Source organism: Parus major, chromosome 26 (assembly GCF_001522545.3).
Source record: "Parus major isolate Abel chromosome 26, Parus_major1.1, whole genome shotgun sequence".
Taxonomy (NCBI): domain Eukaryota; kingdom Metazoa; phylum Chordata; class Aves; order Passeriformes; family Paridae; genus Parus; species Parus major.
In genome coordinates, this window is record NC_031795.1 from 2,665,393 (window position 1) to 2,803,041 (window position 137,649).

Genomic DNA, 137,649 nt, shown 5'->3' on the forward strand with positions numbered 1-137,649 from the left:
GGCCGGCGTCCCCGGGATCCCCCTGGGCAGAGCCAGGGCTAGGACACGGCCCTCGTTGGTCACTGCCCTCAGCCGGGGCTGCCCGGCCACTCGCCGGCTTTGGGGAGCGAGCTGGCCCCACCGCTGGTGTGGGGCCACTTGGCAGCTCCCACAGTCCCGGGACGGGATCCGCCCGGCTGTGGCGTGATGGACGGATGGACAGACGGATGGACGGATGGACAGACGGATGGACAGACGGACGGACGGACGGACGGACGGATGGACACTGCAGCTCCGTGCCCTGGATGCAGGCGAGCCGGGCGGTTCTGCGGGCACTGGCAGTGGGCAGGGAGCGATCGGAGCCGGGACCGCGGTGCTGCGGAGGAGCGAGTGTGCCACCTAGTGCCGCTGTATCCCAAACCCGCATCCCGGACTCGCATCCTCATCTCATACCATCGACACCTCATTCTGGATACCCCCAAACCCCGTCCCACCCCCCTTAACAGACCAAGTGATCAAATGAATAGAGTACAGAAAATTAACCCTTTTTATTGATGCATTGCAATTGTTCTACATTTTTACCATATTATGTAGAAAATACTTAAAATACAAGCTACTTTGTAAAACCAAAGACAAACATTGAATCCAAAGATAAACTATGTTTTCACAATGGACCCTTCTCCCATATAGTTAGTATTAAATTTTTAAATATCTATTTCTTTTGTTAAAATGATTTTTACATACCCCCTAAGTACATCAGCAATACAAACATAGATCAGTAATTGTCAGAAACTACCTGTATCTAGCGGCTTGTAAAAAGGAAGAGCACAACCATAAAAGAAAGTTAAATTTTACACAGTAACTAGCATATCAAATACATTTAATAAAGTAGGAATTCCATTGCAATATCAAGGATTCAAGCAGAAATACTAACATTACATATAATGTACTGCTACATGTAGTGAGATAGATATAGTTCAAGCTGAATCTGAAATCACACATTATATAAAGTTTAGCAACAAACAACCATGTGGACATGCGGCACCATTCAGAAGTTTAAATAAAATTAATAAAAAGAAAGCAGGGCTGTGCCAATCCTGTCATTTAGAAGCAATTTAGTTTCATGTAGTAAAAGAAATTGCTGAGTCAGAGGTAAATTACTGCATCCCATCAATTAGGTGCTAAGCAGGAAAGCCTCAGGAGTTGCCTCTGCAGGGGCTATCACAGCTGCAAATACAGGTCAGGTAAGAGAAAACTGATTGAACAGCTCAAGAATCACACAGACAAACCTAGCTGGGACCACGGCTATCAAATATTCCAAAGGTGAATCCCAAATTAGTTGTAAAGAAAACTAAAGGATGCCAATTCCTATCCAGAGATAGATTTCTGTCCAAAAATGTGTAGCAGGCTCTGACAATGAGGAGAGTCAATTATTGAACCCAATTTGAGGCTGGGTATGCAAGGGAAGAAGGATGTACCTCCTTAGAGCAGAACACAATACACCTAAATTTGGCATCATATACTGGGGCCAGACTGGGAGACCCTGGCCCTGCTGGGATGGGGTTTGCTGTGTATCACAGAGGTATTTTGGGGTTTTACAGCTTGTTCCAAATGGAGGACGTTTGATTTTACCTACATCATTTCCATCTCATCCTCCCTGTTCCAACACTTCAGGGAACTCGGGCAGTGGAGGAGATGACACTGTGCTTTGGGAATACATTTGATTTGGATTAATTGTGTTACAAGGTCTCTAAATAGACATTTCAAGCTGCTTTTCTTAGGGGAATGTGGGCAAGTTCTCAAAATTATTAGCGGATTTTGCTAGAGGTCTTTTTATATTTTTTTTTTCCTGTTAGTTAAGTGTTTTCCATGAAGTCCTACTTGTGAAACAGGGAGTTGGAGCTTGGTTTGCCTTTTGGTGGAAAGGCACAACTCTGTACCCAAGAGGTATCTCAAGGCAAGTACTGAACACAAGCAATGTCAAAAAAAGCAAGAAAGTGCCTACAGCAACGAAGAGCATCGTTTGCAGCAACGATGTGGCACAGCAAGGTTGGTTCTCCGCACGCTCACAGAAGTGCTCCGACTACAAACACACTGAACATCAACGTGGGCTAATGCTACCGTCCATCTCCACAGCCCTCCATCCCTCCCTAGTCCATCCACCTCAGGCCCGGCTTCCTTCTAGCAGGAACGTGGGCTTGCAGAAATGGCTCGGGCATTTCCTGCCACAACCAGGTCAGGACCGGCCTCCTTCCCACTGGGACGGAACATAAACTGGGGTTCAAGGTTACCAAACCTCTTATTGCTGCAGTAACATGACCACTCGAACCAGTTTATATCATCATCCTTTTGAACAAGATACTTTATGTATTAGATGAGAAATAATTCCTAGTACAAGGGACCCAAGAAAACAAAACGTAGTCCAAAACCTGCACTGATTATCCAAAGTGAGTATTTCTTCTGAACACTAACTAGGGCTACAGCTGACAGACCTTCCCAACAACTCCACATTAGCAGTAGCATAATAAAACTTTTTAATGGTATTATGTGCTTTACAGCAGGCTCTCTTTGGTATAAATATTCTATCACCAAGCTAGCAATATTTTACACAACACGTCTGCTATTCCTGTGGGGGAAGGTAACGCTACACTAAACCTAATAAAAGTGATTGCACGTATTTAATCACTTTGCAATATTAGACTAAACATTCCAATGCATTCCCAGCACTACCTTATTCGAAATGCACTGACAGACACTAACAGTACATGTGCCATTTCAAGGGAAAGCTTCAAGGGGACATCACTTCACTGGGAACAAGAACGGAGCCGGGATGAGAGCGGTGACAGGGAGAGGACTCTGCACCATCCTGCTGTTCTGGCTGGGGAAAGCTGGGTGGGTGAATTGCTTCAGTTCGACGGGGGCTTGCTGGTCCCTCATAAGGCAAGCTCACTGTAAACTCTAGTCACACTACATCATCATTTAAGGCACTACAATAAGGGGACACACCAAACAACTCTTCATCACACATACCTGTGCAAAACAAATCCAAGGTATCCTTTCCTCTCGTGAAGCTCTACTCCTCTCTCAGTGCTACAGTGATGAGCTCTAACCATTGCATTATATCACATACATTCCAACATGAATCAATTCATTTTGGTTTAAATACAAAGGATACAACACTTCCATCCCCAGGAACGTTTAAGAATTAGACAAACACTAAGTACAGAGTTCAAGTATAATCACTACACATTTTGATTACAAAGACAGAACATTTGGGGTTAGCAGGAAGTTTTGCTTGTTATATTTTTCTAATCAATATGTACATATTTCATTTTCTGTAAAATATTAAAACACCACCAATACAAAACTTCTAAAATAGTTTTAAATTCAGTAATAAACTTTAAAATCTGGATTTTTTTTTTCCTTTTTTCTTTTTCTCTTTTTTTGTCTTAGTTTTTCTTTTTTTCTTTTTTTTGTTGCAATTCCTACATGCATGTACTGTTTACAAGTCTTATTTAAGAGCGCTTTAGAGTAGCTGCTGACATATCCAGGAGGATACGCTCACAGGAGTATAAAAAGCTGTACACATCAATACAGTGATGTTTCATTGTATTTCAAATTCATCTCCCTCCTAAATGAATCACATGAGGCAAAAATATTAAGAAAAACAGAACAAAGCAAAGCCCTGTGCTTCTGTGAAGGAATCCAGCTCCATTATAGGGCCAGCATCTAATAAGTTGCAGAAACCAAATTTTAGAGCAATGCTGCATTATTCATTTTCAACTGGAGACAACAACATCCTGACAGAGCTGCTGAGCTCTGTCACACAGTGAGATCCTGAATACAGTTTGAACCACTTAGAAGAATTCTTCAATGAACACAACAAAAATTCAGCTGGGTTATGGAGAATTTTCAAAGAAACAAAGCAGACTCCAGGGTTTACAGGACTCCTGAATGTATCGTGTTGCTGGCATAAGGCAGCTGCCTCTACCAGTCCTTAAACAAAGTAGAGGAGTAAACAAAACACCTTTGACAGAAACCTACATACATGGAGAGATGTAATGGCTTTTGCAGAACCAGCAATTTGTTAAAGACAAGTGAATTAGAGAACAGATGTTAAAATAGTAAATCTGATTTTAAAACTGCCCCAGCAACGTAATGAGATAAACATGCACTACATTTTTAGTGGTAATGTGGATTTGTGCAAGCTACTAAAATAGAATCTGCAAATCCTTTAGTTTAAGTACACAAGTTAAAAAAGACACCAGGATCTGTCTTCTGAGACACTGATTTGACACCCCTTTTGATTAGCACAACAGAACAATTTTAAATAAACGTGACCATGAATTTTTTAAAAGCATCTATAAAAAGTAAGTAATATTTTAAAAACTTAATTAGTGACCCTCGTACTGGTAACAAAACATGCTGCTCAGTTAGTGACTGAACTCACCAGAGACATTTGGGAACAACATACAAGCAGATCAGGGAGAAACACAAACTAGGCAGTCATTCCCAGGCAAAGGTTCACCTGAAATCCTTCTCCAGCCTCTCAGACCCGTCGCAGGACAGTGCTTCAATGGGAATTACAAGTAGGAGTACTGGTTGATCTTGGTGGGGCTCAGCGGGTATCCAGTGTAAATAGCAGATCCTCTGGAAGCACCAATATAGGACTGGGGAGCGAACTGGTGTTGGTACTGGGCTGGGGGGACATTGGCAGAGGTCAGCAGGCTGGGCCCCACGCTGACAGGGACCTGGTGCACCAGGGTGCTGGGGTGGGCAGCATAGGTGGTGTGGCGTGATGAGCCCTGAGGGGAGAACAGGTGAGCAATGGAGGTGGTGGAGCCCAGCGTGGCTGCAGTGGTGGGGGCGTAAGTGTACATGTGGGGCTGGCTGGACAGGTGGGCGCTGGCCGTGGCTGCTGCCAGGTGAGGATGCACTGGGCTGCTGTGCTGGAACGTGTAGGGAGCCTGAGAAATCGTTGACGTGAGGGGGGCCACGTAAGCTTGCTGCCGGCGTGGGACAGCGTTGCCACTTCTCTCCTGGGAGGCCAGCACTGTGGTTTGCTGGTTCTGCAAGGGGAGGGAGTAAAGGAGGTTAGTGGTTGTGCTCAGGTGGGCAAGCAGCAGCCGGAGCCCCCGATGGACTGCTCCATCCCCCCTGACATACCTGCAGATCCCCCTTGTAACACCCTCCCGCAGATCTGAGAAGGTAACAGCACCTCCACGAGGACAAAGGCTACACTTTTGCTCTGCCACTCAGGGGGTTCCACAGCTGGACAGGTGCAGGCAGGTCCTAGATCTGACCCAGAACCCCTCACACATCCACTCCTCTTCATGTTGCGAGGGTGGCAGCAGGCCTGCCCTGTCTCAGCACCATAAATCCTGTCTGGTGCCCATGCCAGAAGTGAACTGCAAGGGTAATAATGCTCCCTCTCCTCCGAGAGGCTGCTGCAGTGTGACCCAGAGATCAAAAGTCCTGACACAAAATGAAGCTAAACCAATCTTTGAATGGAAGCATTCGAAGATGTCAGGTGCCAATTGTTAGTTTGAGAGATAAAGTCCAGTCTTAATCTACTGCTTGGAACTCTGTGAAGTCTAGAGAAAGGTAAAGAACTGAAGAACTTCCTCATACTGTGCCTTCAAAGTTACTCTAATTCAGCAGCTGCATCTTGGTGTCACCATCCTGAGTGGCAAGAAGGACCTGCTACAAATCAGGTGTGACAAAGAGCACAGAGAGAGACTATGGACATAACCACACTTCCTTCTCCTGCTCTCTGGTACAAATTCTTTGCCTTGAGAAACCTCCCTGTACTCCCCACAGAGTCTGTCCTACCCTGCACCACCCCAGGACAGGATCAGCTCCAAAGAATTAGTGCTTGCAACTACTGATCCTCTTGCAAGCCAGCCTTTCTCCCTGCCTCACATGTTTCTAAAGCAGTTCTGAAGCATCCCCGAGGCCAGCAGAAGCGGGCAGGCTCACCTGGCTGAGGTTGAGGGGCTGCACGCCGTTAGTGACAACGCGGTGGGAGCGGTACCCCGTGGGTGTGATGCAGCATCCTGATGACTGCCCGCTCACTGAGGCCACTGGCTTGGTCTTACTGGTGCTGCTCAGGATGCCTGGAAGATGTCACAAGCTTAGTCCTCCCCCTTCCCATGCTGGTGGGTAACCAGCTCTGGGCACCAAACTGACTGTTTCTGTCACAGAGACTTTGCTTTAATTATGATTTCAAATGTGACTAAGAAACCATCAGGAATGTTTACAGATTTTCCTAAATGCAGCCAAATGTAAATAAATGAAAGGTAAATCTGTCATTGACTATGAAAACAGACCAATGCTTTCAGAACAGCAGCTGAGAAAGACCCATTGAGGAAAGTCCAAAACTGTGAAGATGAATGTGACACAGGCACAGGAGAGCACCTGAGCCTTGGCAAAGCACACTGAGATACCCACCTGAAGCCTGGGTGGCTACAACGCAGTCGTTGAGCTGCATTTTCAGGGGTGGGACAATGATGGTGCGGGAGCTGGAGCTGTCAGCAGCAGCTCTGCTGGGCAGCTCCAGGGCCCTCCCAGTGCTCCTGAGCGAGGCCAGGGGGTCTGGGGCATAGGGGCTGCTCAGGGATGAGTCTGAGTCAGGGGAATCGTTAACAGTGACGTAGCTGATGACGTTGGATCTCTGCTTCATACCCAAACTGCAGGGGAGAAAAAGACAAAATGCAAATGGGAAACATTCAACTTTGCCCACCAGATTACAGATCTCCCTCTGGAATCTCACCCCCCCTCTCCTTGTCAGATAAAACTCAGATTAATTAACTGCAGGCACAACAACACACAGATGTGATGGGAAATATTGTGTCTCATGCAGCTCTTCTGAGCGTGTTCCCCGCTCTCCCTGATGTGTGAGCTAAGCCCAGCACAGGCTAAATGAAATCCCACCTGGCAGGTTTGTATTTGCTGTCCTCCTCCTCATCAGTGTCACTGCGGATGGTGATGACACTGACAGGGGGGCTGGGGGTGTCAGGAATCACAATGGGCTGGTGCTGCTCCTGCACAGGGACGAGCACGTTGGAGGAGGAGGAGGTGGAGCGCAGGGGGCTGCTCCCAATCAGAGAGTACACTTGGGTGGGCACAGGCTCCAGAGATGAGCTGGGCCTGCAGGAAAAGCACAGCAGGATTCACCTCCAGGAAAAAGAGAATTAGGAACATACAAGCATAAACATACATACATGAACAGAACCTCAGTGCAGACAAACAGCAAAGTGCCACAGACACAGCCAAAGGCACTCAGGGATGCTCTGAATGGGACTGGCCCACATGAACACTGTCAGAAACTGCCACCCCTCATTCAAAAATTCTGCCACTCGCATTGCTTTGGTACCAACATCCTGGGAGTGTAAAATCCCTCTGATCAGGACAGCAAAGCACTTGGTCAATCATGTCCTTGCACTCACTGAAATCAATATAATTTAAAGCAGTGACTACAGCACAAAGGTTTTCTCCACGATATCTTTAAATGTAGCACAATAAAGTTATGCACTAAATGCCTCTGTGATCAGAAGATGTGTTTTTCACACCATAAAGGCAACCTCCACAAACAAACTTGTGGCTTTTCTAGGACTGGGAAAGGAAGCAATGGAATTCTTACTTGGCTGTGCTTGGTGCTGGCTGCTTGTTCTTCTTTGCTGGCACATTGCTGCTCTGCTGCTGCCTCACAACATGAGCAACCCCAACATTCAGAGGCTGTGCTGTGGCCAATGTCACGTGGTTGGTCAGCAGAGATGGCTGTTGCATGAGAGTGCTGTACTGATTTCCATGGGAATGTGCATTCCTGGAGCAAAGAAAAAAGCAAGAGACCCAAATCCCATGACTACACTGCAGGAACCACGAGCAGCAGCGAGCCCCTGAGGGGAAGGGAGACATTGTGGGCACTGTGATGGATGTATTCCGACTTGGCAGGGAACTGAAGCCCTGCAATCCCTACCTCCAGTCAGCCAACTGCTGGCTGCTGCCAATGGTCTCTGGGATCACGGCTGCTGGCTGGACAGAGTTGTGCAAAGCAACCCCTGGGAGCTGCTGCCAGGTGGAAGGGAGCAGGATCTGCTGGGTTCCCCCCGGCCAGGCCTGCTGCAAAACAACAAACACAGACACGAAGCTTACTAGGCTTCAGTTCCTGCAGAGGCAGGCAGAGATTTGTCCAAGCAATAAATGCACTGGGGTGGATTGTTAGCTTGCAGAGATACAGCTCATCCATGCACGTTTTCTCAAGAACAAGAAAACCAGAGGAATGAACTTGCCCAACATTTTTCAGATCTCTTTTATCACTGCTGTCACCAGGAGAAAACAATGTTTATATTGTACTGCATGTGCAGCCAGGTATTGCACTGCCAGGTGCAGCAGAACTGCTTGGGACCATTTCTGAACATAAACTTACACCACTGTTCTACTGAAAACTCCCAAAATATTAAACCAATTTGGTCCTTTCTGTTTTTCTGCCTTGCAGGGCTCATGTTGAGAGAGCTGAGATGGTGTTATTATTGTGGAAATTCACACACCTCAACTGAAGCATTTAAGAAAAGCCACACTGAGAGATAATTTAGTTATATGAAGGCAGGTTCAATTCATTAATATTATCAATGTTCCTGTCCAAATAAATCTGACAGTGTAATATTTTCATTATTTTGATAATATATGGCTTTCTCTCCTGCAGCTTAAACTGCAAAACATGCTGTTTTAAATTCAATACCTCTGCAAGTAACACATCCACTTAGTACAAATACCAGTTCCGAACAAGAAGCCTTCAAAGCAGAGAGCTGCTAAAACCTCTGCCAACATAAGCGGAATAATAAAAACAATAATAACAACAATAACATTGAAAAAATAAAAAAATAAAAAGAGAAATATGTTAAAAGTCACACCATGCGTCTTTCCAAAAGCCAACACCTGCACAAGACAAAGCAGAGAGTTTAATACAGCAAGATATAAATTCCCAATGAGAGGCAGAAATCGGGCCTTCCAAGCGACGAACTGTTTTGACAGAGGAAGGACAAAAATACGCAAAGCTTAGCAAATGGCTAATGCAAACTCAGGGAAAGCAGCAAGGGAGAAGTGTTGGAAGCACTAAAGGTGAGCAAATTCACGCCAAAGGCTCCCAGAATCCAAACAGAACTAGTCAAGTCCTCCAGAGAAACTCAGAATGCAGGCTCCGAGTCTGGAGACAGCCGGCTCTGATCTCCCCTGCTGTACAGGGAGCTGAACCTCAGGTCCACTGCACACACACAGCAGAACAGAATTTGCCTGTTGAATCAAAGCCCAAAGACAGCTTGGAAAACATCGCTAACAACTCGCTTGTGTCCCAAGCTCTGCTACAGTCACCCCTTGCTGTTTTTGGAGCCCAGATTGCAGATTTTCAGCAATCAAAATTCAACAGGAGGAAAGAAGAAGCACCCCTGGGTCTGTTTAGCTCAGAGCTGTGACCAGGAGAACCCCACTCTCCTGCCTTCCCATCCCCAGAACCAGGGAACAGCTCACTTGGTTCACAAGAACTCAAATGAAAGGGTTTAAATTTCAGGACAGGTATGACTCGAGGAAATTCCACTTCAGCAGAGGCCTCCCTCTCGGAAGAAAATGACATTCAAACTACCACTTTAAAGCCACAAGAAACAACATGGTTCACACAATGGAATGTGCTTTGAAGGACATGTGAGGATACCAGCACTTCAGTGCACTGCAATGTTTTCATAAGCTTCACTGATCTGATTCTGGAGTTTTACAATGACTTCTTTGTGGCACTTGCAAAGTTGTTCTGATGCAGGTGCCAGAATACAGAAGAGGACAATTTTGCAAACATACACTTCTTAAAGGTGTGTTCATTCCCTTCCCCCATCCTTTTTTCAAATTGTTCCAAATGACATAAAAGCTAGCTACTGCAATTTTGGATACTAGAGCTCACCTTTAATTTCAACCAAGAAATACATATCAACTGAAAGTATCTGTGAGGAACAGAATCTTTATCTGGATGAAGCAAGCTACGTGCGATTGGCTATAAATAACAAAAGGCCAGAAAATCATTGTCAATGTTCAACAGAGGTTAAGAGAAATAAACTGCTAGAGGAATACATTAAAGGATTTGTTGTCATTAGGGATTTTAGCCTGTGCTTAATGATTTGAAACATTTCTCCATAAGAAGCAGCTTTACACATGTTGCAAACAAAATATGGAGCTAACTTGCCAAGTAGGTCAAATTCTGGCCATCCAGGTACCTGTAGCAGAGTCAAGCTAAAGACTGATTCCTTTGTATTCCACAATCAAAAGGCAAAGATAGGAGAGTAAGCGAAGAACAAGAACGATTACAACTCTTCTAGGGTCTAGTTTAGAAGAGCTTTCAGTACTAGGCTAGCAAAGGTAATAGTCAATGGATCTGGATTCTTTACAGAGCCACACTAAACGTCAGAGTCAGACAGTGCTTCAGCAATGTTGGGGAGGAAAACAACAAGACATTAAGATGTAGCAAGAACACAGCCACAAGATGGCACATGCTTCCATGCCCTCTGCAAGTCTAAGTTAAAACAAAAACTCAGTTAGTGAACACAATCAAGGGAGGCAATTACCAGTACTGCAGCCGTCTGTTCGACCAGCGCCGGCCGGCCGGCTGCGCAGTTCAGGGTAAAGGGCACCGCATACTGCGGCGTGATGGTGGCTACTTGAGGATGAAGAGTTGCTACCATTAGTGGTGTACAGCTTCCCTGAAATGTAGATCAGGCAGTGAGTGAAACACAGAGCTGAGGCAGGTAAGTGCAGGTCAGTGCGTTGGGCACCGCGCCGGCGCTCTGCGGCACAGGAGGGAAGGGACGCACCAACACCAACACCCAGACCCTGCAGCTCCTCCACAGGCACCTTCATGGCCCTGGGGAGAGCACGAGCAACTGGGAATCTCCAGTCCAGTGACACAGTTAAAAAGTCAAAACAAGTTGGGCAAAAATTTGGGGGATGGGATCTCTCTCTGATGACACAGTTCAAAAGTCTAAGTGAGTTCAGCTACTGGCACTTTACTGGGTCCCAGAGAGCAAGTGACAGCCACGCTGCACTAGCCATGGCACAAACTGCACCCCAGGCAGCTCCCGCACTTGCTGTCTCAGACCTTCAAATCCACACACAGAACTCTTGAGGAAAGGTAAACTATGGGATTTCATGGAAGGCACAGCAGATCTTTGGTGTCATGAAGAGCAAAATTATCTGTGATGAAACCACCCAGACATGTATTAGTCCATCAAATGTCTAATTAAAATTATATTCTTGGTGTGCAATGTGCACTCTTGGATTCAGGAGGGCCTTCAAGTGGATTCTGCTTTTTGGATACTGTGACCTGTATCATTAATGCTAAAGAAACCAGCAATACAGAAATATTTGGACTGAAAAAACTAAAAATTACTCCTCTACAAGAAGGCCAGTAAGTGCAATATACTACCTGAAGAGTAAAACTAACAGAGTACATGTTAATACCAGCAGAAACTAACACTATCCAAATAAATAAAAATGCACTTAATTATAAAGGCAACTACAAATTTTCAGTGAATAAAACTTGTGAATCACCAGGAACTTACTGTATATTAAAGGATTACTTTTTGTAAATTAAAATGGTTTTAATTTATGACACATCACTAATATTTATAACATCATTTTTAGAATGATTTGCAAATTTTGGTTATTGCATGTTGCTTAAACTGCAAACTGCAGAAATAGATATGTCATTGCTACACATTAATTTACACTATGAATATGACTAGGTGAGAAGGATTCAGAAATAATTTTGTTGATTTAAAGACAAAATTTTAGCATGAGTAATCTTTGTTGTCACCTCTATTTACTGGGATCTCACTTCTCACAGCAATGATTTCTCCTGCCACGTTTTTAAAGTGTAGGCAAAAATGACCAGCACTGCCTGTAAGGCAGTGTCCATGCCTGAAAAATACAGCCTGTTTTTAGCAGCTGAAAACCACATATTTATTCCCATTATTAAATCAAACTCCTAAAACCAGGGAGGTACATGATATAAATTAGCTCAGACTTTAAATATTCCAGAAAAACAAAACAAAACAAGAAAATACTGTCTTAGAAGTGACCTGCATTTAACCTTTCAGAGTGTCCTGAGAATCCCCTGCACTCAGGCAGGTTTTCCTGGATGGTGTAATTGCAGTTAAGCCTATGAGGGGTTTGGGATGGTTTTTTTACCTGTGTGAGAACTCCAGACTGGATCTGCAGAGGCTGTGCTGCAGGTGCTTGTGGCACAATTGGGACAGCATTTTCCATCCTGACTGGGAACCCAGAATGCTTTGTAGTTGCCTGAAGTCCAGCTGTGGAGGACAAGACACATCACTAAGCTGCCTTATTATTCTTTCATTTGTTTCCAAAAATCAAATTCCTACTAGGTAAGGGCAGAGGATTGGATTAAGGGATAAAAAAAGCTTTGACAAAATCCCAGTAAAACACCAGCTGGAGGAAATACTTCTGCATCCTGGGATCCATGAAGGACAGCTACCCTCACCAGCCTGGCTCTGTGGAGCCTGGTTTTCAGGAACAGTAATGCTGTTCCAAGTTGCTTGAGACAAGTTTAAAGTTCAAGCCTTACACCATCAGTTCCCAAGTCACAAATAACATTATCACAAATAACCCTTCAGACTGTCCAGGTATCAGCGTTACCACAGAACCCTGAGGATGAACAGCGGCATGAACAGAGCTCTGCCTGTGCTAAGCTCACTGACCTACAACCTGTGAAAATCCACTGGCAGCAAAAACCTGCATCAGGGTTGTGAACTGAGGCTCAAACACCAGATATTTGCTCTTAAGAAAACACAGCAAGACACACTGATTTTTAGGCAGGTCTGGCTCCTCTGCTCCTTGCTTTCTGTGGAATGCTGCTGTGTTCAGTTTGGGGGGAAAAACTGGTTGAGCAACCAGCTGGAACCTGCAAGCCAGGCAGGCAAGATCCTGTCACCTGTTCCAGCACGATCTGGAAGGGAATCAAGCTGCCTGCACATGTCTGACCTGGTTCTGCACTTCCATCTGATGCAAGAACCCTGTGTGACACCCACAGAAAGCTCTGCTCAAGCCAGGGTTATCTCAGTTTAGTACAAATCACAATTTCTTCTGCCTTAACTGACTGAAACCACAGCATCACACAAAGGGTTCTCGGCTTACTTTGAAAAGCAGGGGGACAAACAATGAATGTTTGCTGGAAGGGGTCTGTCTGTGTGCAGATCTGGGTGGTTCCAGGCTGCAAGGAAACACTCTGCTGAGCCACTCCTGCCACTGGGGCTGCAGAGGATGGGTACAGGGCAGACTGGTAGTTGAGCAGGGAGACGTCCGAGTTGGCCAGGGAAAGAGTAGCAGCAGCAGTGGAATTGGAAGCCAACACACTGGCCTAGAAAAATAAACAAAAAAATCACTTATCTCTTGTAATCTTATCTCTCTTTGTTATAAAACAAACAATAGGAACCATCAATATTAAACTAGGAGGAAAGCACCTGGAAAATGCTTGAGGTAAAAGGCTTAAGACAACACAGAACAAAAAACCATGAACTGCACCCAATTTACTTGCTGCTGAACTGACAAATTTTCAATACGTGAAGTAAAGAGGCTCCTTGTATTGACTTTTGGAAAATTACACTTTGAGACAAGACTATGAATTCTGGACAGTAAATTTTTTTTTAAACTTTGGCCTGATGGCACCAGATCAGCCTACTCCATGTCTTTGATTAGGATAAAACAGGTGAAAAATGCTATACCTGGTTGTGTACTGTGTTGAGCTGGTTGTTAAAGCTCATTGTCAGGTTTGTGCTTGTGTTAGGAGCAACATGAGTGGTGAAAGGGCTCTTGATCTGATTCACTGTATCATACATGTTCACTCTTCTCTTGCAGATTTCCATATTCTGAAAGCAAGATTTCACACTGGAACAGAATGACAGAAGGAAAACATCAGATTTGTAAAAACAGGACACAGATGTGACAGATTCCCAACTTTATGCACGTGCTTTAGGTTTAGGTTCTTTTAAATCAATAAAGAATGTCCTAAAACATGAAAAGGAAGCTTATGAACATTCAATTCCTTACACATGCCATTGGTATTTTCAGATCAGCCAGGAACTGCACAAAACAGCACTGACAGAAAGCTGGGAAGTGTTGCTCTGTGATTCCAGCAAATCCTGAAACAAAACAACTCATCCAAGGGAGCTTACTGGTTACTGTGGGGGAAGTCCAGCAGATGTGCCATTGTAACAAACGAATGGTTCAAAGTCTTCAGTGGAGTAATTCTCTTATCTGCATCAATTGTCAACATTTTCTTCAACAAATCAATGTATTCCCTTCGGTCAGCCTTCTCTGCCAACATGTCAGTCCCTTCTAAGTCTGTAGACATATTCACCTAGAAAATCAAATGGGAGAAGTTCACACAAGCATCAAATTAATTGCTGCCTAACAATTCAGTAACTTCACATCACACAAAAATATTTATTAAGCATTACTGTCTCTTAGCCAGACTAATTTCAGGTATTACGGTGTTAAAACACCGCCCTTCCCTTGCTCATTCTAGGAGAGAAAGTCAAACTTTCATGTGGAATTCTCAACAGGGAGTTGGGTTTATTCATAGGTATCAACCAGGCTTCATTCTCCACTCACTGGCAAAATCCCCTCATGTTCTGGGAGAATCTATACGGGGCTGGCAAGCCAGAATGATTCCACCTTCTCTGCACAGATGTAACCTGATGGTAACAGCTACAAGAGTGATAGAAAATTGCTATTTAAGATTTAAGGCCTCATGATAGTAAAACCACTCAGATATTCCTTCATTTTACCTCTAAAGAGAGAATGACAGTAAGAATGATCTGTAGTTCTTGTCATTATTTCCAAAGTCTAATAAGAGGTTTAACCCTACAAATGCATTTGAAGGGGCTCAGCCCTCCTACTGCTCTACTATGCTGGGAACAGCCTGGGCACACTCCTGTCTAACACACTGAGGCATAAGAAAACTCAAAACATTTCAAACAGCTTCATAATTAACATTTTGACTGTTTTTAATCCACTGATTTCTGATGCTAATTGGCACTATGGTAAACCTCCATCAGTGCTCTGAACTGCCAGTGAAAGATGACTGGCTACTCCTCATTTTTAGAGATCCCCACAAAAATTAGTTACTGAATTAAATTTATGAAAAATTAATGAGTTATCTGTGTCCCAAGATCCCCACACACCTGCGCCATATCATCCAAACAGTTGAATATATATTTCCGAGCTTCTTTTGATTTTATTCCAGTTTCCAACTCATGTTCTTCTGGGGTCTATAAAAAAAACCAAATTAGTATAAACATAGATATTGCATATTGATAAGGAAAAAGCAGCAAGAAATTTGCTGGTATAAGAAATTGAGGATGATCATTCACTGCTTTCAGACATACCACACACCAGCAGGTCAAATCCAAAGAGCCCTGGGATCCCATTCCCTCAGCTGGAAAGATCATTTATTGCAAAGCTGAATTAAAAACAGAATGACTTCATTTCAAGGCTTCCTTGGGGAGTACATTAGCCAAAAGAACTGAAGGTTTCTGATTTAGGAAGAGGCTATAAATATTTTAAATCCCTCTTCTACAAAGAAGAAAGGCAAAATTCCCTTCTTTTTGCTGCTCAGCTTTAAAGGTAAATCAGGCCTACATCCCATTCTTTCCTGTCCTCTGCCAACCCATAACCAGATTCCTGTTAAACTAACAAACCCATCACAAAATACTCCATACTTTACTGGTTGGATTGTCAGGAGATGACAACAAGATGACACACTTCCCTGAGAATGAGCAGCCCACAATAAGCACCCATTATCTCAATGATGGAACACCCACTCTTTGCTGGTGCTATCATGCACTGCTGCTTTTGGCAGAGCAGCACCGGGAGTTCTGCACAGCTCCTACAATTCACAGACCCCAAATCAGCCATGTTTCAAAGCCAATCCTCACTCACAATGTTTTCACAGCACGCCAAAACTGGGTGGGAATTTTGATGAACAAACGAGAATTGGGGTTGGAAGAGACAGACAAACCTTGAGCCTCCACAGTGGGTATCCCAGATTTGGATCTCTGTTAAAAAACCTGCTTGTTTTCGTTCCTGCACTGAGAAGATATTCTGCTGGAAGGCCTTGAGTTTGTGAAATATAACGAATCTAGGAAAGAAAATTACAAGAGTGAGGACTCCCACCATAAAGAATTTACAGCTAATGAGGTAATTAACAGCCAGGTTTGTTCATAGCTAATAGAAAATTACCTGTAAAGAAAGACTGTCCAGATATGCAAAACTGCAAAATTAAAGGGACCATCTCAAGTACTTGTAAAGCCACTTTTGCAACCACACAAAAATTTCAGGTTTTAAATGCATCTTTCTTATTTTATGAAAATATTTTTTGCTATGTAAGTAGACTGTAGGCTTTTAAGACATTAAACAGTGTAAGAAATACATATTTTGAGGGAAAAATACTGCAAAATTTATCATGTATGTATAAATAATTAAAGGCATAATTATCCAAGCAACACCGCTGTGCATGCCTACACAATACACTAGGCACAAAACTTTAGAATATGGCGAAAGCTCTCACTGACCAGAAAACCAAGACCAAACATCCTCAAAGACATTTAATATACTAATTTTTACATGTTAAAAATTTACATTTTTACATGGCTCAGAATTTTGGAAGATGCATCCATATCCTTGTGATGGTATTGATAAGACACTGGTAAAGAGATAACAAATAAAAAGGTATGCTCAAAAGGAAAGAAAATAGCAAATTTATTAAAAACTCCACAGTGTTAACGTAACTGTGCCTTGATCAAAACATCAATTACAGATCCTTAGCATTTCTTATTTGCCAAACTCCTGCCATGCCACTGTGCCAAAACAGGGCACTGTCACATCTTGTGATCACCTGAATTTATGGGCTCACTTTTCAATTAAGCCAAGGTGGATCCAAGTGTCTGCACGTGAATATTTCTTGCACCTACACAGTAGTTCAGGTAGCAGTTCTACTGTTTCAGGACATAACTTTTGCTTTACAGCCAAAGGGTGTTTAAAAAAATAGCTGTAAATCCCATCCCAGCCCATTAACTTATTCTTGGAGACATCCTCTCACATGTTCCACCTCAACTTCCACTTTCTGCTGCAGGATCTCAGAAAACATGAAAGCCAAGTCATCCTCAGTCTTCAAGGGAAATTCAGACATCAAAATGAACCCGATGAAGTCACACCTCACAGAGGGCTGCAGAATCCTGTCATTAAGCAATGGAAAAAGCAGCTCCTCCCCAGCCACCTAAATGAGCAGATAAGGTTCTCAGAATTACACAAAACTCGGTGCACAAGGAAACCACCAGGCCCTACCTCAGCTACTTTCTAACTCATTCTGTTAATTAAGGTACGGCTGTGTTTCCTTTGGAAATTTACAGCTCTGGGAAGACACATGACAAGTAAGTTTTCAAACTTAGTAAGTTTTCATGTATTTTATCACATAAGGAAAACCGTATCAAGCACTGTAACAAGATCCCACCACAAAAACCCCAGTGGAAAAACTACTCTGAAAAAAACCCCTCTCAGAGACTTTTTGTCCTTTTATAGGCACTGACTAGGCCAGGTAATAATGCCAAGTCCACAGACAGGACTAATTAGTTCAAGATGCCTCTCAGAGTCTTGCCCTTGGATTCCAAAGACAGCTTGAGGCTCACACTTTGCATAAAAACTGAGGGTTGCTGTAGGTATTAACAGGGCAGGAATGATAAGCTTGCTCTGTCCCCACATGGAAAAACCGCCCTCATGGTGAAATTACAGAGGGTGAAATTACAGAGGGTGCTTCACACCAGGAAACACACACCTCGATTCTGCTTTGGCAGGAAGGTGTTTCAACAGCTTTTGGGTTTGGAAACCAGGGGTTAACTGCAAATTGGCCCCTTTTTTTTTTGGACAGGATACACTCAGCTCAAGTGAAAACACACAGAACTCTGTGCTCCCTGCCTAGAGACAATGGGAATATCACAGAGAGAAAATGAGCTCAGACAGCAGCAATGTGCAGTGATGAAAACTGATGCAGGACTTGAGGGGTTCAGGAGGGTTTGAAGGCAGAAAATTTGATTTCATGTGAAGATTCCACATCCCCCACGTGCTCTCACCTGGTCATACTCAGATGCTCCTGGATACAGAGGCCAGCCCAGAAACAGCTCAGCTATGACACAGCCCAGTGACCACATGTCAATGGCTTCACAAAACGGCAAACCCAGGATGATCTCAGGAGCTCTGGAAAGGGAAAAGGAGAGAAAAGGCCGAAGTCAAATCATTTACTCTGAAAGCTGCATTTCTTCCCTGTAAACCACTCTGGGTAAAGCCCCTCCATGAACAAGTAAATCTGTGTGAATATAAATTATTCACTTCAAAGCAGAAGTTCTTTCCTTGGGTGGCCTAATGGATCCCAACCTTTTAATCACTTAGGTGGATTATTTTCTTGCCACGGTTCCCCCCAGCTCCTATGAGGCCTTTATATCACAGTTGCATTAAGTTACTCTGTGGGTAATCAGTTTAATTACACTTGACAGCATGTGAGATGTCCCTGAGACAGCACACAGCATCACAGAATTATGGTGAGCTCTTCAAGATCATTTAGTCCAGCCCATCCTAACAGAACTGCGAGGATAAGCTCTAGCAAACTGAGACTTTTCTAGAAGGTCTTGAGACCCCAGGCAGCTGCAGGAGGCTTGCCTGCTTCATGTGAGAAAGAAGAGCACCTGCTGGGCCAGGAAAAGGAGCTCCTCAGAGAGCTGCTGGGTTTCTATCAGCAGGTTTTTATGCAGGGTTTGCTCAGAGAGTTTTGAGTTTAAAATGGATGCAGAAAGCCCAGCTGGAGGTTGTGTTTCAGGTTTCTGTGCACTCAACCACACCTAATGCAAAATGTACCTGTCTGGCCCAGCCTTCATGGGGAGGTGATAAAAAAAATTCACACTCCGAGCAGGGTTTGCTTCTCTAACAGGTTGGAATTTCAGGGAGATTTCTGTCTGGAGCTGACTCATAACACAGAAGGATGTTTTAGTACAGCTCTTCACCTACACAGAGTTCTGAAACAAACTGAGGCCAATCTGACAGGAGAAATTCTGGTCCTACATTTGCCTAGACCACAAAACCCCAGGTGCTGCAAACCCCACGTGAGCTGGTGTGGGAATTTACTCTGGAAAAGTACAGGAAATACAAAAGCCTTGACCCTCATCATGCATAACCAACAGGAGAGCAAAGGAAGACAGAAAAGCTCTAAACTCCAGGCTATCCATTTCCTGGTCATGCCCCAGGGCTTGTGTGGCATTTCTGGTGTTACACTATGGATATTTCAAAAAAGGCTCTGAAATCAGCTCTGATCCCTCTACAGAATTCTAAAAACCAGGGCTTGGTAAGGTGTCAGTAAATTTGACACCCACCCTCCTCTACTGCTCAACCTCCCAACTGTTTGTCCATGGCAAGAAGTGACTCCAAATTAATCACCCTTTGTGCTGTGGTGACACAGATACACCTTTTGTTTTAGGTGTCTACACAGGTGTCTCCAAAACAAAGGCACTCAGCCCAGTTGCTCAGGCACAGGGCACCCGAGAAAGCACAAGATCAGAAATGGACTGAGGTTAGAGCAACCTGGGATAGTGGAAGGTGTCCCTGCCCATGGCAGGGGTAGGATGAGATGAGCTCTAAGCTCCTTTCCAATCCAAACCAGTCTGGGATTTTATAAAAATGATAAACAGCTGACCCAGCTGCTTGTTGCAGTGAGGTCACTTTTATTCTTTATTATCTAGATTTTATGATGTCTGAGCCCCGAAAACCAGAGCCATGATACATCTCCAGTAATCAGAATAATAGCTCATTCAAGCTAAGACACAATGACACTCTCTACTCAACACCTTGAAGGTCTCTTTCTACCTTCTTGTTTGGCTGCTCCTGGCAGTTGTTGACTTTGGAGAAGTTTCTCACACGTGAAAATAAAATAGATATAGATATAATATATATCATACATAATATATCATAGCAGCAATAGCTGATATTTGAATGTTGACTGTCCTGCTAACATTTATATTTTAAGGAAATATGTTAGAATAGATACAAATTTCTACAGGCTAAGCGGTGCAAACCAGAGGAATCTCTTTCTTCACAAGTAGAAAAAACACAATTCATACATTTACACAGGAGCCTTCCCTTGCCATTACTTTATGAGACATCATCAGCAAACTGTACTGCCCCTCTTGATTATCCTGATGCAGGAATTTCCAAATCAGAAAGGACCCAGACCTGTCATATAAAGAATGCTACATTTGGACTGGCAAAAAAAATAAAATATAGATGGCTTGTGGAATATGCAGAGCACGCTAATTCTTCTCTTGTGTGTTAAAACCCCCCTTCCAATCCCAATGGAAATAGAGATTTGTGGCAGTTTGCTGGACTTCAACTCCAGGATGGAATAGACTCTCGTATTCCTACATCTCAATACCATGATGACAGCAAGTTGAAGTCTTGTATTCTATTCCTTGCAACTAAATGAACTTCTCATGAGCCACCTGATTTCATTCTGATTGCAGGACTGAGCTGGGAAATCAGAATTTCTCTCATCTCCTTTTACACCACTGCAATTACCAGCCTTATGAGATGTGAGCTGAACCAGGACAGCAGGCAGAGGTCACTTCCATAGCTGTTCTGCCAGAGATTAAAGTGATTTTACCATCTTAAGCTCTTTGAAATAAAATCAGCAACACTCTTTGCACAGATGCTTGCCAAGTACTGCCTCCCAAAGCTGACAAATACACTCAGGCACTCTCAGAAGAGAAAGGACTCACAGCATCCCAGCATTTGCAAACACCCCCTGTTTACACCTGTGCTTTGGGATGGTGGGAACACAGAGCCTGTGCAAGTGCAGCAATGCAGGGAGCAGCACGGCCAGCAAAGAGCTGGATTAGCAGAGTTAGACTTGGCAGCAGATGCTGCTGCTCCCCAGGCCAGCATGGCTGGGACAGAAGTAGGTCATGGAGCCCAAAGCAGAGGTGAGAAATGGATACTCCTGCACTCTGCAGCTCCCTCAGAGCTCAGGGCCACCTTCTCATAGCACAAATTATCCAGTCCTACATTTTGTGCTCCACACTGGCCCACAGGCAGCCCCCCGAGACAGGGAGCTGAGTAAAACTCCCAGATGCTGCACTCACATATAACACAGGATATGAGTAAACCCCACTCTGTACAGCAGGGAGATCAGTATTCCAAGGGTTTTTTATTTCTGTACACTCTGTCCTTCCATTGTTCATCCTCCCCAAGAACAAAAACAAACTCACCTGAGTTTTCAGGTGAGGAATTACTGCAAAAACATCCTAGAGCTGCCACAGAAACTGTTCCCTGCAGAGAGCTGATCTACTCCTACTCCATGATGGGCTTCAGAGTCAGAGAATTCTTCATGGGCACTACTACTCACTCTTTAAAGTGTGAGCAGTAGAATTTCCCCTCCTGAGTGGGGTCAGACAGCAGCAGTGTCTGTGGAAAAGGGATCCTGACTCAGCCTTGGCACACCTGTCCTGACAAACCCACTGTGACAGCCCAACGAGCAATGCTGCTGGAGCTGTACATGGAGCAAGGTGTCACTGCCAGCAGGACAGCCAGACCCTGAGCGAGCTGGGCTGCCGGGCAGTATGACCTCCAGCAGCACAGAAATTAATAAAGGAAGATTTTTTTCCTCAAGGGTACATAAATGAGAAAATCTATCCTACAGCACCCGAGTGTAGCTGGTTTAGAGTTCTCTACAGGAGAGGTTACCTAAGTGTCAGTAACAAGGATTGAAAGCTAAAAAGTGAGAACAGAGAAGTTTATTTTTAATGGCTGACAGAGAACCATATGAAGAATTGGTCTATGCTCTTTCATTAAACACAGCATTGAAAAAATTCCAACCTGGAACTCATCTGAACACTAATTTAACGTGAATACAGGTAAAGCAATCCAGTTCTCCTACAACAAGCTAGTTTCTGCGCCATCTTTGCAAATTCCTAGATTATGGATTTTAGTAATCATCACCATTAGACTAATTACATATCACTAAATACTAGATTTCCACATCACAGCATTCTTTACTCCAGCCAAGCAGACAGTCCAACGCCACCTAATCCCAGGTTATTTGCCTTCCTGGCAGAGTCAGTCACCCCAGGAAGCTGGAAGGGGCTGGGAGTCCAGTGCCCCACACACAGATGGAGCAGGAATTTCTCTCCCTGCATCCCCTGGAAGATTCTTATCAACTCTCACTGCTTTTCCTCAGCTAAATCTGCTTTCTGAGATACCAAAAACTAAAAAGCACCATGGGCCTCCCCATACTGCTTTTCTGACACATGTGCCAAGTCAGATAGAGCAGATTCTTGACCAGTGGTCACCTCTTTCCATGCAATAACAACAAAACTGATGATGTATTTTAGAGTGAGCATTTTTACAGAGCTGTGGGGCACAGGACAACAGTGCTACAAAAAAAACCATACCAATCAATAGTTTAATTGGAAAGATTGGTGCCAACAAACTGAGCAAAGATCATGAGCAACGGATTAAGAAAAGTCTGTATCACATGAAAGGAATGTCATGGAAAGCTGGTACTGGGTGTTAGTTAAAAAGAAAACACAAAAACAAAGGGAGCAAGCACACAGGGATATGAGGGATAAGCAGAGCAAACCTACAATAAGCCAGGCTTTAAAACTGAAGTGAGCAGCCAGGGAAGACATCAAACAGGGCAGAGACACGGGGTGGGGTGGAGTGTCTCAGTCCTGTCTGGTCCCAGCTGGAAGGACTAGATACTAGTTCTGAGTTTTGCGTCAAGTGAGCTCACATTCCACCCAAAGCAACCCTGACAACACAGCACAGACTCTTCACAGCCCTTTGAAGCCAGAAGTTCTTTCTGCATCCATTTATTGAAGTCTGCTGCTACTTAAATTCAAATACACACTTAACAGAGCCAAGATGGAGAAAAAATTGAAAGAAAAAGCACAGCTTGCTTTGCGCACAGTCTCTGAGTTTCAACATCTCTGCCCATAATTTATTTTTAATTCTTGGGCAAGAGTAGGGTAGAAGACATCTCTACATATTGCTAAGTGAAGCAGAGATCTTTCTCCTAAGTGCTGTAAGGGAGCTGCAGATCTCATGAAAGCATGACTTAGCCAGGGTTGACACAGGAAGTCATGTGCTCGTCAAGGAGGTTCAGACAAAGATGAAGAATCAGAAGAAACAAAAGCAAATAGATATTGACATCCCTTTGACTTCTCTCCCTTCTAAATCTCCAAGGTTAATGGACCAGTTTCAGATCATGGCAGACAACCCCAAATGCACTACTTAACACTCCTACACTGCTTCTCTAGTTTGCTATTTCATACAGTGTCACAAGCCAGTGGACAGGGTATCAACTCAGTGCACTGATATGGGGGGGAAAGGAAGGTACTGGGCCGCAGATTAGGCCACCCTTGCAAGGCAGACATCCAACTTTCAGAAGAAATCTCCAGGAAACGTGCAGAGCTGACAATTTCCTGCGGCCCCTCAGCTGGGGTTAGACAGAAGAGCTCAGTGTCTGTAGAACGAACCCCCAGCAGGATAAGCCTGACCTGGTTCAGTGAGCAGGGGCAGTGCTTACCTGTAATACCGTGACTGCAGGTACGTGGAGCACACGGCCTTGGACACATGGCTGGCTGACCCAAAGTCTATCACCTTCACTCTGTAGGGCTGGCGTGCAGGATCCACCAACATGATGTTCTCTGGCTTCAAATCAGCATGGATCAGACCCAAGCTCTTCAGCTTCATCAAGGCAGTAGCCACTTGCTGCAGGATGGGCCGGATGTACTTCAAGGGCAACGGACTGAACTTGTTTTGCTTTAAGAAATCATATAAGTTCTGTTCCAGCATCTCAAAGACAAGGCATGTATGATTCTTGTGTTGAAAGCACTCATAGGAGCGGACGAAGTTATACTCATCAGCATTCTCACTGCTCAGGCGAGACAGGATGCTCACCTCAATCTGGCCCTGCCGGGCGTAGGAAGGGTGGTTCTTCAGGATTTTGATGGCTACAATCTCCTTCGTGCTACGTTTCCAACATTTCGCCACCTGCCCGAACGTCCCTCGTCCCAGGAATTCCAAGACCTCATAGCTGTTAGTCATAGAGCACAGGATCTCATGCTGGACTAGTTGATAATCCCCCTCCCCACTGGAGCTGCTGCTTTTTGTGGTGACCGTAGTGGTCGTGGCCGCAGCACCCACCGCAGGTCTGTTTTGCAGCATGAGAGGTGGATGTTCCTCAATGATCTGCACACTACCGTTGCTGTCAACCTCTTCACTTTTCCTTTTTAATCCACATTTTTGGTATGGTTCCAGCAAAGAAACGTTGCTCCTGTGTGTGAGGGTCTGGCTGCTCTGGAAGGATGCTGTGGCGCTGCTGCCGGTGCTGTCGGCCGCGGTGACCACGATGTGCTCGACAGAGGGAGCAGGGAGAAGGAGGTTCTGGTCGTAGGCAGGGATGCTGAAATTGGCTACCTGATGAGAGGAGCTGGCTTGCCCTTGAGCTGCTGGGAGGTTTTTGCTGTGGGTATAATACTTGTCACTACTGCTCTGTCCTGAAACATCCCAGACAGACGGCTCCACTTTCAGTTTCTTGGCACTGCAGAAGGCACTCGAGGATACTGACGGAGGGGAGAACACCTGCAGCTGTGAGGCCATACCTAGAAAAGGAGAGAACTCATTAGGGGCAGCAGTTTGTGACAGACAAGATTCTCAACCTGCACAAAAACCTTTGTTTTTCTGAGCACCATGTGACACCCACCACAGAGGAAGGGAACCTCTGTAACTGCTGCTCCTAAGGGCATCGCCGAGCAAGGCTGTGCAGTGGGATTACTGCATTTGAGAAGAACATGGCTCCTTATCCAGCCCTCTAAGGGCGAAAGGAGACCGAGGACACGACAGGAATAACATAACAGTCAATTAGGCTGGAAAGGACCTCTGAGATCATCGAGTCCAACCCAGTGACCAAACACCACCCTGTTACCCACACCAGAGCACTCAGCGCCACGTCCAGTTGCTCAAACACCTACAGGGACGGTGACTCCACCACCTCCCTGAGCAGCCCGTTCCAACGTCTAACCAGTGAAGAAATTCCTCCTATTGTCCAACCTAAACCTCCCCAGGCGCAGATAAACACTCTGTGCTCTTGTCCTGCCGTTCGTTACCTGGGAGAGGAGCCCGACCCCCAGCTGGCTACACCCTCCTTTCAGGGAGTTGCAGAGAGTGATAAGGTCACTCCCGAGCCGCCTTTCCTCCAGGCTAAAAAAAAACCCCGGCACCGAGGAAAACAATACAGAAGATCAGGGGAGCGCAGGAAGTGGGAAGACCCCGCGAAAATTACGATCCCGTCCCCAGGCCTGTTTCCTAGGCACTGTAAAAACAGAGGCAGTGGGAAACCCCAACCCCGGCAGGCCCAACCACCCCGCGGGGTAGCGCCCGCCGCGCGGCCCGGAACGCCGGGAGTGGAGCCCGTCGGGAACGGAGCCCGCCGGGCCGGGCCGTTACCGGGACTCGGGCCCGGCCGCGCCGCCGCCCCGGGCCCTCCCCGGCCCAGCGCAACCCCAGCGCGAGGGAAGGGGAGGGCCCGGGCCTGCCCGCCCCGCCAGGCCCCGCCACCCGCACTCACCGCCGGTGGGGGGTTCTCAGCCGCGGGCCGGACCTGCCTGGGGGACACGCGGGGGTGCGGAGCCCCGCAGCGGGCTCATCATAGCCCCGCCACGGCCGCTGGCCCGGCCCGCTCGGCCCGCGCTCGCCGGGGGGAGCCCCCAGGCCGCTCTGCCGCCGCCGCCAGGCTCCGCCGCGCCCTCACGGCCCGGCCGGGCTCCCCCCGCCCCGTCCCGCCACCGCCCCGGGCCCGAGCGCCCCCGGCCCCGCCGCGCTCCCGCCGCCGCTCCGGGCCCTGAGCGCCTGCACAGGCCGAGCCAGCCGAGCCCCGAGCGGGCGAACGCGCACGTGACCGCGGGGCGGGGCGGCCGCAGGAAGCGCCGGGGCGGGCCGGGACCGACCGAGCGGGGCGGGGCCGGGACAGCGCCGGCAACCGGGTCGGGCTGGGCCGTGCCGGGCCTAGGGAGCTCAGCCGGGCCGCGCTCTGGGTGTCAGAGCAAGGCCCAGGCTCTGCTCCGGGGTCCCAGCGATGGCACCAGAGGAATGTGCAGGAACAGACGCTCAGGAAGCTCCACCTGAACGTGAGGAAGAACTTTACTGTGAGGGAACAGATTGTCCAAAAGGGTGTGGAGCCTCCCTCACTGGAGATATTCCAGACCCATCTGGACATGAGCCGGTGCCATCTGCTCTGGCATCTGATCTGGGATGGCCCTGCTGGAGCAGGGAGGTGGCACCAGGTCAAATGCTTCCAAGAACGGATTTAGTCAACTCCAGAACTCCACCGTGTTTCAATTCAGACTTTTCCAAAGTCAGTGTTACAGAGACGTTTATTGGCTTTCTTGCAAAAGTTTACAAGATTCTTTGAACGTTTAAAAATAACAATTACAAATTACCAGAACTCAGACTGAGAGTAGATTTAGATTAGATATTGGAAAAAAATTCCTTATTCAGAGGGTGGTAAGGCCTTGGCACAGATTCACAGAGAAGCTGTGGCTGCCCCATTCCTGGAAGTGTTTAAAGCCAGGGTGGGCAGAGCTTGGAGCAACCTGGTATAGTGGAAGTTGTCCCTGCCTATGGCAGGGTTTGGAACTTGATGATCTTTAAGGTCTCTTTCAACCTAGACCATTCCATGATTGTAGGAAAACCTCAGATACTCTCACAGCTGCCTGTTTACATGAACAGCAGCACAAGTATGAACCCCCTCCAGCAAAACACTGTTAAGGAGCTCTCTACCTTGGACAGGGAGGTCTCAGTCCTGCATGGAGGACTCAGCTCTCTCGGCACAATTCACTGCAGGCTCACAGTGACCTCCAAGACAGCGTGGAACATGAGTCTCACCTTCCCTAGCATCTGCTCAGGAAGTCCCAGCCTCCAAGAGGCTCCTGGTCAAGGTCTGTCCCAAAGGTTTTATTGCACAACCAGTGGCTGCTTGTGCCTCAGGCTGGGATTTGGCCATGGGCAAAGCCACAGCCAGAAAAACTTCAGCATGGCAGTGGCCGTGGCAAACATCCCAAATTGAGCAGAAGAAATCACAAACACCCACAGAACATCCACAGGAGCTCACTTGAAGGCAGCACCTCACATGATCATCAAGATGACTCAACCTTTTCAACATGTTCTAATACCTTTTCAGAGGACTCCATAAAAAAGCACAAAGGGATTTCAGGCTTTGGAATTAGCCCTAAGTGACAACACACTGTAATTATGTAAACTCATTCATTTTCTGGTGAAGGAAAGCTTTCACCATTGCAGTTTTTTTAATTAGGAAAGAAGCCTCTGTGCTGCAGGAACAGAAAGCCACTTTGCAGCAGGGAAGAGAGAAGTTGTTGGAAGAGCTTTGGCCTTGTAACTGGGGAAGCAGAGTCAGAAACCCAACCCAGCAGCACTCTGGGGTGTTCCCTGCAAGGTGACATTACACTCTTGTTTCTGTGGAGCACAGGAGCCAGGCAAGTTTTACCTCAGCCTCCCAACAACAACCCAGAAAGTAAATTTCCCCTCTCCACAGCATAAACAGGGCACTCCTTCATGCTTTCCTAGTGTTTAGAGAAGTTAGAGCCAACTGAGCTGTTCACAGTGCAGTGATTGACCCTCGCCAGGCAGCTCTGCTCCAGAACCTGCCCTCACAACAAGCCAGCATTTGATCACAGCTTGGTAAAACATTACTGAAAACTTGCCAAAGGGAACTCAGCTCGTTCCTTGTTCCTCTGCAAGGCCTTGGCTGAGCTGTTTCCCCCCACTGGGGCTTGGTTCCCAACTGTGGAGCAGAGATAAGCACCTGGAGCATGCTGTGTGTGAATAGATTTGGGAGGACTTTGCTCAGAGCACGTTCTGCTCCCTGCCAGGATAACTGAAGTTTCCAAGCATGTAGCCCTCAGATCCCCTACAGTGAAGCCAATACTGGGCTGCAGCTCCTCTTTGTCACTGTTGTGAGCAAAACACACCTGTGGGCAACAGTGCAGGTGAGCTGGGAGCAGGAGGCTCAGAGCCTGCTCTCCATGACACTCCAGCTCTCAAGCTGCTCCCCGGTGAGACAGGCTGGGGGGCAGGAAAATAGGAAATCATGGAGACAAGTGTAAGGGAGAACAAGGCCTGTGACAGGCTGAATATTCACTGCCAGGAGACTTCATGGAATCTTTTAAGTTGGAAAATTAAATTAAGATCACAGAGTCCAACCATTAACCCAGCATGGCCAGGCCCATCACTAAACCCATCTTTATGGGAAGCTGAAGGATGTTCAGAAGCTCCAACAGTCAGCAATTCCAGTTTTCCCCATAAGGCCACATTTTATTTTCCAGCCTTTTAAATAATACTTTTGTGTGCTATCCTAAACACCTAACAGGGAAGAAATGTTTGGCACTAAAATGCCTTATGCACCTGCTGTGATGAGGCAAAGGTCTCCAGCAAACTGACTGTTAGTCAAGTCTCTCCTGCTTCTATTGCCTTTTAAAGCCAATAGAGATTTTACATTCCCTTGACCCTGCATGATGGATAATTCCCTCCTCAAGTGGCAGGAATTACCTTTTCAGCTCTAGAAAGTGATGCCAGCGTTCTATTCTGCAGCTTTAACTGAACACACAGAAATAGGATGCAGATCCCCAGGCTCTGAAGTCTGCAATGTTCACTTCTTTGTGCATGATTAAAGCTCAGATTTACCTCTGTAAAGAACTACCATTTACAATTCATTTTTGCCCAGAGGCTGACCAGGAGGTTCTCCATTTACTTTAATAAATGGTTGATAAGAATAAAAGAGGAAAGACTGGATGCCACAAAACATCAGATCTCCCAGGTTGTTTGCAACATGCCCAAGTGGAACAGTGACTCAGAAGGTGAGCATTCCTCCCCAGCAGTGGAGAGGCTGCTCAAAGCAGGACATGGAATTTGGGAGCTCAGGCAGTGCTTCACTCCCCTGCCTGTCAAATGAGTCACTTGAATTTCAACCATATTTAAATAACAGCCTGCATTTCCCAGGCAGTAGCAGTAGCCAGCACACTACAAGCACAGCACTATCATTTCCATGTTACAAAATGTGCAGGTGTCTCCACTCACACCCACCTGACAGAGCTCTGCAGTTGAATTTGATTAAGAAATAATCCACACAGAAAACTCCAAGCAGCAAGACATAGGGCCCACAGCAGTCCCAGGGACAGGCACTCCTTATGTAACAGGGATAGATATTGCCATGCCTGGGAAAGCACAGGGCTGGGAATCAGTATGCATGTTTGCCAAACAAACAGCTCTTCAAACATCCCCACTCTTGTTGTCAACACTCTCACTGTTCCAGACAGCCCTGTTTGTGACTGCTGCAACTGCTGCATCCAGGGGCACCTTTGATTTTCACAAGGCCTGGCTCTACTCCAAGAGCAAACTTCATTTTCTGGCTCAATTTAGGGAATTCAACCCATCTAGCTGCTGCTTGGAAAGGCCCTCTAGGACACTATGTTCAGAAAATTTTGAAACATTTTGCCTAGACAGAAACAAAAGGAGGATCAAGAGCTGAGGAAAAAACCAATTTGTTATTCCAGGACAGCATCCAGTTACCATTTCCACTCCAGCTGCCCTGACTATATGAGGGGCCGATCTGAAACGTTGGCAGTGCTGTTTGGCACAGTCAGCTGTAGTGGGTACCCACTGGTTTGTCACACTGCAGACACTTCCCAGCTCTGTCAGGGTGGGGCTCTGCAGCTGATGCAGAGTGGGAAAGTGCCAAACCTCTAACAGAGACAGTTCTGCTGTTCAGTCACAATCTTTCCAAGCAGTGCTACTCAGACTGATCACACCACCAAGCAGATGTTTCGTTATCTCCCATTCCGATTGCCACTGAAGGGCAAGAGCAGGCAGAATGGGAAGGCAGAACACTGGCAGTTACCAGGAGTGCTCTGCAATCAAACAGAATTCAGAGGTGCAAGGCTGAGTGCAGACACCGAAGAGGATTTAGTGATCTACTCTGCAAAGCCTACAACTCAAGAACCCAGACAATTCTTACTTTTCCTAGCCACAAACCTGAAAAAGCACTGATAACTAGGGTTGAGATGGCACTTTCAGGCGAGCAGGACTATATCTAGTTGCAGTTGGCTGGCTGGATGCAAAAGCTGCAAGTATTAGTAGATTAACAGATAGAAAACAGATTATTGGACTTTAAGGCATTTCATTTTGTGTATTTCTTTAGGCAGCACTTTTAAAAAGCACCTTAATACAGAACATTTTTTAATTCACTTTGGAATGAACTCATAGTTAGTGAGGTATTGCAGACTTACAGAAAGGAGAATCTTTGAGGCTCTCAGATTCCCCCCTTGCTCCTTTCATCACATTCCATCAATTACTCAGCTGCAGACACCTCACACCCTCTGCAGCTCTGCTTGAATCAACCTCTCACTGACTTTTCTAAGAGGGGACAGGCAAGTCACCGTGAAAGGTGACTGACAAGGCACACAAATGGTGGGACCACAGCTCCCAGCATAGTGTGGGGACACAGCAGATGTAGAGATAAAAAAATAAATAAGTTTTTAAGATGTACCATCTAAAATCTGGTTCTAGTTTCCTCTTTGTCCTCTATAAAGAGGTAAAGAGTCCCAGAGCTGAGCTCCTCTCTCCTAATGGGAAACCTGAGCATGGAGCAGGATGGAACACTGCTACCTGCTGCACTGGCACCAGCAACGTCACACTATTTTTCAGGGTGTGTCTCCCTTCCTAAAAAAGTCTTCTACTAGTTGATCAAATGTCTGTGAGGAATTCTGCTTTAGGATATTTAAGGGAGTGAGCAAATACTGCTCTGCAAATCTAGTTGCAAGGTGCTCACTGGAAACAGATGCTGCCCCTGCTCTTCCCAGCTGCTCCCCACTCAGCTCTTCCGTCTCACCCTTGTGGCAAGTGCAGCCTTCTTTGGAGTGGAGAGCTGGATCACAGTAGTGCTGAGGAACCTTAACATCTGTGAATGTTTCAGGTTTCTCAGTATTTTTCTCTGGGGACTCATAAACGACCCCTTGGGGCACAGAACGCCGTGGGGCTCTTTTCCAGAGACTCGTGTGTTTCTTCCTCCTCCTTCGGCTTTGCCACTGTCCAGACTCTTGCACAGCCTTTGAGACTTTGAAGTCAGGAAGTACCTGGGGAGCAGAGCTCAGGAATTCCTGAAAGTAAACCTGGCACATGTCACCCTTCACAATGGGAATGATGGAGCAGGGTTTCAGCCACTTCACAAACTCACGCAGCTCTGCAAAGGACGAGTGATCCGAGTATGGGATGAGGTGAATGTTGGGGTGGGTGACCTTCATGGGCCTGCCGGTGGGAATGATGGCAATGGTGGGGTGAAGCATGTTCCAGGTGACAAGCGCATCCCAGCGGATCTCGGCAACATCCACGGCGCGGATCCAGCCCGCGCCCTCCTCGGCAGTGAATACATCTGGGAGCTCCAGCAGCCGCATCTGCTCCAGGCGCCACGGGCTCACTACCACCCACGTGCCAAACTCCAGCGCCAGGTCCATCAGCAGCGTCTCCTTGCCCAGGGTGTACACACCTGCCAGGGGAGCAGCAGCTCAAGGACAGGGCAGGGGGACACAAGCCCTGGCTGGGGCCATGCTGGAGGGAGGGCAACACTCACCAATGACCACGTGGTGCTGCGGGTGGGCACGGATGAGGTGGGCAGCCTGGCGGGTGGCCAGCGCCCGCGAGGGGAGGGCCCGCTGGGGGTGACAGTTGGTGTTGTCCAGGTACAGGCAGTCGATGTGGCGGCCTCTCAGTGCTGGCTCACTCTGCATGGCACTCGTGTAGCGGAAATCTCCTGCAAGGACAGGGATGGCAGGGTAGTGCCCAGAGAGGGCATGGAGTTTCCCTCACTGAGGGTATTTCAGAACCATCTGGTAACAATTCTGTGCCATGTGCTCTGGGACAACCCTGCTTAAGCAAGGAGCTGGGACTAGGTGACCTGGCAGTCCCTTCCAAACTGACCAATTTTGTGATTCTGTGATTGTGGGAACCTGCCATGTACCTGTGTAGAGGATGGTGCCAAAGGTACCCTCAAAGAGGAACATAACGGAGCCAGGGCAGTGGTTGGAGTCGATCAACGTCACCGTCACCTCATCCACGACATGGCTCTGCCCCACCTCCAGCGGCCGGATCCAGCACATCGGCACCTGCAGGGGCCAAGCTGTGAGGGCTGGGCAGGGCAGGTGAGGAGGGTTGGGACAAGTAGATGGGGTGCCCAGGCGATGAGGGCCGGGGCGGGTAGGACACACCTACCTGCAGGCGGCGGTGCAGGAGGCGGGCGGTGAGCGGGGAGCAGTACAGCGGGCGGCTCCAGGTGCTGGACAGCCCCACCGTGTGATCCGAATGCATGTGGGACAGGAAGAAGAGGCGGGCACCGGCCGCCCTCCGCAGGCTCCAGAAGTCCACGGCGATGGGGGTCCCAGGCAGCACCGTCCCGCTCATGGCGGGCCAGATCCCTGCTCCCCTCACACCAGTTTTGGCGGGAAGCGCCGCGCACGCGCCGGCGGAGCGGGGCGTGACCGGGGCCGGGCCGCGCTCCAGGGGCGGGGCAGCGCCATATGCGCGGGGGTCACGTGGGCGGGGCGGTGGGACCGGCGGGCGGAGCGGCACCGGGAACGGGACTGGGGTCGGGGCCTGGGAGTAGGGTTGGGACCGGAACCGCATCCTGGGATCTGCGACTGGGATCGGGACGGGGACTAGGGACTGCGACTGGCACCGGCTCCTAGGACTCGGAGCGGGAGCGGCGTGGGGCCATGCCGTACCTGGGCGGCGAGGAGGCGCAGCGGGAGCTCCGCCGGGCGCTGTCGAACCCGCACGTGCAGGCGGACCCGGCGCGGTATCGCGGCGCCGTGCTGCGCGTGATCCGGTACGGCGGGCGGGCCGGGCGGGGGGCGCAGGGCTGGGCCGCGCCGTGCTGAGTCCCGTGCCTGCCGCAGGCTGATGGCGCAGGGCGTCGACGTGTCGGGGCTGTTCCCGGAGATGGTGAAGGCGGGTGCGGTGCCGGACGTGGTACAGAAGAAGCTGGTGTCCTTCTACGTGCGCTCCCAGGCCCCACGGCAGCCGCAGCTGGCGCTGCTCGCCGTCAACTCCCTGCGCAAGGATTGCGCGCACCCCAGCCCGGCCGTGAGGGGGCTCGCCCTGCGCACCATGTGCGGCCTCAGGTGCGGCGGGGCCCGGGGCGGGCCGCGGGCTGTCCCCGGCCGCGGTGCCCCGCTGACGGCCGGCTGCTCTCCCGCAGGATGCCCGGGATCCAGGAGTACCTGCAGCAGCCCCTCGTGAGCGGGCTGAGGGACAAGGCGTCCTACGTGCGCAGGGTGGCCGTGCTAGGCTGTGCCAAGATGGTGAAGCTGCAGGGGGACTGCGAAGTGGGTGAGTGGGTGCCGGCCGTGGGGCTGGGGATGCTGGCCGTGGAGCTAGGGACGCGCAGGTGCTGTGTTCGTGATGTACGTTCAGGTTTTAGGGCTCTCCTGGGCTCCTGCGCTGCCCCTGTGTTATCGTGGCTGCAGGGCAGAAGGAGAGGGAAAGTGGAGGGTAATTAGTGAAAGAGTGAGAAAATTGGGATTGTTCAGCCTGGAGAGGAGAAAGCTCCGGGGAGACCTGATTGTGGCCTTCCAGTACCTGAAGGGAGCCTGTAAGAGAGAGAGAGAGAGTGACTTCGGAGAAGGGCGTGGAGTGACAGGACAAAGGGGAGCGGCTTTAAACTGAAAAGAGACCAGGTTTAGGATATTGGGAAGGAATTGTTCCCTGTGAGGTTGGAGAGGCCCTGGCACAGGTGCCCAGAGCAGCTGTGGCTGCACCTGGATCCCTGGAAGTGCCCAAGGCCAAGTTGCACAGGGCTTGGAGCCACCTGGGATAGTGGAAGGTGTCCCTGCCCATGGCAGGAGTGGCACTGAATGAGTTTTAAAGTCCATTCCAACCCATAATATTCTATGACTTAGTGATACAATGATTTTCTTCCATCACCAGTCTCTGATCAGCCAGGGGTCACTGTGACCCACACAGACCCTCAGGGAAAAGCTGTGCCAAGGGCAGGTGTTCTTGCAGTGTTTGAAGTTTTGTTGATCCAGTTCAAGCCATGTCTTTTTTTTGTGATAAATACAATGATTAAACTTCAGTGTGGCAGTAGATCTTGATGGCAGGAGCTCTGTGCTTTGCAGATGGTGCTCTGGTGAACGAGCTCTACAGTTTGCTTCGTGACCAGGACCCCATTGTGGTAGTGAACTGTCTGAGGGCCTTGGAAGAGATCCTGAAGAAGGAGGGAGGTGTTGTCATCAACAAACCCATTGCCCATCATCTCCTCAACAGGTTTGGTTTTTTTGGTATTAAGATGGTGCTGGAAGCTTCTCTCTTGTTCTCATGTTTTCTAATGCAGAGGCAGTTTCTGGGGGGACATAACCTACCTCTCTCCTACCCAAAGATGGAGGTGGCCATCCTAAGATAAACTAAACCACTTCAGGCTTAAGAGAAATCTGGGATGCCCAGCTCTTCCAGGCAGTCTTTGCCTCAGCTGATGGTTTGGTTTGTAATTGTAGGTTAATGTGATTAGACTTTTGGGATTTTTATAGTGATATATGATGATACATGATATATCTGTGGGACAGGTATGTTCTAGTGTGTCTCTCCAGATTCACTGAAAGATATATAGCTGTCGTGCTTGAAGAAATCAGTTTTTCTGCAGGTAATTCTACTTGATGTAGGAAAAGAGGGGTATTGCTCTGCCCAGATGATTCTTCTCAGTGTTGCTGCCTGGTCTAAACACCAGCAAAAGTGCACATGACTGATACTGAATTAATAACCAGGCAGTTCTCTTGTGGTAAAACTGTGGCATCCACTTGGTTGGGAGCAGAGGCCATAAAGAAGCTGGAGGCTGAGGCCTCTGCACAGATGTTCCTGCCCTCCCTGACTTGTGTCCCTGTGCTCCTGGCAGGATGCCTGACCTGGATCAGTGGGGGCAGAGTGAGGTGCTCACCTTCCTGCTGCGCTACAAACCGCGCAGCGAGGACGAGCTCTTCGACATCCTCAACCTGCTCGATGGCTACCTCAAGAGCAGCAGCCCCAGCGTTGTGATGGCAGCCACCAAGCTGTTCCTGGTGCTGGCCAGGGAGTACCCAGATGTGCAGACAGATGTGCTGGTGCGGGTGAAGGGCCCGCTGCTGTCTGCCTGCACCTCAGAGAGCAGGGAGCTCTGCTTCACCGCACTCTGCCACGTGCACCAGATCCTCAGGACCCTGCCCGGCCACTTCAGCAGCCACTACAAAAAGTTCTTCTGCTCCTACTCAGAGCCCCACTATATTAAATGCCAGAAGATGGAGGTGCTTTGTGAGCTGGTGAATGATGAAAACGTGCAGCAGGTTCTGGAGGAGCTGAAGGGTTACTGCACTGACGTGTCAGTGGAGCTGGCACAGGGAGCAATCTTTGCCATAGGTGAGAGCTGTACCTTGGCTTGGCTACAGCCCTGGGCCTTTCAGAGGGGCTGTTCTCTGCTGAGGGGTACCTGGGCAAGCACCAAGTCACTGCTCTGTGCTGTAGCAGCACAGACTCCAACCTGCCCAGGAGTGGTTTGTGTCAGTGTTTCTGTAGCACTAATTATTTCAGAAGTCCTAGCATTGAGCTGCTTCAGGTTGTGCAGAAAGTCCTTGAATCTTGTGCTGTGAAGAGATGCTCTAGAGAAAATGTGTCATTTCATCTTGTTAATGAGCCTTAGAGTGTTCAGTGCAGCTGTGCAGGGGGTGGAGGAGCTCTAATACCTGTTTGTTCTTTGAGTTGTGGTGGGGGCAGAGCTAAGGTGATAGTTTTGGTTTTGTGAGCTTTAAAAATAGGTGAATTATGACAGTATTCATAAGGACAAAATTAGGGATGGTAAAATGCCTTTTTTATTGTATTACATTTAAGGAAAGTTCCGAAATCTTCTGAGGCATGGCCTCAAAGAAAAGAACATGTCCATGGTGTGGAGAACAAGCTCATTTGGCCACACTTTCAGAAATGGTAGTCAGAAGGGAAAGGAGAGAGACTTTCTTTAAAGAGAGTTTGTGATGAGTAGCTGCGCTCATGATTCCTGTTTCACTCTGATGGAAGGTTGATTTTTATGTCTTCTTGGCATCCTTGCAGCCAATATTGCCAGGACATACACAGAGCAGTGTGTGGGGATTCTGACAGAGCTTCTAGGGCTTCAGCAGGAGCACATCACCTCAGGTAACCATTGCAGACTGCTGCCTGCTTTGTGCTCTCAGGAGGTGCCCTTGCTGGGGCTTGTGATCCCAAACTCAACACCCTCAAAGGCACTTGGCTTTCAGTTTAATTGGTACCTTCAGGTGGAAGTTTTCCAGGTGGGTTGAGGGGTAAAAAGTGTGTTCCTTCTGCAGGAACTGCTCTCTGTGGGAAAGGGGAAGATGGTTGTAGCTGTGTTTGTGCTTCTTTCTGGCTGCCACCTGCTGACTCAGGGAGTGAGTGGCTCAGCAGAGACATTTTACTGTCTGAGAGCCAAGATGATTAATAGATCTTTTGAAACTCTGTGATTTTTGTTCCTCACATAATGGTCTGATTCAGTTGTACCCAAGCTTCCTTTATTCTCTTCTGCTCTCAGATCCACCTTCACATCACTGCTGTTCCTGCTGCTCTCTATTAACTGGTCTTGCTCTCAGGTTTGAAAACCACACAGCTTGCACTCAGCTGTTGAATTCCATCTCAGGAGTTGTTGGTGTGTCTGAGTGAGCAGAAAAACCCTTAAAGTTTTGACCTGAAGTTCACAAGCCTCATTTCAAATTGGGGTCAGCTTTAATTTGTCATTCTAACCTCATGTGTCTGAAGCATCATGAGTCAGAGGCTTTTTGAAGGCTGGCAGTGGCCAGAAGAGAGGCTACTCTCCAGCAGTGGAACAATCTGAAGTCTCAGTGCTTTATTTTAGACCTGGTGCAGCTTTACTCTGACAAATGCAATGTCATGGGATTGGGAAGGAGGGTGCCTCAAATCACAGTCACAGGCAGAGCACTGACCCTCCTGGCTGAGATTTGCAAAGCTTCTTGAATGGGGGGGGGGGCAGTTGAAATGATTTTTTTTCCCCCTAATGGGTTTTATAACTTAGGGGATGCTGGTAACTTTTTTTTCTCGCAGCTGTGGTCCGTGCTTTCCGAGACCTGGCCTGGCTGTGTCCCCAGTGCACAGATGCCGTGTGCCAGGCGCTGCCTGGCTGTGAGGACACCATCCAGGACAGCGAGGTGAGGTGACAATGCTCGGGGGAGGATGGACAAGGACTGTTCATCTTCCTTTTGCCTGGAGATTGGGGGCAAAAATCAGAAATCCTCAGATTTGTTCTCTCAGCGTGCTAATTTCATGCCAGCATGTGGCACACAGTAGCTGTTTGCTGGTGTTCCTGTGGTTCCTTTAGGGCAAGCAAGCACTGGTCTGGCTCCTGGGCACACATGGGGAGAAGATCCCCAATGCTCCCTATGTCTTGGAGGACTTTGTGGAGAATGTGAAGTCTGAGACATTCCCAGCAGTCAAGATGGAGCTCCTGACAGCACTTCTGCGGCTCTTCCTGGCCCGGCCCGCCGAGTGCCAGGACATGTTGGGCAGGCTGCTCTACTACTGCATTGGTGGGTTCCCTGTGTCGTCACAGGCTTTGGGACCTGCTCTGGCTGTAACCCCAGGCTGTGTCAGCATCTCAGATGCTCTGATGCTTCTGAGGAAGCCATCCAGGCTGGCAGGGACAGGTGATTCCATGCCTTAGGCTGCTGCCTGGCCCCTGGCTGTCTGGTGGATGTGGAGTTACAGAGTCATGGAATGGTTTGGTTGGGAAGGGAACTTAAAGATCATCCAGTTCCACCCCCTGTCCTGAGCAGGGACACCTTACCTGTCCAGCCTGGCTTTGGACACTTCCAGGGATCCAGGGGCAGCCACAGCTTCTCTGGGCAGCCTGTTCCAGGGCCTCCCCACCCTCACAGGGAACAATTCCTTCCCAATATCCCAGCCAGTCCTGCCTTCTGTTAGTTTTAAAACATCCCCCCTTGTCCTTTCGCTGTCTGCCTGTAAGCAGGCTTGCATTGTATCCCTGAAAGTCTGTTTTTGATAATTGTCAGTACTCTGGGGAAATGTGGCTGGTAGGATTCTCCATGAATTGCATCTCTGATTCCCAGAGGAGGAGCAGGACATGGCCGTGCGGGACCGTGGGCTGTTCTACTATCGCCTTCTGCAGTCTGGGGTGGAGGAAGTGAAGCGGGTCCTGTGCAGCCCCAAGTCTGACCCCTCCCTGGGGCTCCTGGGGGACCAGAGCAAGCAGCCTGTCAATGCCTGGGCTTGGGAGTTCAACACTCTGGCCACAGTTTATGGCAGAGAGCGCTGGGCACTCGCCACTGCTCAGCAGCCTGTGGAAACCTCTTACTCTTGCTCACCTTATGCTGACTCCAGGAACAGAGACACAGGTAAACCTGCCTCACCTTCCTCTGGGAGCCATTCTCCCCTTGCCAGCAGATCACAGAATCCCAGAATGGTTTGGGTTGGAAGGAGCCCTGAAATTCCTCTTGTTCCACCCATGCCATGGGCAGGGAACTTCCACTTTTCCAGGCTGCTCCAAGTCCTGTCCAACCTGGCCTGGAACACTTCCAGGGATCCAGGGGCAGCCACAGCTGCTCTGGGCAGCCAGGATGTTCTCCTGTGGGTTTGTTTGGAAGAATATCAGAGTGCTTTGGGAATTTGGTGTTCTGATCACCTTGTGCAGTGTGTGGCTGGTCCCTCTCTAGCCCAGGGAATGCTGCAGGTGGTACTGGGATTCCAGCCTTCCTCTGCTCCATCAGACGGGCTTTGTGGAGCTGGGAGCTGCATCTCATATGTGTTTGTGCTTTCATTTCAGAGTCACGGGTTTCTGAAGGGAGTAAGGAAGTCCTTGAGGTTTGCCCTGATACTCCAGTGTCTGAAGGGAATAAAGAACTCCTCAAGGCTCATCCTGATGCAGGCAGCCTAAGCTTGATTCCTGATGTTTCCCTGACTGCAGAAGAGTTTGAGAAGACCTGGCTGAGCCTGGACACGAGCTGCCAGCTCTCTCTGCCCTGGTGTGGGCTTGTCCATGCAGACACCATCCAGACAGCCCTTCGTGTTGTGCACATCCAGACCATTGCCATGAGCAAAGCTGGAGCCCAGCCCTGGAAAGCTTATCTGAGTGCCCAGGATGACTCGGGCTGCCTCTTCCTCACAGAGCTCCTGCTTGAGGCAGTAGATTCAGAGCTGCAGATTTCGGTGAAGCAAAATGAAGCAAAGCCAGAGGCTCTGCAATCCTTCATCTCAGCCTTGAGGACAGTCCTGGAGGCGGTGGCTGGACTGGAGTCTTGACTGGTCCCTGCTCCCAGCAGGATGCGTCCTCAGGGCACAGGAAAAGTTGATTTCTCTGGCTTTTGCCACACCCAGTGCTGGTTTGATAGTTTGAAACTACACAGTTTCCAGTTAACCTGGAAAGCCCGGGTGGTGTGGGGGAAGCTGGGGCTGGGGAACAGGGCAGGGTGAAGGGTCTGCCCTCCCCCTGGGCTGGGGAAAGGACAGGGTCACTCTGGTGTGAATCACATGACTGCTGGCATCTGTGGGAGTTGTCATGAGGCACAAATGTCACTGATGGAACCAGAACTGAGCAGAATCCAGGGGTGTGTTTTGGAGAGGTTTTTTCCTGAGAATTACAAATAATTAAAACAAACAAAACAAAACTCCAGAGGCACCAGGACTCTGCCACTTATCTCACACTAAGAGGATCAGTCCAGTGAGGAGAGAATATTTCATTCTTGGCTCCCTTTACATTTATTTTAATTTGCTGTCTGATTTTAGTAGTAGCTTCACTTAGGGGTGAAGAGAGCTCTGCTGTGCCAGAGGAGGGTATGCAGGGTACATCCTGATCACTGGAACCAGCATGGTCCACTTCCAAGAGATGGGTTTTTAGTTTGAACATGTTACTGAGGTGAGAATTGTCCTATCTGAAGTTCCCTCCAGCTCCCTGTGCTCTTTCCAGACTCCTTGACTGAGGGTGAGGTACGCAGTGAGATTGATCTAACAGGGCTTTAGGTACTCTGTGAGGAGCACAAACTTTTTTTGACCCTATTCTGCCTGATTTCTTGTAATTTTTGATTTCTTTGAATGACGTGATTGGCCCTCAAATGGCACTATGCCTTCCATGCACTTCACTGAAACCCTGTCACTGTTAGACAGACTTCTGCTTTTCCTAATAAAAATGTGAATCCTGTTTGGCTGATTTCTGGAGTTTCTTGTTCCTTCAACCCTCAGGGCTGTGGATGGAGTGGTGTGATCACTGCTGTCGATCAGGGCAGCTCTGCAGCCCAGCTCCTGCCTCTGTCTCCAACAGGGCTTTTCTCTCTCACCTTCCTTGAAGCAAAGCTTTAAGGATTGACTGGGAAATAATTAGTCTCAAATGTCAAATTAATGTGAAGGATGAACCTGCAGGTGAACTCAAAGCTGTAGCAGGGCTCCTGTTAACAGTTCCCACAGCTGTGTTGTATCCCTGTCCTCAGGGAGAGCTGCACTGGCATATGCAGTTTTCAGGGAAAAGTAGCTGAGAACTTGACAGTCCATCATTTACTCTGCTGTGGCCACACCAAGACTTCTATAATCTGCTGGAGTCAGGTGTGATCGTCTCTTTTGGCAAAAGCCATGAGAATGGCTGGAAGAGTTGACCTGAAGCATATGGAGGGTTTTTTTCTGGAAGTCACACAGTCCAGGACAGTAGCACCTCTTTGGGTGTCAGCATCTGCTTGAAGGATTTTTTCAAAGTATTTTACAGCTGATGTGGAAAACAGACTAGAACTTCCATCCCTGGAAAGTGTCCAAGGCTGGGTTGGACTCAGGGAGCAACCTGGGATAGTGGAAGGTGTCCGTGCTTATTGAGATGAGCTTTAAGGTCCCTTCCAACACAAACCGTTCTGGGATTCTACATTAAAAGCATGAAGGGGAACTGTGGATTTTCCATGCTGTTTTATGGACTCTTACAGTCACACTCCAGGTTTGAAGCCTTCCTGGTGAAGCACAGCCCTTTGGGATGTGAATGCTCCACAGTTGCCCCCTGGCAGTGGTAGTTGGGCACGGTGCTGAAGGAATTGGGTGTGGGGGGGTTTGGACAGGTGTCCAACATGTCCCTACCCTTGTCCTCAGCGCTGCCCACCCCATGCCAAGTGGGGCTGGATTGAGCAGAGGGTGCCAGTGCCCCATGCCATGTGTTGTTTGGCCAGGATTATCTGCTACGCACTAATTTCCTTTGGGGCTGTGATGAAGTCAGAAAACCACAGGCAGCGCTCCCCGGCAGCGCCTTCCGCCGCAGATCACTTGACATGTCCCTTCCCAGGAGGGCCAGGCCAGGCACGCTCTGGCGCCATGGACCAAAGGGGGATCCTGCTACAGAACCTGGAAAGGGCCCAAGGCAAGAAGCTCAGCCAAGGAGAGTTTGCAGAGGAGTTTTTGGTGAGTTCACTCAAGGCTTGGCTCAGTGTTTCAGCTCATTTCAGAGGGAATCGCTCGGTCACCTCTCAAACCTGTGACAGTGAGATTTTCTAGGAGTTTTATAGCAGACACACACAAGTTTACTGGGCTAAGAGGAATGTAGACATGATAGGAATTTAATAGTTTGTATTTCAACTGTTTGCTTTTTAACTAATTACTCGAGTGCTTCCTGTTTTCTGCTGGGCGAATGCGCTTGTTGGGACATGGTTTCACTTTGCCTGGTAACAGAACTGGGGGGACAGGGAGGAATATAGAGCCTCTGGCCCTTCACACCCCTGTTAGACCAGTGGCACACGGGTTCCTGCCAGGGATCTCTGGTTTTGCCTTGACTCAGCTTGTCCTTGTTTCTCTAGAGCACAGGCTGCCCAAGGCAGCTGTGGGTGCCTCGTCCCTGGAAGTGTCCAAATCCAGGCTGCACAGGGCTTGGAACAACCTGGGATAGCAGCAGGTGTCCCTGCCCATGGCAGAGGGTGGAATGAGATGAGCTTTAATGTCCCTTCCAACCCAAACTGTTCTGGGATCTGGGATCTGCGTGCTCTACATCCAGCAGTGCTCCTGGCCCCTCCTGGAAACTACTTTCATTTTCCCTCAAGTCAAAAGTTGCACAAAATGCTGATGGCTCCCACCAGCCCCTGTGTTCTGCATTGCCCTGAATTTGTGAGCTCTCTGAAACATTTTTTGGTTTGGGTGTCAGGGTGAGGCTCAGATGCCAACATATCACCTCATGGCTAAAGCTGGTGGCGGGAGGTAGCTCTTGGTGTATCAGCTGGAGGCCGATGGCTCTGACAGGCTGTCCAGGTTGCTCTAAGGGGCAGTGACATTGCCCAGCTTTCACAGACATAGGGAAGGGCAAAACTGGTACCTCTGTGAGATCTGAAACATGTCAAACACTGGACTGACCCTGCAGTGGGCTTTGGGATACTGAGGGGTCTCCATGAGCTCCAGCCCTGCTCTGTCGTACCAGCAAAATCTGGCACTTCAAACACTTGGGGAAAGCTGAGTGCTTGGTTTCCAGGTGTCTGGGGTGGAGGGAAGTGATTCATCTCAGCCTGCAGTGACAATCTGTTGTTCCATGGAACAAACCTCTGTCACAGCCTGCTGAGTTTCCCCTCTCTGCCGGGGTGTCTGTGTGTGTGAGGCTCTGAGCCCTGGTGCTCAGGCTGGCTTCAGCAGCCTGATGTATTAATTTCTGATCAAAATGGCAGGTGGAAATGGTCAAGACTGCATTTCCTGTTGTATGGGATAAGATCTTCTCAGAGTGACCTGATTTGCAGCCACTTTTGCAAGGCGGTGGCCTCAGCAGGACATCATGTTGGCTTCTGTTTCCAAATGTGATAGGAATATTCAGTGCCATTTCTCCACCCCAATTTCTGCCCTCTCCTTGTGGGACTAGGCATTTGTACTGGCAAATTGTGGTGCCATTACTATAAATGATATGGGTTTTGTTAGAGTCCCTTTCTTCCCACTGTGCAGACTCACAGCTGCACCTTGCCCAGGCTCTCCAGGGAATGGGCACAGCCCTGAGACTGCCAGATCTCCAGGAGCATTTGGACAACGCTCTCAGACACAGGGTGGGATTTTGGGGCGTCTGTGCAAGGCCAGGAGTTGGACTCAATGATTATTGTGGGTCCCTTCTAGCCCAGGATGTTCCATGGTTCTGTGATTCTCACTTCCATTGTCACACCTCGGCATTTCCCAAGTGGTTTAGTGTCTGATTATTCAGGGACCAAAAACTCAAGATGTTTCAGGGCCTTGGTTCTGGGAAGACTGGCTTTAGGATGGAGTGATGCCCCTTCATGAAATCTTTCCCTGGAAGCTAGGGGTGCACTGGAAGGAGGAACGGGAGGATGTGACTAACACCAGAGTTGCTCAGAAGGTTGCAGGGATATGGAGCCTACAAAATCCACCCTGCTCCCCTAATTTCTATCCCACTGTGTCTGCCCCATGCTCTTAATTAATAGAGACTGGACATATGGACTATCCTGTGCCTCCTGTACCTCCTCCCTCACTCATTCCATCAGATCTCGTTTAGCTCTTAGGGTATTGGGGCTGAATTTAGTGTTTTAAGACTGCAGTTTAATATTAAAACCAAAAAAATATGAAAGAAAATATGAAAGAAAAAAGCAAGAATGGTGCTTCTGAAACTGCTGGCAACAAATAGAGTGTGTTATTTAGGAGCTGGTGACAGTGAAATAAAATTCTATGCTTTGCCAGGAGAAAGATGCTTTAACTCTCCATGAGTGCTGCAGCCTTACCCTGAAAATGAAAGAGATGAGAGATTTGCAGCCCTAAGGATCTGTCCCAGGACTCCTCCCTATTCTTTCATCAGTCCATGCAGCCACTCTGCTCCAGTTGCTTGTGACTTGAGCATCGCTGCTTCCAGCAGATGGGAGCATCTCCACCAAAGTGAGAAAAATCAATAGATTTACCTGTCTTTTCTGGTATAATTTGATGAAGGTGCTTTGACATTGTTACTCCTCTGATCTGGGTGCCATTTTTACTCAGAGTGGTTCCCCTGGGCCTCACTCACTTGTGAAGGTTTCGCTTCACTTGTGAAGTGAGTGTGTCACTTCACAAGCTGGCGTGTGGGCTGCCTCAGCACACACTTTCCACTGTTCAGAAGCCTGTGCTGGGGCTCTCAGGTGGTTCTGCCTCTATTCTTGCTTGAGCAAAGCCACTCAGGAAAGAATTAATGGTGCCGGCCTTGCTTTGTGGTAGCAAACGTGACCACCTGAGACCTTTGTGTGCTCTCTAGTAGTGCGCTGGCTGTAGCACGTCTGCTGTAATTTGTTCCACTCTTATCACAGAAGCTGAAGAGACAGTCAACAAAGTACAGATCGGATAAAATCTACCCTACAGCAGCGTCTGAGCAGCCAGAGAATGTCAAGAAGAACAGATACAAGGACATCTTACCTTGTAGGTTGGAAATGGCACATGTTCCTACTCAGCCTTTTGTTTTTCTTGCTTTTCTTGTTCTCATCCTCTGGTGCCTGCCTGCACCGTTGTTGTATGTGAGCATTTCATTGCTGTCTGTTGGCTTTGAGTCCTGCTGTTCAGATTTAGGCCTTTGGCTGCTGCAGTGCCTGCTCTGGAAGACTTTGGCATGTATCAACACTCAGGCACATGGTGGGATTTTGGGGATGTCCTGTGCAGGGATGGGAGTTGGACTCGATCCTTGTGGGTCCTTTCCAACTCAGGATATTCTGTGATTCTGTTATATTTCTACACACAGAAGAACTCTGTTCACTAGGAAACACATCCTCAAGTGATTATCCTTGCAAGCTTTCTGTTAGCTCTGCAACCACTTGCATCCAATGGCCTTTGGACAGCATGATGCTGTCTCCGTGATGCACAAAGCAGACAACAGGCAAACCCTGGTTTGGCTTGGCTTGGTGCAGTGGTCCCCAAAGGACCCTATCCCAGGGTCAGAGCAGACTGTCTCTTTCATCCATTCCAACTTGGAAAATAAAGTAAATCACAGAGTTGGAAGTTGGAAAATACCTCCAAGACCAAGTCCAGCTTTAAACCTTTGTATCTAACCCCACAGACTTGGTTTGAGCCTAGGGAGCAGTGAGGTGGTTTTGGCCTTGGTGTGCTGCATGGTCAGGGGGGATCAGCATTGCACTGGGGTAGTGGCAGCACCTGCAGCTCTCTCACAAAACCTCCCTCACTCTCCAAAAGGATCTTGTCCTGATCCTCTGTGTGTGTAGGCAGCAGGGCTGTGGGAGGTGTGGGAGGGACATCAGCTGCTTGCACAGCCACCCACCCGCCCTGGAGGAACTCTCTGACCTGAGTGCTCCCCCAAAGCCCCTTGTGCTGCCCTCCACGGGCTCAGTGACCATGAAGGACAGACACTGACTGCTTTCCCTGCTTTTGCAGTTGACCACAGCAGAGTGGAGCTGTCCCTGATTACATCGGACACAGATTCTCATTACATCAATGCCAGCTTCATCAAGGTTTGCCTCTTTTGTGGCATTTTGTCCTGCAAAGGTATTGGTGGTGCCAGGAGGAGTGGGTCAGGGGCTCTGGTGAGCCAAAGGGCTCTGCAGCAGTTTCTGGGCTGTGCTCAAGGATAACTGATGGGAGATGAGAGAGCCCTCCAGAGTCCCCCGTGCAGCACAGAGGCATCGGGCTATGGAGAGAGGGGTGCAGTTGTGCCGGGGTGGAACAGTCTGTGGTTCACAGCCCCAACTTCCTCATTGCCACTGCTGCCTTTGGTGGGTGACAGTGGTGCAAAACTGCCTGTGGCCAGAGTCACCTGGGCTGCAACCAGTGCAGAGGCAGGAAGCCTTGCAGGGCTGCACGGCTGGGACCCACTGCTGGGGCGAGCAACGTGGAAGATCAGTGTGGGACAGTGCTCCATCTGCAGCTGTACAAGTTTTGTGACTGTCCTGGGCCCACAACCCTTCTCTGACAGACAGACAGATAGATGATTGACTGATTGATTCATTCATTCATTCATTCATTCACTGAAGGTTCCCTTCATTCTCCATGACAGTGACCAGTGACCCAGGGCTCTGTGTAACCTGTCTGCAGAAGAATAGACCTTCCCAACAGCATCACAGCTCATAGCTCATTCTTCGGCCATCAGCAACAGAGCTGTGGCCACATCACCTCCAAGCTCCCAGAAGCACTGTAAGAACTGGTGCTGGTCTCTGGGAGCAGATCTCAGCTCAGTCCCAGCTCCCCAGCTAAGCCCTGCTTTTGGTTTGCACACCACTGCTCGATTTAATGTATGTGCCCAAAATTCAACTATATGAAAAAAGTCCTTAATGGCCTTGCTGATAGAAGTTAAATTCAGAGAGGGGAATGACTTTATTTCAGCTGGTGAACTATGCACAGACTCATCCATGTCTTGTTTGAATGTTCCAGGGTGTCTATGGGCCAAGAGCGTACATTGCAACCCAGGGTCCTCTCCCCACTACTGTCACTGACTTTTGGAGGATGATTTGGGAGTATGAAGTCCTGGTAAGGTGCAGATTTGTATTCAAATATAAATTTCATTTATCCTTTTATTTTTAAGAAAAGCTGTCCTTACAGCCAGAAGTCCATTGTAGGCCAGTGAGAGTATCAGGGTTTCACTGCAGATGTTGTATGTGTCCCACATCTCTCCTGTCAGCCTCCCCCAGCTCGTGCCAGGGCAGGAGTCTGCAGGAGTCTGCTGGTGGCTGTCCCTGCCTTTGGGATCTGGCTTTGGGATGATGTGCCAGGCTGTGGGTGACATCCCAGTGTGACTCGTCTGGCAGTTGGGGCTTGGGGGAAGGCAGTCCACAGAGTTTCTTTATCACTGATAAGTACCCTCAAGAGATGAGTTTAATTTTGCTGCCTGGATAAAAAAACTCATGTTCAGACTTTTCTAATGAACCTTCTTCCTGCAGGTCGTGGTCATGGCTTGTATGGAGTTTGAAATGGGGAAGGTGAGTAGCACGTCACAGATCGCCCCAAGTGCCAGGGCAGGGTGAGAGATGCAGATTTTCATTAGTGACAGCCAGTGTCTGTTTGATATAAGCTGGTTTTTGGGTCTCCAACTGCAAATGGAAGATGTCCCTGCCCATGGGTAAAATGAGATAATCTTTAAGGTCCCTTCCAACCCAAACCAGTCTCTGATTACATGAAATTCTTTAGCCTTTTCTGGTAGCATAGGGAATCTACCTGGAAAGGGAAAACCAGCAGTGGCAGCTTCAAGGAAAGGGAGGCTGGAGCTGGACAGCAGCAAGAGCCGAACCTCTTCCCAGCGTGAATTTTGTCCTGAAAAGTGGAAAAGGACACTGGCACAGCTGGGCCAGTGGGGAATAACCAAACGCATCCTGCTTGTCCTAACAGAAGAAATGTGAGCGGTATTGGGCAGAGGTGGACGGCTCCCCCCTGCACTGTGGCCCTTTCTCCATCACCTGTGTGAGTGCAGCACCTCAGCACCTTGTCCCACCCCAGGGCACCCACAGAAAATCTGACTCTGACTCCTTCTTCTGCAGGAGACTGAGGAGAAGAGGAATGAGTATGTGATTAGAACTTTAAAGGTGACCCTGAATGAGGTAAGGAGGAAAGGTCAAGGCAGAAAATCTACCTGGGCTGGCTTTGTTTTATAAATAATATATTAAAATACGGTACATTTTGTGCAGAAAATTTTACATTGCTCAGGCTGCTGTATTAGATTTGACAGCAGTTGAGGGAACAAAGAAAGTAAAAAAATTTATTAACTCAGACCTCAGTTTCTGAAAGTGTTTGTCAGTCATGGCAAATCAGACTCTGGGTAAGTGAGGCCAAGAACGTCTTAAAACAGCTCTTGCAGCAAAAACAACTGCAAAATTCTGCTCTGCCCTTTCCCAGCTAGTGCAATGGGAGCTGGGGATGGAGCAGAAATCCAGCTGCCCTTGCCATGCTGACATCCCAGACCCTGCCACTTCTCTTCTACTGCAGGCAACCCGCACCATCTACCACTTCCACTACAAAAACTGGCCGGACCACCATGTCCCCTCATCCATCGAGCCCATCCTGGAGCTTGTCAGGGACATTCGCTGCTACCAGCCCGATGACAGGGTCCCTGTCTGCATCCACTGCAGGTGGGTGACCTGGCTACCAGCAGGGGAGGGCTGCTGGCCCCTAGAACCCTGTGCTCCCATGTCCTGAGGGGTCACAGGGCAAGGAGGTTGGCCAAGCCCATAGCCAAGATCCTCTTATAGGGCAAAGGGTGCCTCTGAGAACAGCCAGCATGGCCAGGGGAAAGGGAAGGAGGCAGCAGCAACAGAATCACAGAACCATGCAATTGTTTAGGTTGGGAAAGTCCCTTAAGAGGGTCAAGTCCAACCATTCACCCAGCACTGCCAAGGCCACCACTAAACCATGTCCTTAAGTGCCACATCTACACATCCTTTCACTGGTGACTTCAACACTGCCCTGAACAGCCTGTGCCAGTGCTTGACAATGCTTTTGGTATAGAAATTTTCCCTAATATGCAATCTAAAGCTCCCCTGGAGCAACCTGAGACCATTTCCCCTTGTCCTGTCTCTTGTTAGAGGAGACCAATATCCGGCTGGCTACACCCTCCTGTCAGGGAGCTGTAGAAAGTGAGAATGTCTGGACCAGAGACCACCACCACTGGGCATGTCCACGTGTGCTGGTTACCACGGGAGGACTGAGAGCTGTTCTCAGGGGATGAACTGTGCCTCCCAACCCTGGGCAGCCCTGCATGGGCTGAAGCTGCAGCATCCTGCAGGTCTGCAGGCTGTGTGTGGCATGGCAAGGTCACAGGTGGCTGTGGGTCTTCTCCAAACATCCCTGTCAGAAAACACAGCATGCCCACCCCGTGCCCCTGCGGCTGTCGTTGCAGTGCTGGCTGTGGCAGAACTGGTGTCATCTGTGCCATCGACTACACCCAGAGGCTGCTGAAGGACGGGGTGAGTGCCAGCCCCTTGCTGCCTCCAATGGCACCTGCACCCTCCCGTCCCTCCCCAGACTTCCCTCTGACTTTCGCCCCCTCTGACTGCACTCAGGTGGGTTTCAGGTGCATGGGAGCTCCCCAGTGGCCAAAGTGCGGGATCCCCATTCCCAGTTTGTGCCACTCCTCTCTCTTCAGGCACTGACAGCTTCACACCAGTGGGGCAGAATCTCCCCTCCACTGCTGCCCTCAGCTCACAGCACCTGGGCCTGTGCTGACCTTCATTCTCCAATACATCTTTGCTGTCTATATTTGTCTCTCCACACCCACACATCAGAAGTTCAGTGTTTCCAAACCACCCCCTTGCTTTAGTCTGACTCTCCAGTAATGGTACAGGCAGTAATCCCTAGGACTCAGAGGAGAGCCTGCTGTCTTCTGTTCTACAGTTACCTGAACCGATCCAGCTGGGAAATCAGTGTCACGTCCTTCGTGCTGCCCACAGCTGTTATAAAAAGGGTATTTTGTGTGGAGTGTGAGACAGGAGGGAGGAGGATGGCTTGTAATAAATTAAATAGCACTTTAAGCGTGTGCTTTGTTAGAAATTATTGCAGTTGCAGGCCTGGATTTCAGACAATGCTCTGAACTGCATCAGGACTTGGAAAATTTGTGGAATTAGACCTGTCCGTAATTTTTTTGTCAGAGAAGTCATAGAAATCATGGAAAGATTTGGGTTGGAAGGATCTTTAATTCCAGCCCCCTGCCATGGGCAGGGGTACCTTCCACTATCCCAGGTGGCTCCAAGCCCCATCCACCCTGGCCTTGGGACACTTCCAGGGATGGAGCAGCCACAGCTGCTCTGGGCAACCTGTGCCAGGGCCTCCCCACCCTCACAGGGAAGAATTCCTTCTCAATATTAAATCTAAATCTCTTCTCCTTTAGTTTAAAACCATTTTGTCTTTTCTCTTTCTGCCAGATTGTTCCAGTGAACTTCAGTGTTTTCAGTCTGATCCAGGAAATGCGCACACAAAGACCTTGCATAGTGCAGACCAAGGCATGTTTGGGGAATGTCATCAGCTGGTCCTTGCTGGGACCTCACCTTTTCCCATGAGGGTTCACAGCAGGGAGACCCAGAGCAGTGGTGCTGGTGGGAGCTGGGGTGTGGAGCTGTTGTGCAAAATCTCTTTCCTGAACAGAACAATGATTTGGCAGAAATTAATTTGGGAGCTGAGAGTTTCCTTGTGGACAGCTGGGCCAGTGCTCACAGTGTGATTTATTGTGCACTTACACTGTGAAACCAGGGACTATCCAGGCAATAAAGTGGGAACTTTTCTCAGCTGCACCAGACTGAAGAGGAAGCTCAATGTAGAACAGCATGGTTTGCAAACCCAAACCCCCCCCAAATGCTTCAGTGTGAACACTGTGAGAGTTGTGGCTTCTGCCTCTTCTCAGAATCCACACCCTGCCAAAGGACAGGAAAGGCCACTTCTCTCTGAGGTGATGCTTGCTTGGTAAGAGGTGGCCACTTACAGGTCCCACTGGTGCTGGCTGTCACATTTTTTTGTCTGTCTGGAATGCAGGAGCAGTATGAGCTGGTTTACGATGCGGTGATTGAGCTCTTCAAAAGGCAGATTCAAGCATTCGATGCCCAGAAAGATTCTGCTGCTTCACAGGTAAAAGTCCCAGGACAAACACCCTGCCTCTTGCACCCTGCAAGAGCACTCCAGCACTAACCTCAATTCCTGGTGCAGACCTGGGACGAATTCTATATTTTCTGCTCCCCTTGATACACAAACTGTGTCTCTTTTGATCTTAACTCATGAATCCAGGTCTTCCCCTGAATGTGCAATGCTCATCACAAACAAGACCTAGATCTTCTTCAGTCTCAAAACCATTTTCTATTTTCTATATATTTTTACCATTGTTTAATGTGAGGGAAGAAAACAGCACAAATTTTCTATCATGACTGATTTCCATGGGGATGTGCTAGTGAAACTTGTCTTCATGGAGTGCTCACAAGCTGCTGAGGGATTTTCAGACCAGGTTGGGAAGATCCAGCTTGGGAAGCTTAAGATCACAAGGCAGTGAGGCTGAAAGTGTTACCAGACATGTGCTAGTGAGGGAATCAGCACTACAGCCTGTCTGTTGGAGGGCATTGGGGGAAATATCTCGTGAAAAAAACATGGCAAAGTCTCACAAATCTGTTACACCTCTGAGGAAAAGGAATGTGGTCTTGGTGTGAAGTTGCATTATAACAGGAATAGCCAAAACATCTTTGGTTGAGGTTTTCTTTGCTCTTGCTGTTCTGTGACTGCTGACATGAGCCTCACTGGCTCAAATCCAGGAAAGGAAATGCATCACAGAAAAGCCTGGAAGGTCACAATGAGCTCATTTTGTCAGAAACTTTTAAGAATTGGGAAGGGGATCCTGCAATGGGACTTAAGCCTCAGTTTTGCCATAGGATTTGCAGGACATTCCAAGCCAGAGCTGAGTGAGAAAATATCTGGAAAAAGCCTTTTTGAACTGGTTAAGGACAGTCTGTGAGCAAAGGTCACAGAGGGCTGGGTTGACACAAAGTGCAGAGGACGTTTCAAGTCAGGATGTGGTTTTGTAGCTCTTGCTCAAACCTCTTGGCCCCCTAAACCTCCCTGTCCTCTGAGGACACTGTGCAGAGCTCTGGGATGGCCATGAGCCTGTGTCATGAGTAAAACCAGCACCCAGCTTGCCCAGTGTGGGTTCCTGAAGGCAGAGTGTCTGCACAGGCTGCCTGCCAGCTGTTTGGCACAGCTGGATGGTTGTAGGGCTCACTGTACTCTCATTTCAGAAAGGTGCTGGCAGGAGTTGCTCTTCAGGAAGTTCTGTCTGCAGTTTTCAGCTCCACCTTGGTGTCATTTCTCAAGTGCTTTAGTAATTAGAAGTATTTGGCAAAAATCACTGCTCCTGAAGCAATGCGTTGGTGTTCTTTGCATTCTGCCTCCTCACCCTTGTTTGCAAACATTTCCTTTCCCTAGGAAGGAGCAGGGCACCCTGTAGCCAAGCCAGTCCTGACTCCACTGGAAGACATTTACGGCCTGAGTTTACTCACCTGGTAAGGCCTCAGCACAAGTATCCCTGGTTGGTATTTGCAGTCATCCACACGATTTCAGAGAGATGAACTTTTTGATGTGTGCTTTGGAACACTTTAGCTCTCAGGATCTGTTGCCTCCCTTGAGTCCCACTTTCACTCAATGTTTGTTCCTAACATAATTCATGGAATCATAAAGATTGGAAAAGTTCTCTAAGACCACTGAGCACAACCATTAACCCAGCACTGCCAGGTCCAACACTAAACCATGTCCCCAAGTGCCACATCTAAAGGTTTTTTGAACACTCACAGATGATATTTCCACCACTTCCCTGGCCAGCCTGTTGCAATGCCTGATCACCCCCTCAGTGAAGAAACTTTTCCTAATTTCCTATAATTCCTGCTCTTCCCACTGATGTGTCCCAGCCTCTTCCCTGTGCCATTATCTGTCCCCTTGTTCTGCCCTGGGCTTTGTGTCACACAGTGTTTCACACAAACTGAAAACAGTAGAGAACAGTAGAAAAACATCCCATGAACACACAGGCTGTATCATCCCAGCCTTCTGCCTGGCATGGAATTTCCCTGCACTGGTCCCATCTTCCATCTGCACATTCCACTCCAGTGCCCCTTGCTGCAGGAATAGCAATCCTGAGGATCCAGCTTCCCAATAACAGCAGCTTCCAAAGCTGGTGGGATCTCTCTGTGGATATGTTTAGGATGGCAGTGCTCTCTGTAAATAATTTTGCTTTTTGGTTCAGTTTGCTGGCATAAAGGGGCCTCCTTTGTTCACCATTTGACAGTGTTGAAATGGAGCACAGTCCTTCCCTGTGCTCCTCGCTTGAAGCTGGGCTGTGCATTCCTGAGGGAATTGCTCCTGGGAGCAGTGCTGTGGGCTCTGTTAGTGGGCTAACATTTTCTGAGCCCTCCATGGCTTTGACCCCAGACCACTTTGTTGTGCTTTTACTGCAGCTCGGAGCGAGAGGAGCAGGCTCAGCAGCAGAACGGGCATCAACAGCTCCGGCCAGTGGCACAGAGCAAAGCATCCCTGGCGCCACTGTGTGCCCCTGGAGCACACAGCTCTGCCCAGGGAGTGCCCCCCATCAGACAGGCCATCTCCTTCAGTGCTCTGAACTCCATCAGCTGTAGGCAGGCAGCTGCCGGGGATGCCCCTCAGAAACACTGCAGCTGGGAGCTGGAGCTGGAGCCAAAGGGAGCAGGAGGGAGGGGGCCTGGTGCCAGAGCCCCTCTGGCATGGACTGTATCAACCCCTCTAGCACTGGGGCAGCGGGGAGAAGGCTTGGAATGGGATGCAGGGGATGCCAAGCCTGTTTGGAGTCCACAGTGGCCAAAAGCCACCCGCTCGAACTTCCAGGATGGGTTTTCCCCTGTGGACCTGAACCCCTCCAGAGGAGCAGCAGATGCCCCCTCAGGCCACAGGAACCAGGGGCAATGCCCTCACCCTTACCTGTGCTCAGCAGAAGACCCCTACTTCTTATCACTTTCTCCAGACAAGCCTGTGTCCCCCATGTTCCCCTTTCTGGAGGGGCAGGATGAGCTCCTCCCTTCGTGTTCTGCCAGTGCCCCACTACAGCCCAGCACAATCAGCTCCCCATCATCCCACCACGCTCCCCAGAACCAGGAGAGGATCTTCCCCTCAGGTAAGTGCTACTGGGACAAGGGGACATGGGGGACCAGGTCATTCTGGATTGGGGTGTGCTGGAGGGAGCTGTCAGTGTGGTCATCTGGTGTCCAGGCAGGGCTGTAGCTGCTCCTCAGGGCTGGGCTCTCATGGGAGCTGAGGGAGCAACTGGTTTCATCTCCACGCTCTTTTCATTCTGCCTGAATTTTTTTCCCACAAACATTTTTAGAGCAGTGTAATTTTGGTGTTTGCATTACACAGCTGCTCTGAACCACTGTGTCAGCTCAGAACAGCTCTCACAGGGAGGCAGGGATGGTGCTGACCAATTCCTACAACCAAGGTGCTCCAAAAAGCATTCAGAAAGCTCCCAGAAACAGTTTTCTCTGAGGATCTAGTTTTCAGGTCAAACCCCACTCTTTGCTGCAGAGTGTCATGCGGGGGACACTGAAATCTCACCGAGATTGAGAGATCCAGGGCTTCAGGGGCCCTGAGCAACCCGGGCGACACCCCTTCCCATGGTGGGGGTGTTGGATCTCAGTGGTTTTTAAGGTCCCTTCCAACCCAACCCATTCAATGATTCCATGATTCAACCCAAGTGTTTTGCCCAGATCTGTAGCCTTAAATCCATCACCTGTCATAAGAGGAAGGTGGAATTATTCCTTGTTCTGGTTAGTCCTGGTGCAATTTCCTGTTGTGCACAGCTTTTGCTCCACTTTGTCCTGCCCAGGCCCCTCAGCATTCAATGCCACAAAGACATGCTCATTATTCCAGTGCCCTTGGGAAGTGCTGTGAGCTGCAGCTCGAGCCAAGCAGCAGCAGAACCCCCAGCTGTGTGCCTGGCTCTGTGCTGGCTTATGCTCATTTTCCTTGTGCATTGGTGCTGGCAATTATTTGTATGTCAAACCACAGTTTAGAGCTGTTTAACCTTAATCTCTGGTGCGTAGCAGGGCAGGAGCAGCCCCCTTCCCTACAAAGGTCTGCAGTCCCCCTTATTTCCTGCCATGCCAGTAACCTGTCTGTGTCTCTCCAATCAGCCCCCCTACCACAGCCTGATGATGATGATGCTCCTCCACCCCTGCCCCAGCGCACCCCCGAGTCCTTCATTGTGGCCAGTGAGCCGGGTGAGTGATTAACAACATTAAAAGTGGGTCTGAGCAGCACTGAGGGCTCATCCAACATCGGGGTGGTTCCATAGTATCTGGCAGTGTCTGGGATGAGGAATGATCTCTCTGGTGTTCAATTGCTTCTAGGGCAATTTCCTCAGGCCACTTTGGATTTCCAGCTTCCAGACAGAAATCCAAATATTGGAACATCCTGGGAGTGGAGTGGCGAGTCTTACTCAGAGGGGTTTCATGACCCTGTGAGACTGAGACCATGTAAGGTAACTAAGTGGCTTTTTACCTCTTTTCTGGCACTATTCCTATGCCAATCTCCTTACCACATTTCCTTCTGTGAGAAAATCTCTAGTTTTGGTACTTTGTACTTGCCATGAACTATTTCATAGAATCACAGAATCATGGGATGGCTTGGGTTGGAAGGGACTCTTAAGAGAATCCCATTCCACTCCCCCTGCCATGGGCAGGGACACCTTCCACTAAACCAGGTTGCTCCAAACCTTGGCTTTGAACACTTGCAGGAATTTCAGGACGTGAGTTTGGAAAGAAGATGTGGCCTCAGTCTAGATCCTTCTCACCAACATCTACTTTACTCCAAACATTATTTTTTGGGATTCTAAGACCAGTACAGGGTAATAAACATATTGTCCCTTATTTAGAGAAGGATAACAAAGACAGGACATTAGTGCTCTGCTGAGCTTCACACAGCCCTGTGGAATGAACAAAAGCTGAAGAAAATTTAGGTATCTCTTGATCATCCCATAGCTGAGTGACAGCTCTGTGAAGTGGAAGAATGAGGCACAAGTCTGTCTTCCTTTCCACGAGCACGGAGGTGTATGTGGGAGGGTGTTTGCACATCACATCCTTTCCTTGTCTTCTCTGGCTTCCTTGTGTGCAAGAAAATAACATTTGGATGTGTGAATTTTAAATACCTGCCTTGTTTTTTGTTTCCAGAGTGTGAAGTTTTGGAGCCCACAAACAGGTATAAGTTTAACACTGGGATAATCTTTGGAATTAAGACCTGCTTTTTTTCTAAAACTGTTTTATTTAGTGAATGTGTTTAGGATCTGTGCTCAGTGCAAAGGAAATCGTTGCTAAATAGTTCTGCAACTAAATAGTTCTAACCAGAAGCAGACATTTCTGCAACCAAATTAACTGGTGGTTTATCTGCTTCTGCCTCATCCTGTACATGAGGATGTTCCTTGCAGCCTCCCCTTTGTCTGCATGTTGTGTGTCTCCTTTGAGACAACTGAGATAAAATGGTTGCTTCTAATATATATATTTGTTTGTTTGTTTGTTTGTTTGTTTTACTTTAAAGCTAGGTAACCAACTCTTTTATCTTTGCTTTCTCAGAGACAACCCAGGATCCCTCTAATTCTCCTCCTCCGCTTCCTGAAAGAACCCCGGAGTCGTTTGTTCTCGCTGAGGCAGCAAGTAAGTGCTGAGCTCTTTTTTCAGGATGTAACTGAGGTTTTACACTCACACCTAAAGCTGTACATCTCTGAGAGTGTGGCCCACTTGTTCAAAGCATTACCAGGTAGTGCTTCAGCACTTCCCTGCAGGACAGTTCAGCAAACACAACGAAAACAAACACAAGTAGGGAACCTGCAGAAAATTTCTGGAAGTGCTGCATTAGAGGAGATGAAAAGCAACACTAAAGCACTAGGAAAAAAGCAGGAGGATTTGTGAATGACCACTGAAAATGTACGCATGATGTATGTTCCCAGGTCTGCAGCCTGCTGCAAGAAACTCCTCGACTCCTGCGGGTTTGGAGAACAAGGGCTCAGAAACATCATCCAAAGAACTCATGAAATGCTTCAGGAGGAGCAAGGTAAAAGAAACAAGAGGTGTGGAAACCGTTAGAGGGAGAGAGAAGAGCTCTGGCCCAGCCAGTGCTGCTCTCTCACTGGTCACTGGGGGAACAGGGCCTGCTTTGAGAGCGCTTGTGTTTAGGGCAAGAAAACAAGAGTAATAAAAATCTTCTGGTGTACAACTGCCAACACCAACCCTGTCTGCACTGGGAACGGGGTAGGCCAGCCCTGCCTGTGCCAGTGGTTGTGCCTTGGCATTCCATCCACCTGCAGTGCCAGTTCTGCTGGGAAAAAGTTGCTCCAGTGGAGTCTGAGTCTGTCCTACAAGGACAGAACCATGGCCAGACTCCTCTTGTTGAGCCTCCTGTTAATTATCCTTGTGAGATTGTACTGTTACGGTGGATCAGAAAAGTGCTTGAGGAAAACAGCAAGGAAAATAAAAACTGGAAGCATTTGGGATGACAAGGGAAAAGCCAAAGAGAGTGGCACAAAGTTTACTTTTTATGAAATGTGATACTTGTGCATTTGCCAGTGAATTCCCACAGTAGCTGATCGACTTATACATGTACATTTATCAGTGCTTTTATACATGTGCACAAATTCCCTTTACCACAGTAGCTGATCCACTGCTTCAGACATTTTTCCCAGCTAGCCTTTTTTCTTTTTTTTTTTTTTTACAGAGCTTGAAAATATTGAAAAATGTGCGAAAAAGTAAGTCATTCAGGCTAATATCTTTCAAACGGATTTAAGCAAGTATTTAAATGTGTGGGATGGAAATACCAAGCACCTGAACTTTTCCAATGTGAAATTCCCTGCAGTTTGGAGTGGGACACACAGAGCTGTGCAGCTGAGCACCTTCTCACCTGGAGAGCTGTAGCTGTTGTAGGAATGTCATAAGGATGCTGTGCAGCCCTTTGGGGACAAATTATCAAATTCTTCAGGTCATTCAAACCTGTGTTGCAGGACCCTACGAATGGGAGATTTGGGTGCTGGGAGAATGTGAGCCCCAGCTGAGATTCTGACCAGGCTGTTTGGAGCATAAATAAGGAATCTCTCACTCAAATCCCTTTCAACTAAAATTAAAATGCTCATCTTGAAAACAGGACTGCTAAAAATGGTTTAAAGTACTTCTGAGGCCATGTTTTCTCAGCAGGTCTTGCTGCAGTAGTAAATCCACTCCCTGTAAATATGGGATTGCACAAATTAAGGAAGGAGGAAATTTCCCCTGTGAGGGTGGAGAGGCCCTGGCAGGGTGCCCTGAGAAGCTGTGGCTGCCCCTGGATCCCTGGCAGTGTCCAAGGCCAGGTTGGACAGGGCTTGGTGCTGGTTTAATGATTGGACTTGATCTTAGAGCCCTTTTCCAGCCTAAAGAATTCCATGATTCCACAAGTTCAGCTCTGGAATTAACAGTGACCAACTGCTCCAGTCTCATTTTTTATTTCTAGGCATCTGCAGTCCATCTTCACTGACAAAATCATCAGAACCTGCCCCGACAAACTCTCCGAGGTCTTTCCTTAACTTTGGTATGTTTTTCTTTTTGTGTTTTGGTAGGAAGAACCTGGTTCTTGGGAGTCTAAATGCCAGGCAGAACACTTACAAGCTACAAATATTTCAAATAATGCTCACTGGGTTTTACATATTTAGTTTTTACACATTTACAACTTTATTTGCAACGACAGGATGTTGCTTTTCTGTCATATCTTAAATCTTGGGAAAGATCTTAAATTACAAGTATTTTCAATTCCTGTGTTATTTTAAGAGATTACATAATCAGCATCTGTAACATACCGAATTTGTTGCGTTAAAAATATATATAATTTCTTCCTAGGCTTTGCAAATCGATTTTCAAAACCTAAAGGACCAAGAAATCCACCCCCAGCATGGAATATTTAGATGTATTCTCATAGACTTGGTGTTGCAGATTTGTGAAGTCATCCTGAAATTCTTCGAATGCCCATCCCAGTGAAGCTTCCACCAAAATAAACACATCCAAAGCTGTTACACGGTATTGGCATCTCAGGCACTACTTGCACATTCACTGAATTTAAAACTGGAGTTTTAAAGTCAAAAATGTAAAAGTACCAGCCACTTTCAGTTAATTCACAATGGGATGGAAGGTATACAAGTTTTGGAATACAAGTTTTATCCTAGGGAGAAACATTTTTTTGTCATGTTTTGGAATGTAATCACTTCAAAAGGATGGATTTGAGCATAAACCGATGATGGGACCCAGTGACAACTATGGAATGATCTAGAAAGCCAACGGAGCAGAGCGAGGTGGATCAAGACCCTTTCTCACATATTTATGTGTACTGTAATCAAAGACACTGAAATGTTTACATTACTTGGACTAAGAGGGAATTAGCATCCCAAATTTTAGAAATAAGCACCTTTTTTCCCCATCTGAGCGAATCAGAGCATTTGTCTGGATTTTGGGGCAATAATACTTAGGATGGTGATTGATCCCATAGAAACAAAACCAGTGTAAGGACCACACAATTGGTTGACCCAGTTGCTCTTCTACCTGGGGAAAAAAAAAAATCCCAAAACACCATGACAGCAAGCAAAATATTATTGTATTTTAAAAACAATGCTGTTTTTAAGGATTTGTTATTTTCCAGCACAGAATTTCAGGTGGGAACAGGAAATACAAGATTTCTCACCAGATTCCATCAAAGTGGGATTTGAGGAATTTGGTCAAGAACAATCTGCTGACCACAGCTCGAATGGAAAACTCAGCTGGCTTAAAAATGAGGGAGTACCCAAAATTGCCTTTTTTATTACTGTAGTCATGTGTTTTCTTAACAGCAGAAACCAGTGAAAGCCTTTACCTTTTTATTCCTGTATTCTCGCAGACTGGACGCGGTTTGGAGCAACCTGGTGTAGTGGAAGGTGCCCTAGCCCATGGCAGAGGGTGAAACGAGCTTTTGAAGTTCCCTCCCAACCCTCAACATTCTGATTCAATGATTTTATTCCATCCCACTGCCAGGGGCAGGGATGGTCTCCTTAGGCTCTCTCCAATCCACATCATCTGCCTCACGGGGATAGCGTCCGCAGCATACCGCGGTCGGTGTTTAATGGATGAAGTACTTAAGAACAAGCGACAAACATCACTAAAACAAAAGTTTTTTCACCCCTCTCCACTCCCCGGGCCCGCGCTCCCTCAGCGCTTTCCCGCCCACGTGACCTGCGCCGCGCGCACGCGCCTCCCGCCCCCGAACTACACGTCCCACAGTGCCCCGCGGCTGCGCGTGCGTGGCGACGCCCGGCGCTCGGGCCATTTAAATGTGTGTGAGGGAGCCCCTGAAATGGCCGCGCAGGTCGCCGCGGTGCCGCGGGCCCCGGAGGAGCCGCCGCCACCCTCAGCGGATCGGCCCGCCCGGCCCCGCGGGCCTCGCCGCCGGCGGGCGGCAGCCGGTGAACCGCCGGCCGCTAAGCGGGCCCGGCCGAGCCAGCCGATGCTGGCGGGGCCCGGCCCAGCTGAGCCGCTGCCCCCGCCCGCCCTCCCCGCTGCTGCAGGACTGTTCACGTTCTCCCCGCTCAGCCTCCCGCCGCCCGGGGAGCGCCGACACCACCACCGGCACCACGCCGAGCCCACTGGCCACAAGGCGAGGCGCGGCAGCCCCGCGGACGGCGCGGCGGGGCGGCCCAGCCAGCGAGGTGAGCGGCGGGGGGCGCGAGGGGCGCGGGGCCGGCGGGTGCCCCCGGCGGGCTCGGCCGGGCGGCAGCAGCGCCGCGCCGGGAGCCCCGGGAGCACCTGTGGAGGGCAGCGGGCGGCGGTAGTGCAGCGGGCTCGGCGGCCCTGGTCCGGCAGTGTCGTAGCGGGCACGGCGGTGCTGGCCCGGGGACGGAGCGCGGGGTGGGTGCGCTGCTGCTGCTGTCAGAATCGCCTTCATCGTAGGTTCAGCGTGCAAGTGCTGTGGGAATGAAGGTTTCTGCCCTCTGTGTTTGCGTTAACGTGTGAGGAGCTGCTGGTTTGCTTTTTTTTGTTTTTTATTATTATTATTTCTTATTTTTAACTGTTGATTTTTATAAGTGTCCTGAGAAGGGATCTCGTGATTCCACGCAAATATTTCCAAGGCGGGTGTGAGAGGATGGTGCCAGATTCTTTTCAGGGATGCCCAGCATCAGGACAAGGCAGAATAACTATAAACTAAAGCACAAGAAGTTCCTCCTCAACATAAGGAAGAATTTCTTTCAATGAAGGGTGGCAGAGCACTGGAACAGGTGCCCAGGGAGGTCCTTGGAGATATTCTAAACCTGTGTCACCTGCTCCAGGTGACCCTGCCTTGCCAGTGGGGTTTCACTAGATGATCCTAGAGGTCCCTTCCAATCCGAATTATTCTGTGTTTTCTTTCATTGAAATGCCAAAATATCTCTGGATTTTGGTGTGTGCTGTGTGTGGTTTTGTTTATTTTTTTTTAACAGTACAGAGTGATTGTTTTGGTTCTGCTCAGAGATTTGTTATAGTAAAAATCTTCTTGGAGAGAGCAACATAGATAAAAAATAACTGCAAAAGCTGCTGTAATTAAAAATATAATGTGGTGAATTATATTTGAGGAGTGTATGGGCAGGTTTTGTGCCAACGAAACCAAAGATGCACTTGCTTACAGAAATCAAGTGGCTGTAGAGTAAACTCTAGATAGGACTGTCTTAAGAACAGACAGAACTATTACTGGGAGAGACTTTTCTCCACTGGTTAATGCTTCCATACCGCTGTGCTTGAATAATGATTATAAAATCTCCTCATTGTAAACCTCTGTGGTTTTAACAGTGTTTATCAAGCAAAAGTTTGGAGCAGTATAACTTTGTAGAATGGAGTGTCACTGTGTCAGTTCTAACCCAGAATTAAATTAGGCCTCTTAATGAAAGCTTAAACAGTGTGGAAATGAGTATCAGAATTCCAGATTTGCAAGGGAATGCTGTTTGCTCATCTGAGCACTGCCTGCCTGCAGCTGTAGGGGTAGTGCCTTTAGGGATGGGGCTGTATTTCTTTTCCTGAATATCAGTTTTTATTTTGATCTATAATCTAATTAAATTACCTATTACACTAACTATACTATGCTTATATGTGGCCCCAGGTGACAGTGACCACCCCCACTGTTTTTGCTGTTTAATAGTGGTTCTGGTTCTCTTGTGGGATGTCTGATCATTTTAGAGTAGCTGAGTTATTGGCATTGCTGTCACTATACCTCACTACTGAGCCCACAGTTTATTTACCTGTTCACAGCTTTTTTGTGTTTGAGGTGCTGGAGGCTTTCTGTTTATTTAAAGAAATAATTAAAACAATATTTCTTTCAAGATTGCGAGGCATTATTATGCCATATATGTTTAGCTTCACTGAATACAGCAGTTACTCACTGTAATAGTGGGACTCTGCTGTGTTCAGTGTATCCAGCAGCAGCCAGGGCAGCTTTTATCCAGAAAACAGACAAGTGTTCACTGGAAGCTCCCAAATGCAAGGATTCCTCTGTCTGTCTGTATGTTTTTAGCATATGGCAGGAAGATACTTTGAATTAAAATGTGTGAGGTTTTAAAATTATACCTAGAATCAGAAATGCTTAAAATAAGAGACCTTTAACAACCAAATGTTCTTAGAAACGTGCATAGGAAAGTATTTCCAACACCTCAGTGGGGCATGAAATTTTTTTTAGTTACAGCTTGGGATCTCTGGTCTCACCAGGACAAATACCTGGTGTGTGAATTGCACATTCAGTCGGCGAGTACAACAGTGTCTGTGCTTGAGAGCCCAGTGACTGAGCAAGCCATGCACCCCTCACATCTGAGTCTTGCAGAAAACCTCATTCCAAGAACCGTTTCTGTTGACTTCCTGGAACAAGAGATACCACCCTGCTTTTCCTGGTTTCCCTGAAATAGAAAGATCAGGGCCTTTACTGTTTGCAAGGGCTGCAGCGGCACAGTGAAAACTTGAATTTCAGGTCCTAAGACTATTGTACAAAGTGAGGATTAAGCAATCAGCTCTTTTTTTGCTTCATGAGTAACTCTGTCCCTTCCTCCAGGCTGTTATGAAGGTCAACCCTCTCCAGTAAGGAGCTCCAAGACCAAACCAGTAATGATCCAGTTAAACACTGGTTATGCTAAAGAACCTGGAGTTGCCTGTGTTTATCACTACACCTTTCCTCATAAAACAGTGTAACATGTATTTTTTTCTTTAACTTAAGTGCTCTAAGAGAATAAAGAGGGAATACCAGTGTGCAGCCAAAGAAAGGAAATTATATTAGGACAAAGCCCTGTGCTGAGGGGAAATGGTAAAACTTTAGTTACTGCATCTTTGGTCAGGTGTTGCCTTCAGCTGTAGGTTGTGCTCATTCCGATGGCTATCTTGCTAACACATCTCCAGGAGATTTATGGGCATTGTTGGATGAAATGGTTCTTTGATTCAAGCACGTTAAAATCTTGTCTTGGCAATCTGAGTTTTTAACAGCTGGAGCATCAGTTTTTCTAATTACCTTTGTCCCTTGCTAAACATTATTTAAATTAGTTTTTATTCTAGAAATAAGAACTTAAACTATTCCATTTTGCCTGACAGAACTACTCCTTTACATTTTATCTCTCAGCATTTTGGAGGTTGATTAACCTCAAAAAAAAGTGGAACAACTAAAACAGGCTCTTAATTTCTTTCTCTCAACTGAATTGTTAACTATAAGACTGAATCTGTTGATGTGATGATTTGGGTCCTTTAATTTTAAAAGATCAGCAAGCTAAGATTTACTTAAGTGTTTTTACCTCTAAATGTAAGTAAAGCTTGTAGCTCTTCAGTGCTACTCTGTTTGCTTCTGTATCACCTGTCTAAAAGCAGGGAAGTGTTCTGTAATGAAAGTCTTAATGTTTAAATGTTACACATGCTTGTTTATCCTTTTTCCCTGTATAGCACTACCTTAAATGTCAGAAGTTATTAATGTATTTAATTATAGATGTTCTGAAATACAGACTCCTTTTAAAGATATTCTAATAAATCTGTTTAAGTTGAAGTATTTCTAAATATTAAGCTAGAATTTTGGAAGTTTTCCTTAACTCAAGCCTTTATTTGTATAACTATAGATAGCCTGACTTTTGACTGAATTTTACAACCAAAAATGCTTTTGTTAATCTTAAAAGTGTTTTAAGATTGGTCAGTCTCCCTGGGAGTAGATCTCTTCAGCAAGTGAGAGGCCTGAATTCTTTTGGGGTGAATATGCTGCAACTGCAGAACTCTAATCTTCTTTTTATTGTTGTTAGCAGAAACTCCAGATGAAAATGGCAAAACCCAGCGAGCTGACAGTCTTATTATGAAGAAAATAAAGAAAAAAAAGAAAAAGAAACACCGGGAAGATGTAAGGGGAAAACGTCTGAAGATGTACAACAAAGAGGTGCAGACTGTGTGTGCTGGGCTCACTCGCATTGACAAGGAGACTCTGTCTCAAGGACAGTGTGACAACCTGGAAATGAACAAGGAATCCTTCAGGTACCTGAAGGATGAGCAACTGTGCAGGCTGAACTTGGGCATGCAGGAATACCGGATACCCCAGGGAGTACAAACCCCCTTTGTGACACACCAGGAGCACTCTGTCCGCAGCAGCTTCCTGAAGACTGGCACTAAATTCAGTAACTTCATTCACGAGGAGCATCAGTCCAATGGAGGTGCCCTGGTCCTGCACGCTTACATGGATGAACTCTCATTTTTGTCTCCAGTGGAGATGGAGAGATTTGCAGAAGAGTTTCTTGCATTGTCATTCAGTGAAAATGATAAAAATGCAGCATACTATGCTTTAGCCATAGTGCACGGAGCAGCTGCCTATTTACCAGACTTCCTGGATTACTTTGCTTTTAACTTTCCAAATACTCCAGTGAAAATGGAAATTTTGGGCAAGAAGGACATTGAAACAACAACAATTTCAAATTTTCACTCTCAGGTAAGAGCTATTCAAAAGCATAAATGTTGCACAATACCTAGATTTGATTAATCTCAGTAACCCAGAGCAGATATGCTTTAAAATAGGCAAGTCACAAATTTATTTTCTAATGAAGATGAAGAAAAGTAATGTTAGGGCTACACTACTGTGCTGTCTATTCCTGCATCTGTGTAAAGCTTTTCTGTGCTCCCAGGTAGCTAGTGAATCACTCCTCAGACACTGCTGCCTGTGACCTGAGGAAAGATCTGCACTGAGCATATTTTTCTTCTAAACTTGGGAAAACACTGAGATTGTTCAAAACAACAGCCAAGTCTTTGTCAGGAGTTGCATGGACTGCAAATGCTAGTGCTGCTTTTCAAGTCAGTAGAGCTGGGGTTTGTTTTCAGGGTCTTGGAGTTTGGGGGTTTTTTGCAATAATGTTACTTTTCATGTTTCAGTATATCTGTTTCACAAGGTTTTTATTATCTTAGTTCCCTTAATGCCTTATGCTGCTTAAACTTTCTAACTTGAAGGTTGTTAGAGGATCTTTTATATTGCCTTGGAAAAGGAGTTTCATTTTATTTACTCCCTTTGTTTCTGTGTTATGCTGAAACTAAATTCTGAAACTGTATCTCCGTGTAACTTAAATGGATGCAACAGTAAAAACTGAGCTAATTTTAAGATTCCTATATGAAAATCTCTGGCATTTTAGTCTTGTGATCAAACTCAGAAGTATCTATGAGTATACCACAAGCTTACAGCTTAGATAAATTTCTTTTTGATGGAATAAAGCTTCTTTCTGTTTAGTCTGAGAATGGATCCAAACAGTTGATTACCTTTAAGGTCTTTAGTTGAGACATTAATTACATTTACTGGTTCACTGGCTGGGAGAATAAATCTGAAAGTGTAGTGGTGTTCAGTTCAGTAGGATAAGAACGCAGCATTAACAATAGACTTTGGAGTGTCAGTGCTTGTTGATGGGCTATTTGGGTCTCTGCAGGGTTTACCAAATGCTTATAAGCAAGATATGCATTGGAAAAACAATTACTCCTTTACAGAAAATTACTGCTTGGTTGCTGTGGAGTCTCTGAATAGCATTAAATGAATAATTCTGACACTTGGCTTTTTGTTTGACAGTGATTTTCTGCTGCAGGACTTACTTCAACCAGCTTCTGTTTCTTGATTTAAGTAATTAGTTATGCTGTGTCTGGGTGCAGAGTACCCCAAAAAGTCTCTGAACCACTGCTGTGGGCAATAGCACTTCTGCACAGCACACACCTGTGTGCTGCAGATGTGTCCACAGATCAGGCTTTAAAGTCTTCTGCATTAGGGATTTATCTGTATTCTTTGGTGTCCTGATTGCATTCTGGCTTGAGTATATGTGATGACCCCTGAAATGGCTAAACAAAGCCTCTGGAATGTTTAACAATTGAATTTTTTCTCAGTGAATGTCCTGTGAACACAAATACTGGCACTATAAATACACGTGAGGAATGGGTGGTAATAAATAAGAGGCTTTGCTGGGTTATAGTCTGCTGGTACTTCAATTAATTCTATTTTAAGTACTGTCTAAACTTGATTGAGTCATGACATAAGGTTCAGTTGGTCTAAACCACTTCTCTAAACCCAGCTCCAGCATGACCTGGTTAATCCTCTCTGACTGAAGTGTGTTTCTGTGCACTTCTCCCTGAGCAAACAGAGCAGGGGAGCTGTCATAGGCAGCGGAGCAGGGCTCTCCAGAGAATACAGGTGATGGAAAAGCTGAAGGAAACATTGGAATTGCTAGTGGGTTCACCCAAGTTTCACAGGCTGGCTTGTCTTGGAATGGAGAAGTCTGCAATGCCCTGCTTGAGGGCCTGGGTGATGAACCTGGCTGTTGGGCTGGTGTTCCTTGGCAGATCTGGTGAGGGATGAACAGATTGGCCAAGCTTCACTTTTCACTCTTCTGTACAAGAGCTGTACAGTGCAGAAGCACTTCATAGTTGTGCATTTGCAGATTAAACATGTTGCACTATTGTATGCTGTAACACTGATTATTTATAATTAAGTTGCCTCTGTTCTAGGTTTGTTCTCTATGCATGAGTTTGCTGCACAGACCTGTGCCGAGGGGGTCTGGAGCATTAGGGAGTCTTGCATCCTGAAGATTCAGTGTCAAGAAATCTAAATTTGTTCTGTAAACTGCAAGTTAATGTGATCTTTGGCTTGCTGTTTTGTGTTTTTAGTGAAACTGAATTGCAGTATTCAACATATGGACTTTAATCTAAATGACTTGCTAAATCTAGTGATAATTAACTGCTTTGCAAGGTGAATTCCTTTGTTCTCAGGGCAGTGATTTTATAGCAAAACACTCCAATATATATTTGTTACATAAGTGTTTGGTTTCAGTATCTTAAAATAATTCAGCTTTAATGTCCTGTGGATTCTCTGCTTGCATTGGCACTCATGGGTTCTAACACTGAAGTACTGCAGCTCACCTTTAGTGTGGAGTTGTGCACTTGGGCTGAGAGCTTTCAAGACTCAAATCACTGAGCAGTAAGCTTTCCTCACATAAGGGCACACTAATTTGGAAACTCTTTGTGGTGCAGCTGGAATGAACTCTTATTTTCCTTATCACTTGTTTCAGTACAATTGCTTCCACTCAGTGAATGAGAATATGTTTAGAGTTAAAAAAACACTTCTTTTTTTCCCAACTGATCAATTCTCTGCCTGATGAATTCTCTCTGTGATCCAAAGAACAGTTAGGCTGTCACAGAGGGTGTGTGGGGGTTCTGGGAAGAGGCCAGGAAAGAGAACTGGGGAAGTAGGTTTTGCATAAGTTGCTGTTTCTTCTGGGAAGAAGGTGGGAGAAGCAGGTGATAACTGGGTAAGTTTTCTTACTCCTGCTGCTCAGAACAGTTTACTCTGTCCCTGACAACTTTGGTTCATTAACCACATCACAGCTTGTTTGTCTACCCCATGTGAACTTCTCTGATTCTGGAAGGGTAATTTCTTTTTTTAGCAGTAGCTACTAAAGTATTAAGTGGAAAAATTGTGCATCTGATCTGCAAACTTTATTTGGTTTGTCACTAAAGCCATACAAACAATGCCCAGTGATCCTGCATGATGTCAGATTTTAGTCAAACATGTCACCCTTGCTGCGCATGGCATGTCCTTCAGCAGGAATCAGCCTTCTGCTCTTGCTTTCTTCCTTGTAGCCAAGTGTTTGTGTGGTTGGTTTTATAGCTGACTTGGTATACTGAAATACTGTTGCTGTCAACTGATTCATGCTTTTCTTGCAACTGGAGAGAAACTTCTGAGACTTAATTTCATTTGTCTCCAGTTGATGCCTCATCTGTGTGTCCTCTTCTCACCCTGTGCTGCTCACTTAACCAGTGGTGAGGCTGGGGTGGCTCAGGAGCATGCAAATAAACACCAGCTCTGTGGCTCTGACAGGAAACACTGCCTCAGCCTGCTTCTGTTCTCACCCAGGTGTGGGAAACACTGATAGGCACAAGGTGCAGCTGAGAGAAAATGTCTCCATGAGCACTCAAGAGCTAATTTTAAACGTGCCCATCTCACTCTCAGTGTGGGGGGTACGCATGGCAGCGATGGCTGGGTGGCATTTGAAAGGGCACAGGCTGCCTGAGTGGTCTTACTGGCCCATTGTCTTTTTGCAACAGTAAAAACAGTAGCAGTGACTGCTTGTGATCCACTGCTGCTTTTAAAGCAGCACAGGGAACAAATTATAGCGAGGGAGGTGCTGTGGTAATAAGTTACTGACTTCTGGCAGCCGTATGAACTGGAGTGACCCCAGCTAAGTTCCTAAACAAGAGCTGAACTTTAAACAAAAATAAAAAACACCGAGAGAGATCCTAGTGGACATAACAAAGTGACTTCAGCTATTTCATCATCTCAGCTTTCTTCCTGCAATGAGGGGTGCAGGCAGGTGGCTGTGGAGTGAATAGAGCTCAGAGTGGATCTGGAGCACCTGGTGAATGCAAGGCCGAAGAGTTTGCAGTACAGCCAGGAGGGTGCTTGCTCATGGGACACTAAAACCACCCAGCTGTAAAGTGAGAGCAAGGTGCCTGTTCTTTCAGATGTTCATTACATCATATTCTTGAGACTACTGGCCTAACTGGTGGTGTTGGTGTTTGCTGCTCAGAAGCAATTAACAATGAGAGAGAAGCAGTTTTAAAAAAAATGAGGAGGTTTTTTCTGGCATATTAAACTAGCAGGCTACATCCCCTGTGATTGAGGTACTTGAGATGAATAGTATAGCCTGCTGGGGATTGCTGTGGGTTGGTGCATGTTTTCAGTGTAAATATGTCCTAGGTTTAATCCTCAAGTCTGTCATATTCCTTTAATTTCTATTAAAAACTAACAAAGCATTGAAATCCAATGTTTCCCTAAAGTATTTCTATTCTTTCCTGTGTAATTCCTGAATTCTTGTCTATTTTTTCATTGTTCCAGTGCATTAAAAATAAATAGTTAAAACTTCTCATTTTTCATTTCCGTTGAAAACATTACAAGGAGAAACTGCTTATGGAATTCTAATTTATTTTAACTCATGCCAACACCTGTGAAATACCAGTGGCTCTCATCAGGTGGTTTCAGTAGCACAGAACTCATCTGGAAAGAGTCCGTCTCCACTTACATAAACGGTGCCAGGCAGTTAAGCTTCACTGGAGAAGGACCAGGGCCCTTGAGTCCTCAGTTTGTCTGTAGGTGCACAGAACTAAAATATTGCTGAGGTGTTCCAGTGCTCCTGCTCTGAACTGCATTCAGCAAATAGAGTGAGCTAAACTCCTGCAATTAAGAAGTGAAATATCTATGGTTTCTGCTGTAGGATAAAATTGCAGCAGTAATTCTATTCTTCCTTTATTAGTCTCTCCTAATTTACCTTTAACAACTCCATGGACTAGTTTAATGACATCTGGTTTGCTGGGTAAACATGCAAAACTGAAACTAAAAGTTAAGCTGCTCCACCCACATATCTATAAGTGGAGTTAAAAAGTGCATCACACGGTGTGAACATGACTGTTAAACTGAAGATTTACCAGTGTCTGTACTGTCCCACCACTCAGTCATGGAGAACAGCTGGAGGTTTTTTAGAGCACTGAAGGCTGGGGCTCAGACACAATTGAGTGTGCAAAACAGACTTGTGCTGTATAGAGCTTGTGCTCTATAGTGTCATTTAGCTGTGGTATCTACACAGAACCTTCTCTGTGGCCAGTGGCATCTTCCAGCTGCAGTCCATAGGATGAGGCTACACTGGAGTTTGCCCATGGCTCTCCTGTGGGAACAGGAAATTGGCAAGAAAAGTTTCCAGATGCCCTGGAAGGTGGGACAGTGTGTTCTAGAGGATGTCCACGAGCTTGAGATTGAAGCGTTTCTGGCCCCAGCGCTGACAGTAGGTTTTGCTGCAAATGGTTATCCTAAAATTCTTCTCAGTGAGCACTGGCTTTCTAGCTAAACCTCTCATTTCCTCTGCTTTTTGCCCAGTATTCTGTGTATAATATAATAGCACCACCAGAACCACTGCAGGAAGGACACTGAGGTTTTTCACTGCAGTCCCAGGGGGAGGACCTCAGGGACAGGGCTGAAATGAGGAATGTGCATGTCCCAGGAACATCCGCTTTGAAACGTAGAAGCAACAGTCCAGCTGCACAAACTAGTGGAGAGTTGAAGCTTGCTGGAGAAAGACTGAGTCACAATGAAACCTTGTGTGGTTGTTTTCTCAAGTCAGCCTGGAAGCGTTGAATTGTTCCTGAATTAGTCAAATATTCACTTGCTGTTATTCAAACTTCAGAAGGATTTCCTGTCAGGAGTACAAGCAGGAGTCCCTTCTTTCCCTTCTGTTCTAAACAGTCCCTGTGTGTATTCCTAAAGGCACAGCTGCTGAAACAGGTGTAGATGAGTCAAAGATTGATCCCAGCTGTGTTAGATTAGTTAGTTTTAATCTCCTGTGAGAGAACTAAAGCTGTGGTGGTGTTATGTCTCCTTTCTGGCCTTCAGGTCAATCGGACGTACTGCTGTGGCACCTACAGAGCAGGACCCATGCGCCAGATCAGCCTGGTGGGAGCAGTGGATGAAGAAGTTGGGGACTACTTCCCAGAATTCCTAGATATGTTGGAAGAATCTCCATTTCTTAGAGTAAGCAGTAACATGTGATCAGAGCACTGTAGATATTTAAGCAATTGTTAGATTTCCAAGTAATTAGAAACTGTAAGGTATTTTCTTTATTGGTGTGCTTATTTGGGCTACTGAGGTTCATTCTTTCCTGTGTCCAAAGGCAAGGAATGAGGTGGCTAATTAAAAAAAAAAAATAAAGTTTGTTATATATATATATATATGCACTTCTAGTTCCCTAAAAACTATGCTTGACAAAACTAGCTTGGAATATCTTTTTCTTCTCAAACTTACTTAGTTTCTATGCAATTCTTCTGACAGCAGATATGAACCAGTTTTACCAAAGGCATCATTTAATTTTTCTACCTTACCCAGTGTTTTGTGTTATGTGTGTTTTGTGGGTTGTTCTGTTCCTATTTTCTTTTAGATGACTTTGCCCTGGGGGACTCTTTCCAGTCTGAGACTTCAGTGCAGGTCCCAGAGTGATGATGGACCCATCATGTGGGTGAGGCCGGGAGAGCAGATGATCCCCACAGCTGATATGCCAAAATCACCCTTCAAACGGCGCCGGTACAGTTTGGGTTTCCTTTTGTACTTGAGGAAAAACATTGCAGTTAAGTCTGTGTCAGATTTGAGAACAAAAGTAAAGTGATTGATGTGCAACTGGCTTTTCAGAGGACTAATTCAGATTTAAGTTTCACTTTCACTTTGTTTCAAATTGGCTCAGCAGACAAAGTAAATGTTACCTGTGATGGGTATTCTATTTCACAACTTCTTTCAGTACTTCTCACATATCCTAGATCAGTGCTTTAAGATTAGAACCTCCTTTTATTATCCTTCAGGAGGCTTAATTAGTCTTATTTCTGTGGGAAGGACCAATTTGGTGGTAAGAGCAGGTGGAATGCTGTAAAACAGCAGAGATCCTTCTACTGCTTATGCTGCATCAGAGTGCAGTCAGTGCTAAAGCACTTGTAACACTGCCTGCCTGCTCAGGAATTATTGTGTGTGCTTGCTTTCTGTCCCTGAAAGAGTGCTCTAAGACAAATTTCAGGAAATTTGGGAGCATATTTTAATTGTCCTTTCAAGAATTTTTGGATGTACTCCCAAATACCTGAAGCTCAGGTTCTGTAGGATAGCTCTATTTCACATACCAATACATTCTTGGAGGAAGTCTTTCAGCACAAGTGAACACAAAAATTATGTGACTTGATTTGTTTTGTGAAGTTTGATCTCATAAGCTGAATTGTACTTTGCTTCTTTTGTTTTAATCTTTCACCAAATAAACACCTAGAAAAAAATCAAGGAAATGCTTTGTTCCTTGGAATCCTGCAGCACCCACCATTTCAAGATTATTTCAGTACAAATGTTAATTTTTGAGCAACAGGGACATTTTTAGTGTGTTTTTATCCCATTGCAGGTCCATGAACGAGATCAAGAACCTGCAGTACCTACCTCGGACCAGCGAGCCCCGTGAGGTCCTGTTTGAGGACAGGACCAGAGCTCACGCTGACCATGTGGGGCAGGGCTTTGACTGGCAGAGCACAGCTGCTGTTGGGGTGCTCAAGGCTGTGCAGTTTGGGGAATGGTAAGTGCTGCTGGAATGCAGCTATTCTTTAAAAAAAAAAAAAATTCCTTGCAAAACAAACCTAATCAGAAACAGTTTAAACCCTATAATGAGACAATCACTGGAATCATCTGCCTAGGGAGGTGGTGGACTCATTGGATGTGTTTAAAAATAAAGCCAGGATGTGGCACTCAGTGCTGTGGTTTAGTTGATGAGGTGTTAGGCCATAGGTTGGATGAGATAATCTTAAAGGTCTTTTCCAACCCAGTTCATTGTGTGATTCTGTGATTCAAAAGCTGTATAGAGCTGAAAACCTCAAGCTGCGCACCTCCTATTTTTCCATCTAGAGGCAGTAAAAAATTTGTAGCAGCAGCTTGCAGAATATTTTAGTGATGTACAAAAGCCTTAAACTTGGACCATCATCCTTGATTATTCTTTTCCTGAGCGTGTATGTTAATTCTAGCTTTTGTAACTGCAGTCTGAGAGTTCAGTGCAATTCACAGCTGTGGTGCTTTCTCAGGTTATGCACCCAGGATATTGCTGTTGACCTTGCAGAGAAACTGGATTTGCATTATTTTAATAGCTATAAATTACAGTAGAAATTGGATAGCATCATTAGCGATATCATTAGACTAAAAGATGAAAAGATGCCAGTATTTCGTATACTCTGCTGTTGAATAAAACTACTCACAGGTTCAACTTCAGTGTTACTTTATAATTTTACATTTTTCCCTTAATGCAGAATTATTCTGTCCAATTTTAGAATGGAAGAATTGAGGCAAATTGTGGTTCCTGGAACACAGAGAACTTTCATAGTGGCAGTTTGAACCTGGTTCACAGGCTTTTCAGTATATTGCCCATGCAAACATCACTTCTCTTGTGAATGGAGCAAGAGTGGAGAAAGAAGAGAAATCTATGAATTATCCCTGTTTTACAAAATAATACACTATTGAGAAGTGTTGAGACTTTGTGCACTGAAGCAGGTCATTGGTTCAATGAAGCTTTCTGCTGGGAAGAGCTGTAATGTTCTGTAACTCAAATACTTTAAAAATTCGTGGAATTTTCATTTTTTTCTAGGAGTGACCAGCCTCGTATAACCAAAGATGTGGTTTGTTTTCATGCTGAAGACTTCACTGATGTTGTGCAGAGACTTCAGCTGGATCTGCATGAACCTCCAGTGTCACAGGTATCAAATCTGCCCTCATGACAACTCATTCCTGATGTTTTGGAAGGAGTTTCTGGCAGATCCCAGCTTCTCCCTAAAGTCAGCCCTAAAGTCATCCCATCAGTTCCCATAATTCTCTCAGTTCAGGATAAAATAGCTTAGTTAGAAGGGATCTTTTTCTTTTCCTTTCCCCTGAGCTGGGGTTCATGCTGTGGATCCCAGGGTGTGCTGTAGAAAGAATCTGTTGATTGAGCCATGTGTGCCTGTTCCTGATTTTTCTAATGTCTGATGTCTTAGGCTATGGAAACATCTAAACTCAGTCCTGTCAGCCCAAACAACACAGCCCATTTTTGTAGTTTTTAGCTATAACTATAGAAACCTCTTCATTCTCCTCTAAAGATGTGCATATCTGAGAAACTGTATTTTAAAAGTCTAGTTCTCATTTGAATTTGAAGTTTTACCCATGAAACAGAAACATTCTGATTTGGACATGAATTAACTTGAAAACACAAAGATGCTGAATTGTTTGAAGAGTTTATCACTAACTTTCCCATCTCTTCTTCTCCCAGTGTGTTCAATGGGTGGACGAAGCCAAACTAAACCAAATGAGACGGGAAGGCATTCGCTATGCTAGGATTCAGTTGTGTGACAATGACATCTACTTCATCCCTAGAAATGTCATTCATCAGTTCAAAACAGTGTCAGCAGTCTGCAGCTTAGCCTGGCACATCAGACTCAAACAGTATCACCCCGTGGGGGAGACTTCTCCAAAAGCAGAAAGCAATTCAAGCCTGAGCAGTGATGTTCCTGGAAACACAGAGGCAGAAGGTGAACCCCAAGGTGTGAGTGTAAAGATAGAGTCTGAAGAACCAGGTATAGAAATTCAGCTTACCCCAGGGGTGCTCTCCTCCTCTGTTTCTTCAATATCAGGACTTGTGCAACCAGATCAGGTGGCCCAGCCCCTTCCAGGTTTTAAAACAGAGTCTGATCAGCAACACAATCCACAGGATCATGCAGGCTCTTCTGTGTGATATGTATATATTCAAACATTTTTTAAACAACTTTTTAAAATTTTGATGTGAAGTTATAGTTTTATAACTGGCTTATGTTTTATTGGAGAAATCTTGCCTATAATTCTATAAAGAAAGGTGACATTCCAAAATGTCAAGCATATCTTTTTTACACAGATTATGCAAAATTCAAGTTGTATTTTAACCCCTTAGTACAACCTGTAACAGTGGTCTACCACTTCTTTCTGTTTAAGTGAAGAGATGTTGAATATCTTCTCAAAGTCAGATTGAAATTCCTCCAGGAACATGAAATGATTGAACTCGCCATTGGTCACTGTTATTTCCCTACTTTTACTTTATCTCTAATCTTCACCAGAAAGTGATGCTTTTGTAGAAGACTTGCAAAGTGACTTCCCCATCTCATTTTAATTGCTTAAAAAAGTAAAAAAAAAAAAAAAAAAAAAAAAAAAAAAAAGAAAAAGAAAAAAATAGAGAAAGCACAGCACTTTTGATGATTTGTGGAATTTTTGGTATGTCTGTTCTTGACATGTTGGTTTATATACAAGCTATAGAAATTGATGTTTCTTACAGTTCCTACAAGGGTGACCTGTAAAAAGAACTGAAGCAAGTGTCTGATTCCTGTTGAAATGCAATGACTTACTGACCTAACACTTCTCACAGCACTGCTTATGTTGTTTGGTGTGAGGGTTTTTGCTTCCAAAATACATCTTCCCTGAACGTGATAAATGGTAGTGTCAAAATTAGAGAACCTCTTGGTAGTCTTGTGGAGGAAACTGCTATCTTTGAGCACTTTAAGGCTTTAAAATACTTAACCAACTTGGCAGCTTGTTTGATCGGGTCGTAACGTGTCCAATGGATTGGACTTTCCCTTGTACTGATGCACTTAATATAATAATCATTGAGCTGATACCTGACTTCCTAGAATAAGGACAGCCTTACTGTGTAAGTTCTGTATTAGTATTTCACAATAAAAAGTATTTTGGCGTTGGACTGCTTTTTCCACGTGTAGTTCCTGGGTGCCCAGTTACTGTGGAAAAATCAGCAGCACATGCTCAATGTGTAGAGTGTCAGCTATTAACAGTTTTTAAACGATCTTTCAATGTTTCTGGATGTAAATGTGTAATCTGTATTTGACTTTCACTCACCCCATTTATTACTGCCCTTTCCAGTCATCAAAAGGAAAAGTCCCTTTTCCCTCTCCCTCCCCCCTCCCCACATTTAGAGTACAAGTTGGGGTTTGGTGCAACCTTAGCTATCTCCAGATAACTTTATTTGTTCTAATCCTCACTGGAATAGGAAAGATTTGAAACACTATGTTAGACTAGACAAAAGCAAAGATGCTGTGTTAGTTCTGGATGCATCTTTTTAATATCAATTATTACTCTTCTCTTTATAAGGGTCTCTAAAATATGTTACTCTATTATAAATCTTACTTTGTGCAATATTGTTTGTGTAGGCTTTTATATACATATTAGCACCTCAGTGTAGAGGTCACTATTTTAAACTGATAGAGAAATAATCCTCAGAAGATACTGCAGTGATTAGTTAGAACCTGTATTACTCCTTATGTGTATGTATGTATTGTCTTCGGTACAAAAATGAGGACTAGGAAATATTTCAATTTAAAACTAATTTACAGATTGAAGTGGTAGTGACTCATTTAGTAATCTGTGTAAATAAGGTGTTAGAATGGAAAGCTTTTATGATGAGAAGTAATGTGATTCATGCAGGGGTGTAATTTAATCTTAGCAGAAATTCTAGATGACTCAGTGCGGCTCAGAAACGAGCTGTCAGTTCTCTGGTGGGTTTTTTCCACTTTTTATGTTGAGAGGAATTTCATAGCTTTAAGGGTTGTGCAAAGTAAAATTCCTCACAGGCAATAGTGGTTTCAGTTCATCCTTCACATTCAAAGATTCCCCAGGGGTGTTCTTTCCTTTTGACCAAGTCTGCGAGTCTTCCACGTGCCTGTTCTGCGCCTCTCCCGTGCTGCTCCCTGGCCCAGCCAGGGTGGCCCTTCCCTGGCAGCCAGCACTGATCACTCAGGAACTGTCACACCTGCAGGGGCCAAGCGAGCCTGCAGAGGCAGCATAAACAGTGAGAGCCCCCATGCACCAACATGTCTGTTTCTTGGGAAAATTGGAATGGAATGAAGAGAGAATACATTTGGAAGTCCTTTGTAAATTCTAATAGCATGTGTTCAAATGGATGAAGGAAGACTAGGGTGGTTTGTGCTACTTTCCAAGCTGTAGCTTTAGTGAAATCAGTGACAACAGCCTGAAATTCCTGGAAAATGCTCTGACTTCCTCTTGCATGGAGGTACATGACCAATAGCATCATGCTCTCTGTGCTCTGCTCAGTTACCAACTTAAAATCTAATGTCAGATTTAAATGCACATAAATAAAGGTATCTTCGAATGACCTGAATGTTGCTGATGCTATCCTATTTTGAAAGACTGAGGGAGAGAGGAACAAGCTGTTTGAGAATCTCTTACTAAATCCATGCTCAGCTTTGCTGTGCTTTAACCAAACTGGCAGGCTTTCAAATTCCATCTCAACTCTGGATGTAAAGTGTGAGAGGAATTGCTTGGGAAGCTGCTCATTCTCCAGCCATTGCTTCATTTGCCTGGAACAAAGCCTTGGTGGGACAAACACAAATGTTTTCCAGCCCAAGACCTGTAGAACCCTGATTTTTCATGAGCTAGAGCAGTTTAGAGAGGAAGTAATGAGTTCAGGCCACTTAGTGTTTGAGCAGAACAAACCCAGTAAATATTCCTGAATATCTCCTGTTCTGCTATTTGAATTTCTCCAAGATTTCATAAAGCGGGCTCCTTAATGAGCTGATCAAGCCATCAAATGTGCCAGAGTTTGTTCTAAGGCTGAGGAAGTTGGGGCTGTTCAGTGTGGACACCTCAGGGCCCCTTCCACACTCTGCAGGGACTACAGGGAAGCTGGAGAGGGGCTGTTCATCAGCAACTGAGTGACAGGACAAGAGGCAATGGGTACAAATCAAAAGAGGAGGAATTTCAGAGATAAGGAAAAAATTTGACGGGTGGTGAGGATCTGGTTGCCCAGGGAGGTTGTGGATACCCTAACCCTGGAAGTTTTCAAAACCAGGTTGAGCAGACTGGCCCAGTGGGTGGTGTCCCTGCACATGGCAGGGAGTTGGGAGATTGGACTGCGTGATTTTTAAGGTCCATTCCAACACCTTAACGTTTTGTTATTGTCAGTGGAAAGCAGATACAGAACAGTTCCTAAATTTGAAGGCTGCTGGTCAGTTCTGCAAATCCTCAATGCTCCATTTATGAGGATCTGCTCTGTGATGTGTGTCAGGTAGAAAATACTCCAGCTTTGTGCTGGAGACAGCTGTCACTGCCCAAGTGCTCTGTCTGTGAAACAGAACTGAGGCTTAGACTTGACTTTAAATCAAGTGCTGATGACTAAAACATCCCAGGGATAAAGGCAAGTGGCTCAGCTGTGCTGGAAATGGACCAGTAAATGCAGTGTAAAGCTGAAATACTGGCTGGCTTTTGTTTCCTCTCTCCTCTAGACATGCTCCAGGTCGCTTGGTGCAGGTATCTGCTACGTTCTCTTCCAGGAAGGGGGAGCACCACGACGTGTTCCCAGGGGATTCATAAGGGACACTTTTCACAGAGGCTCTGCTGTGCGTTCCTGCACGTTACAGTTCAGCTCCCCTGGACAAGGCAAATTGGCAGAGCTTTCCCCAAGTTCTTATCGGGCGTGACCGCCCCGGTTAGGGGCGTGAATCAGCTGAGGGATGAACTGTGCAGTTCCCGAGGAGTGTTGAGCCTGGGCAGCCTTGAGCTGGCTGAGGGGAGCGGGGGAATCGTTTCCTCTCCCCCAGAGCCCGTTCTGTCCCTTCCTGTGGGCTCTGAGCAGTGCCCAGGGCACCCCGAGCATTCAGACAAACACCCGCTTTCTGATTTCTCTGTACAACATGTAAAGATACCGACTCCTGTATTGCTGTTTCGTGATTTAATTTGATTTGATTGGCAGCTACGATTATTTTTTCTGTGGTTTTAATTTATCTAAGGTCTCTGCCTCCAGAGGACGTGTACAATTGCCTGGACGACTGTTTGCTTTGTGCGGCCTTAGTGTATTTATTGACATTCGCGCGTGTGCGGGGGCGGCCCCGCGCCCCCCCCGCGCTGTCGGTAGCTGACTGTACACGAGTGTCAAACTGTTAAGCTATTTCTTTGTAAAATAGTCCTACGGAATGCATAGAATTTTTTTCCTGTAAAGTATTTTTTTAATAAACAAAAGTCTGATTTTGTCCTTTACCCGCCTGGGCGCTTCTTTCTTCTGCGGGTTGGGGGGGGGGGGGGGGGGGCGCTCGGCACTCGGCTAGCGCTGCCTGGGCGGTGGGGGGGCGGCAGGCGGAGCCAGTCGAGCGCACGGCGGTTTCCAGGGTAACGGGAGCGGGGCCGGGGTCGGTCCCGGGCCGGGGTCGGTACCGGGGCCGCGCCGGTCCCGCCGCCCCCAATGGCCTGTCGCGATTCCATTTCATGGTACCAGAAGAAGGTGAGTGCGGCGCGGGGCGGGCGGGCGCGGGCCCGGCCGTGCCTTCAGCCTCCTCTCCCCGCAGATCGGGGCCTACGACCAGCAGATATGGGAGAAGGCTGTGGAGCAGACCCAGATGAAGGTAGCGGCGGGGGGGGGGGGCGGCCCTCGCGCCCCTCGCGCCCCTCGCCGCTAACTCGGCCGTATGTTCCGCCCCGCAGGGCTTCAAGAACAAGCCGAAGAAAAAGGGGCACATCCAGCCCGATCTGATCGACGTGGATCTGATCAGCGGTGAGCGGTGCTCGCTCTGTTCATTCTTCTCTAGGACAGGGATGCCACAGAGGGACCGGCTGGAGGTGGTTCAGAGGAGGGTTAGGTTGGATATCAGGAAAGGTTCTTACCCCAGAGAGTGCTGGCACTACCCAGGCTCCCCAGGGAATGGGCACTACCCAGGCTGCCAGAGCTCCAGGAGCCTTTGGACACCGCTCCAGGGATGCCCAGGATGGGATTGTTGGGGTACCTGTGCAGGACCAGGAGCTGGATTTGGCAATCCCTTTGGGTCCCTTCCAGCTCAGGATATTCCATGATTCTGTAGGTGCATCACAGCTTTGAGCAGGGTGGTGGAAGCAGAACCTGCCCTGGTGCCAGGGGAGCCCCTGCTCGTGAGCACTGAGGCAAAAGGAGCACTGAAAACCTGAGAGCAGAGAGGGAGGAATTCGGGCTGGCTCTGCAAGAGTGTTGGGTGGGAGTAGGGTTGGGGTGAGAGCAGGGCAGAGCAGGGAAGGGTCAGAGCCAGAGCTCTGAGAGAAGACAAGGAGCTGCTTTAGCTGTGTCTGCTGGAACTGTGTAGCTTTGAATAGTGTCTGAAGCAGGGCTGCTATCACCCTCTGCTCAGCTCTGTGGCACGGCTGGGGCTGCCCAAAGGGGAACTCCAGCAAGGGAGTTCTTGTGATTCAGTTCATGATGGCTTGTTTCCCCTTCAATTCCAAGGCTCTACCTTTGCCAAAGCCAAGCCTGAAATTCCCTGGACATCACTGACGAGGAAAGGAATTGTGAGAGTAGTGTTTTTCCCCTTGTTCAGCCAGTGGTGGATACAGGTCACTTCCCAGCGTATTTTTATGTGGCTCTTGGTGCTCTACGTCATGCAAGGTGAGGGAACACGCTGTGCCATAAACCTTCTCCTGCAAGGAATGTGACATCAAAGAATGTATGAATGTGGCTCTTGGGGAAATGGGTTAGGGGTGGACCTGGCAGTACTGGGGGAGTGGTTGGACTTGATGGTCTCAGAGGGCTTTTCCAAGCTTAGTGAGTCTATGATTTTGGAGTCCATAATATACAGCATGAGGATCTTGTCTGGAACTTAACGTGCATTTCAAGGTGTGTGGCACTAGTAATTGCAGAAATTAAATAATAAAACAACAAAACATAGTAAAAACAAATAATTGAGCCAGACTCCTTAATTTTTGTGTTGGTGCCATTTCCCCCTCTCCAGTCGTAGCAGTGGTGCTGTACTTCATGGTGCCTGTTGTGAGTGCCAGTGAAGTGATGGGACCCCTGTGCCTTATGCTGCTGCTGGGGACAGTTCACTGCCAGATCGTGTCCACCCAGGTGAACAGACCTGCAGGGAACAATGGGCTCAGCCGGCGCCGCAGGTGAGCACCAGCAGAGCCCTTGGTGGGATCACAGCTGGACATGGGGCTGGATTGAGCTTTCCCTCCTTCAGGTTTCTGCAGCAAAGATTCCCTTCGGATTTTGTCCCTTGTGCCTTTCCCAGAGATGCCCTGATGTGCTGGGAGTATAGGCAGAATTTTTTTATTTGGAAGTCAGTATTCTGTTTGCACATCTTCAGAAAAATGGCATCCAAAAAGCTGTTGAAATCTCATTCAGATCTTTTAAGAAAGACCTTAAAAGTAGCTTCTTGCACCAACTTAATTTTCCTTGTCTTAAAACTCAGGAAGTTACGCAAACCTGTGGGTGTGGATGGGAACAGTTGGTCTCCTTCTGACAGAACCAGCAAGGAAGAGCAGTCTGGCTCTGCATCTCTGCTGACCAATTTATCCAGTCTGCTCTTCCAGAGGAGGTATGTGACCCCTGCTGGGTTTGTGCTGCTCATGACACTGGGAGCAATTTGGGACCTGGAGGATGAAGGCACAGTGTGTGCTGTCACTGACATCCCCACAACCTGTCAGTCTTTTTTTGAATTAAAACTTTCGTGGCAATGTGGGAAGCTGATTTCTCAGGAATATTTAGTATGTCCTTATTAGATCATATAAAATTAGACTGTATAAAATTAGATCATGTGGAACCAAGTGTTAGATTAGCTGTAGAATGTGGTGGAATTTATTTATCAGATAAGTGACCTCATTTGAGTAAGTGCTGAGATTGTATTGCTGTTTTAGCTGAATTCCAAAAGAAATTGTGCCTTTTGTTTTGGACTGTTGTCTCATTTTGGCACCTTCCTTCTCTAAAAGTAACTCGAGGAAAAGGAGGAAAGATTGTATGGGATAATATTTCATTGTTTTCTCCTGTTTTCCCAGGTGAATTTCCTGGTGAGTTTCCAGCTCACAGGTGCTTTCTCTTCACAAGGAATTTTTGTTCTGAATTACGCTTATTTTTTAAAAAAATAAAACTAATGAAAACTTTCCCCTTGATATAGAAGTTTTAAGATACTATTAGAGTTACAAAAGACATGTTGAGTGAGGGTGAAGTGGATATAAATCTTTTTTTGATAGACTCATCGCACAAAACCTGTCAGCCAAAGAAAATTATTTATCCCTTAGGTATCCTGTTTGATGCTGCACCTGTGTGACAAGGGAAGACCAGAATGTTTTACCCCAAAGAGTTTTTCCCTGACATAAAAGCATTTAATTCTCTCTAATAAAAGCATTCATTTCTCTCCTAGGAATAGAAGAGTAAAACTGGTAGCTGAGAAAGGGACCGAGACAGAAAGTGCTGTGGGTGATTGCATCAAACCCAGACAGGCCAGATCTGAACACAGGCTGCTGCACTCCAAAGAGAAAAGTAAACTTTCTGATGGGGAGAAGAGCCATCAGGTACTGCCAGGGGAGATCCTTTGAAATCACAGTTTCAGTGTGTTTTCTTCAGTGTGCCCAGAAGTGTGCTGGTATTTAACTGTATGGTTTTGATCTAATACAAGATATTCTCTCCTGCTAATCTTTGCCTGCATTAGGAAACCTAGAAACCTCTTTCTGCCTCTCACTGAGCAGCTGAAAAGGTGCTGGTACTTTCTTTTCATAATCATAGAATAGAATTCCAGAGTAGTTTGGGTTGGAAGGAATCTTAAAGCCCATCTCATTCCACCCCCTGCCGTGGGTAGGGACACCTTCCACTATTCCAGGCAGCTCCAAGCTTTGTCCAACCTGACCAAGTGTGGTCACAGACAGTGCTGGACTGTGTGTTTTACCAAAGTGCTCTGTTAACTGTTGACACTTCTGATCACAAGGTGTTCAGATAAGGGAGAATGCTGATAATGACTAAATAAATTGGCCATTTTCCAAAGCAGTTCTGTAAAATATTTTGTCTTGTAAGACTGAGACATCCCTTGGGGAGAGAGAAAGAGCTAAAGCATTATGACCTCTGTTGAAAGCTTTGAAACAAAGATTTAAAGATTTTGGGAATTACTCTTGAGTTCCCTCTTGGCCAGTGGTGTGTTAACTCCACATGAAGAACTTGGAATAGATCCTGGGTGGAATTCTGTCATACTGTGCCATCCCACCCCCTCTCTGTGAAAGAGTTTGGAGAGGGGCAGAGCTTTGTATAGGGGCACAGCCCAGGATTTTGAGTTTGTTACCCCCCAGCTCATAGATACATCCGGGCTTAAGGCTTCTAGTAAGGCACAGCCAGGAGCTGCTGCTGCCTCCTCCTCTTCCTGTCCTTGCCCCAACTCCAACTCCACCCACCCAAAATTCTCTCTCATTACCTCTGGGGCAAGACAAGAGGAGGGGACAGGAGTTAAAATCTGTGAAGTCTCTGTGATGCCAAGAGAATTCTGTTTCTGTGTGCTGGGTCTGCAGGCATTGAGGGCTGTGCCAGGGCAGCAGCTCTGCCTCGGAGCCTTTGTTGGGACTCAGGCTGGTCCTTGTTGTGGCTTTGGCCGTGCATTTGCAGGATGATGGCACCAACAGGGACGGTGTTTCTGATGAGTTGTCAAGCGAGGAGGATGCTGGGGCCATGGCACAAAGGATCCTGTTACGCCACAGCATGGAAGGGGCTTCCAGTGACAACAGCTACGAGGAGAAGAAAAAGAGGCCGCTGGTTTCTCTCAACCAGGCTGTCTCACAGGTACCCAGGTGGGATTAGTGCTGTTTTCCACACTTTGTTTTGCTATGGATAATGAGGTGGTTTTCCTTTGGTCTTGGCAGGTCAAGCAAGCCCTGAAAGGTGCCAGAGACTCTGACAGTGTTGTGGAGTCTGAACTGGAATCCACATTATACAGGCAGGTATGGTTGTAAAGTCACGAGAGGGAGCTTTCACAGGCCTGGCAGGGTTCACAGAATGGGTTGGGCTGGAAGGAACCTTAAAGCTCATATCGTTCCAGCCCCCTTCCATCAGAACAGTTATGAAATGATTGTGCTTCAGAATCCTCAGGTGCAAGGTGTGACCTCCTCCCTCTCTGCAGCTTGGCAGCTTTGTAAACCTTCACAATGTTCACAATCCTGATTGTGCTGCTTTATTAAACAAACCACAAATAAACAAACAACTCTGTTGGAAGCAAAGGACAGTCCAAGCTGCCTCTAATTGCTTGTGTAGAATTGCTGCAATTGCTGTTGTGGTTGGGAGGCAGTCTTATGCATGCAGCTTTTAAGCTATAAATTTTGATTTTAAAATCATAGACTATCTGAGTTGGAAGGGACCCACAAGGATCAAGTCCAGCTCCTGTAAATGAAGGAAGAAATCTATTCTGGGAGACATATGGAGTCACTTCATTGTTTTGGTTTTTTTCCCCTGCCACTCATCCTACCTGAAAGTAAAACAGAAATATGTGGATATCAAGTTGGATATCAATATGGATATATATAAACTATTGCAAAATATAAATGAAATATTAAAACAGATTATGCAAAATGCATAAAAAATAACATTTTTGTATTAAAATGCATATGTCAGTTTTTATTTTGTAGGTTGGGAATAGAAGTAGGAAGTGCTTGGGCTCTGTGTGAGCTTTGGTATAGAAGTGCTTTTTCCCCCAACATTGTCTTAAACCATTTCCACTGTGTGGGTGCAACTGGGAGCACTCAAAGCTCTGGGAAGCTGGGGGAAAAGAGGAGGAGGAGGACAAGGAGCAAGGAGGAGGATGAGGATGAGGTGCTGGTTTTACAGACCGTGCTTGGGCTGTGCCGTGTGACCTTTGCTGCTGTTTCAGGATCCCAGGTCGTGCCTGAGCGTGGGACCCCAGAGCTGCAGTGTGAGCCGGCGGGACTCAGAGAGCACGCGGCAGGACTCGGAGACCGAGGACATGCTGTGGGACGATCTCCTGCACGGCCCCGAGTGCCGCTCCTCAGGCACCAGCGACAGTGAGGAGTGCTCTGCCAGGGACTCCCGCAGGGACCTGAAGGAAGATGTCTTCCAGCAGGTTGGTGATTTCCACCCAGGAGATGGGAGTGCTTCTCCCACTTCTCCCCCTGTCTTCCCAAATATGAGTGGCATGGCAACGAGGATGTTGTTGGTATAAGGTGAGCAACCTGGATGAGGCCAAAACCACGTGGAAGTCTGGAATGCTCTAAATAAAATCAGTGATTCGATGATCAAGTCCATCCCTCCCCTCTGCACTGCTGCTTATCCCAAAGCAAAAATGGAATTTCCCCCTCAATCCAATTGCTTATGATGATTTTTATTCCATCTCAATATTCCACTTGATGATTTTTATACCATCTCTTTGAACATCTGTTATTGGAATGGAGGGTCAAGGAAACATCCAATAATAAATTGGATTTGTTTTACATAAAAGCAGCATGTTTATGGGTAAAACCTGGGTCACAGCCCTTTCTAGATAAAGGCATTACTTGCAGCAGGACAGAAAGAGCTAACCCACCTTTCGCACTCCTCTCTCTTTTCTAGAACCATCTGTTTTGGCTTCAGAACACCAGCCCAGCATCTGCCAAAGTGAGTGCTCTGATCTGGGAAGGGAATGACTGCAAGAAGGTGGACATGTCTGTGCTGGAGATCAGTGGAATTATCATGAGCAGGGTAAGGGGGCCATGTGGCATTGCAACCTCTCCCTCACACTTTAGAAAATATACACCAAAACTCCTGGAAATAGTTACACATGCAGATATTAGGGGCAGTATGAAACTGGTCCATCCCCAGCTGCAAAGAGGGTTGTCCCACATGTAATTACTGAAAAATTGTCTAACCCCCAGTTTAGGAGGTCTCTTGAAGACTGACAAGTGCTGATTGTTGCTGATTGTCTCTGCAGGGTGCTTAAGGTGGGGGGTTGATTATTTAGCTGATTCGTTTGGGGTTTGGACTGATATGTGTGGAATTATTTCAGGCTCTGTCCTGTGAAGGGAAGGGGAACCAACTGCTTGCTACCACAACACTCCCTTGATGCAAACCCCAGGTAATCATCCCATTTTTATTCCTGCTTGCCAGGTTAATGCCCACCAGCAAGGAGTGGGGTATCAAATGCTGGGAAACATCATCACCATCGGGTTGGCTTTCCTGCCATTCCTCTACAGACTGTTCCACACAGATAACCTGGAGCAGCTCTGCTCCATTTCTCTGATGGAGCTTCTGCACATCTTCTGTGGAGCCCCTGCCAGCACCCCTGTACTCATCCTGTCTGCCATCAACTTTCTGGAAAGGCTGTGCTTAACCTGGATGTTTTTCTTCATGATGTGTGTTGCGGAGAGAACCTACAAACAGGTGGGTTTAAATATCCTGGTGCCTTTCAGGAGCCTGGAAAGCAAGAATAAAAATAGGGTAATGACCTTAAAGCTCATCTCATCTCAGCCAAGGTCAGGGAGGGGAGTCTGGGAAGGCTCTTATTGATCAGTCACAAATTATACTTATCAATATCATTCCTGACACCCCTATTCCCCCCTTACCTGTCCCCAAGGTCTTACTCTGTCCCCTGGCCAGAGAAGCTGTGGCTGTCCCATCCCTGGAAGTCTTCAAGGCCAGGTTGGACAGGGCTTGGAGCAAACTGGGGAAGTGGAAGGTGTCTCTGCCTGTGGCAAGGGCTGGAAAAAGATGAGCTTTAAGGTCCCTCCCAATACAAACCAATCTGGAATTCTATGAAAACAACTGCTGCTAGGGAGGTTGAGCAGCCAGGTCTCATGCTGGGCTTCCCCAGGGACCCTTTTTCCAGGTACCACTAAGAATCCCAAGCAATCTGTTCTGTTTTACACTAAGGCATGGCTGTGTTTTTAACTTGCAGAGATTTTTGTTTGCTAAGCTCTTTAGCCACATTACATCTGCTCGGAAAGCCAGGAAATATGAAATCCCTCACTTCAGGCTCAAGAAGGTGGAGAACATCAAGATCTGGTTATCCCTTCGCTCCTACCTGAAGGTGAATTCTGATCTGGGGTTTGGTTATTGCACGGGGTGTGCCAGTGCCAATGCCAGTGCCAGTTGTTTGTGGTGAGTTTTGGCTGCACACCACGCTCAGCCCTGACGCCGTGTCCTTGTTTCCGCAGAGACGAGGCCCCCAGAGATCTGTGGATGTTGTGGTGTCCTCAGTCTTTTTACTGGCTCTTTCAATTGCTTTTATCTGCTGTGCCCAGGTGAGATTTTAACCTTTGTGGTTTATAAAGTAGGGAAAATGCTCCCAAGTGCTGAAGGCTTTTTTTCCACCAGCCTACAAAAAGCTTGAAGTGGAGCTGTTTGACCCCAGAGCAACATAGAGAGTGTAGCCTTTTTTAAGAGCTTTGTCATTTTTAGATGGAAGAAGAGGTTCATTCTGTGCTTGCAGAGCAAGGTCAGTGGGTTTATAATCATCAGGAAAACTTCAGGACCTGGCCATTTGGGCACAAAGGAGAAGAGACTGCCCAAAGACCTCAGGTGTCCACAGAACATTTATTCCAGAGGGCTGATTGGAGCATGCTCTGTAACCACCATGCTTAACCACCATGTGGAAAAGCAGGTCAAGAACTATTACTGGCACTTTTTAACCCTTAACTAAACCTGTTACAGGCAGCAGTGCCAATGCTGGAGCTGGTTTCAGGTGTCAGTGCTGTGTTCAGGCAGGTCCTTGATCCCCTGAAGCAGCAGCTGTGGTAGCAGAGGCTGGTGTCTGTAGATAATGTCACTGCTGTGACTGTTCTTGTAAGCCACAGGTTTCCAGAGGAAGGAATGACAATCCCAGTTGTGCTGTGTGAGTCCATACTGGGAAAGGCAGCACCAGCTTAGCCTGGCTGAGGCTGCCAGTGGGGCAAGGAAAGGCACTTCATTGCCTGTTAGTTGAACAGAGGGAGGGGAGAGGAGGAACAAGGCTCCTTTTCTGAGAAGAAGGAAAAAAATATCCAATTCCAAGCTAAAGGCAGGTTAGAAATGAGACCTTTCCCTGTAACCCCATCACAGGAGTGATTTACACTTCCTGGGAAGAGTTGTTGGTGGCTGTAGAGCACAAAGGGCAGGGCAGAGGAGCAGCAAGGGCAGTGCTTGTGCACTTGTCTCAGGAATAGGCACTTTGTCAGTGACATTTGGTGTCTTGTTTTCTCTCCATAAAGGTTCTGAAGGGTCACAAAACTTTTCTGAATGCAGCTTACAACTGGGAGTTCCTGATGTGGGAGGCAGCACTGCTCCTCTTTCTGCTACGTCTGGCATCTCTGGGCTCTGAGACCAACAAGAAATACAGCAACATTTCCATCCTGCTCACTGAGCAGGTAGCTCCCTTTAGCTTGTTCTCCCCTGGGCTTTGTGGTTTGTTTGGATATAATTATTGTATTTCAAACCAGCTTAAATACTGGAATCAAATTTTAAAATGTAGGAATCAACCCATGTGTTAGCCAGAAGGCAAGAAAGCACTGGTCAGCCTGGGAGGGATGAGCTGGTCCTGTTGGGACAGTTCTAGAATATTTCTGGGTTAATTTGCATTAGCCAAAACAATTGGAAAAGAATGAAGTTATCAGTGCTAAATTCACTGCTTCAGGCGTGACAGCAGCCTGCAAAAATGGCTCCAATTTCCCTTAGTTAGGAATAAGCTGGGGGCTGGTGCTGGAACATCAACCCCTGGCCTGTGGTGTCTGTCACAGATAAACTTGTACCTGAAGATGGAGAAGAAGCCAAACAAGAAGGAGCAGCTATCTCTGGTAAACAATGTGCTGAAACTGTCCACAAAGCTGCTGAAGGTGAGATGCTCCAGCTGAATGGCTGGAGTTTATGGAAGCAGGGAGTTATGGCAATGCCATGTGGCCCTGCCCTTCCCTTGGCTCTTGGAGTTAGTGCTCACAAAGATGGTTTTTCAGTGCTGCTGCAGCTGTGACAGAGCAGCACGAGGCCAATGTGGGTAATTAGTGCTGTGAACTCTCAATGAGCAATGCTTTAACCAAGTGAGAGGAGAGACTGGGGTGAGCACAGCATCTCCTGACTGCTCCAGTCTCGTTTTCCTTCAGTAGCTCTGATGCTGGAGCTCACTGCCGGCAGCAGGGAGAAATTTGGGAAGGAGTGAGCAAAGTCTGGGAGTCCATAGACTGGGCCAGGTGATTCTGCAGCCTGGAGTGTCAGGCTCTGGTGCAGCTGGCGTTGTTGCAGAGATCTTGGGTTCAGCAGGAGATGTCTCTGGAACACTGGCAATTCCTGTACATGTATTTAAGAAAGGACCCAGAGGCAGCCCACTCTGTTGGAGTGCCAGTGCTAAGCTAAAAGTCAGAGGATGAATTCTTTGGTATTGGTGAGTGGTAATGGACCATTGTCCTTGTCCTGTCACTTCAGGAGTTGGATAGTCCATTCAGGCTGTATGGACTGACCATGAACCCACTGATCTACAACATCACACGGGTTGTCATCCTGTCTGCTGTCTCAGGAGTGATCAGTGACCTGCTAGGATTCAATATCAGAGTAAGTGTCCCTGTCCCAGCCAGCAGAGCAGCTCTGGGGTCACTTCTGAGGCCACAGCCCTGAGAGAGGCCTGGGTTTGCACTGGGAATCCAGACACCAGAACGTGCTGGGTGTGTCCCCACCTCCCTGAGCCAGTTTTGAGGGGAAGGACAGGGCTCACTTCATTTTCAGTTTCCTTCAGGTGAAGCTGTGAGAACCCAGGGCTCCTCCCTTTATCCCAGTCCTCCTGTGGCTCATCCTGAAACTGAGCAGAGCAGGATGGGCAGGAGACACAGAATGTTACCTGGAGATTAAGACCATTCCTGTTAGACTCAAACTCCCTTTCTTGTCTCTTTGCAGTTATGGAAAATTAAACCATGAATTGGCAGAACATCAGCCCTGGGCATCTCCACCAGACACCAGAGAAGAACCAGCAGTGTGGGCAGAAAGAGGAAAACTGACAGAAATCTGTAATTCCAATTTTTAAACAGATTCCCAGTGTATGTATCAGAAGTTTTCTTTCTGCTTTACTGCTCTACAACATCCAGAATGAACTGGTCTCATCATTGATGTCATCCCATGGCATGCACAGAAAAACTGGATTAATGGGGCCAAATCCTGGCAGCTGCACTGAACCAGCAGGAGCTGGCTGGGACATCAAACACTAAAGCCATGCAAGAGCTGCAGCTTGGGGGACACCAGTGGCTGTGACTGGGGCCATGTTTCTGTAAAACCTGGACCCTGGGCATGTGACAAGGAGGGACTCAGCCCTCCTGGCCCAGTCAGCCTTCCTGGGGCTGCACTGGAATATTCCAGGGTGAGAATCCTTTGCTGCACTGACCTGGCTGTGAAGGGCTTTTCTTTCTTAAAGCTCTGTGTTCTCAAGGCTTTGCCTCCATCCTGAAGCACCCCAGGATGCACCAGGTGAATTCCCACTGCTGCCAATCCAGCAACACCCAAATCCTCCTGGTGGCTTGTGCTGGGGCTGCTGCAAAGAAATTATCAGTATTTTTTGAGGACAGTGGTTACAGGAGAAAAACCTTTCAACACACACTACAGGCAAAGCATTCATGAGCTGGAGAATGCTTTGCCACATCTGTTGCCTGGAATACTCAGCTCCACCCTGTCCTGGCTGTGACTCTGCTCCATGGTGTGAGCAGCTGTTGCAGCCCAGCACTGCAATAGAGCCTCACCCTGAACATCTGGGGGGCAAAAAACAGCTTTGACAAAAGACTTCCTCAGGTTCATGTTTAGAAAGGTCATGGAGAGCAAGAAAATATTGGAAGGCTTCTGTAACATTTCCCTTCACTGGCTCAAACGGCTTTTATTTATTACTAGTGAAAAGAGCAAAAACTGATGAACTTCTCATTCCTTCACAGGAGAGTCAAATGGCAGAAGAAGTTTTGGTAGTCAATTGTTTACAGCTATTTTCTGTACAAGGAAACGTTGTGAGATGTAAAAGGAGGTGACAGTTTTATATATCAAAATGTGCAAATAAACCTGCAGGTCAAGCACTTCATCATTACCAATGTTTTCTACAGCACTTGATGGGTCTTATACCATGTCTATGAACATCTGTTACTGGAATGGAGGGTCAAGGAAACACCCAATAATAAATTGCATTTGTTTTCCAGAAAAGCAGCATGTTTATGGATGAAACCTGGGTCACAGCCCTGAAAGCCAACCAAGAGCCTGGTTTAGACAGTGCAGAACCAACAGACCACAAACTGGAGTTGGGTTTTAAGATCTCTGTAAAAATAATGAGTGATTTGCAGGTCTCTCTCCAGACAGAACCTCAGGAGTCTGTGTGAAGGTGCTGTGCAATAGATAAATATTTACAGCCAGCACGTCCATCCATTGTGTAGCATTCCAATGCCAGGTGGATGCAGGAAGCACAGAGAAAGGTCTTTGGGAAGGGGAAATCCCACACAGGTAGGGCATTATCAGGTCATATTCACACACAGGAAAACAGGGGAGGTGATGGCAGGGAAATCATTTCAGTGCTGGCAGTTCCTCTGGAATTCAAGGTCTGGATTTGTCACTGTCCTCAGTGGGTCAGTATGAGGGCACACAACATAACCCAGCCTCTTGGGGAAGAACACAGCTATTATATCTGCAGAGGCTACTTGGAGTATTTACTAAATATTTCACAGCCCTACTCCAGCCAGGGAGAATTTGTACGTGTTCTGCTCCCCAGTAAACCTCAATGGATCACCCAGCAGCTGAACACTGCTTTAAAGCCCTTTGAATTCCCAAAGTCTTTGTTTTAAAAGCTGTTGGAGCAGTCGGCTGTCCTTGTGAAGAATTCCATTCACAACCGCCTCAGTGTGCATCATTAGCCTTTAAAAACATCTAAAGTTTCAAAGACAAAATGAGATATTTTCTTACTTTCAAAGAGCAAATCCTATCAGTTTGAATTTTGAGTGAATGAAGCTCAATCTTTTACTCCATTCTCCTACAAACTGAACCAATGGGCTCCTTTCCCACTTTGCTGCAGTCATTAAATACCTCAGATGTCAGGAAATCATCACTAAATTATGAATAAAATAAACCCCTGCAGTCTGTTCTGACGGCCATGAGGCTGATGTGTCAGTGAGTTCTGGGTATAACATCCCACTGTAAAATATCCCTGCCAGCCCAAACCACAGGTGTGAGTGCCATCAGCACTCCTTGATTACTCATTCAGAGAAAATTGGTGAGAGTTCTTACACACACAGGAAAAAACTACACTGAGGAAGCTGCTCTGGAAGCTTCTGTCCCAAGGTCAGTTCTTACCTCTACAAAGAGAGAAAATCCAATTCCTAATCAGCAATAAATAATTTAAGATGGGACTTGAGTCTCAGCTCTACAGCCAGGCTGAGGATGTCATGTTGCCACAAGTGGAACCAAAGGAATTATGTTACTGAACGAAGCCCAGAGCTTTCTCTCTTCATGCAGAGGTTTGCAAACTAAATCCCCCTGAACTGAGGCACTGAAGTGATTGTGCTGTGTTCAGAAAAAGCAAAATTACAGAATTATGTCAAATATCATATTTAACTCCAGGGTTTTGTGTTGGATACAAAAATCCAAGGAAATAAATCAATGGAGCAGTATTAAGTGGCTTTGCAGCCCTGGAACTGACAGAACCAGAATCAGAACAGAATCCTGTTCTCCCTGGCCCAGCAGGACCACGAGGGATTCCTGATGTAAACATGCACTGAGAAAAGCCCCACTCCAGCCCAAACCTGCCTTGTCTGTAGCTGGAACCCACATGTGAAGGATTAGATGGACTGGATACAGGAGATAGCTTGGCACAAGAGCAGGGAGTGACTCAGGATCACACTGGCAGCAGAAGCATTCAATAACTTTGTTCAGAGCTCCCAAGCTGCAGCAGGGCAACCTTGGAGCAGCTGACATGGCCTGCAAAGGGACAGCAGCTCATGGCAGTGTTCCTGAAGCCATCCACAAGGCCCCTCATGCTGCTTAGATAAGGACAAATCAAATTTCTTTTGACTTTCTCCCCTCTAACCAATTTCTGAGGGAAAAAAACAAAAACAAAAGCAACTGTGTGAAAATAACTAATGTTTTAAATGAGCCTCATTGGAAAATTGATTGGAACATGTTCTAAAAATCACAGTCAGTCACTCCCACTGTCCAGCCACTCCTGCTGCTGGGGTGCCCTTGCAGCCCCTGGGGACCCTGCATGGCTCAGGAATTACTGGTGTTTTCCTCACTGCAGAATTCCCCTCAGGCTGGGAAGTTCCATCTCTGGTTTCATTGGCATTTCCGTGATGTCTGTTCACTGTCAGCCTCCTGTGTCTCCTGGAAGGCAATGGGATACTGCAAAGGCTGGAGATTTTGAATTTCTGCCTTTTCAGAACTGGACCTGGCTAATGAATCATCCTCAGAGGTTTTTCTCCTGGAACTCCTGAAGGGAAGGTTATTCCCATCAAACACTGTGTAGTGTCACTCTGCAGGGCACCCTTCTGCCTTTCCTGGGGTTTTCTGCTTCTGCTCTTTCCTGATGACTCCTGGTTTAGCATTCCCCCCTTTCAGCTGCTCCACAGTCACCTTATCACCACCAGGTGTTCTGCCTTGGATCCTTCCCACTGTTTCTGATCTTCCTGGCTTGCTGAGATGCCTTTGGGGACTGGCTGACCTTCCTCCATTCCCATGGAAAACTCTTTTTTGTCATGATTTCTGTGGTTTTACTCTCACTCCTGGAACTGTCAGTTTGGGTTTTTTTCAGGATCCCCATTCCTGGGGCTGTGGAATCCCATGTGGGGGTGACCCTCAGCATGCCCTGGCTTTGCTGGACTGGCAGATCTGTCCCTTCTGGTCCCTGCATCCAAACTACCTTTAGTGATTCCAAACCCAGGGCTGGAGGGACATTCCCATCTCTTCTGTGTTTTCTGGGGAGAAGACTGAGGTGTATCTTGTCAGGCACAGCGTTCTCTGCTCATTCCACCTCCTCAGACACCTGAACTCTGGTAAAGCTTCTTCTGGTGCTGATAAATAGTGAGCTATGCACATGAGGAAGCAGAATGGGAAGATGAAGATCGTGGTGACTGCTCCTCATAGATTACATTTGCTGAAGCTGGATTGTTGCTATGCCAATCACCTGGAAGTGAACAGTGAGAGATTTGACCAAATAACTACAAGAAAAGTAATAATCACTAAATATTTCAGAATTTCAGGACCTCAGCAGCAAATATTGAGCTCAATTTGAATAACGTTATGGAGTGGCATATTCTCAAAGCCTTTTTTAGCCAGGTTTCTGTATTGTGTTTTTCTAAAAACCTGCAAAAACCCTGAGGATGTGATTTTGGAAAGGATCCCTGGTGCTCAGAATGCTGGATCCCTGCAGGACTGACACGGTCTGGGTTCAAAACAGTTTTAGAGCCTACACAGCAAAATTGCAAAATAGAAAGTCCCTGACCTACATTGTTTAATAAAGCTGAATGAACTAGAACTGTTATGCTAAAGAAAATTTGAAACAGTGGAAGGTTGGGGTTATTCATTCCAAGAGATGAAACCCAAGACTTGCAGATTTACCAAGTCTTTGAGGAAAGAACAAGGAAAGCACTGGAAGCCTTTAATGTTGCTCAGGTTCCACATAGGGTGGAAGGAAGGAGCCAAACCTGAAGGAGTTTGGTGCTCCAGAGGCTCCTTCTTGTGGGATTCTGTTTGTCCCTTGGCTCAGGGGGTTTCTGTGAGCAGTAGGGCCAGGAGTGATGGTCAGAATCCGTTTTCATCTCTCAGGAGGAAAGAAATGAAGACAGTTCCAAGCAGATTTTCCTGCTTCCTGAAGTTCTGGCTTTGAAAAATAAAGCATTCTGTAATTTAGAAACTTAAAGCAGGAGTAAATATGTACAGAAATATTTTAACAATATTTGAAACTTTGAACTGAGCACTGGAGCTCAAAGAATTTTAATATAAATTAAAAGGCAATAAGAGTTAATCGGCACATTTCTGTAGAGAAACTCGATTAGTTGGGAAGAGTTGAGAGATTCATTACAAATATGGAATAATTTCACACTGTGCAATATTCCTACATACTTGTCATGTGCTAATTCTACCAAAAATATTCCTTATGTTTTAAAGAAAATATTTGAGTTTTCAATTTTTATATTTTAATTTTCAATTCAATAATAAAGCACCTGGACTCTCTCACAAAGGGAAGTGACAGTGAAGAAACAGCAGAACCTCCTGATCTTACTTTCCTGCCCTGCCTTGGACCCTCAAAACCAAACAGCCAAATTTTGACACAGTCCCTGTGCTCAGCAGCAGCAGAACTTTGTTCCCTCAGCCTGAATCAGCTCAGTGGCTCCTGTGCGAGAGATGCCTTGGGTGGGCTCTCCATAGATTTCCACAATTTGGTCACCAACCCCAGGAGGAAAGAGCAGCAGGTCAGTCCTTGGGAATCTCTGACATTGGGGACTGATTTTTAATTGAGGAAAAAAAATAATAGAGGCAGGTTCTTCTGTTTTCCGTCTGGGGCTAAAATCCAGTGGCAGTGGTGACAATTCCTGGGATAAAGAGCAGGATGTGACCCCAGGCTCAGGAGGTTCAGAGGTGCATGCTGGGTGTGTGCTCAGGAAAAGACTCCAGGGAATTGAACCCCAATTCCTATTTATTTACAAACAGACAGTAATTATTTATCTGCACATAAATAGGAAATACATGAGGAGCTGTGTCACACCTGCCCGAGGTCACATTGCCCTGCAGGGGCAATGGCGATTTGAAGGCCCCAAAAATGGAGGGAAGTTGCCAAATTATTTAAAGTACAACAGAGTTTTCCACAGCCCAGCTCCAGGAAAGGTGAGGAACTGATCCCAGAGCCACACTGGGGGAATGAGTTCACTGACAGGAATTTTTAACTGTTTTGTCTTCTCCCAAAAGCTGGATAAAAATTGGAGTATAATATCATTTTAATAAAGCCATTTTAAATAACTTCATATTATTTTCCCGTCCGTGGAAAAAATGTTATCGTGCACTTTACAATAAATCCCGTGCATTTGTGGAAGAAAACCACATTTCAGGATACAAAATGACACTGGCAGAAGGATAAGAATAAGGAGCCACAGCCTATGCAAAAAGCTGCCTCTTAGGTAGAACCTAAATGGCAAGAAGTGGCCCAAGATGGACTTCTGTGCTCAATTACAAACTGATAAACTCTTTTTTTCTGAAAAGGTTAAAAAAAATCATCCCAAGCACCAAAACTAGAGATGTTCCAGCCTCATTGGGTGCATTGCTGCATTTCATAAGAACAAACAAATTCTATTAAAACATAAAAAAGTGCTCAAGCATCTTAAGGGAAGGGAAATTTAAAGCCTATTAAACTGAATTTAATGGTAATTTAATAAAGGTATGTCAGGCCTCCCAAACCCTCCACAGCACTGCTCAGAGCCCTTCCTGTGACATCCTTAAAGAGGTTTTCCTCTGGAGTTAAAAATATCAACTTTTCCACCTGATTCACACTCATATTTTTAATTCAGAAGCACAGGCAAGGAAAATGCCATCTGTTGGTAGGAATCCTCTAGCCCTGCTCCCAGCTGACACAGGGCAAGAGATGACAGGCTCCTGCTTTGGCGAAAATGTTAAAAAGTCTCTTCTGGCGCAGGAAGGGATTCATTTATTCCCAGGAAATAAATGCCAGGGCTGGCAGCGAGGGAGGGGACTCAGAACAGGATTTGTGCCCAGGCTCAGAGGGCAGAGCACAAACTCTGCCAGGGCTGGTGCCCGGTGAGGCACCACAGCCACAAAGAAAGGACATTTTGGATTCTCTGAAGCTGCACCCTGGGCTCTGCTGGCTGTGCAGCAGCCCTGGGAGCCCTCACTGACTCACCCCCATCACTCTGGATTTCCCCTCTGCACACAGGGCTCTGCTGACAGCCAAACTCTGCTCCTGCAGCTGCATCCAGAGGAATTTTAAACAGGAGATTTATTCCACTCCAGTGGAACAGCTTCTGTTCTTTTCTCCTTCACTGTCACAAAATTCTTTACATCTGAAACACTAAACTCCAGCTCCCCTGAGCCACAGATTTTTTTCTGACTGATCTTCACTCTGGTTTCACCACCTGCTATTGAGGGGTTTTTATTCCCTCTCTTTGTTGAGTGTCATCAGCTCCAGGTTTTATCTCTCCATTTCAGTTCCAGATCTGTAACTGAGGCAGTGGGAAAGGTTTTTACACAGAATCCAGGTAAAGCTGTGCATAAATAATGACTAGAAACATGATATTGAGAAAACTTATTTTGGAAATAAGTGGAAGGGGTCCCTGCCCATGGCAGGGGTGGAATGAAATGAGCTTTAAGGTCCTTCCAACCCAAACCAGCCTGGGATTCAAAGATTAAAAGCTGCAGAGAAGCAGATCTAATTTAACCAACCCAAACTTCAGCAGCTTTATAATCACCCTGGGCAACTGCTTTGAAGTGTGTCCCTTCAAACTGGAATGAATCAGACTTGATAAAAATAAAAATCTTAATAGAAAAATAACAATTTATAGAGTTTTCTTTGCTTCAAGCATTAACAAAAAGGAATGTTAAGTCTTTGAAATTCTGTGTAGCAGGCTGAGATGGCATGTTAAATATTTGAAATGAATGTGAAATTAGAGAATCATCTGCTGGCTTTAGTCACAGTCTGGCTTTAGGTATTTATTATTTAAAAGGTGAAAAAGCCAAATTTCTGACAAAATAATGACCAGGAGATTAATTAAACCCATAAGCAGCAATCCAGAAAAATGCAGGGTTGGAAAACAGCTTTTCTCTCCAAATTATTGGATTTTATATACTTACATTTTTGTTTAGAAATAATAGCACAGTGTTGTGTGGGAGCTGTCATTAAACCCCAGGCTGGAGATGGGACTGTGCAGTCCCCAGGACTCTGCTGCTCAGGTGACACAGTAGGGTTTTGCAGGTGAAGGATTTGCAGAAAAACACTGTCAAAGGGTTTTTCCCACACTTAAAAAAAAGAATTGTGACTCTTTTTCAAGGGGAAGTTTTGGCACAGAGAACCACGAGATGTTTCTGTCATATCCCAGAGATGTAGCTTGGGGGAATTTGTGTGTTTTAACAGGGAAGAAAGGACAAAGTCAGGGTTTAAATTGAGAGGTTTGGAGAGCAGGAGCACTCTGGGGGCACAAACCCCACTGGGAGCAAAGCCCTGGCAACTCCTGCATCACCAGAGCCCTGAGCAGGGGGAGATTTTCTCACTGAGCATCATCCCACAGTGCTGCACCCCCCTCAGGAGGGGTCATTTCCCCTCGGCTGGAGGACACAAGGTCTGGACAGGACCTGTTTCTATGTCAGCAGCAATTTCCCTCTCTCACACATGGGAACTTCTCTCATTTCACACCGTGTTGTTAATTCTTTTTTTTTGGCACAACCACCCTGGCAGGTGCCTCTCTCTGCCCCACCTGCCTTCAGCTCTTCCAGAGCAATGAGCTCCCAGCTCACTCACCTTCCAGGAGCTGAAGATCCCTGTGGGTCCCACCCAGCTCAGGTTATTCTGGGACTCACTCTCTTTAATTTTGAATATCTTCAAACACTTAATTGAAGCAAACAAACATCAGCAGTGACAAACATGAGACTCTGGCAGTGTGTTGGCACCTTCCTTGCCTTCCTCAGCCACCCCTGTGAAGGTCAGCATGATGCCCAGGTCCCTGATGAGCTGCAGGAAACTGTCATGGAAAAGCTCCAACATGCACTGGCCAAGATCCAGTCCCCCACCTTCAGCTTCCCACTCTGGCCAGCCTTGATAACCCTCCCAGCCCTGTAAGGAACCACCAGGAGTCAGCAACAGCACAGCAACACCATCAGGACTCGTGGAATCGTGGAGTATCCTGAGTGGGAAGAGATCCACAGGGATCAGAGTCCTGCTCTTGGCTCTTCGCAGGGCAGCCTTAAGGATCCCACCCTGTGCGCGTCAGAGAAGCATCAAACAGACCCAGAATTGCCTCAGTCAGAGAACCATGGAATATCCTGAGCTGGAAGGGACCTACAAGGATCATCCAGTCCTGTCCCTGCACAGACATCCCAAGCCCCACCCTGGGGGTGGGGCAGTGCCCAAAGATTCCTGGAGCTCTGGCAGGGCTGTGCCCATTCCCTGGGGAGCCTGAGCAGTGCCAGCACCCTCTGGGGGAATAAACTTCCCTGAGATCCAACCTAAACTCCCCTGACCCAGCTCCAGCCCTTTCCTAGGTCCTGTCCCTGTCCCAGGTGTTAAAAATGCAATGGCAAAATATGGTTAATATAAAAAGCAATTTATTATAAAACAATTTTGATCAGAAATGACGAGAGAAAAACCACAATAAATAAATCAGCGCAGCACCGGGTGGACAGGGATCTGTACCCAGAGGTACCGATCTCCCAAATCCACGAAGAAGGGACTGCGGTCTGGGGTTTTTATTGGGATTTTGTGTCCTGAGGCCAAACTCCGAGCAGTCACTGTTCAACAAAGAGTCTAGATGGTTGGTTGAATGAATTTCCTGGAACTGCCGAGCTGAGTCAATAGCCAGCTGGGCAGAGTCCTTTCGCGTGTGAAAGGTTCTGAGTGCTTCCTGATTGTATCTCCAGTTGGGCTCTCAGGGTGAAGTGTCCAGGTCCCGTGCGGAGCCGATGGGCATCTCGGCCTGGCTCCGCTTATTGTTCAGCCTGATTGCCTGTGTCCTGCTCTTTCTTTAGGGCTGAGAGCGTCGCCTAGGGTCATTACCGCCTGAATGGGTATTCACTGCTGGCTTTTGGGAAGAGATCCTTAGGCCATACTATATTCTGTTACAAATACAATTATATGCTTATTTTATTCTTTCACGAATTTTTATCCCAAGTTACATTTATCACACAGGGATCAGAGCTGCCCCTCCCGTCCTGCTCCAAAGGGTGTCACTGCTGGTATAGGAAAAACCTGCAAATAAGGAGGGATGTTTCACTGAAGGTGAGCGGAGACACCAACCCGAGCACGGCCTTGTCACCTGCAGGGTGTCCTGCCTGAAGGGAAGGAAATGGGTCACACCTGCAAAGGGATGAGTGAGCCCATGAGGCTCCAGAGTGCTCTGGAGCACAACTTTTGCCACAAACAATGCAGTTTTCCATTTCAGGCACGGAAAGGGTCAGTACAGAAAGGTCTGGCTGACCTCTAGCTCCTGTGGGCAGCCTGTGACAGGGGATTTTTCCTTCCTGGGGAAAAAACCCTGGCAGTCTTTCAGCTCCTGTTTGTGGTGTTGAGCCCCAGCTCAGGGGTTGCCTCAGGAACTGAGGTACAGGGGTTAGGCCCATGTAAACACTCAATGGTTACATGTTACTCTCAGTGGGGCTAGAGGAATCAGCCCCTGCTGTAGGTTTGGAGACTCTGGTTAGCCTTTCTGATCGTGGACTGATCAGCTGTTCATTTTGTGTTTGTAATCCATGGCTCTGGTTTATCTGGTGTCTTGGAGCTATACCATGTGTAAATCCTAGCTTTGGACTCTATGGCCCCAATCAAGGAAGAAGATAACCCCAAATTTGCACTTAGCTGGGAAGGAACACGGGTTGCCAGTGTTTGAGGAGCAGATGAGAGGCGGCCCAGGGGAGGCCAAGGCCAGGCCTATTGTTGTGACAGCTTTTGTCTGGGAACCATTCTTGTGCTGTATTGAATTTCAGAGAAATTGGCACTGAATGTCTGTCCCAGAGTATTCCATGCTCTGGGTGCTAAGGGGGCATCAGGATTCCAGTATCTTGAGGAGAATGGCAGCTCTTTTCCATGGGAAGGGAAGAGTGCATTTCGGGCGCAGGCGAGCAGCAGCCCAGGGGAGGCCAGGGCCAGCCAGACCTGACAGTCCCAATGGCCTCAGTTTGGGAGAACTCCTCAGATGTTTGAAGGTTTAGGAGGTGGAATCTCACTGTCAGCCAAAGGCACCTGTGAAGAGTGGTTTCTCTCCTCAGGAAGGAAAACCCAGCACCTCAGAGTTCGGGGAGCAGCAGAGGGGCCACCATGGAAAGGCCAGGGCTGGCCACGCCCAGCAGTGCCAGCAGCTTCTGGCTGGGAGCAGCTTTAGAACAAATGTTGGTTTCCAACACCGAAAATTTTAGAATGAATGTTGGTTTTCCACTCCTAAAATTGCCAAAGGCTAAGGATTGGTCCCAGAAAAAATCTGCTGGGAACAACGGCTCTGGTTGGATTTGGTCTTGCAGGGGGCATCCCACAGCTGCTCTCGAGACACCAGGGACAGCTCTTTTCTTCCCATGGAAAACAACTGTCTGTAAACCCCAAATCTAAACCTAACACTAATGACTAAACCTAAAGCTAAATCAAACACTCTTTCCCCTGATCCCAACCATAAACTCCAACATATACCTAACCTAACTTTAATCCCCTTACCCTGAACTTAACCACACATCCTAACCCTCACCATTAACCATAAACCTACCCCTAACCCAAAAATCTAAACCAAACCATAAACCTAAGCCTAAACCCTAAATCCTAACCCCTAACCATTAAAGCCAACCCTAACCTTAACCCTAATACCAATCCTAACTCTAAGGCTAACCCTAACAAGTTAGGTTAGAAAGATAAATATCAAGGTTATTAGAAAGTAGATACTTGAAAGATCAATAGCAAGGTGAATTGAAAGATACTAAAAAGTATCATAAAATGTACATACCAGAAACACAAATAAAAGGAAGGACAGGAAATGGATACCAGAAACATGAACAACAAACTGAATAGAAAGTAGACAAAAAAACCCCCAAAAAAACAGATATGAAAACTATAAATAGAAGAATAGAAAGTAGATATTAGCAAGATTGATAGACCATGGATACCCAGACCATAGGTACTTAAAATGTGGAAAGAGCCAGTTCCAGGCTGGGATTCTTTGTTTCTGATGGTCCTGGAGCAGTTGCCAGCTTTTTAATTTTTTTTTAATATGGTTTGGGTTTTTTTCTTTTTATGCTGTTCTATTTTGTACATGTGTGTTGGTTTTTTTTTTTTTTCATTTATTTTTGCTTTTTTTGCAGTTCTTTGTGCTGCAGGTGTTTGGTATTGGTTATGAGGTGGCAGTGGGAAAAAAAATTTGTCCCCTAATTTGCATATACAATAGAATATTTGCATAATTTGTCATTAGTATAATTATTTTTCAGTGCTCCATATGGGAGTAAGTGGGGCGGAGAATAATAGTAATACTATGAGAGGTGTTACTCCAATCTGGAGCACTATTTATGGACTTTATGCACTATAAATAAAAAAAAAAGACAAATAATACCGTCTGGTGCAGAAAATGCGACGCTGCCTGGAGGCAATTTTTAATTTATTTAATATTTTTAATTCTGAAAGTCTGAACAGAAACAGCTCCTGTGTCAGACCGAAGCAGACACTTCACCGGACCTAAAACGCCACAAGACAGGCGAGAGGGATCCAGGGCGGGGAATGAAACCGCGCCGCGAATTCCCTGGAAAAGCAGAAATCCCAAAACCCCAGGGAATGTCACCGCGCCGCCCCGGCAGGAGCCGGGTGGTGCCGCCCGCGCCCACTCCCCCGCGCCCACCCCGTGGTCTCTCCCGCCCCTCCGGCCCAGCTGGCCCCGCCCCCCACGCGTCACGGCCGTGCCCGCCCGCGATTGGTGGATCCGCGACGTCTGGCGTGCAGCGGCCAATGGCGGTGCTGTGCCCCCCCCCAAGCCAAGATGGCGGCGCCGCGGGCTGCGGGCGGGCGGCCCTGAGGCGGCTGCGGGGGCCGCGCCTTGCTCCGCGCCCCGCGCCGCGCCGGGGGCCGGCCGGCCGGGGGTTCCCGCTCCCCGCTTGCGGGCTGGCCGGCCCGCCGGGCCCGCCCCGCCCTCCGCCATGGCGGCCGAGAGCGGCAGGCAGTTCTGGAAGCGGAGCGCCAAGCTGCCGGGCAGGTGAGCCCCGGGGAAGGGGTGCGAGGGCCGCGCCCCCCGCGCTTCAGCTGGAGGCTGGAGCCGGCGCTCAGCCTGGGGAGGGGGCTGTCACCCAGACTGGTTCTGGGGCTGAGGGCACCCCTGTAAGGCTCGGGGGATACCAGGAGGGTTTGTCTCGGCTGCGGGGCTGAGGAGCTGGTTGGGGGCCCCGGGGTTCCTCACTGAAGTAGGGGGGATGCCAGGGCCACCGCAGGCTATGGGACGGGAATTTTGCTGGTAGAAGGCTTAATGTATAGGGGACAAGGGTAGGTCAGAGCTGCTCCCTCATCTGTAGGATAAGGCAGGCTTGTGGGGGCTGCGTGGGGCCCCTGTGCGCCCCCCATGGGAAGCAGGGTGGAGGGATCAGGGGGCCTTGAAGGCCTCTTTGGGATAGTCCCAGAGCCAGGTACCCAGTGTGCCATCTTCCTTTCCACAGATACTGAAGAAAACTCATCTTTGCCAAAGTCCTTAGAGGTGTCACCTTGGGTGGCAGTAGCTCTGTCCCCAAGGGGTGACCCTGATAACGCACAGAACCCCCCATTACCCTCAGCTGTGTGGGATGTCACTCCTGGTCCCCCTCTGCTCCAGAGGAAGGACTGTAAGGGCTCTGTTTGTACCTCCCCTGCCTCAGTTCCTCTGGCTGTGATGTCCTGGTTCCTCTCAGGGCATCTTTACTCACTCAGGGATGGGAGAAACAAGTGAAATGTGTGACATAGTATTTAGGAAGAAGAGGCTGGTGTTGATGAAGGAGAGGCTTCCTACAATGCCTTGGGAGCAAGGCTGATGTGGAAAGAAGGCATCAACCTCTCTGTGGAAGCTCTCTCAAGTGCTTTTCCTTCCCGGTGCTCCTTACTTTTGCCCTCATTTGCCTTATCTGAACCCTGCCCTTCGCCTCCTGGGGTATGAGTGCAGTCTGAAATGCTTAGTTGGCTTTAAATCTTTCTGGGCCAGTTAAATGTCTCTTTCTAATGTGCTTTCACTCATCTGCTTGTCACTGTGCAACTCCTTCAGTTGGCTGGACAATCCATGTCTGTGGTGAGCAAAGGGAGAGCAAGGACCTCTCTGTTCCTCCTCTGCTGCTCCTGTGGGAGGAAAATCCTGTGCTTTCCCTGGGTTATTTCCTAACTGCTCCTGTCTCTTACCTGAAGGTCTCGGCCATGCTCTCAGCTGGTGGTCTTGGACACCATCTCTCTTCTGCATGGACTTCTGAGCTTTGCCTTGGAAAGCTCAAACCAGGTGAACCGGTCTGGCAGGCAGCTGGTCCTGCCTGTGACACTCTGCATCGGGAAGTTTTTGGCAGTGTTCTCTCCTTCTCCTATCTGCCTGCTTGGCAGATATCCTGGAACAAGGAGCCTTGTTACCTCTTGTGTGCTGGTTGTTTCCAGGGACAGCCACCAACAGGTCTTCAGCAGCCTGACTCGGAGGGTGGAGGTGGGATGTGCTGCATCCATGGTCACTAGACATGAACCACCCTTTCTTCTTTTTTGTCCAAGCTTTGGGAGACCCTCCTGTACGGATTCTTGGCTGTCTCCTTTCTTTCCCCTGACAATCTGGCAGAGGGAGGCTTTGTAGGAACTTGGATACTGTGTTAGCTTCCTTTTCCATGACACTTAGTGTGTTTGGTCACTTAGTTGTATTAGCTTTTATTTGCTAATAAAGTTTATTAGCTTTTGGCCCCTGTAGATTTAGGGTGGATTTTAGATGTAGCTTTAGAATTGGTAAATGCTGTTTTGTTTTTCCAGTGCTATCTTGTGGTTTTTGCACTGGCTATTCTCTGCCTGGTAATTTTCTAGGGATGTGTTGGCTGAGTGCTGTGGTGTGTTGTCCTCTGTGATGGGTTGTTTATTCCCTGCTCTTTAGACAGCCAGAGTCAGCTGGGGTTATTTAAATGCTGTTTTAAAAGGGGAGAAATGGCCTGCTGGAAGTAAATGTGTTGTGTGTCCAGAGGGGCAGTGGCATTTCATGGCTGTGCTCTGCTGCAGTGTCAATAACCCACACCCTGGGATGATCCTGTGAGGTGTCACACAGGGAGCACAGCCATTGTTACTCACACGATTGGTTACCCCTTGTACCCTGCAGTGAACGTCCAGGCAGCAGGAAATGCCTGCCCCAAGGAGTTTAAACTGGGACAGAGCAGGGGACTCCTCCAGTCAGGCTGGGAGCACAGCTTAGGTCAGCTTGAGATTCTTTGGGAGTGTCTGGGTTGTAAGAGTTTAAAAAAGAGCTGTGTGCAGGTGGGACCCTCTGCCATCGTATCAAACATTGATTCAGAACCCCAGGAAAGGGTTTCCTCCCTCAGCACTGGCTGCCACATCCCCTCCTCTCTCTAACACACATCCTTCCTTGGTCTTGTGAAGTCCAGGCCTTCACAGGTGAATCGAAGCAGTTCCCCCTTGGCAGCCTGTGGGTCCCTGACAGGGAGCAGGAACCTTGTGCTGGATATCCTGGGACAGTGTGACTTTGGTACTGGGCATGGGAGAGGCTCTGCTAGTTCCTGTCCTGCAGGGAGCTGCCACAAGTCACTGGGAAGCAATGCTGATCCGGAAGGCTTGTTCTTCTTCCTCCTCATCATCACTTCGCTATGTCCACCCATGGAAGTGCCTCTGCTTAATTGCTGTCCTGACTTCCAGATGCTCATTAGTCATCACACTCTGTCCTAGGCTTAATCCTCGATGATAAAGCCAGTGAGGACTTCCAGCCACGAGGGACAGCCACTGCAGGGGTGATCCCACCCCTAGCTTGGCTGCTCCACCAGGATCTCTCTGTGCTGTGGTTGTTTCCAGCCTCTGCCCTGGCTCTCTGCATCTCTTCCCTGCCAGCTGGACCTGTTGCTTCTGCATCCTCAGCTTGTTCCCAGCTGCACCAGGCTGCCATCCCTCTCCTCCATGACTGGGCTCTGCTGGTTTTACTGCCGGGCACCATCTGCAGCTCCTAGAAACCAGGCCAGCTCTATTGACCCCAAGAGAAGCTTGTTCCTTGTGTGCCAGCTCTGAAAGGGCCTTTGTCTCTGCCATGGCATTGCAGGACTTGTTTTCCAGAGGTTGTTTTCCAGAGTGGGGTGACTGTGAATAGTTCGTCCAATGCAGGTGATAACTCAGGATCCCCGTCTCACCTCCAGAGCCTGTAAAAACAGCGATGAGCATGTTTTCAGTAGTTGCTCTCTGAGGTGATGCTCCCCATGTAGGGCCTGGAGCCCTCAAGCTCCTTGTCCCACGATTCCCAAGGAACCAGGGACTGAGAGGTTCTGAAGAGGAGACTCACTTCAGGCCACGTAGGAAGTAGTTGATTAAACCGGGATTTGGACCCAAGTCAAACCACGTACTGTACCAGGCATTCCTTTTCTTTGGCATTGGCTGTGATCCTGAGAAACAGCATGGGCTTCAAACCCTGAACTACATTTATGGAGGAGCCCAGTGTCAGTGCATGGAGTCCTTCCCTGTCCCACAGGGCCTGGGAGGGTGACTTCCCCAAACTGGAAGTCCCCTTGTTGGAAAAGAGAACGAACCTCAGTGTATGCAGCAGGTAGACTGAGACACGTGGTCAAATGGAGTGAGCTGGTGGTGCAGAAAAGAGCAGATCTCAAATCCCAGCTCAGGCTGGACCAGGCCTAAGAAGTTAAACAAGGCTTCTCTTTGCCGCTGCAAAGAACAAATCTTCATCTGCATGTAGCATTTTGGATTTCAGGCTTGTAAATTAGAAGGTTTTTGCAGCTGCTTTTGTTCTTCCATTCTCTGCGCCCAAAAGCAGGCAAGAAGCGTGACCCCAGTTTAGGCTGAGATTATTTGTAGGACCTCTTTTTACAGCATCTTGGGTTTTTTTCTTTTCCCCTTCCTGCAGCATTCAGCCTGTCTATGGAGCACAGCATCCTCCACTGGATTCCCAGCTCACTAAAAAGTAAGTGTTTGTCTCCTGGAGATGCAGGCCACAAGGCCTGGCAGGTTTGGGGCTCAGTTCTGCAGTAGGTGGAGGTCTCCAGCATCCCTGGCACTATGATACTGCAGCAGAGAAGGACAGCAGTGGGGTGTGGTGCTGCCTTGAGCTCTATGAAAGCTTGCAGGGAAAGCTTATCTGCTGGTGCCCTTTATGGCCAGGAAATCCATATAGTAACATCAAAGGAAACAGACTTTTTAAATTTTTTTTTTAAACAGTGTCTGGTCCTTCTGCTCCTCTTTGGAGCTGGAGGAATTAAGGGAAAGGGAGGTAAAGCTGTCCAGCAGCTACAAAGCTGGAGAACTGCAGCAGCCTTTCCAGCAGGAAAAGGCAAAATTCTTGGTTTGAGTTGCCTCCTTGACCCCATCCTGTGCTGTGTAGTGACAAAAGTTCCCTGCTTCAGGTGGTGGACTTTGTAAGCTTCTGTAGCTTAAGGGTAAATTCCATCTTTGCCTGAGGAAAGACCCAGGCTGGTCTGGCTGCTGAGAACAACTGCAGCTGTTTTGGGAGTTTCCATGGAAGGAGACCTGCTCTATCTGCCCTCTGACATGCCTCTCTCCAGGTTGCAAGACCTTTTTTTGGGTGTTAATCTACTTGTTTTGTGTAGGGTCAGGGAAGGCAGAGCTGGAGGAATTGTACCCGTCTACCTTTTGCCCTTCCTAGCCAGGAAGGCTGGCACTTCTCCAGCTGTGTGCTGCCACTGTGGCCTCTGAGACTGCTGTCACAGCAGCCTGTCACAGCCACTCCTGGCGGTGGGCAGCGCAGAGAGACTTAATGTATTCCTTAGGTCTGAGATAAGGAACAGGGAAACTGGAGGAAGGGATTGGCTGATTGAAGTGAGGGCATGGGGAAAGAAAATGAACTCATCCATGGCTCTGATCCTGTTCCTGTGGCTCATAGCTTCATCAAGGACCGCTCCAAGGCCAGTGGGCTGCCCATGAAAAGCAAGAAAGCCTCCAGCTTCCACGAGTTTGCCCGCAGTACCAGCGATGCCTGGGACATTGGGGATGATGAAGACGAGGACTTCTCCTCCTCCTCCTCGTCCTCTTTGCAAACTCTGAACTCTAAAGTGGCCAAGGCCACGGCAGCACAGGTTCTGGAGAACCACAGCAAGCTGCGGGTGAAGCCCGAGCGGTGCCAGCCTGCCCTCAGTGACCTGCCCACCAACTGCAAGGTCATAAAGTCCAGCAGCGAGGCCCAGCTCTCCAGGACCTCTGGTAAGAGCCATCTTCAGGAGCAGCCTTGTGCTCCAGTACTCTCTTACTTGGCCACTGAACTCAGCTGCTTGTTGGTCGCAGTATGGGCAAGAGGCAATGAGCACAACAGATGTTTTTTCTTCCTTTTAGTATCCTGTACTCCAAGGAGCCATTTTCAGAGGCATGGCTTTAAGGCTTGTGTCCTCAGCTGCTCAATATCCTGCATACATGTCTGTCCCAGAGTATTCCATATTCTGGGTGCTAAGTCAGTTTTGAGGTCTGTTAAGTTCTTGCTGGGACTTGCTCACTGTCTGCTTCCATGGTGGTTTGGTGTGCTGCTCTTAGCACAGGTCTGGCTGAGGTTGTGTTGACACAGCGTGGGCAGGGAATTGGGCAGCAGCAGCCCCTGCTCAGTCTGCCTCGTCTGCCTGTGCAGTGAGATTACCTCAGGAGATGGCACTCACCGCCTGTCAGCTCCTCTCTCTGCACTAGCAATTAGCTTGATGGGTGTTTGGATCTGGAGAGCAGAGCAGATCTGGACATCAGTTCTGCTGTGTCTCCTGTGTCCTACCCACATGTGGAGGGAAGTCTGATCCACTTGGAGCCAGGTGTCTGGATGCAGGAAGAAGAGGAGGGAGAAATGGGGGAAAGTTGTGGAAGAGCCACAACAGATGCCTGTGAATGGATCCCTTGGAGTGGGCCAGCGATGCTGTTCTGTGGTGCTGAGGAACAGAAGGGTGAAATCTGCATTGTCTGACAGTGGCTAGGGGAGCGAGGTGGGGTTGGAGAGGTGGAACCTCCTTCCCCAGCTCAGTGCAGCATCTGGTTCTTGCTAGAGGAGGCCTGTGTGCGGAGCCCCCTGCAGAAGCAGCAGTCTCTCCCCCTCCGACCTGTCATTCCCCTTGTGGCCCGAATCTCTGACCAAAATGCCTCCGGGGCTCCCCCCATGACCGTGAGGGAGAAAACTCGTCTGGAGAAATTCCGGCAGCTCCTTTCCAGCCACAACACCGACCTGGGTGAGTGGGGCAGAATGAGGGTGCCTCTGGGTGAGCAGGGGAGGGCACAGGGGGCCTGCTGCCTGCATCAGGTCTGCTTTGGGGTGGAAAAAATCACTGTCTGCAATTGTACCAGATGGGTGTTTGCAGGAATTGCTCTGTTGGCATTTGGGGATGTCCTCCAACCCCTTCCTGTCTGTCCCTAATGATTCTCCATCTTGCACATGATGGTTGAGATCACTGGGGGCTGTTGGGCTCTGCATGAGAATTGAGGTCCTGGCACACTGGTGACTGTGCAGCTCCCAGTTCTGTGCCTGAGCTGGGCTGAAATCATCTCTGCTCTCCTTCCAGCAGACCCACATCCCCAGTTGTTGCTAGTGTGGGAGCCTTCCTGGAGGCTCATTGTCTCCAGAGCCTGCAGGAGCAGACTGGGCTTTCCTCTCCTTCTAGGTGTAGTGGTGCCTGGACGTGCCTAGGATCTAATCCATTGCCACCACTGTCCGTTTGCAGATGAGCTGAGAAAATGCAGCTGGCCTGGTGTGCCCAGAGAGGTCCGGCCTGTGACTTGGAGACTGCTGTCAGTAAGTACTGGGAGCTGTGCCTCTGGAGTCTGGGAGGAGTGGGCCACGTCAGGGGCACATGCTCTACACCTCCCTGTGTCCCATAGCTTGTGTGTTCCTAGTGCCCAGCTTCCAGGTGAGCTGTAGGGCTTTTTGATCAGAGAGTGCCATTGCTGCATCCTCTCTGAGCTCAAAGCCCAGATTGGTGTGGGGACTGGGTGGTTCACTCTCTTTTGGGGGCTGGGAAGGCCAAATTCCATGAAAGCTATTTCCTGAGCTCCAGAGTTGTGTGCCTGATGTCTGTGGGTGCACAGCCGGCAGGATTACAAGGGCTGGTGAGGAAAGAGGGTCTCCCCTGAGCTGAGTTTTCCCAACACAGGGCTATCTCCCTGCCAACTCGGAGCGCCGGAAGCTGACCCTGCAGCGGAAAAGGGAGGAGTACTTTGGCTTCATCCAGCAGTACTACGACTCCCGGAATGAGGAGCACCACCAGGACACCTACAGACAAGTAGGAACCCTCCTCCTGCCTTTCTGCTTTGGGTATAGCCCTCTCCTCTTCTCTTGCTGCTGCTTGTCCCCATGGGTGTGGTCATGCCAGAACTTGCTCTAGCTGTAGCTAGGAGTTGTCTTCTCTTTGGGGAAAAGGCGCCATGGTTTTGTCCTTGTTAAAGCTTTTCCTAAATTGATCTAATAGTAAATTTCAGTTCTGAACTACCTGCCTGCACATGAGCAGAGCAGACTGCAGATAACTGTAGATGATTTTCTCAGTACAGCTGTCATCTGTAGCCCATTGTGCAGCTCACTGTGCTTGTCAGCTCTTGCCTGGGGGAACACTGATGGTTGATTACCCTCTGTTAGCCTGTGATAAGTTATTGTGCCCCTGGAAAGCACAGCTGGTGTGTGTAACTCACCTTCTTTTCCAGATCCACATTGACATTCCAAGGACCAACCCACTCATTCCCCTCTTCCAGCAGCCTCTTGTTCAGGAGGTAAGTGGGGGGTGAGGCTCCTGCCCTGCATTTGCCATGGGATGTGTGTGTGGAGTGACTGCTCCTAGGGAATTAACTTTGTTGGGAAACTTCCCTGCCTGACAGCTCCTGATGCAAATACCTCCTGGAACTGTCTGGTCTTGTCCTGTGTTTCTGAAAGACATCAAACTTGGAGCTTTGGGGTTATGAGATGATCTCTTCTTTGGCAAGATGTAGCCAAGAGCTGGTAAAAAATTTGAAGCTTTTGTTTTGAGACAAATTGAAGGCGTTTGAACCAGAACACAGGTTCTGTTTTGCTTCAAACCTCTTTTATGGGAGCAACCTGGGCAGGGATGGGTTTGATAGGTAGTCAGGAGGTGTGGACACCTGTCCTCTCTGGAGACAAACTCAGTGTGTGTCAGAGCAAGGTGTCCAGGGGCTTGGGGCAGTCTGGGAATGTTGGTTGTTGTGAGGGAGGCTGCCCTGTTGGGAAGTGTCCTGATCTGTGGTGTTTTTCTGGAAGTGCTGTGCTGATACCTCATCTTCCCAACTGATGTTCTGCCAAGGAGGCTGCTCTGTCCTGTGGATATTAAACTGTCTGGGATCTGAAAAGTTGGGTATGCATTTCTTCAGGCAGAGGTTTTGATGAAGAGCTTGGACTATCTTGTCTGAAGAGTGAGCTGGCCTGTGTGTGGGATTTGTGGATGACACAGGAGTCTCTCCTAGGACTTTTATGCTTCTAACATCACCTTACTACTACAGAAAAGCCTGTCAGTGCATGGTCTGCATTCCCTGAGCTTAGCAGTTACACTTTTCTGCTTTCCCTTTGTGCATGGCTAATGCAGGTACCTGCTTTCCCTGGTTCTTCCCTAGATTTTTGAGAGAATCCTGTTTATCTGGGCCATTCGCCATCCAGCCAGCGGCTATGTGCAGGGCATCAATGACCTGGTCACCCCGTTCTTTGTTGTGTTCCTCTCTGAGCACGTTGGTAAGTGACACTTGCTGCTGTAAGCACTCCTGACCGTGGGGTTTGAAGTGGTGTAAAATGCTGACATGAGGAAAACTTTCTCTGCTGGAGAAGGGGGTGATGTTCTTTTCCTTCAGAGTGCCTGGGCCAGGCTGGAGTTGTACCTCTGTATCTCTGCTCTCTATGCTGTATCTATGCAAGTTTCATAATCTTGCTGAGCCCCACAGAAGGTGAAATACTAAGGGTGGGTTTGCATTTCAATGAACTTAACCACCTCACAGCTTGGAGGGGAATGGGATCTTCTAGTCACTGAGGGAGCCATGATCTATAGAATTGGAGGAGAGTCTTGCTCTCAAAGCTGGGACTTGGCAGACAGTGCCTGCTCTAGAAGGAATATGTGAAGTTTAGAGACCCTGCTGAGAATGTAAAAGAAACTTTAAATACAGATTCCCTCCTTTGCTGCTAGTACAGGTGTGTGCCTCAAACTGATAGTTTCAGAAAGCAAACTGATTTCTCCCTGCTGCTTCTGGATTTCTTGTCAGCCACTGGCTTTTAGCTGCAGATCAAGTCCTTTCCACCCATGGTATTTTTATTCCTTCTCTGGCTCTAGCTGTGTTTTGGAGTTGACATTAATGCTGGGATGTCATAATCTCTATGTTTAAAGGCTCTTAGCGTCCACTGTAAATAGAAGGGAAAAGGAATTTGTAAGGCTGTATTAGTGTCAGAAATCCTGTTGAATAAATATTTTTAAGATCTGATCCAAAAGTTGAAGTGAGTGAAAGCCTTGTTCTATCAAGCTAAGGCTTTGTAAAGTGGTAGTAATCTGCGTCTGCTGAGGGCCTTGTGAAGGGCTGAGCCACCTTGCTTGCCACTGAGAGAGCCAGTGTGGTCAGGGTTGATCCCTGGGAAGTGCTGTTGCTCCTCACAGCCTGAAGGAGAAGGCACCAAGTGTGTCTCTGATGGCAGCTGGAGTGAATTCCCTTCTGTGGGAAGAGCAGATCAGATCTGAGCAGGTTCCCTTTGAGGGGCTTCTCCTATGGCCTGAGCAGCATCCATGGCATTCAGTGCTGGCAGAGGTCACTTGCTCAGAATTGATTTATTGCGTTAGGAGCAGAGCTGTGCACAGTGAGTGACCTAGGCAAGAAGGGAGCTGGTGAATCATCAGAGCTGCCTGTATTACCTGGTGTGACTTCCTGCAGTCCTGTACCCTGTTGGGTGTCAGGGATTAGCTCTCCCTGCATGTGGCAGCTGATGTTGGCCCTGTTAGGCTCTGTGCTGGGTTCGTGCTTCTCACCATCTACCAGGGCTGTTTTCATCCCTGTCTGAAGCTTCTCCCCATCTTTACAGGGTTGTTTTCACCCCTACTGAAGCTTCCTCTCTGGATGTGGCCTTCCTGTTTCCAACTCTCTCTGAAACTTGGGTTGCAGGGAAAAATTCCTCTTCAGGAGAGCAGCTGTGCTGAATTTGGCCAAGTAACAACAACTCTTCTGTCTCCATAGCCTGGGATTCAAAGCCAGCCATTGGGTCATGAGCTGTCATGGTGGCTACCCGCTCCCTGGTCTGCATAGCAGAGTTGAAAGACAGATCAAAAATTGCCTCTAATTTCCACGGGGAAGAGCTGGCAGTGGTCAGTCCCTTATAACCCCTCTGTAACAGGATTTAAGTCATTGATTTGGAGCCTTCTCTCTACAGCTGCCTTTGCAGACAGGCCCCTGAGGAGCTGGGCAGGCAGGGCTGAGGGCTCTCCATGCTGGATCACTGATTCTCAGGATCCCTGGAGCCTGTATCAGCTCAGTCTGTGCTGAAACCAAGTCCTTGCAGCAGGAGAGGCCTTGCACAGGTTGGTAATCCTTGTGCAGCACACCTCCAAGGACAGCTCACCTTTCTGTGGGAAGTCTCTTCAAAGGAAATTCTCCCTATATTTTTCAAGCTGTATCTTCCTTGGGAAAGGGAATAGCCTGTATGGCTCAGCGAGTCCCTGCCCACGGAGCCACTGAGGGCTCACACACCTGTGTGTCACCTGTGGGTATTCCCATGCTCACAGGGGAGTGTACAACTGGCCTGGAAAATTTTCCCTTACATTTTCTGGAAAGCTTCCTCTGGGAAGTTGGCACCAGCACTGGCTCCATCCTCAAATCTCAGTTTTGCTGCCCCTTCTCTCCTTTCAGAGCACGTGTTCTGCTGACCACAAGATCCCTGAAGGAGTCCAGTGTGCTGCCAGCTGGCTCCTGTGCTTGGTTGCCCACCATTGTCCCCTGGGATGTTTGCATCAGAGCTGGTGATGTTGCTTAGCTGTGAAGCACAAGGGTGGGATGGCACCCTGGTCTTCTGCTGCTCAGTCCAGGGACTTCTCATGGAGCAGCCTCACAGGCTGGTCCCAACTGCCAAGTCCATTGTAGACTTCTGATCCATCATCCGTGCTTTGGGCAAGTAGTGCATTTGCAGACAACAAACCATCTTTTCTACAGATGAGTTAAAATCTCTCTTTGGAGCTCACCAGCTGATTGATGTGTCTGGTTGTTAATATCTTCACTATTTTTGTTACCAGCCCAAGGCCTGAAATATCCTTCAGTGGTCTTGTCTGGCATCCCCTGCAAGGACTGGAAAAGGGGACGATGGGAACGGGGAAAAGGAGGGTGCTTTAGGCAGGGAACGGTTTGTAGCTTAGCAGTCACTTCCATGGAACAGTTTGGCAGCTTCCTTTGTTTGAAGTTGACACAAACAATGAAACAGTCAGCAGTTACCCAAAAAACTCCAGGCCCTTGTGTGCAGCGGCATTAAACACAGCTGCCTCGGGGCAGGGTGAGAGCACCCACACTGCAGTGCCTCTGACTTGATTTCTTTTCATCAAAGAAATCAAGTCACCTGCCACCATGGAAGGTACAGGAAGAATATGGGCCTCTCCAGGTCCTGAAGGAGGGGGGAACTGAAGGGAAATCATTCAAAGGAAGCTGTTTCTCTCAGCTGCCCTGGGTGCTTTGGGGACTGGATGAGCCCATTATTAACTTGCATCTCCTGATGCATCCCACTGACATCCCTCCTGAAGGCATCCCACTGACACTGTTTGCCTCTTCTTTCTGAGCAATACCTTGAATCCAGTGTGTGTGTGCCCCTTTGACCAGCTTCAGAAAACACCAGCTAGGCTGAGGCAGGAAGAAGCTTATCCCCAGAGTTTTCCAGTCCTTGTCTGAACTCCCCAGACGCCTTCTGCCAGTTGGGACCAGTTGCTTTTCCCATCCAGTCTGGATCCAGACCAGCTGCTTCTTCCCAGTGCTGGGCAGACTGCATCTGTGGCAGGTGGGATAGGTTTAGCTGTGGTGTTTTCTCCTTTGCCCTAACATGGCAAGCTGGCTCATCTCCTGTGATGCTCTCCCTGCCTCCTGCATGGACACTACTGCCTCAGCTACTTGGCAACAAGCATGGAAGCTTTGGGCTCCTGCCACTGACAGATCCACAGCTGGAATAGTTCTTCCTCCTGACTGATGGCTTCTGCTGCAGGTGCTACTGAGGAAGAGCTTGAGGGAGGTGTTGAGGCTGCAGGAGCAGCTGAGCTTGTTATTGGTGCCCTCTGGATGGGCACAGGCTCCCAGCACCTCTGGAGAGTATGGGGATGAAGGGAGATGGTCTGGCAGCTGAGGAATTGGGGCAGGAATGACAGCCCAGCACCTCCTGGAGAAACCATATCCCTGTTTTTCCAGGTCATCAGAGAGGGCATAACAAGCACAGGGATACTGAGCTTTCAGTCCCTCCCAGCTCAAGCCCTGCAAGCCCCTCTGCTGAGTCACTCCCAGTTCTCAGGGCTTGTCTTTGCATTTAGGATGGCAGTGACAAAGCTGAGGTGAGTTCAGCATCCCCAGGAGTGCCCTGCTGTCTCTCCCAGTACTCTCTGCCTGTGTGACACCACTTCCATCCCTGATTCCAGGCCTTGCCTAAGAGGTTGTCCTGGCTTTGGGACCTGTTTGGTGCCACAGCAGGGCTGTTGAGAGGAGCAGTGCCATGGGAAGTATTGAGCTTGTTAGCTTCTAGCTGGCTTTGTCGCTAAATCCTAATCACTGTGCAATGAAGACACGGTTTCCCTGCAAGCAGGAGCAGAAACTTGGGTGAAGGGAATGGGGACACTTGTGTCACCACTCATCCTGACCTCCATGGGCCTGGGGCTCACTGCAGGCACTGCAGACTTGCCCAGAGCTGTGTGAATTTGTGAGCTGAGACTGGGCTTAACTCTCCTTCAGCTGTCCAGTCTTGCCCTGAACCCCCACTGCCAGAATATGGAGAGTCATTAAAGCCTCCCTATGGAAAGCAGAGATGGCGGTGCATGGAGCCCTGGCCTCTCTGGTCTTTCACTTCTCCTGTGCCCTTCTTGAGCTCTTTTGAATGTCACTCACAGGAACTTTGCTTTTGTTGAGCCCTTGTTGCCCCTGGGCTTGGTGTGGCCATCACCAAGCCAGTGGTTTCCTTTCAGTCCCTCTCAGAGCCAATGTTGGGCATCTCCTTTTCATGAGGCCTCTTCTGTGCTGCAGCTAAGCAGATGTTTGTGCTGAGCCACATCCCAAGCACCTGGGGTTTGGTTCAAAGCCTCCTGCAATGTGTGTTGGCTCCTGCTGGGAATCTCCTGCCACTGTTTTGCTGTGATATGGGGGTGCTGGCAGAGCTGCTTCTCTTGTCCCTGTGGTGGTGCAAGCAGCAGGCTGTTCCCTGCCAGGTAACCACAGTCCCTGCTCCATCATGATCCTCCATCCACAAGCAGATCTTTGCACAGGTCTCATTCCCTCAGGGCTGAGCTGGCCTTTGCCACCAGTCCTGGGTGTCCACATGTCCTGTCCTGGTCCTTCCTGCCCATCCACCTTCCTCTCTGCAAGACATCGGGAAGGAGATGCACACTAAACAGATTTTGCCTGTCTTTGTCCCTACCTGGACCATGTGAGAGTGGCTGTACAGAAGCCAGCAGAAGAGTGACAGTTTTGCACAGTGATGATGAAGTGCAGCTAGAAAACAGCTTTGGTATTCTTTCTGAACTACAAGATTGTGAGATGAGTGGGTTAAGCTCTTGTTTGTCCCTAAAGCTCCTAGTGACAGTTTGCTCTGGAGCTGAGCTCTGCCCCAGGGGAGAAGAAGAGGTGGGAGCAGTGTTGGAGTCACTGGCTCTGTCCTGCCTTTCCTCCTTCAGGCAGGATCTGTTGGTTTTCCCCAGCCTGTGGCAGTGCCTGCAGTGTATCTGAGCCAAGAGGGTGGCCTGGCTCCAGCCCCAAGCCCCATCTTCTCCTTCTCTTGCTTTTTTCTGAGGAATATCAAAGATGCTTGCCAGGATTTCTGAGCCTCTGAAATGGGAAATGGGCCAGCTTAGCCCTGTTATTTGATCTGATTTAGTGTCATGACAGCAGCGTGGTGGGTGCTCTCTTCCCAAGGAGAAAAGGGAGGGAACTGCTGAGTCAGTTAATCCAGGAGAGCTAGACCTGTGTCTCCTGACTGTCTCCCCACCTCAGTCCCACTGCCTTCCTATGGCTGTTTCCCCCTCCAGCTGCCAGTTAAGGTGAGCGTGGCTTGGAGCAGGTGATTCTGCTCCAAGCTCAGGCAGCACCACTGTCATTCTATCCTCTTACATGCTCTGGGGGGTTCTCAAGCCCATCTAAAAGCAAGGAGCCTTTCTTACTCTGTGAGAACCCTTTGGGGACAGAGCTGCCACTGATGCTTATGCTGTCAGGCTCCCACTGGGTCTGAAAAATAAACTTGCACAAATCTCTGCTTCCCCACACTGAGCCTCTTCTGTGCTTGGGGCAGCTTCTGTTTGCTGGAGCCCTCCTGCCAGCTGGGCTCCAGGAGAGGCAGAAACCCCATGAAGCTGAGCCCTGTCTGCCACGTTGCCCAGCTGTCCCTGTGCTGGATTTAACTCAGTGTCTTTTTTGATGCCCAGGAAGATCTTTGCATGCTTTTGGGTCCCTCACAGCTATGCCTGAGGGTCCTGCTCTCCTAGAGAGGTTCCTGAAGCTTTGGCAGTTCTTTCTCATGAGTCCTCAAAGCTGGCAGCCTCTGGGCTGGGTGCCTTTGTTGTGCTTTGGTCCTGGGGTGATGCTGATGAATCCAGCTGGGAGCAGGAACTGGCAGCTCCCTTGTGCTGCCCCAAGCCACGGGCAGTGTTTCCTTCCCTGGTTTCTGGCTGTAGTGAAGGTTTCTCCTCTCCCAGTTCTCCCTGTGGTGCTCCCAGCTGGCAGAGACCTGCTGTCCCCCACAGCAGGTGTGCTCTGTGTAAAGGGGTTCCAAAGTGCCGGATCTTTGTCCCTGCACAGCCCTTGTCCCAGAAGGATGACAGAAGCACTGTGGGGATCCCTCCCATGCTTCCCTGGGGAGCTGGACTGGGTTCAGGGCATGATCAACAAGTCTTTTGGGGTTCTTCAGCTCAGTTGGAGAAATAGGTGAGTGCATGGGTGCTGTGACTGTGCCAGGCACATCCCTAACACACAGGGACTGTTACAGTGCCTCCTGCAAAGCTTTAGCCTGATAAAGTGCCTGGGATTGTCCCATGTCCCTGGTGTTCCCCATCTCCCTGATGCTCTTCCCACTCTGTTTTGCAGAGGAGGATGTGGAAAACTTTGACGTGACAAACCTGTCCCAGGATGTTTTACGGAGCATCGAAGCCGACAGCTTTTGGTGCATGAGCAAGCTGCTGGATGGGATACAGGTGAGCCCCTGGGGCCACGGGAATTCCTTTGCTCTAGCTGGGGTGGCAGTGTGCTTGTTTCCACTCCCTGAGGGAGTATTCTGCATGCTCCAGCATTAGGGAGGTTTTGCTACTTCACTGAGCTTAAATCTGTTGGTGAAATCCTGGGGAGGTGGGTGCTGTGGCTGCCCAGATGGCCCTGTTCTGACCAGGGAACTCATGGCAGACAGACAATCCTGGTGCTCAAGAGCCCTGTCTCTTTGGCTCATCCCAATTGCTGATCTGGGTTTGATAATTTCTAGCTGCTATTAAAGCTGCTGCTTCTGACTCAGGGCCTCTCCCCACAGGACAATTACACCTTTGCACAGCCAGGGATCCAGAAGAAAGTGAAAGCCCTGGAGGAGCTGGTCAGCCGCATCGATGGTAGGTGACACGGGAGTCTGCTCAGGTTTGTCAGCAGAGGGAGGGAGGCCTCCTTTGGGACAACTCTCAGGGCAGGGTTATAGATCTCTTACAACACCCACAGAACCAGAGCAGGGCAGCGTCAGCCAGAAACCTGGTGACAGCACAGGGTGAGGAGAGGAGGAATTTAGGAGAAAAAGGTCTCATCTGTGAGCAGTGTGCAGGAGCTGGGGCACTGTGAGCCCCAGGTGTGTAAGTGAAATGTGCTGTTTCAGAGCAGGTACATAATCACTTTAGGAAGTACGAGGTCGAGTACCTGCAGTTTGCCTTTCGCTGGATGAACAACCTGCTCATGAGGGAGCTGCCCCTTCGCTGCACCATCCGCCTCTGGGACACCTACCAGGTATGCAGGCTCCACTGCCCTCCCTGCCTGGCTTGTCACTGTCACCTGGGTCCCTGTCCCCATGAGGACAGAGGTCTCCTGGCACCAGCTGGGGTGCTGAGGGAAATGAAGCAGTGTGGCCCCAGGATGTTTACAGCCAGCTGGGTGATGGGTAGCCCAGTAGGACATTTGTGTCTGGGGGTCATTCTCCAGTTGAGCTGAAGGAATTCACCCAGAGTTTTGCTGTCCACAGTCAGAGCCAGAAGGATTCTCCCATTTCCACCTGTACGTCTGCGCTGCCTTCTTGATCAAGTGGCGGAAGGAGATCCTGGATGAGGAAGATTTCCAAGTATGACCCTGGGGTTGGGGATGATTTCCTGGGGAAGGGAAGTAGAGGTGAGGGAGTTGCTCTGGTTGGGAGCCCAGTGTGGACATAGACAGCTGTCAGAGCTGGCTCCAAGTCCAGGTCTCAAGAGCTTTGCCTAGAAGTAACTTGAGCCTTGGTGATAAGGACAGAGAACTGAGCTGTTGGAGGGTTCAAACATCCCATTCCTGATCAGGATCTCAGCTCTGATCAGTGTTTGCCCTCTTGTGTCCAGCTGTAACCCTGTAACAGCACCCTTTATTCCAAGGGGCTTGGGGTGCTTCACTGGTTCAGATCTAGACCCAAGCACATCTTGATGTTGTCCCTGAGTCTTTCAGACTGCAAGTGTGGTGGGTAAAAGTTACTGAGCACTGCTGCCACTGCTCAGGCCAGCCCCCAGCCTGCACTGGATCTGTGCTCTGCCTTCAGCCTCTCCTAACTAAACACCTTCCCCTCTTCCAGGGCCTTTTGATGTTGCTACAAAACCTGCCCACGATACACTGGGGTAATGAAGAGATTGGGCTGCTGCTGGCTGAAGCTTACAGACTCAAGTACATGTTTGCAGATGCCCCAAACCATTACCGCCGATAGGTGCCCAGACTGGCTCCTCTCTCCCATGCCCGCCCCTCGTCCTGGCCCAATCTGATCACTGTGGCATTTTTGTCATCCCAGGTCCACGGACATCCCAGCCAGGAGCTGCTCCTTGCTGTACAAAGCTCACCTGAACTCTCGTCTTAACTCTGAACGTGTGCCTGTCTGCCACTCCATGCGCCTGGATGTGCCATTTTGACAACTCAGTATTTCATTCCATGCTGGTGGCTCATGCCAGGAAGGGAGGCTTCAAGGGGCTGAGGGAGAACATGGGGGAAGATTTACAGATAAACTGAGCTGGAGATGAAGCCTGTCCTCTCCACTCCCTGTCCTGGGCTTGTCTGGCTGGGACCACTTTGGCTTTGCTGCCTCTCGTTGCCCTACGCCACATGCGCTGCCCCATCTGCTCCCTCCTCTCTTCTGACACTGCACCAACTCCCAGATGAAAATGCCTTATCAGAGACCTGCCTGGCCACAGAATCCTTCCCCACGAGGGTGGCAGGGCAAGAAGTTTCTCTCAGGGCCTACCTTTGCTCCAAGGGTCCAGAGACCCCCCAAGCACTTTGTGGGTTCATAAGAGAGTCCCTCATGCCTGCCCTCCCTCCTTCTCTCCATCCTCTTCACCTACCTCTCCCCCAGGGCAGCAGGGCAGGCACAACAGGGGCCACGACCACTCCATCCACACACACCTGGAATGACGTGTGCCAGCTTGGTGGAACTTTTGGTGACTGATGTTGAGTACAGCCCCATCCAGCATGTGGGGAAGGCACGGAGGGGGTGCTGGTAGGGGAGCAACATCTCTCAAAAATCTCCTGACAACAACCCTACTCCTCCGAGACGTTCTGTGTATATTGTGTTCTTGTGTATATGGGTCAAAGATGTACAATATATGTCTTCTATTTGTAGCGGATTTTATATTTATAACATGCACCCCTTGTTCTCCCCATCCTCATGGGGGATCCCCATGCCTGAGAGGCATGCCTGGCTGTGGTGTTGTAGGGTTTTGAACCCTTCTGGAGGAGGGGGGTGTTCCAGAGCTGCAGGTTTCTACCCTGACATGTTCTTGCAGTGCTAGCTCTGCCCGAGGTGTGACAGAAACCCATCTCAGGGTTTGGCCAGTGGAGGAGTTTGGAGCTCCCAGCAGAAGCCAAGGAGAGCCTGTTGGAGAACCATAGGCTGCAGTGCTGGCAGTGCCTCCTGGGCCCTGCAGGGCAGGGCTGTGCTGGGGCTGCACTCCAGGGATAGGAGGAGGAACAATCCTAGCTGCAGGAGTGGCTGTCCCCAGCAGCCAGGGCAGCTCTCGGTGCTGTCCCCCACAACATCCTGCAGCAAGTGCTGTTAACTCCTCCAGCTGGGGATGTTTCTGTGGGCAGAACCTCTGTGCTGTGGCATGGGCTGGATTTGGGAGGGATTGAGGAGATTGGAAACCCACCCTGGGTTTCTACCAGCGCTCCTGCTGGGCCACCAGGGCTTTCCTGGCAGGGGTGGAGGCTCCCAGTCCCTCCACGTTCCCTTTCTGTTCCCAGTGGGGAGAAAGCAGCAGGCAGTGAGGCCAGGGCCAAGCATGACAGGCAGAACCTTGTTGCCAATAAAACTCCAAACAGTATCTCAAGAAATCATTTTCCTAAGGTGGAGTTGTTTTTCTCAGGCATTTGACTTTGTGTGTGCCTTTTGTTGTTTTTCTCTAAGAAAACAGAGTGGTCCTTAGTTTAACATCAATTAAAAAAAGAAAGAATTAAAAAAACACCAAACAAAAAAAGCCCCAAACTCTACAAACAAAGACAGCAAAAGGTGGGATGTCTCCCTGCAGCACCCAATTGTGTCACCCACTGCAGAGGGGACACAGGACATGGCAGAGGCAGGACAAGAAACCCCTCCCTGGGTCACCTCCCTGGTGCTGCTCTTCCCATCTGTACCTGGGACCACTGGGAAAAGTAAAAGCCATCACGGTAAGTTCTGGATTTCAGGACAACATTAGCAAGGAAGAAATCTTTTTGAGGGTGGTGTTTTGTTGTTCTGGTTTTTTTTTTCCATACATTAGAACATTTATTTCTCAGAGAGAAAATATACTCTCAGACAGTCAGATTATAGTAGGTAAAATTAGCTTTTTTTTTCTTTACAAGCATAAATTTTCTTATTCCTTCTCTTATACCATCTGATATAAACAATTCTAGAAAGCAAATAAACTCACTTTCTACAATAAATAGAGCAATCTGTGCTTTACAGCAGACTGACAGTAACATTTAGGTTCTGTAGCAACAACAGGAAATCAGCCAATCCAAATTCTAAAATCATTTTAAAAAACCAAACAAAATGAAAAAAAAAACAAACCAACTCCCAAGACCTTAAAACATATACACAGGTCACTAGTCCACAGCTGAGCTACCACCTGGAAAACTGTATGTTCCTTCAAATAAATTACACTGTGTAGCATATTAAAGACCCAGCAACACAACTGAGGACTTCAAGAATGGTGACAATAGGTCTAAATAATTTAGAACATTTTACAGCTATATACACAACATCCTTCCCTAGCCACACTCCATGGGCATTATTATCACTATTAATATTTTTACAAACTCCTATGCCCCATTTCTATATGTTACAGGAATCTTAAAATTCCTTCAAATGCAGTTCCATGCCCCAATGTATAAGAAGTGGTATTTTAAAAAAGTAGAGCAAGTAGAAATGGCAGTGATTACTCCCTCCTCTTCATTATCATTAATTATTATTTTGACTCCACATTCTCTTCAGTATGAAAAAGTTAAAAATAATAAAAAAATACTGAGTTAAAAAGCAAAATGATGGTATTCAATCTACAATCTTGCTTTGCACCTTTGGCTCTTTAAAATGGGAAAGCAAAGAGGGATATGCAACAGAAGAGATCAGAGAAATCATAAAGTCCTTGGCTAATAGAAAAGATGTAGTCACCAAATTCCCAAACATCAGTTTGTCCCCGTTTTTTTGCAATGCAAACCCAAACCAAGGGGACTGTCTGGGTTTACCTGGCTGACAACACTGGAGACCCACACACCAGGGAAGGATGTGCACATGTGGGAGAAGTGAAACAGCAGAAGGGTTGTGTGCTCTGGTCAGTGCTTGGTTTCAGTCCAAAAGAAGAAAACAGACAGAAAATAGGGGGAGGAAAAAGGAAGAGGAGCCTTACACCAAATGTGCATAAACCAACACAAAAGATGCATCTCCCTCCAACCCTGATCAACCTCAGTGCCTGCAGAGCTGCTCCAGCTCAACAGACACCTCCAAAATTACTTCTTAAAAAAAGGAAGTTCTCTTTTCTTAGGTACTGTGCTAAGTCATGATAGGAAATGTTACTGCAACAAGCAGAGTCACAGAAATCAGAACTGAAATGTGAAACTATAAATCAATTGCTAGGACATACATATAGACACAGATCAGGTAATTTGATTATCATCTTTAAAGCTCTGTGCATCTGTGCATGAAACTGTGCAGGGGGGGAAGGTTACCAAAATCTCAAGCTTTTTGTAATGCAGTGAGAGAAATCTAAACATGAAAACACGATGTACATAGGCAAGAGAATCACAATCAGAGCTCCCAGCTACAATTCTGTGGGGTTTTTATGTGACAGGACAATGTCATATAAAGAAAAATGAAAAGGCCAACAATGGTTAGGTTAAATTTGGCACAAGAAAGTCCAGTTGGGATTCCTCTAAAGATCCTGGGGGTGCCAGGTTCCCAGGAATTACCTGGGACTGGCTGATGACTCAAAACCCTGGCAGTCCAGGGGAGGCAGGAGCAGGGGATGGTGTATGACGTCCAAACATCCAAGAGCTGTGTGCTCTGCTCACTGCAGCAACTCACCTTGGCTCCTGCCACCTGTCAGCTTTTCCTACCTACCTTACTCCCTGTAGACTACATTTCATCTTCTGCCAGCTCTTCAGCAAGACACATTCAGGAAGAAGCTGGACAAGGTGTTTTTTGGCACATTTCAGGGTACTCTGAGGAGTGCTGGCAGCTGCTGGAGGTGCTGCACCCTGCAGTGCAGTGAGCTGGACGTGTGGAGGAGCAGGAGGGCTGGCCCAGCAACCCCTCACAGGTAGGAGCCCGGGATGAAGGGGTTGTCCCCCTGCACTCGGCTCAGGTGGATCATGGCTCGGTCATAGGCCACTTGCACCGATTTGCGGATGCTGGTTTTGCGTCCCTCCATCATCTTCAGCTTGTCCACGGTGTCATCCACACCCAGGGGAAAGACTTTGTCCCGTGGCAGCCACTGCCTGCAGCAGAGAGGAGTGCAAAGATCTATCACCTCCTCCCCAGGAGCTTTTACCCTTGTGTAATGTATTTATTTATCATTAATGCCCCATAACAATGGTACACATGTTTAATTCCCTGTGTTTGACATAGAAGAAGCCCCTGCAGCCAAAATGCCTTCTGAGCATTGGAATCCTTACTCAAAGCTTTCAATTCTCCTTGGAGCTCAGGGGAAAGTTGGAAATTTCTGTGTTCCACACAGCAGCAAATACAGGGATGTTCATGGTACAAAGTGAGTTTCTATCCTCAAAAAAGCTCTGTCTCGTTCCAAGAAGCTGTAAGCATTAGTTTACAGTTTAGGTGGGTACAACTAACTGAGTATCATCCAGAACCAGGATGACACATCCCAAGCCCAGACTGACCCCAAAGGATTACTTTAATTGCAAATGCCTTGTCTGTAGCAAGCTTTTATTGTGTGGTCATTTGTCCAGGTTAACTGGACACTGAGAAATGTGTCACCCATCTCTCCTAATGCCATCCAGCCCCCTGAAGCTCCACCTCAGCCACTGCTGGCACAGCTCAGTGCACCTCCCACTCAGCCAGTAAGGGCAAATCAGAGCAGCTCAGTTTCTCTTCACACAAAGATGATAATTTCAATCTTTGCCACCCTTCTGCAGCATCACTGAAGTCAATCAAAATTAGATCTGACCCCAAGAGGGGTTTTTAGTACTTTCCTGAAGCACCTCAGCTTCCCACAAACTGTAAACAAGGCTCTGAGTGGCCTCTGAAGAGCGTAAACATGCAGCAAAGCTTGTATTCAACAAGAGCAGGACAAAGCTAAGGAGATGTTTACTTTTATTGGGAAAATAGCTTCAATTACAACCTTAGATTTAAGATTTTGAAAACTGATGACTACAGCAACAGGAAGCATGCTGCCATTGATTTTTCTGCTACAAATCATTAGTCTCTCTTTGCAGAACATGCTCTTTATCAAGTGGTTCCTGTAATCAGGAACAGGGGAACAATGCAGTGTGCTAATAAAAAGCCTCAGGAGTTTGTCTCCTGACACCTCTTTCACCCAGAGGACACAGGCACCCTCACCAAGTGATGTAAACCTGATCCCCTTCGCAGCTTCCCAAGCAGATGGCAAATACTTCTCCCTTTGTTGTACCTTGTCCCCATCTCTTCAGACCCCATAAAACCCTGCAGAATCCCCACATGTCAGGGGAAATATCCCCCTGCAGCTTTACCCCTCTGTGTGTTTGGTTCTGCTCCATTTTCCCTCCAGCCCTGGCAATGTTCACCTCCTTCCTCCAGCCTTTCCCTGACCTCTTGGAGCTTCCCTTCTCTTCCTGGAATGGCAGCACAAACTTTCCTCAGAAGAAGGGCCCTTCAAACACCACAAGGCTTCTTTTTAAACTCCTGATATTTTACAGAGGCAGCAGAAGAAAAGGCAAGCCCAGGTCTCTTCTGTTCCCACAGCATCCCAACAATCCAGCACCCACTTCATCCACAAGATAAACTGTGTTTCTGTGACCCAGCTGCACACAGGTCCAGCCTCCTGTGTCACTGTTCATGTTCCCATGTGGTATTTGCTGGTTCAATAATCCAGTAGGCTCAGCATGCAGCTGTCAGCTTTTCCAGCATAAATCTCAAATTTTACAGATTTCCCGTTGTTTCACACACAGATTTCGAAGACTTATTGGTAGTTTTAAGGCTCTTCACTGATTTATGGCTTATTATATCTGGCTGGTTGACTGTTACCATGTGAGCATGGTCAGCAACTACTCCTAAAATCAGCAGATTCATCCTGTCTGAAGTAGAACAACAAAAGGCCTTCAGATATTTTTTCTTGCTTTGAACCATCTTAAATAAAAAAAACTTGATTTGAAAACTGCTGGTACTCAGCACCTCTGAAAAATCATCCAAGTCTAAATATGAAATAAGCCCTGCATTTTGAAAAAGTTAGCCTGGAAATTTTTAGAAAGTCTTCTGTGCAGCATAGGAACAGACTGCTGGTGTTCTGAAGTCAAATGCTCTCTGTAATTTGCTGTCAATTCTCTTCATGTGCCTCAGTATTTTTGTGGTGATGTGAGCTCTGGGTGAAGGATGCTGAACTGCTCAGTGTGGAGGTGGAGCTGTCAGATGTTGTGCTCTTCGGCCAGGAAAAACAGGCTGTCTTCCTCATTTAGACTCCTTTTGCCTGCTGCATGTTTAAATACCCCAATTTACATCATAATCCCCGTATGCTCCCACATCCCAAAGATTATGTTAAAATCTTGCTCACACTCACCATGGAGCTGTCTGCACACACTCACCAGGTTCTCTTGTTGTCAAAGAAAAGGACAAGAAAGAGCTTTTCTCCTGCCTCTGTCTGCCTCTGCTCCCCCAGCTTCAGGACATCCATGGGGGGCACAGGGATGGGGACTCCGTTGTGCAGCAAACCCTCGCGTGGCATCTTGGGGTCAATAATCTGGGGACACGGAGGACATTTAGCACAAAGCTTCCCAGCAATGAACAGAATGCATTATTTTTCTGTTCTTTCAGTGTATGCAAGCTATACAAATTATGTCTGCTTTGGGTGGGTAAGCAAAATTGCTTGTTTTCAGTGTCTCTTTCTACAAAAATTTCATCCTGAGGCTTCCCCTGTGAGAGGGAAGCCAGTCAGTCCCAAAGCCAGGCACCTCATCTTGAAAAAGGGATGTGCGTGGTTCTGTGTGGCTGCAAATGCATTTACACTAATGTGTAATTCAGTACAAACTCAGCATTATTCTGTTCAGCAAAGGATTTCCCTCCCTCATGCCAAACTCCAAATAAATGTAATGTTCCTGCTGTACTCCACAGGCAAAACATTTTGTTTCACAACAGCTCCATTCTGGAACAGATCAGTTGACATCAGTGGCATTGCTTAGATTTACACTGCATTAGATCAGAACCAGGCCAAATATTTTGAGAGTTGACAAGCAGTGCTGGCTCCATCAAGCCAGGGGAACAGAGACTACAGTAATTTTGAAGATAAGTCACAATATATCAGACCTCCCCCTATAAAGCAGAAATGTCCATGTCCACGTTTGTGCTCCTGTCAGCACAGGAGGAGAAGAAAACAGCAGAGGGTGGCTGCAATGCTCAGTCTGTTCTTCCACTCCTAAGGACTTGAAAAAGTAGACTGGCTTTGACATTGGCCATCTGTAGGAATTTATTAAGACACTTTGCCACCACAACAGTCTGCTATAAAAAATCCTTTTTTGGAGGCAGTCTCAGTGGTTAAATCCATTCAATGCCACAGTTTAACTCTGACTGTAGCCACATGGAGAACTAAAACTGGTTTGGCTGGCCAGGATGGCCAGCAGATCCAAGTATGCTCCCTCTTCTGGGCTCTCACTTGGAGTAAGAACATAGATGAGGGTCACAGCTCCAGCAGAATCTGCCCTTTTTAATGGCAGATATTTAATAGATAAATATCCAAAGGCAGATAAACAGTAAGAAATAACATTCAAGGGACATGCATATATGCTCATATTTAAATCAAGCATATGGTTGTTGCAAGAAGATGTAGACATGACAGGGCCAGCTGGGCACCTACAGTGTGCTCATCAAACAGGAAAATGTGCAGGCAGCAGAATCTGGTGCCTGCATTTATAAAATTTAGGTCTTCTCATCCCTACAGTACTGATGACTTTCCTCAGAGGAGAGGTGAGTGAAAAGAGCTCCTACCCCTGACATGAGAGATCAATGTTTTATGAATCCTCTGCAAAGCTCTGAAACAACAAGCACAGGGAAAATTCACTATGCAAAAGGGAAAGGAGAAAAAAAGCACATATCACATTATTTTGGGAAGTTTTCATTTCTGTCTGGTTACAGTGCACAACAGAATTGTGTTCTGGGCTACCTGAGCTGCAAGGTCAGGCTGTGGGAGAGCCACAGGGCACTTACCAAGGCAGGATAGGAGGGATAACCACGGCATTTGGCCCACACGAGCTCCAGGGGCTCCAGCTCAGTCTGGCTATCAAAGGACATCAGGAGAGGCCTGCCTAAGGGACAGCAGGAGACAGAGCTTAGGAGCTTTCGTAACCAGCAAGAGGGTTATGAAAACACAAGAAACCACACTGTCATCTCATTGTCTCAGTAGCAATCAACTAAAACAGAAGTACTGTAGTACTTAAAGCACACTGACAAGACAGGAAAATCACTTGTTGGTTGTATCTGTATGAACTGGGTGTTTATGATAAAACTCAGCATGTACCAAACTCCAGCCTTCTTTATGCTCTGTCAGCACAGTCAGGTTCAGCACTAGGATAAAGCCACAATCTCCTAAATCATGGGTCTGTGCATGCATGTGGCTTCACATGAACTCTTCAACACAGAAATGTAATCAAAGTGAACTGAAATCAAATGGCCCCACAAGAGATGGATTTGATCAGATATGAAATCAGCCATTGATTTTCCTTGTCCTGGAAAAGGAGCAATCTTCATTAAAGAAAATTTTACAGCAAGTACTGCTTGCTCTGGGGAAAATGGACAAATACTGGCATTGAAAATTGAACCTAGAAAATGCTGAGTACAACCCAGCTGAGCACCCTGTCAAGACAGACCTGATGTGGTTTTCCACTACTGCACTCCAGATGTATTCTTTCATTAATGAAATTATATTCCAAAGCCCAGAACTGTCCCACTGATTCCAGTTCTCATGGTACCGGCCTCACTCTGTGAGCTCATCTCCAAAGCAGACACACAAGGTGCAGGATAATAATGATTCTCAGAGAGCCATGGCAAGAGCCAGCAATGAAGCTGCACAGACAGGCAACAAGAGTACCAGGGCCTCAAAGCTGAATCCTGATAAACCGGCAATATCTCTATCCCTGACACACCCTAAGAAACACAACAGTCTGGTCATGTGAGCACTGAGGGGATGGTGCAGTGCCTTGGGGACAGCAATGTGACAATTTTACAGATGTACAACACAGCCTGACAAAGACAACTTTTGTAAGAGACCCTGCAAGCAACACAAGAGGGAACAGCCATGAAGTCATCTCCAGAGAGATCCCTCTTTAATGATGATTTCCTGTTTGTATTACAGCATCATTAAAGAGAACTAGTCCCAAAACAGGAGGAAACAGTGACAGGCACATTACACACATCAGCCCTACAGAAAGCAGCCCTTCAAGGAGAACACAGGGCACAGGCAACCAGGAAAGGTGGAAGCAGGAATAATGTTATATGTAATAACCTAAATCTGTAGCAAAGCAGGTAATAGTGCCCAGGTAAGTCCAGCCTGGGTAATTTGTGCAGGACTGGCTCCTGGTGTGCTTTGAGATGTGTTCCCCCTGGTTGAGGTGGGTCCAGAGCTGGTGCTGGGCAGCAATTCTCACCTGAGCCACTGAAATCAGAATCTCCATTCACACCCTCCAAGAAGGCCACCCGAGAAAGAGCCGGCTTCCCTCGACTCCGCTTGGGAGGCATCAAACCACTGTCAGGAAAATGTGGAAAAGTAGGGCATTAGGGGAAAACAGATTGTCCTGCACAACAAAGACAATGGGTTCTCCAAATCAGGTTAAAATAACCAAAAAATGACTGCACTAGTGCACCACTGACAAAAAAAGAACACTGAATATTTGTGCAAAATGTGATCTCTTCTGGTGAAAGCACAGCGGACATCATCCTAGCTTTGCCATGAGCCGTGAAAAGACCTCACAGAAACCCAGATGTAAACATGAGGAGAAAACATAGTAAAAACTTAATGCCTGAGGGCTGATGTAATGATGCCTGGAGCTTGCACGAGCTACACCAGTTGTGTATAAGCTTGAGAGATGACACAGCAGCCCTCCAGTACAACTCCAGTATGAAACTAGACTTTATCAGCCCATACATATCCTGAACATCCTTTCACCCCCTTACAGCAAACATTTCATAAAATGGACTAACTCCACCTCAATCATATTTTTTGCATACTGTAATTTGCTTTTTTCTTTTACAGATTTCTAATAAGCAACCTAGTGTGAGTGATTTTGGTGATGGAATAGAAGGACTGGAGAAGAAGTAGTAAACAGAGCTGCTCCTAAATAGAATAATTGCACAAGTTATCCATGAGACATCAGAAGATGTCAGGTACTTGCTTTAAGTCTGTTCAATCATGTTTGAAGCCCAGTTCTGCCCCTTAATTTCTGAGAGGAAGAAAGCAGCTGTTTAGTAGGTGGTAGCTTTACCTGCAGTGCTGAATTGAAAATTAGAATTCAAGTTTTTCCAAGTTTTGCATCTCAAGAAATACATCAGCAGAGAAGATGTGCATGCACTGAGAAAGAACAGTGTAACACACACCCACTTGCTTGAGAAAATCGAACACTACTTTTGGGACCTGCAGCTTAAGAGGACAGGATGAAAACTCAAACAGCATTTTGTTTTTTAGAGTCAACACATAAGTAGCAACAGTCTGGGCTGAGTTTGGAACTAAGAAGTCAAAGAACAGAATCAGAGAGATTAACCCAGACACAGAAGGTGTTCCAGGGAACAGTTCTGCCTGGGGCACTTACCTGCAGGCTTCAAACACCAGCCCACTGCCCAGGGCAGAGCTGCACTCCGAGTCAGAGCCACTCCCTGCACGTTTTGCAAAACCATTGGTCACTCCTGCCAAGGAGACAAATAAGAGTGACAAAGAATGAGAGCAGCCCCAAGGCCAGAGCAGGCACAAGAAGCCAGGTGACCATGGCCTTCCCCCAGTCCATGGACCAAGCGCCCCCACACTCCCATGGGCTCACAAGTCCAACAGCCAGGCAAATTCATGGCAAAGCCTCTCTTGTTTTTACTAGCTGTAAATATGGGATTGTCACAAAGAGCACATTCCTGGGAAACACCTTGTTGTGAAAATCCCCCTCACACTGACCTGCTTCTTCAATAACAGATTCATCACACCAGACGCTACCTCCAGTTAGTACAAATTAATTGTGTTTGAAATGGTGGAAGGAGATGAATCACAGAAGCAGTGGTGCAACTCAGAAAAAAGCCAGCTATGCTTTAGCAGAGGAGAAATGCCACTTGCCTATTATCAGTGATTTTCCAGCACCCTGCCTTTATTTTTCCTTTTTTAAATTTCAGCCTCTCATTCTGACCTCTACCCAGTGGGGATGACAACTTTCTGCTTTAATTACCAAGAGATGATGATGTTGAGTCCCTCCACTCTTTGGAGAAGTCATCTGTATTTCCCTTAACCTGTCCTGGCAAGTCAATCCCCATATTCCATTGCCTTTCTCCCAGTCTCAATATTCTTGCAACTTTATGATAGCCAAATAACTATAAGAGGGTATTTCAGGTGTAGGCTAAGTCAAACCTTCCAGACGGGAACTGTCCCACAATGGCTGTTCACACAATTAAAAAGAAATTACAGTGATGTCGCTCAGATGTTCCTTTCCTCTTTTGTCTTTCCAAATTTCATCTCAGCTCCTTATTCTTGTTTGCAGATCTAATTTGAAAAGGAACCTGCTTGGTATTCCCACTAATTTTATTTAAACTCTAAAAGTGATTTCAAAGTAATATTTAAGTTACTCCACAGTGTGAACACTTCCAACCAAAAGCATCATTTCTTCAGCAGGAAACTCTTGCTCCTAGGAGTGACCAAGCCAACACAAACTCTTCCACAAGGGCAGGAATGCCAATACCTCAGCCCATAGTCTCCAGCCAGGCACTCAACAGCTTTGTGAGCTGCTGTGCACATTGGCTTGCCCTATAAAATAATTGAAAACTCCTTCTTACAGCAGCCTGGCAAATAAGAGAATTACTGGTGACTGCTAGGGCTTCATCTTGGTACCTTTAAATGTCTAAAATGGAGGTGACTAGAGATGAGCTACGACACCAAAAACAATATGTACAGTCAATGGAGAAGTGCAGCTCATTATAGACATGGCTGCCCTGTTTATAAACAGCTTTCACCAGGCTGTGAAACCATCTGGTTATGAGGACTGGGCTCTCCCCTAAGTATAAAGTATGTTCTGGGTGTGTAGTTTGGATGCAAAAGTTTTCACTCGGCTCCAGGATTTCCCCTTCCTCAGCCCCATCTCACAGCTTCCAGAAGGAAAAGTAATCCCAAGGAATTACAGAATATGGATGCTAACTATGAAGCAGGGAGCACAGTGCCTGTGGAATAGCAGGCCACATAATTTTCTCAGTCTTGCCTGAGAAAGTGGCCTGGGAAACCATAAGGAGAAATTAAAACAATCCTCAGAGATAGAAGACAGCTTTGCAAGTGCTGCTTGTGAGTTTCTTGTTTTCTTGCAAGAGAAGGTCGAAGGGTGGTATACACCACTGACCAATGATGATGACGTGTTAGTTTACTAACCAATAAGAGTTTTACTTTTCTGTACTTTCACGTATCGGTCTATAAAAGAAGATCTGAGGTAATAAACCTTAAAAGAAGAGAAAAGGAAGAACTCTCTTGTTCAACTCACAAGAGAGTCTGTGTCATTCTTCTTGCCGTTCCCAATAGAGCAACAACAGAATCACAGAATCATTTACAAAAGACCTCTGAGATCATCGAGTACAACCTAGGATCCAACAACACCATGTCAATGGGTCCTGAGTGTTACATGCAGCCTTTCCTCACCTCTCTGTGCTGCCTGCCTGGGTGATTTCTCTCCATTGCTGTCACTGCAGGTCCTGCTCTGGGGCCGTTTCTGTGCCTGTCGCTCCCCATCTGGGCAGGAGGGTGAGCCCTGCCCGCCCTGCCTGTGCTCTTCCCCATTCTCCAGCGAGCACTCCAGACTCCTCTGCAGCTTCATGCCATTCTTGGCTTTTTTAAAAAGGACAGATGTCCGCCGGCCCACGCTGCTGAGGGCAGGGCTGGCAGGGCTGTCTGCAGGGGGCAGAGCCAGGCCGTTGAGGCTGTTGTTGGACAGCAGGCGTTGGAAAGCCTGGCTCTCATGCTGCAGAGACTTCTTGTCGAAGAGCTCCCTGTCCGACACCATCCTCCTCTGCAGCTGGTTCAAGGACCTGCTTTCACTGATGGGTTTGAGTGTTGGAGGGTCCTGCAGAGAGTCCAGCTCTGAGAGGTTGGGTGCTGGTCCTGTGGGCTCCAGGGTTGGAGGGTATGGGAGCTTGGCACCATCTCCTAAAGGAATAAAGAATCTGCTTGAACATTTTTGTGAGAGTCATTCCCAAAACTACCAACAGCTGTTCCCATCTTTCACTAAGGTCACAGGAGAAACAGCAGGTTTTGACTGCTGACAAGTGCTAGAGACCTGGAATCAAAATCCTGCTGCTCACCTTTCTCCCTTTCCTCATCCCCTTCCCTGGATGTTGTCTCCAGCCCCTCCCGTGGCACAGTGTCCCCGTTGGGCAGGGCCTTGCTCTGCTGCTGGGCCAGTTTGTGGCGGATGGAGTTGATCTCGCGCCGCAGGAGCCGGATACGCCGCGTCCGTGCACCGCTGGAGCGCATGGTGCTCACCGTGTCCAGCTTCTCCAGCAGCTCCTTCAGTTGCACCTCCAGGGACAGGTGAGCCCGGTTCTCCGGGACCAGGATGTTATCCACTGCAGCATAAGAGATGGGAACAGTGAAGGGAAGGAGTAAGGCTTCTTGGAGAAGCATCTGGGGCCAGTGCCAGGCCTCATTCCCTTTGATGCTGTTCATGAATCAATCACTTTAAGCCTGGGGATTTAGCAGTCAGCAATCTTGGAGCTTGGACTCCCTTCCTTTGGATAAAAAGCAGCTGATTCAACTTGCACTGTCCCTCAATTCCTGTTACTGCCCCAGGGGCAACAGTGAAAGAACATTTCTGCACCCCACACAGAACAGCTTGTGGTCTAGGCCCTTGTCAGAAACCTATTTCACTGGCAGATTAAATGCCAAACTCAGACCACAAAGATAAGTGGTAAAAATGTAACATATTTGCCATTCCTCTGGCTCAGCTGGAGGGCTGGCATTCATGGGAGCAGGACATATAGCTGAACAACTACACAAATTTCATAGTGACTGTCCATCTGCACGCAAGAGGGCTTCAACATTTAGGAACCAGATGGCACACTGCAAGCTCTGTGTGCTCGATGGCTGTACTAAGTTTAGCCAAGTTATTCAACGAATGATTTGGAGCTGCATCTCAAGAGGGCTGTGAGAATGGATGGGGTTGTATTGGGAATGGAAAGTCTTAGCTAGAAGGATTGCTTAGGTCCCAGTACCTTCACCCCACATCACCCTCTTTAAGCCCCCAGTGCTCTATCTAACCCAGCTGCTGTACATCTTGCCAGTTTACAGTGAAATGTATGAGCTTTCCCCAGAGCAAAAAATTCCCACCCTTTGCACTGCTCTTTAAAATAGCGAGTTTGTACAACACTCCTGGTACAAATCAAAGAGCAAGGGTAGATTACAAGGCTCTGCCAACACAGACATGCACTAGGAGAGCTGGAGCTAAGCTGCACCTAGCTCAGAGTGCCCAGCTCATCTGGAATCCCACCCTCTGGGGTTTTAAAGGAGGTCTTCATGTCCCTAGGTCAACAGATGGACAGGCAAATTCTCTATGCAGAATGGCTACAATTTCCATGCAGGCTGAACTATGTGCTCAGAACTAAAGCTATGATCTGAGGGGGAAAAAGACATTAATCATTACTCACCATCCTCCCAGGAAAAGCGGTAAAAGTCATGGGGCTTGGGCGACTCAGGCAGGTGAATCCCCACGCCAGTGTCAAAGCCGATGCTGTCGGCCTGGCGCCGCGCGTGACGCAAAATCGCTCCCCCGAGGTCCTGGAGCCGGACAGCTGCTCGGTGGAAAATCGTGTCTTTAGCATTATACCTCATGCAGTTGGCAACTATAAGGTTAAAGTCTTCCTCAAACTCATCCAAGGTTCGGTACAGGTGGGACTCCAGCTTCCGCCTCATGGTGGAAAAATCCATTGGGTTGGAAATGAATTCCAGGTAATCTGGAACCTAAACATATAAAACCTGTACAATTACAAAAACCATTTACTAGCCAACCAGAGCGCACCCATCACAAGCACTCTTAATACCCTTTCCACAGGCAAGGAGCAGAAACAGATGTTCATTTCTGTGTCACTCAGGCAAGGCAGACACATCCTGGCTCAACAAAACATTACTCATCCAAGATGTGCTAAACTTCCAGAAGAAAATACCTTTTTTTTGGCCTGGAAGGATACACACACCATGAGTCCTTTTTTAGATAGTTTTTAGTCCACCAGTGGCTTGGGACAAGGTGGTTTGTGCTTCTGCCCAGCAATATCTCATCTACAACCTGTTAAGCACCTCTAGGAAAGAGACTTGCCTCGTTCAGGTTAACAGGCTCTGTGAAGATCTGGGCAGCATCCTTCTCCTGCAGCAGGTCCAGGGTTGTGCGGAGCAGGACATTGAAAGGGGTCAGCTGCAGCTCCATGGCAGCCTGCTGCACCTTGACCTGGCAACAAGAACACAGTGAGGACACTCACTGAGGGTAGGATCTGTGGGTGGTGTCTCACTCCAGAACATCAGGCCAGCATTGCTGTAGAACTTCTGGCAAACACCTTGTACTCTCCATGTACATTGCCCAGTCCAATCCTCTTACATGGGGAACTCCTGTTTATTCAATCTCATAAAGTCAAAACAAGAGGAAACCCCAGGAAATCAAAGGATACTACAATTAAAAATGAAAACAGGCGTTTCACACCTGGTAAATTATCCTGGAGAACTCCCTGCCTCAAGATATTGTTATTATGCCAATTAGCAATTATATAAAAATTAAAACTATGCAGGCATTTATATGAACAAAAACATCCATAATTAGACTAGAGAGCAAAAACAAAGTTTAAAACATAAGCTCTCAGACTTCAAGGCAGAAAGAGTGGTTAGATGTCTGTAAATTCCTAATACAGGTCCTTCTATCCTTTAGGAAGTCTCTAATACTGTTTGATTTCATGCAAACGAGATGTAGCACTGAAAATCTCTTGCACAGAAAATCTATTCAAAGAAGACTGGAACAGGATAAAAGTATTTAATTTGTCCTTTAACATCTTAATTTCTTTGATCTTATAATCACTCATTATGTCATTAAATCAACACTTCAGTAACAAAGGTAAGCAAGTCTGTTTACACAAAGCAAACTGTATTTGATGTGCTCAGCAACAAGACAGCATCAATAAGAGAATGAATATAGACAAAGAGCACACTTTTCCCCCGGAACAGGAAAAAAGCCAAACAAAGATGCACAATTCTGGAGCATCCTTCTGCATTCACCTAAAAACTGGGCTGGGATAGAGTCCAACTAGATACACTTTTCTATGGTATTTTATCCTTTTAAAAAGCATAGTTCCCATAAGCTTCTATGCATTTAGCCAGCCGTGATAGGGTTCTACCAAGATATCAAAAGCAAACTAAGCCCAAGAATTATTTTTGGATTTTTTTATCCCGCTACCTAAAATATGTTCACACAGCAATGAGGGCTGAGCCACTGATGTAAATAAAGGGCAATGCAGTAAATGAACCATCAAGAGGACTCTAGAAAAGCTGTGGGTAGTTTCTGGCCATAAGAAAATTGCTCTTAGAGGAGCTGTGATCAGAGTATGCTGCTTTCTCTCCCTGCAGACAGCCTGAAAGCACCCAGGCAAGGCCTGAGGACGTTTAAAGGCTCAGTGTGTGCCCAATGAGCCTTTTCTGGAGCTGTCCTGGAGGATACTCCAGCCAGAGAGCACAGCTGTGGGTGCAGCAACCAACAAGATAAGGACAGAAAGACAGGCAAGGTTGGCAAGCAGTGAAAGGAAGCAACTGGTAAGACTTCAGACTTTGACATAGGTCAAAGGAGAAACTGGAAAAATTAGTAAATGGTCTCCATCTTAAAATTTTTTCTTCTAAAAATGTCCTTAGAGGAAAAATAGGAATTTTTAGCTTTAGAAATAAAGAGCTGAATTGTGATTTATACTTCTCCCTGGAGAAGGTGTTACCAAACTCCAGAAATAATCATGAAAGAGACCTAATTCTACTCTGCAAAACACTTGGTCCATGCCCAGAAATAGAAAGGGTTCTGTAGGTCAGGAATCAAATCCACTATTAATGATGCAAATATATTTTGTCAGCACGCTGCAGCTGAGCCCTGGTTCTGAGGGCAGAGGCTGCACAGTGCAAACCTGTGACTGGCACAGGGAGAGGTGGCTCTGCACACCCAACAACCAGAACCTCTGAAAAGAGGAAGAGACTCAAGAAAAACTGTCATGCTCTTCCTGTGCCTTCTGCAGCACAGAGAGCTTGCATGGGACTGAAGTTAAGAGCAGGAACTTGACAGCCAGAACTCCTTACCTGCTCCCGTTTGAGCTTTTCCCTCTTTCGGATGAGCTCAATGAGCAGTCGAGCCCGCTCCAAGTCATGCCGGAGCTTCTGCCAGTACTTCAGCTCCTCCTTCACTGCACTTGTCTTCTCATCCTGCTCCTTCTGCAAGACGTAAGTGGGTGAGATAGAAAACACCACAGGCTTCCTGTGTTTCCTTCTTTTTCTAGGAATCCTCTGGGAATTGCTCTCAGAATCTTTCTCTTACTGTCTTGTTCAGTCCATGTCCCCTCCTTCCTCCAGCATTTAGCTGTCTAACAGAGAGAACATCAGCTTTTCTAGATTTTACCTTATCTGTGAAATTACCCCAAATTATCCTGCAGCTTCACCCTGGGAACACACTTCAGCGCATGCTCATTTACACCCTCCCTGCTTTTACACCCAAGTTTATTACAGATGCTGGAAATTTTTCTATGCATTGGAGCAGCAGCATTTTGTAAATGCCCAAAGCATTTACAGTCTAAAGGGAAGGCAACCAAAAGCAAGGGAGAAAAGAGCTATTCTGTAACCCATAAAAAACAGACCATGGAAAGACATTTGCCAACAATGGCCAACACTGGGAGATGAGCTCACACCTTCCAAGACACAGTTCAGTGGCTTCACAACACTATCATCCTTCCTCTCCTAAACCTGTAGATTTTTTAGTGATTTGGATGATATGCCTCAAGTGCAGACACTTTCACATGATTGCCAAGAGGACAATTGCTTCACAAGATCTTCATGGTTTATATTAACAGGACATTTGTTTCTAAGATCTTACTTATGGTAAATTAGCAGTGTAATACACCAAGGAAAAACTGCACCTTCCCAAGCTCTGCACTGATGAGTGGGGAATAATTTAT

General features: G+C 47.4%; 8 protein-coding genes across 30 annotated transcripts in view; 5 read left to right on the top strand and 3 right to left on the bottom strand.

The window, feature by feature from the left end:
- Positions 1–503: 503 nt before the first annotated feature.
- HIPK1 (homeodomain interacting protein kinase 1) lies at positions 504–25,954 on the bottom strand. Of its 9 annotated transcripts, none has more exons than XM_015650719.1 (17): positions 25,700–25,954; positions 23,657–24,734; positions 18,162–18,285; positions 17,135–17,311; positions 16,055–16,174; positions 15,219–15,305; positions 14,208–14,392; positions 13,758–13,920; positions 13,171–13,393; positions 12,205–12,326; positions 10,584–10,718; positions 7,958–8,097; positions 7,622–7,804; positions 6,913–7,128; positions 6,430–6,668; positions 5,959–6,095; positions 504–5,048 (listed from the first exon to the last, which is right to left on the bottom strand). In XM_015650719.1, the coding sequence occupies exons 2-17, from the start codon at positions 24,730–24,732 to the stop codon at positions 4,563–4,565; spliced, it is 3,813 nt and encodes a 1,270-aa protein (XP_015506205.1). In that variant the 5' UTR covers positions 24,733–24,734; positions 25,700–25,954; the 3' UTR covers positions 504–4,562. The 9 variants fall into 9 exon arrangements, with proteins under 9 accessions (XP_015506205.1, XP_015506203.1, XP_015506204.1 ...); XM_015650717.1 differs by having other exon boundaries at positions 7,958–8,100; XM_015650718.3 differs by lacking the exon at positions 25,700–25,954 and adding an exon at positions 25,239–25,343 and having other exon boundaries at positions 7,958–8,100.
- Positions 25,955–26,486: 532 nt separating this feature from the next.
- On the bottom strand, positions 26,487–32,657 carry DCLRE1B (DNA cross-link repair 1B). The gene is made up of 4 exons (XM_015650876.2): positions 32,410–32,657; positions 32,159–32,303; positions 31,772–31,951; positions 26,487–31,687 (listed from the first exon to the last, which is right to left on the bottom strand). The coding sequence occupies exons 1-4, from the start codon at positions 32,596–32,598 to the stop codon at positions 30,846–30,848; spliced, it is 1,356 nt and encodes a 451-aa protein (XP_015506362.1). The 5' UTR covers positions 32,599–32,657; the 3' UTR covers positions 26,487–30,845.
- A 94-nt stretch (positions 32,658–32,751) lies between these two features.
- AP4B1 (adaptor related protein complex 4 subunit beta 1) lies at positions 32,752–40,381 on the top strand. Of its 2 annotated transcripts, XM_015650875.3 has the most exons (10): positions 32,752–33,022; positions 33,093–33,317; positions 33,395–33,525; positions 34,314–34,461; positions 35,084–35,580; positions 36,265–36,348; positions 37,267–37,370; positions 37,541–37,748; positions 38,289–38,573; positions 39,002–40,381. In XM_015650875.3, the coding sequence occupies exons 1-10, from the start codon at positions 32,910–32,912 to the stop codon at positions 39,475–39,477; spliced, it is 2,271 nt and encodes a 756-aa protein (XP_015506361.1). In that variant the 5' UTR covers positions 32,752–32,909; the 3' UTR covers positions 39,478–40,381. The 2 variants fall into 2 exon arrangements, with proteins under 2 accessions (XP_015506361.1, XP_018864562.1); XM_019009017.2 differs by lacking the exon at positions 38,289–38,573.
- A 1,060-nt stretch (positions 40,382–41,441) lies between these two features.
- PTPN22 (protein tyrosine phosphatase non-receptor type 22) lies at positions 41,442–59,232 on the top strand. Its single transcript, XM_015650731.2, has 21 exons — positions 41,442–41,601; positions 44,448–44,556; positions 45,520–45,596; positions 46,513–46,608; positions 47,019–47,057; positions 47,464–47,535; positions 47,613–47,672; positions 48,058–48,200; positions 48,968–49,034; positions 49,989–50,066; positions 50,593–50,685; positions 52,024–52,100; positions 53,046–53,734; positions 54,750–54,836; positions 54,966–55,096; positions 55,785–55,812; positions 56,184–56,264; positions 56,558–56,661; positions 57,322–57,352; positions 58,087–58,164; positions 58,470–59,232. Exons 1-21 carry the CDS (start codon positions 41,515–41,517, stop codon positions 58,532–58,534), a joined length of 2,292 nt encoding a protein of 763 aa, XP_015506217.1. The 5' UTR covers positions 41,442–41,514; the 3' UTR covers positions 58,535–59,232.
- An 852-nt stretch (positions 59,233–60,084) lies between these two features.
- On the top strand, positions 60,085–78,699 carry RSBN1 (round spermatid basic protein 1). Of its 3 annotated transcripts, none has more exons than XM_015650733.3 (7): positions 60,085–60,301; positions 63,881–64,554; positions 70,528–70,665; positions 71,069–71,211; positions 72,059–72,226; positions 73,283–73,391; positions 73,940–78,699. In XM_015650733.3, exons 1-7 carry the CDS (start codon positions 60,100–60,102, stop codon positions 74,399–74,401), a joined length of 1,896 nt encoding a protein of 631 aa, XP_015506219.1. In that variant the 5' UTR covers positions 60,085–60,099; the 3' UTR covers positions 74,402–78,699. The 3 variants fall into 3 exon arrangements, with proteins under 3 accessions (XP_015506219.1, XP_015506218.2, XP_033375766.1); XM_015650732.3 differs by having other exon boundaries at positions 63,884–64,554; XM_033519875.1 differs by lacking the exon at positions 60,085–60,301 and adding an exon at positions 60,581–60,601 and having other exon boundaries at positions 63,884–64,554.
- A 104-nt stretch (positions 78,700–78,803) lies between these two features.
- PHTF1 (putative homeodomain transcription factor 1) lies at positions 78,804–90,556 on the top strand. Of its 3 annotated transcripts, XM_015650450.3 has the most exons (18): positions 78,806–78,940; positions 79,005–79,061; positions 79,141–79,210; positions 79,910–80,068; positions 80,412–80,571; positions 80,874–80,999; positions 81,822–81,972; positions 83,048–83,221; positions 83,302–83,379; positions 84,303–84,512; positions 84,998–85,126; positions 85,532–85,804; positions 86,319–86,450; positions 86,578–86,664; positions 87,610–87,765; positions 88,135–88,230; positions 88,814–88,939; positions 89,279–90,556. In XM_015650450.3, the coding sequence occupies exons 1-18, from the start codon at positions 78,902–78,904 to the stop codon at positions 89,297–89,299; spliced, it is 2,244 nt and encodes a 747-aa protein (XP_015505936.1). In that variant the 5' UTR covers positions 78,806–78,901; the 3' UTR covers positions 89,300–90,556. The 3 variants fall into 3 exon arrangements, with proteins under 3 accessions (XP_015505939.1, XP_015505936.1, XP_015505938.1); XM_015650453.3 differs by lacking the exon at positions 88,135–88,230 and having other exon boundaries at positions 78,804–78,940; XM_015650452.3 differs by lacking the exon at positions 79,005–79,061.
- Positions 90,557–102,152: 11,596 nt separating this feature from the next.
- On the top strand, positions 102,153–120,911 carry TBC1D22B (TBC1 domain family member 22B). 2 transcript variants are annotated; one of them, XM_015650476.3, is made up of 14 exons: positions 102,153–102,267; positions 106,123–106,179; positions 107,116–107,432; positions 108,248–108,427; positions 108,917–108,987; positions 109,346–109,474; positions 109,890–109,955; positions 110,808–110,922; positions 117,471–117,577; positions 117,904–117,979; positions 118,234–118,361; positions 118,594–118,689; positions 119,167–119,255; positions 119,377–120,911. In XM_015650476.3, the coding sequence occupies exons 1-14, from the start codon at positions 102,212–102,214 to the stop codon at positions 119,492–119,494; spliced, it is 1,605 nt and encodes a 534-aa protein (XP_015505962.1). In that variant the 5' UTR covers positions 102,153–102,211; the 3' UTR covers positions 119,495–120,911. The 2 variants fall into 2 exon arrangements, with proteins under 2 accessions (XP_015505962.1, XP_033375830.1); XM_033519939.1 differs by having other exon boundaries at positions 119,167–119,295; positions 119,377–119,449.
- Positions 120,912–122,658: 1,747 nt separating this feature from the next.
- Positions 122,659–137,649, bottom strand: part of BRPF3 (bromodomain and PHD finger containing 3) — a 23,309-nt gene continuing 8,318 nt past the window's right edge. For 3 of the 9 annotated variants that reach the window (XM_015650439.2, XM_015650440.3, XM_015650438.3), the window contains exons 4-13: positions 136,781–136,912; positions 134,781–134,909; positions 134,116–134,428; positions 132,775–133,038; positions 132,116–132,619; positions 130,053–130,146; positions 128,895–128,992; positions 127,459–127,556; positions 125,844–125,998; positions 122,659–123,548 (exon numbers count right to left, since the gene is read on the bottom strand). In XM_015650439.2, coding sequence (XP_015505925.1) covers positions 123,365–123,548; positions 125,844–125,998; positions 127,459–127,556; positions 128,895–128,992; positions 130,053–130,146; positions 132,116–132,619; positions 132,775–133,038; positions 134,116–134,428; positions 134,781–134,909; positions 136,781–136,912 — 1,971 coding nt within the window. In that variant the 3' untranslated portion in view covers positions 122,659–123,364. The other 6 variants (XM_015650442.2, XM_033519938.1, XM_019008990.1 and 3 more) reach the window with 6 other exon arrangements.

Bases quoted from the DNA above. Each gene is read 5' to 3' on its own strand.
- DCLRE1B (XM_015650876.2), bottom strand. From the start codon at position 32,598: ATGAGCGGGACGGTGCTGCCTGGGACCCCCATCGCCGTGGACTTCTGG. The intron at 31,952-32,158 runs GTACATGGCAGG...CTGTCCTTGCAG, and splicing joins TGGCACCATCCTCTACACAG to GAGATTTCCGCTACACGAGT. The intron at 31,688-31,771 runs GTGAGTGTTGCC...CTCCCCTGGCAG, and splicing joins GCAGCACCACGTGGTCATTG to GTGTGTACACCCTGGGCAAG.
- PTPN22 (XM_015650731.2), top strand. From the start codon at position 41,515: ATGGACCAAAGGGGGATCCTGCTACAGAACCTGGAAAGGGCCCAAGGC. The intron at 44,557-45,519 runs GTAGGTTGGAAA...CTGCTTTTGCAG, and splicing joins ATACAAGGACATCTTACCTT to TTGACCACAGCAGAGTGGAG. The intron at 53,735-54,749 runs GTAAGTGCTACT...CTCTCCAATCAG, and splicing joins GGAGAGGATCTTCCCCTCAG to CCCCCCTACCACAGCCTGAT.
- TBC1D22B (XM_015650476.3), top strand. From the start codon at position 102,212: ATGGCGGCCGAGAGCGGCAGGCAGTTCTGGAAGCGGAGCGCCAAGCTG. The intron at 106,180-107,115 runs GTAAGTGTTTGT...TGTGGCTCATAG, and splicing joins GATTCCCAGCTCACTAAAAA to CTTCATCAAGGACCGCTCCA. The intron at 119,256-119,376 runs GTACATGTTTGC...TTGTCATCCCAG, and splicing joins GCTGAAGCTTACAGACTCAA to GTCCACGGACATCCCAGCCA.
- PHTF1 (XM_015650450.3), top strand. From the start codon at position 78,902: ATGGCCTGTCGCGATTCCATTTCATGGTACCAGAAGAAG. The intron at 78,941-79,004 runs GTGAGTGCGGCG...CTCTCCCCGCAG, and splicing joins TTTCATGGTACCAGAAGAAG to ATCGGGGCCTACGACCAGCA. The intron at 79,062-79,140 runs GTAGCGGCGGGG...TCCGCCCCGCAG, and splicing joins TGGAGCAGACCCAGATGAAG to GGCTTCAAGAACAAGCCGAA.
- AP4B1 (XM_015650875.3), top strand. From the start codon at position 32,910: ATGCCGTACCTGGGCGGCGAGGAGGCGCAGCGGGAGCTCCGCCGGGCG. The intron at 34,462-35,083 runs GTTTGGTTTTTT...TGCTCCTGGCAG, and splicing joins GCCCATCATCTCCTCAACAG to GATGCCTGACCTGGATCAGT. The intron at 35,581-36,264 runs GTGAGAGCTGTA...GCATCCTTGCAG, and splicing joins GGGAGCAATCTTTGCCATAG to CCAATATTGCCAGGACATAC.
- HIPK1 (XM_015650717.1), bottom strand. From the start codon at position 24,732: ATGGCCTCACAGCTGCAGGTGTTCTCCCCTCCGTCAGTATCCTCGAGT. The intron at 18,286-23,656 runs GTAAGCACTGCC...TTCCCTTTCCAG, and splicing joins CTGCAGTCACGGTATTACAG to AGCTCCTGAGATCATCCTGG. The intron at 6,096-6,429 runs GTGGGTATCTCA...GACATCTTCCAG, and splicing joins TGTAGCCACCCAGGCTTCAG to GCATCCTGAGCAGCACCAGT.
- RSBN1 (XM_015650733.3), top strand. From the start codon at position 60,100: ATGCTGGCGGGGCCCGGCCCAGCTGAGCCGCTGCCCCCGCCCGCCCTC. The intron at 64,555-70,527 runs GTAAGAGCTATT...TCTGGCCTTCAG, and splicing joins TTTCAAATTTTCACTCTCAG to GTCAATCGGACGTACTGCTG. The intron at 71,212-72,058 runs GTACAGTTTGGG...ATCCCATTGCAG, and splicing joins TCACCCTTCAAACGGCGCCG to GTCCATGAACGAGATCAAGA.